This window comes from Cupressus sempervirens, chromosome 9, assembly GCF_028749045.1.
Source record: "Cupressus sempervirens isolate cs-2001-9-10 chromosome 9, ASM2874904v1, whole genome shotgun sequence".
In the NCBI taxonomy this organism is placed as follows: Eukaryota; Viridiplantae; Streptophyta; class Pinopsida; order Cupressales; family Cupressaceae; genus Cupressus; species Cupressus sempervirens.
Window position 1 is genome coordinate 293,697,476 of NC_143126.1, and position 144,179 is coordinate 293,841,654.

Below are 144,179 nucleotides of genomic sequence, written 5' to 3' on the forward strand. Positions count from 1 at the left end.
TTATACTACATTTTTTTTATAAAAAAAATACATATCTTTTCAACCTAAAAATTATAATTTTTAGGTTTTACACAATTAATTTTATCCATTCTTCTATTATTTTATCCAATGTTATTATTTATTAACATGAACAAATTTCTATAATCAGTCATAGTAGAGAGGTGCATATTCTAGATTCAATTGTGTGTCATGTTTTTGCATCAATGTTTCGAAGCACACTTAGTGATCCATCATCAAGATGTAAAGAGCTAGAGGAGAATCCCAAAAACACAGTGAGTGCCAAGTTGCTCGACACCTTAAGTAGCCAAGTGATAGGAAATGCCAAGTTGCTCACCATCAATGGGACCCAAGTAACTCTATCTCCAAAAGAAAGAGGTCAACACTTATGGGCTCAAACAACACTACATCGAGTAAGCTTAGTTGAAAAAGGAACTAAGTGAGCTCGGTCAACTCGGTCAAGGAGGGGACCTAGTGAGCTTAGATAATGTAGTGACCGAGTGAGCTCGATTAACACTAAGACCAAAAGATTTGGTAAACAAAGGAAGAGCTTGGTCAAAACTAGAACCAAGTGAGGGCAAAGAACTTGGTTAACTAGGATGTCGAGTTATTTGGTGATTGACCTATAGTTTGGTTTCTTCCACCATTAAAACACAAAGATAAAAACAAGAACTTGTAACTCTAATCTTCTCAAATATTAAACACAATGTAGAATAGATAGAAAGGAGACAATAATGAGCCAAATGGTTGGATCGACTATATGCCTGCTTTGTTGCTTTCTATTCATAAACTAATTCAACTATTACAAATCTGGGAGCATATTGCTTCAACCAAAATCAAAATACTTTAACCTAAAATTTCTATTTGTAATATAAAATTACATCACTAGATGGTTGCATACAATAACGCCTGGAGTAATAACTGCTTCACAGGACAAACAAAATGAACATACAGAGAACAAGGAGATCAAGGCCCATGATGTTACAACTTCTGATCTTCTTCCTAACTTCCTGAACCTTCCTTCTGCTCTCTGAAAGCACTACTCTCTTTAATTGATCTTTGTCCTTCCTTCTTATCGAATGAATGATCATTCTTTCCTTTTGACTTGTCTCAAGAACTTTCCCTCTCTTTTCAAAATTCAAACACACCTACCTAGTTTAATGCCTTTGACAAATAAGTGGGTGGTTGGTTCAAGGGACAATCGACATTTTTCAACACTTCCCCTTTGTCCTGAGCCAACAAGTAAGGATCAATCCTGATCCAAATCAACTATGACAAGAGTGCTTCTTAGGTACATATAAGTTGCTATGCCCAATGGCGTAGTAAATATATCTACTAGCTACTACTCAGACTTACAAAGTTCCATCTTAATTTCTCTATTCTCCACTAGCTCTCTAATGAAGTGATATATGATCTCAATGTGCTTTCTTCTCCTTAACCAAATAGCTTGACATGTTGTTGCATTCACTACTATGTATTCAATCTCTTATGTAGATTGAGCAACAATTGTTTGCTTCTTGGATGCCCATGAAATTGCACCCGAGCCCATATGAAACATATATCTGGAAGTGCTCTTCCTATCATCTAGGCTTCCAGCCCAATCCCTATCAATGTACCCAACTAGCTTAAAATCATTATCAATAGTGTACAAAATGTCAAATCCCTTGGTACCATTCACATACCTTAGGATCCTCTTTCCCACTTGCCAATGGGAATCCTTTGGTGTTTCCATAAATATGAAAATCAAACTTACTGCATGCATTGAATGTTAGGTCGAGTTGTTGTCAAATACATCAAGCTTCCAACTGTACTTTTGTATAATGTTGGATTCATATTTCTGCTACAATCTTCCTTGCTCAACTTCAAACCTATTGTTGTTGGTGTTGAGGTTTCCTTACTATCCTGCATTTTGAATCTCTCCAAGGTCTAATTTGCATACTTTTCTTGAGAGATGAAAATGCCATCATGCATTTTTTTTACTTTTGCGCCTAGAAAATACTTCAAGAGACCTAGGTTTGTCATTTCAAATTCATTTTTCATGGCCTCTTTGAACTCACCAATTAGGAAATTACCATTTCCAGTGAAGATTAAGTCATCTACATGCAAGAAAACAATCAAAACCTTACTATTTTCTACCTTGATGTAGAGAGTGAGCTCACCATTGCTTTTTCTAAAGCCATTGCTCATAAAGTTTGAGTCAATCCTGCTATACCATGCCCGTGGAGCTTTTTTAAGTCCATAAAGAGCTCTCTTCAACCTATATACCTTATGCTCCCCACCTGCAACTTTATAACCAAGTGGCTGCTCCATATATACCTCTTCTTTCAACACACCATTCAAGAAGGCGAACTTCACATCCATTTGGTATACCTTCCATTTGTGTTGGGCTCCAATTTCTATGACAATTCACACAATTTTCATTCTTGCAATTGGGGCATATGTCTCATCATAATCTCTTTCATACTGCTGCTTGTACCCCTTGACCACTAATCATGCCTTATGCCTATCTATTTTTCCTTCAACATTGCACTTGATCTTGTAAACCCAGTTAACTCCAATTACTTGTTTCTTGGGAGGAAAATTAGTTAGCTCTCATGTTTCATTTATTTCTATAGAATCTATTTCCTCATCCATGGCATTACACAGTTTATCCTCTTTCATAGCTTCTTCAAAATAGATTGGATCACTATGAGAAAATAATGCAAAATTGACACTCTCATCATAGTTCGAATCATACGTTTCATCTTGGTATATCTCGCTTAGACTTTTAGTCTTTCTTGGCAATAGGGAGGCGAGAGTGGGATCTAAATTTTTAGTATTGTTGTTGCTATTGTTATGCATACCAACTCGAAGCTGTCTTGAGCTGCTAGGAGCTGAAACTCTACATGTTTGAGGTTGCTTGCCTTTTTTCCTTTGTTTGGAGGCATGTATATTTGTTGCTCCTTCACTTTGTTGATCACCAAATTCATCTTCCTCATCCATAGTCAACACTTTACTTGAAGTGCTTGAAGATTCATCTACCAAGCCATCCCGTGACTGATTTTCAAAAAACTCACATCTCTTGAAATTATGATCTTCTTGGTGATTGGATCATACAACCTATAGGCCTTTGATTCTAAGTTTTAACCTATGAATATGCACTTCACACTTTTGTCATCCAACTCTTGCCTTTGTTCCTTTGGCACATGTGCATATGCTACACATCCAAACACTCTCAAGTGCTCAACTATCCATCTATGTCTTGACCATGCCTCAAGAGGAATCTTATCATGGACTATCTTTGTAGGACACTTTTTTATTAGGTATACTATTGTTGCTACAGTGTAACACCCCACGAGGGAACCCAAAAGAAATTAAACTAAATTTTCACAAATTTTGTCAAACATTTTTTTTGAAGATAATAACATCAATAAATAACATAGCGGAAGCAATAACAACAAAAGATAAGATAATAGTAGAAGCACTAACTCACATACATAACAACCATCATAAGCATATTACATCCCTTAGGGTTTCATGACATTGAATCACATTTAATTTTAATTAATACTAAAACTAATATATAACACATCCACATTAAAGAATAACTACAAGTACAAATCTATTTAACTAATATGCAACTATCTTGAATGTCACTTAGCAATAATTAGAGTACACAATCATCCATTATACAGGTCACAAGGTATGAAAGGCTTAAAGAATATACATCATAAAAATAGATTACAACATCTCTTACGATCCATGAAATCAAATACAATACACTTAGAGTATAACCATCCATTATAGAAATACAAGATCAGATAGAAAGGAACATCTGCATAAACACATCTAACAATGACATTCAACAATCATATCTTAATGGTATAAGAAAATGCACTACCACCTAACCTCATGGAACCCAAAAAGGGTCCACTCCCAACACGCTGAGGAGATAGTTTCAAGTCCCAAATAGGATAACAAACTCAAAAGTCAAAACCAACATCTAGGTTAAGGAAACACCTGAAAGCAAACTATCTCAAAGGGTACCAAGACACAAGTATCAACTAAACCTAGAGGCAAACAAAGACATGTAGGAAATCTACTATGTAAGTGGGCAAGTTTCATCGCATGAGCCAACTCTAAGGTTACTCGGTGTAGTCTTTTAATACTTCAGACCCCCTAGTGACTCTATGTGGCATCAATATCCTTTTGTACAGACAAGGCATACTAACAAGTTAGCTCTAAGGTTACCCTGGTAGTCTTTTAATACTCCACCCCCTTAGTGGTCCTTTATGTGGTACTAATATCTTATTAATTCATTTTAAACTCATTTAATGAAATATTATTAAAATAACCTATAATGGGTTACCCACTAGCCTCTTTAAGGCCTTGGCCTCCATTGCAAGCCACTTCCCATCATGACATACATATAACCTACCCTAAGCTCAATAAAAGTAGTAGGTCTCATATGACCATAAATCACTCATCAATCCTTAAACATGAAACTGGAAAGATATAGAAAACATCACTAACCCTAATCACAAATTTCACCAGTATGATCATCCTAATAGGACCTATCCAAAATCAAGTAAACATAAACCAAATCCATCTCATAACTTGACATCACAAAAAAAAATCATTTAATCACCTCAGTCCTATAATTGATCAAAGACTCAAAAGGTTATACTAGAAAAGTCACACCATTCACTTTAGTTCTACACAAGAGATATTGGAAAGCAATAACAACCATCTGAACAAATTCCTCATAGAATACACATGACACATTACCATGGTCAGGTATAAAAGATCATAACCAAAACATCATCATGGCATCCCAGAATAAAACTCCCAAGCCTTTGGTAAACATCCTGACTGGCCAAAGCTAAGTCAACCCTGAAACCCATAATAGTAAACCACACATCACAAACAACACATGCAATAGTAACTTTCTCAATACATAAGCTTTTAAAAACACAAAGGTTTAAGTTAATAGTAAGGCTCAAGTTTTCATTTCGTTTCAAGCACAATATTTGATATGCAAGTAGGGTTTTCAATTTTCATCTTTTTAAAGTATCAAGTTTTCTAAGGTTTTCGTATAATCAAAAGATGTAATAGTTTTCCCTTAATAAAGGAAATCATTTTCATTTTAAAATTAGAGAATCGAGCAAAACCTGACAATTAACGGTTCAAATACATTTTAATAATAATTCAATTAAAAACTTTAATTAAATATTATTAAAAATTAAATCACTAATCATTAAATTATTAATGATAATAATTGTTTATTAAAAATAATTTATATTAAATTATTAATAATTAATTATTAATTTATTAATAAAATAATAATCATTGATAATATATTACTATTAATAACATATAATTTACTAATATTTATTAATATATAATATATTAAATAACATTTAATAAAATTAATATTAATTAAAATATTAATAAAATAAAATAAAATAAAAACTTAAAAAACCTTACCTTAAAATTTTATTTTATTCTAAATGCCTTAATGAAAGGCTAGCTGCCTACGACAACCTTTGGGGCTACTGTGGTAGTACAAAGTCTGCTTGTGGCAGCCCTTGGCATTCTTGTGGCAAGCCTTGTATTGCATGCAATAGCCAAGCCACTGACGATAAAGAAAGCGAGAGGGAGAAAGGGGTGGTGGAGTGGGGGTAGTGGCCCCTGCCCACCCAAAATTTATTTTAAAAATTTTTATTATATAATTTTTTAAAACAAAACAATAGACCCCCATGCAATTTTCAATATATTTAATAATATAATTACTTAGTGTGTATATATATATATTTTCCAATAGAATCATGATATAGAAATCCGAACCAACCAGTCAAATTTTATAAAATAAAATTTGTTTTCTTTTCAAAACCCAAATCTTGAAATTTAACAATTGGTTACAAATTTATAACATCTACCAAACAAGGGTTTCTGATTCATATACATATATATCTCAATTAAGGAACGATAGTTTGCATACAAGGTTTTTAAATTAAATTTTAGACAACAAAAAACGTAAATCAATTTCTTTTCACACAAGGGTTTCAAAACTAAAATTCATTCACAGATATTTTTAAGAAACAAAGAGTGATAATTTCAATACGAGGGTTTCAAATTTTCAAAGTAGATACTAATATTTCTCAATCAAGGAATAATAAACTCCCATACAAGGGTTTCAACCCAAATAACATTATGAAACCAGAATACGCACCAAACACGAAGAAGACAAAAGTTTGAAGAACAAAAATCACTATACAAATAAACCATAAGATCCTACCTAGATCTTATGCTAAAACGACAATTGCACGCAGCATGCAAACAATCCCCTTTTTTTGAAACCCTTCCTATTGGAAAATTGCTCCTCCAAAACCCGGTTAATGAAGAAATGAACTCTAGATCTCTGAGAAAGAGTTCTCCCCTAAATTTAGGGCTTTGATTGTGCAATCACGCAAGAAGACTCATTGATCAATATTCTTTTAATATTTTATTATCTTTTACATTTTCATGCACACTTTTTGCAATTTAAAATATCTTTATTAAATTAATTTATTATATTTTAATTTTAAGCATATGCTTTATGCAATTTAATTAAAATAAACTTTATTAAATTATTGCTTACTCTCTCTTATTAATTTGCGAGACATTTTTAATATAATATTTATTAATTTAACTAATAATGTTATTTAGAGTTTATTATTAAAATAAAACTCCTAAATAATTATTATTAAATTAAATAAAAATAAAGTGCCAAATTTAGAACTTTAGTTAAAATCTTTAAATTTAATTCTTTTATTTAATTAATTTTTCAATTAATTAAATATAATAAAATATTGAATTTTCTTTATAAAATTTATATTAAATTATCTTTTAATTTTATTTAATTATAACAGAGAATCATTGCAAACCTACAAGACTAAATACGAAAACTCATCATACAAAACATAATACCAAAACAAACTCTAGGGTCAAAATCACGAATTCACGTCACTTGATGAATTTAGAAGGGTGGAACTAACTCAGATACTTGTCATATTTTGTAGGACAATTGGCTTAGGTTAGGATTTGGAATCAAGAGTTATCTCCCCACTTATACCATTGAGATACTGTGATAGGGTACACTCATCTTGGCAATTCAGAGAATTCGATACCCAGTACTTGCAATCTGTATAAAATCCATGTATGTACATACTCATATATTTTAAATTAAACATGCAATGATAGGAAGTGGTACATTGTGTAGATCCCAACTAGCAACTGACTACGACTCCTTTCCTCAACTACATCAGGAATGTCAACCATAAAGTAAAACAAACAAGTACACCATACACATGCAAGTATGGGGTAAGTAACCATAGAAAACACATAAATAATTCATCTAACTATCATCATGAAATAATTGAAATCGCTATATAAACATACATGTATCATCATCGAAATAATCCTAAACACATTAAGTAGCTAAGTAACTCAACACATATTAACTAAATATGAAATAACATCTAATCAAATCCGATAACCAAGTACTGATAATCATAAAGCATAATTAAAAAACTAGCCTAAAAGAATCTGGTAATACAACAAAAAATTCAACTAGGTGTAGGCATTACATACAACCTCTCCCCAATATTTAGTTGGAAGTCCCCTTTGCTTTCATCATGCTCCTTGCCATCTCAATAATGGTCCTATTCTTTCTCTTAGCGACTCCATTTTGTTGTGGAGTATAATTGGTTGTAAGCTCCTTATTGATGTCATTCTTCTTGCAAAAATTTACAAACATATTGGAGGTATACTCCCCTCCCCTATACGACCTTAGGACTTTTACATAATGTCCACATTCTTTTTCAGCCAGGGTTTTAAATCCAACAAATTCATCAAATGCTTTAGATTTTCTTTTCAAGAAATACACCCATGTCCTACGATTGAAATCATTTATGAATGTCATGAAATATGTACTCCCCCCAATAGAAGTGGTTTGCATAGGGCCAACTAAATCAGAATGCACCAATTCTAATGGTGCCTTTTCCCTTTTAGAATTATCAGAATTAAAGGGAAGCCTATGTTTCTTACCCAAAATATAAGCCTCACACTTGTCACATGAATCTACAATGTTTGACAAACCATCTACCATTCTTTTCTTGGACAATAAATTTAAACCAACAAAGCCAAGATGTTCATACCTGAGATGCCATAGCTTGGAGGGGTCTTCAATCATGCTCTAAAGAGCTAATTGTTGATGTACTATTGTACTTGCATGCTTGAGAGGTGCAACACTGACTTGAGAAGAGAAATATGTCTCTATCTTCAATGGGAACATCTAGTTCTTTGTCATTTGGACTATTGCAAGTATCTTCTTACTCCCATCCTTTTCATGAATGACACACTTGTCATTTTCCATCAACACCTTATAAGCATTTTGAATGAGTTGTCTAACACTCATCAAATTGTGCTTCATACCTAGGGCAAAATAAACATTTTGTATCTCCTCCTTCTCACCTTGCTTGGTGTGGACCATAATAGATCCTTTGCTCACAATGGGAATGGTTCCATTATTTCCCATCTTAATTTCAGACTAGAGATTTCTATCAATGAAAGAAAATAAACTTTCATTACCACTCATGTGGTTGCTACAACTATTGTCCAAGTACCATACCTCAGGGTTTCCTTCTTCACCAATGTTACACATGATGAAGGCTGTGGGATTGTTTGCATTTCCCATATTCACATTAGCCACAATTGCATTCTGTCTTGATTGATCACCTTGCTTCTTCCATCATTCACTTGCATAATGCCCAAGCTTATGACAATAATAACATTATACATTGCTCTTGTTGGAGTTGTATTTCTTCTTACCTCCTCTAGAGTTGTTTTGAGAGCTACTTGCTCCCTCTTAATTGCTTGCTTGTCCTGTGCTTTTTGCACTAGCATTCCTCTGACCATTTCTTTTACAACCTCTATTTCTTCAGCCTCTATCATAGCCATTTCTTCCTCCTCTGCTACCTCTTAAATTTTCTTGAGCTTTGAAAGCCTGCTCTTGGGAAGATGTAGTTGACTTGTTAATCTAGTGCTCATGGGTTTGAAGAGGTCCTATCAACTCATCCATTGTCAATGTGGTGAGGTCCTTTGCTTCCTCAATGGTCATCACAAGATTGTCATATTTTTGAGGTAAACTCCTCAATATCTTCTCCACTATCCTTTGCTCTTCATACTTTTATCTATTTGATTTGAGCTGGCTTATCAATGTTGAGATTCTTGAGTTGAAATTTGCAATAGGTTCATTATCCTTCACTTGAAGGTTCTCAAATGTAGATGCAAAAATATGACACACAATCGAATCCAAAATATGCATCTCTCTATTATGATTTATTTTAATATTCAAATTGATTAATAAAAATAATAATTAGTAATAATTGTTTTACTCTTTAAAAAATAGATAAGAAGAGTTTTCTCAAATAAAAATAAAAATATATAATGTTGGACATCGTTTTCTTAACATGAACAAAATTTTTGATCGCTACAAGATGGTTTCACGAGTTTTCTAAAGGTTGTTTTGTTGCTTTTAAAGTAGTTTTATGGTGCGAGACAAATTTTTGGACAAAAAGTACAAGGGCAATCCCACAATCAACTAATTATTTTAAAATACAAATAAATATAAATCAAAATACAACTACCTCAAATTTTAACTTACAAACTTAAATGTAAATTTTAGTATGTAATGATTGGAAAAGATAAAGAATAAAATATTTAAAATTCAAATGAACAAATTAAAATTATTATAAGATTTTGTAATTAAAATAATTTCCATACTTATATTTTTAAATAATAAATCATAGCATTTTATCAATTTATTTATTAATCATATATTCAAATAGTTAACATTGTTTTTTAATAAATTCATTAAAAATATTGACTCTAAAATATATAAATCTAAAACCAAAATAATACAAATATTTTTTAATAATAAAAATGTATAATGTATAATTCATAATACTAAAACCAATTTCAGACCACTAATTTTAAAATACACTTAAGCAGAATAGATCTTGTGAAGTTAATTAGCCAATATTAGGAAATTTATGTTGAAGATAAAGCCCACATTAAGGATTCTTCCTAAAAACAACTGGCACCAATAAACAAAAACCTACAATGCGGGGTGGAAAAAACCAGACACATAAAAAATTCCTGTTTTAGAGAGACGGAAAAGGAGGCCCTCCTAATGAATAGAGAAATTAAACGTCTCCTTCCCCGTCAACCGCCGAAAATCAACCATCCTCAACCGTAAATCATCTTCCAATCCATTGACAGAGAACACAAATTACTATATACTGTCGAATTGTATTCTCAGCGGTTGCACAGCTCAAAGCGAAGCGACAGCAACGGTGCATATGCCGTTTAGTTAGTTCAATTGAGGTAGAAAATGGAAGGCGTGGGAATCGAACACAGGGCAGGGTTGGTGAAGGAAGAGGAAGGAGAAGGAGGAGCATCCCTGGAAAGACAGTTATCGAGCTTGTCATTGAGCGATTCAGCAAGAGAAACAGCAGCATCAGAGCATGATGATGAATCATCTGAAGAAAACAATGAGAATGCTGATACTGTTGGAGAATTATTTATTCCCGGTCCAATGTGTTCTTTAAAAGATCATTGGGAGCGCGACAAGGTATGCTAATTTCGAATTTAGACGCTCAAATTTACTGTCATAAACTTGTTTGCCCATACATTGCACATCAGAATGTTTCTTAGCCTTTATTTTGGTGAACGCTCAAATTTCCTGCCATAATGTTCTTTGTTGAGACAATATTGCACATCAGAATGTTTCTTTGCGTTATTTTTGGTGAATTTGATGATTTGCAAAATAGAATTTAATCGACTATATTACAGTCCTCCAAACATTTTTTAAAGCGAAATGCTGCCTCTGTTCTCATTGATAATGTATTTAAGGTTGTGGATTGGCTGGAATATGTCAGTACTGTAAAATCTTATTATTTGCAAAGTATGCTGTAAAAGCATTTATTTATGATTCCTTTTATAGAAAATATATATTGGAGCATCCGAAGCTTCTGAGCCTTAAGAGTTTCCGTATAGCAATAGTTTTGGACTATTTATCGAGATGACTCCATTTGCTTGAGTCTTGTTTTCGGGACAAAGTTCACAATCCTTAAAGTTTTCCCGTTGCACCGAGTTGCAGGTCTTTCAGACATTGTCAGGTTGTAATTTATACTTATTCGGATTGATCAAGTTGTCTCATACTAATGCTGTTTCAGCTGATCTTGTAGAGTAGAATATTAAATAGTAAATCTAAGCTCATGCTGGTGTCAAATGAAGAAGAAGAGTTAATTGTTGTCGTCTTCCTTTAATGTGGATGAAGAGAGTACTTGAGGCCCCCTTCTAACTTCAAGAAGGGGCGCTGTTGTATCAAGCATTCTGGCCATGATGAAATTTCCTAGCCTTTTTCGCTAGACTACAACAGTGACACAGTCAGGGGAATCAATCTTATTTTAACGTAAATGAGGGCGAATTGCCCTGAGAATTTGGTAGAGATTTTAAAGCAAACTGAGGTTTCATAAAATGTGGATTGAGAGGTTAGAGGTCTTAGCATTGTACGTACTGGGAAAATGTATGTTGACATCACCCTCAACAGACTTTTGAAATTGGAAAAAATTTCAAATTTGTTCAAATTGATGCATTTGAAGCAATTTAAAGGTGAAGAACGGGAAAAGTGAATTAACATCAATTAGGCAAAAACAAATTTGTTGAGGGCTTAATAATAAATGGCTCTCAACATTAGTTTCTGATGTAACTATTTCCTGGCACAAAGCTCCATCTGGAGGATACCTTTAAACGACTGTACATGTAAGATAGTTCCCTTTACCCAATAAACATAGTTTTGAGCAGATGGAGACGATAGAGTAAGCTAGTATTGGTGCTATGTTTAAAAGGAATGCCTGCGTGAAATTGCTCATGATAAGTCTCTATACTCTTCGGCTGTATATCCTCAAATCATATTTAAATTTGTTCCTCCTCAGCACAGATGTCAGAGTGTTCATATTTTCTTCAGATGTCAGGGATTTTCCCTACTTTTAATGACTTAAATTATGATAATCTGTTCTTTAAATTTTAAATTTTTATTATACTGAAAATTTCCAATTGCGCCTTGTAGCTTTAGAAACTACATTTTAGCAAAGGATTTAAGGACATTACTTAAAGACTATATGGTGCCCAGAACCTAATGTAGGAAGAGAAAGCTTAGGTGTTAGAGAGCACTTCTGTGTGAGACCAACTTGTAGTCAGAAAATTTGCAGAGCAAAGAAATCACAAGGGATCCAGAGAAAAATGGCTGGAGATCTAGAAAAGACACGCATGGATTTCAAATAACGCTTACAGTCTTCTAACATATGGAACATGCTTCAGTTTTTCATACTTCAAAAATGCCAAATTGAAAACCTATTTTAATGGCTTTCCACCCATGCTGTACCAAATTTTATAAACAGGAATCCTGAAATATGGGAAATGAGGAGATTCCACAAATAGGGGTAGCCAGGATCTTAGCTTGGCAGGAAATATTGGCTTGTGCTGAAGAGGACATAAGAAGGTGCCTGCATGCTTAAAGAGAGGATGTCGTGAGATTCGTTCATGTGCTCAGGAAGCCGTAGTGAAGTAACATGCAATTGGGGTATTCAGCACCATGAAATCTTTTCATATATTTTTGCTAGCACAAACATCCTTTCTGATGTTATTACAATGATTCACTTCTAGGGAAGTGGTTATCTGAACTCGAAACTGCCTTTGATGGAGGTTACACGAGAATGGGGAGAGAGAGAGAACAAACATATCCCCAAATTGCTTTATTGTTTCCTTTAATGCACACATGTATAGAGTGTCCCTTCTGCCAGGGGAGGGAGGGAGGCAGGGAGGGAGGGAGAGAGGGAAAGAGAGTATGTGTAAAAATGATAGATATATAACTAACAGATCTCCAAATTGCTTTATTGTTTCCATTAATGCACACATGTATAGAGAGCGTCCATTGTGTCAGTGACAAACATGGCTGTCAGGCATGTGATCTTGCGGGTAAACACTGTTTTCTCTCAAATTTTCGTTAGTTTTATTGGTTTCCCAATCCTTCCAATTTATGCTGTTTTCTTCCCAATTCTCTTATCTTGTTTAGTGTCCCTAATGTTGAATTGGGGATCTTTGTTAGTTGTAGTTTGTGTGTGTGAATTTGTCTTGCGACACAAGGAAAGCTGAAAGCCTAATGTTCTAGCACACACTTGGATAGAGGTCTGCTTTCCTCTTTTTAACATGTAAACTCAGACCTTCTCTAGTTAAGTTGGGTGTTGTCTCGTCTATACAAGAGTAGGTTCCTCCACATGGCACATTCTTCATTGTGGAGAATAAATGCCTCCTTAGTTATCTATTATCATGTTGGGTGCGCGGTGGGGGGGGTTAGTTTCTTGTATTCTATGAAGAGAACATTCTTTGTTGTTTTGTTTTCTCTTTCTTTTTGGCTATTGAACAAACTGTAGTCAATACATTTATTAAACTTAATAATATCCTCAAGTTTAAAATGTAAAATATGAAATGTTTTTAGTAAAAGATGAGTATATTTACATATCTAGGACATCCTTGCATTGGATGTCAATGCACTGGATTCTGATCCATCTTTCTCCTTGCACTAATTAGTCCACTAGACATTTCTTTGATATTATGATGTGACACCACCACCTAAACAAAAATCCCTTCGGCAGAAATATTTCAAGACTTTTGTACAAAGAGAGCTACAAATTGTAAGGAGGATTACAGCAGAGCTTCAAGAATAAGTTCTATATAGATTTTAAACTAAAATATATATTAATATAACCTAAAAGATATATAAAATTCTAGTTTTGGGCTAAATTAATTTTTGTAATTAATTATGCAAGCCTTCCCTAGAACAAGACATTACATATGATATTCTTGAAACAAATAGTTATATGTGTTTCTGGGTTCTCTTTCATCCTGATGATGGATCATTGTGTATGATCTGAAATGTTGGTACAAATAGATTTCCACAGTTGAATCCAGAAACACACATAACTATTTACCATGGACTGTAGAAATCTAACATCTATTCTTGAAGCAACCAAATCAGAATTGAAGTCAAGTATGGGTATAGGTATGCGGATATGGTTAGCTGGTACAACTTTTTTTGTTTTTGTGTGGGCATGATTTTGGTATGTCCATACAAAAAACATATAAAAGTAATAAATATATACAATCTTGTAGCCTAAAAACAGATTCAGTTCATGGTACCACAGATCACACTTATAATTAAAAAATACCGTAATATTTCAAAAGAATTGTATCAGTTTGATATTAATATGTCAAACTTGAATGTCATAATGGATTTTCACTGTTCAATATTAAAATAATAAATCACTAATCAGTGTTTGTACTATAATGAGTACAAAATTGCAATTTTAATTTTTTGCCTAGCAATTTGAGAACATAAATAAATAGTTAAAATTGGCAGAACATATAACAGTATATTTGAAAATGGCAGAATATATGACAAAATATTAAAACACGGGCCATGGAAACTACGTGTATAGTTAGCATGGAAGCATCATGTTTGCATTTGAGAATGTATAGGAAAGCTCAAGGAGCTAAAAATATGTTTTTATTTACATTTGCATTAGTTATGAAAGCTAGTTTAGGGCAGCTTGTTGAAGGTCAAAAGTCAAAGTTTAGTCAGTGGCACTGGAAACAATGTTTGTTGCTTCAAATGGCCTCAAGTCGCTTCAGAATCACCTTGTCACACCTAGAGTCATGACACGCCTAGATAAAATTCCAAATGATTTTAACCTTAAAATGTCATAGCCTGCCTGACTTTGTAGACAAATTGGTTCCTAGTCTTATTTGGGTATGTTTCGTACCCAAAATCTCAGAATTGTTAAGAGTTACAAGCCACCTTGATAACTCAAGGTATTTTTCAAATTTTGAGGTTAATGCTGAGTTTTGGTAATGTATTTATTTTTATTAACATGATCAACTTTGCTTTATATCAAACTTTGTCTTCTATTGTATTAGTTTAATACTTATCAATAGTTCTGATAAGACAATGTAATAAATAGATCTCACACATTATAATAGATGATTGTGGGCCAAGATGCCCTGATGTCCAATCTTTATAGAAATAGAATAAATTTGTAAACACCTACAATGCTCCTTTTGAAAGAAGCCACTACATGCTATATCCCCAAGGCATCCTAAACACAATATCATACTTAACATATATTTGCCTTCTACTAACATAATGGAGTGGTTCCATAATCGCAATGAAGGTCTACCATCATGTAATATAATTAATTACACAAGTTGTTCACATGACTCAATATAATAAACTAAAGGGATGTGTGCCACAAGTTGGCATCTCTATATATCTACGTACATTATATATCAATCCCTTGTCACAAAACATCTGTTTGGAAGTCAACTCACACACACACATATATATGCACTAATTTTGACTGAAACGCATTCATAAACGCACATCCCTTAACTCATTTTGGTGCTCCCACTATAATATAGTAGATAAGTAATTTGGATCGTCATTGTTATTTATATATACAACCTACTATTGAGCAATATTTAACTGTTACCTTCTTCATACTAATGCAGAACATTGAAACTAAGTGACATTTGTAGGGATTTGATATAGCTCAAAGGAGTTGACCCAGATCTGTATGCATTTTGAGTAACTTCATTAGACATTTTGCACCACTAATGGCCTAACTGTCACTATTGAGCAATATTTAACTGTCATCTTCTTGATACTAATGCACAACATTGAAACTAAGTAACATTTGTCGAGATTTCATATAGCTCCAAGGAGTTGACCCAGATCTGTATGCATTTTCAGTAACTTCATTAGACATTTTGCACCACTAATGGCCTAACATATATTTTTAGTATTATTAATCTGAGATGATATTTCCAATGATAGGCACGGGCAGTTGTGAACCAGCAAAACTGTGATTATAGAGTAGGGAGGGTCTTGCACCTCTGAAACTGCAACAATATAGAACTCAAAGTGGAATTCATGAATACAAAGAAGTCATCAAGTCACCATGACTTTGCTAGAATGCCAAACATTGCCTTATAAAGATCTTCAGGAAGTTTTCCGAAGCGCTTAAAAGTAGCCAACATACTTTATGTATTATTTTATGACTTGGACCCTACTTTATTAACTATTTAATTAAGTTGTTCTACTACATATTTGAGGTCATTACAAATTCTTGCTGCCCAAATATTGCTTTCCCTCAAGCAATCCGTCATCAAATGGTTTGCCCACTACAAGGCTCTAGGGTCCTAAACCAAGCATGTAGCATGTATACCCATAGCCATATCCTCTAAAATATCCATGCCGCAAAAAGACCATGTGCACACACATGGAAGTAAGCAAGAAGAGTAAATCTCCATAACCTTCTGCTCCTTCACTCTGATATAAATATTTCCATGCCTGGAGTTGTCAGGATCCTAGTGAAGCCAATCATCAAATGCAATGATGCTTGAGTTTCAAGTTGTTATGCCATCATGCCAATCAATCACTTTGCAAAAATGATGGTCTGGAATCTTAAAACTCATCTGCAACTTATTATTCCCTTAAGATGCCACTGCTTTTGAAAAGAAATGATCATGTCTTCTACATATCCTACAAAAGGAGGAACTCCATACTCAATAAACTGTAGGCCTTGCCTATGAAAAAGGTCACTAGTAGTGTTCACATTTCCATGTAGTTGATTGATCAATGTTGGCTTGGCAGGCTCCATATAAGTACCCTCTTCAACCGAGTTGTCATGTAGGCTTAGGTTTTCTCCACTTGTAGGTGTTTTGCATATCCTCGTGTGGCTTTTCATATTTCTCATCATTCTTATTGCAATTATCAATGCTCCTTAGCCTTGTGCAATTGAGACTTAATTTTTTCTTAACAATGCTTGAATGAATTATTGACCAATCTACATGCCAGAATTGAAGGGATGTATTCTTGATTATGAATAGCCAAGTCCATAGCATAGTTATGATAGGTTGGTATATTACATCCATCCCCTCAATACATGAAATCATAATACTCTCCATGGAAGAGAAAATCTTATTGTCATGGTGCTCTTTTATCATGACCAAAGAGTGATTGGAAGAACCCTTCAAGGCTCTAACAGCTGAACTGACTATGCTTATTTTTTGATTTTTATTGTTTTCTATATTTTTGTGTTTTGAGATGGTTTGACATAAAAAGAAATACACATGCTGAAACAAAATTTCTGAAATTTGTAAACTAAATTGCAGGGAACAAAATAGAAGATATCAATCATTAAGCTTCATTATTTCATAGAGAAAAAACTTGTTACAATCAAATGGCATACCCAGATAGTGGCAGGAGTCCTTTTAAGAAGTGCTGGTTGAAAAAAGCATGTCAAGAATATAATTCTTCACCAGTCAGTAGCACAAACTTCAAGAGATAATGCCAAACCCTACTATAGACGTAGGCATTCATTCTTATAAATTTTTATTGAATTTTCTTTTGCTTCTTTCACCAAAATTGAACTGTATATGGAAGAGTAGGTAGGGCAGATGAAAACCAACAAAATAGAAATGATTTCGAACCATTATAAACAGCCAATAGCTGCACAATCTGACACCCTTAACCTGCCATAAAATATGCCTTCAATCTATCAATAAATTCAGAGACTTATTTCTCCAATCAGTACAATGCTGACCTCTATATGAAGCCACCCCAATAAGCAATATTGGGTGAATATTTCACACCCTTTGGCTGCTGCTACAAAGAAGAAGCAACACTCTCCAATCCCAATAAGCTCTGAACTTTGCTGAAACCCTTGGTCTCTCATAAACTCCCATACTTTAGAGAAGAAAATATCAATTCAACATTCAAATCAGAATAATGAGAATGGGCACTTAAGTCTCTTTTACTCTATTCTTATGAGACATCACACATTTTCTTGGCCAAAATGGGTAAAAATTATATTCCCACTAATAATTTTTTCACTTAAAACTCTATAGTTGGTGCACAAATAATTCTTTTAAAATTAATTGTTCGCTTGGCCCCATCTCTAATAACTTGATCCTTCACTTAAGTGACTTAAGTTATAATATAAAATCATATCAAGATTTAATAATGTAAGCTCAAAACTATCAATATTTATTTTAGCCAAATAAATATTAATATCTCCATTAATACTCATTATCTATGCACACCGTCTGAATTGGGAGCTAACATGATCAAGCTGTAGAGGACCATACCCCAATTCTAAAATAGAAGGGGTCCCTCTATAAGCCTCATGAAACTTACTGTAAGTAGCAAAATGTGCTATAAGTAGGAATTACTGCATATTGAGTCTTGGAGAACTCATACGAAAGCCAAACTTGCAAAAATATGATCACTGAAGAAGATGCATCCCTCACATGACCCTTTGACCAACCTCATTAGCCTACGATGGTCAGTGATAGGCTAATCTACTCTGATTGATATCAAATGGAAGGGGACATTACAATTATGAAACATATCATGGATTAAATCTTGCAATCCTAGATCTCAGAGGAGATTACTTACTTTAATCTTTATAGATCTCTAGTATTGTAAATCTCCTAGTTAGTGGATCACTACTAATGTCATCAAGGCTCTAAAAGATTTCAATAATCAAGTGCAATATCTTTGTCATAGTGATGTGGTACAAGGTAGGAGAATCCCCAGAGCTGATGTCCTAGCCCCCAACAAATAACTACACAACGGAAAGACGCTACAAGATACAAGATCTGATACCGAACTCAACTCTTTATTCATAAAACAACAGATTACATGCAATGTGTTGGGCTGTAAGGTCTTCCCGGTTGTGGTCAAATACAAAGCAAGTAATAGTTCTATAGGATCCCTCAAGATCCAATCTCAAACCTTGGCTAGCTAGATCTGTAACACAACAACACTCTAGTAGAAACCTCCAGCAAGATCTAAACTTGCGTTCGCAAGCCACCAAGCAATCTCCTTGTTTCTTCAGCTGCAACTTCTAGCTGTTCTCAAACTTCGCTCTCTTAGCTACCTTACACTGAATTGAATAATGACTCAAGACTCCACAAGACCCTCTACTTATACCCAACTAAGCCACAAGTCGGCCTACAACAGATATTAAATACCAAATGCCTTAGAAGGCTTACAAAACCATTAAATACAGCTAGGAACACATAATACACCACCCACACAAACTCTATGCACCACATGTACTCTGCATGCCATTTGTAAGCACTTAGATCACTGCATGTGCCTAACATGCCATGATCTGAATAAAACTCTTCTCTGCCACCAAAAATAACAGAATCTGAATAAGGTTGGTAGTCAGTAAACCAGTCTCTACGGTGAGTGAAATGTTGAAAGGCACTTGAATCAATGTACCAGGCAGATGACTTCACATGATCTGCAGGTCTTTTAGCCATAAAGGCATAGAAGGCAGATTCTACCTACTCAGTGTGCTCTGTACTGTTTGTTTTGGGTTGCGAACCTGATTGCTTAGATTGGGCAGCTAAGAATTTCCGACATTCAACCTTCATGTGACCAAACTTGTGGTAGTAGTTGCATTGAATGTTCTTATTTTTGGTACCATCGGATGCTGGAGCAAAAGACTTCTGCTAAGATGGTTGTTGAAACTTGTCCTTATCCTTCTGAAAGGATTTCGCAGCAAAGGCTTGCTTAGTGGAGGTGGAACTGGAGCTGCTACCGAACTATTGTTTCCATCGATCTTGCTAAAGCAGCAGGGTGCAGAGATCAGTGAACTTTAGATCAACACCAATAGATGTGATGTTGAGTGTCTCGATAAAATGCTCATAGGATTTTGGTAAACTCCGAAGAGTGATAACCACAATATCCTCTTCCTCCATCTTGCGACCGATGGAAAGTAGCTGATCATGGATTTCCTGAATCTGATTCAGGTGTGCTTGGAGCGTGGCGTGCTCATCCATGACAATAGAAAACAGAGTGTTTTTCAGAAAGAAGGCTCTGCTCTTGTCGGAAGTCTCATGAAGACCTTTGAGGTGTGTCTAGATTTCGGCAGCTGTCTTGCCGGATGGAATCTGAGAAAGTTGATCATCAGCTACAGATAATTTGAGAAGCATCATTGCCTCTCAATTATTCAAATCCCATGTATCTTGATCAGGACCCGGAGAAGTCGGACACTTCGTAACACCCAGAACAAGTTGATCAGTGTTTCGATATTCAAAAATTGTGATGATGCCCTGCTTCTAGGCTCCATAATTGCGACCATTGAATTTGGAATTATGCTGAAGCAGAATATTTGTCAGAGATGCCATGGCACATTTTTCAATGAAAAACTGTGAAAATCTATGAAGGCACATTCTTCAAGGCAAAAATACAGAAGACCCCGAAGAATCAGAGAGTGACCTAGAAGAGAGCTCAAAAAACCCAAAAGGAATTTGCTGTCGTTTTCTGGATCCGCTAGCTCAAAAATTGAGGCACCCAAAAAAAACGGACGACAACCTAGTTGAGCTCTTGAAAAACCCATCAAGAATTTGCAAGCAAAAAAAATTTCTTGACCCAAAAATTAGGGTTTCGAGCAAAATATCAGTCAACAGCCAAGGAGTTCAAAAACAACAAAAATAATGTTTTGCAGGTCAAAAAATGCCTATTTTTCTTCAGAATTGAGGCGTTTTTGCATGGACAGTATAGATGAGGAAGAATGGACACTAAACAAGTAGATTCTGCACCCTTAAAATTGCGATTTGACAAGCTCTTGAAAAAATGTGAACGGATGCCACAATTTGTAAAAAACCGGCCTCAGCAATAGCAGATGTGATTTTCACATAGAACTCTGGAAACCTGAAAAAAAAAACGTGATTGCTGAGATGGAAGTCGCGATTTTATAGAGTTAAAAACTCGCAAGTTGCAGACGTGTCTAGTTTCGAACTAGAGGAAAAAATGCACGATTTGTAGAAAAGGCAAGTTTGAAATAGTCTTAGAATCCCTAGCCCGAGGGTGTGATAGGATTCGAAGTTGGCAAGACAGAAAACCCTAGGCGGATTTTTTAGAGAATTTAATTGAAATTTTTTTGAAAAAATTTAAACAAATAATTTCAAGAAGAAATTATAAATTTTTCCGAATTTTTTAATCTCTGATACCATATTATGAGGTAATTGGTAAATACTTGCTTGTTATTAACGGAGACCGAAAAGTCAATTTATACAAAAGAATGAGACGATGTTTCCTTAGGAAACGATCATAAAGAATAGAAACATTCTATTCTAGAGAAAGCAAAAAACGAAAGCAAACTAAAGCTTAAGATATTTACAAGATAACCATTAACTAATAATAGATGACTTATCTATTATTGTAATATGCACTACCTCTATTGCACTGACCAATCACTGTACAACCAAGTTAGTAGACACCTTAACTATCTGAGTGCATAGTGATGGCACAAATGGATCTTCCTCTAATTCTGGAATCATGCATAGATAAACTTGTTATGTCAAACAATATTACTGCTTGTAGATCTGAGATATATTTTTGATGAAGCTCAACAATGCAAATTTGTCTCCAAGGAAGACTTCACAAATTTGACATTCAAGTACAAGGTGAAATATTTGAGATGATATTTCCAATGGAAGACTAGGGTGATTGTGAACCACCGAAACTGTGACTATAGAATAGGGAGGGTCTTGCACCTCTAAAACTACAACATTACAAAACTCCAAGTGCAATTTTCGAATACAAAGTAAACATCAATATGACCATGACTTCCTATAATGCCAAACATGGTCTTATAAAGAGCTCCAAGAAGCTTCCTGAAGGGTTAGAACATAGTTAGCATGTTTTATTTATTAATTTATTACTTGGGTCCCCCTTATTAATTAATTAAAGGCCCTTATATTATTATTTAAATTTTAGGTCACTTAATTAATTAATTTAATTATGTCACTTTACTAAATATTTGGGGACATTACAATTTTGTAGCTTTGTGAGACGTTGATAGTGGAATGTTTATTTGGGCACACCATCTTTTAGTTTTTCCATTTTTTATTGACAATTTTAGGCTTGGCTACAATAAACAATGAGTCAAGCTTTCTATAGTGTCCCTTTTTTGAGATGATATGGTTTATGGTTAGGTCAGCCTATTATTGGCCCATGTAGGCTAAGTCAGTTGGTTCAAGGGTCCTAGTTGGTATAACAAGAGGCTCTTTCCCATCCAAAGATTCAAAGTGTTCAAGGTTGATCTTTGTTTGGGTCAGTTTTCCACACTTAATATTTATAGCAAGTCATTTATTTGACATTTTTGTATTTGGCAAGGCACTTGGTTCAGCCTCAATTGTAGTGAGGACCCCTGGCACCTTTTTTTGATCAGGTATTCAGAGATCTACTAAGTATAGTAAGTTAGGGGTGATAGAGATGGGCCCTTACTATTTTTAGTATGGTAGTTGGTTGCACAATGGAAGCAGTGGTTGACTTAAGGGTTGAGATGGGACAGATAGATGATGAATAATCAATGAGCTATTAATATTAGAATGGCATTATTGAAGTTATTTATAATGGTTATATTATAAAGTCATTATTTAACTTTATAAAATATTATTATGTGAGGGGCTACTATATTTAATGGAAAAGTACACTTAATATATGATATAATCTAAAGTCAACCACAAAAAAAAATATAAATTCATTAATAGAGACTTTTTGAAAAAGCTACTAGGATCGAACTTATTGAGAATATTATAAAAACCATGAGAAGGGATGAATTTCATTATGCCATTGACTATTTGCTATATTATTGGGAGTTCTTGGGCATTAAGCCATGAGAAGGGATGGATTTCATTACACTATTGACAATTTTCTATGTTATTGAGAGTTCTTAGGCACAAAGCCATGAAATCTACGGTTTTTGTGATTTCTAGCTTTAAAGGACATCAATTTTCCAGTGTTTTTGCAATTGTGACACTGTGAAAGACCAGTAGAATTATTTCTTACTTGTGGACTTCATATAGAGGTCCAGATTATGCAAATTGGTAGGATTTCTTTGGGCAATTTCAAGGTTGATCTTTGTTTGGGTCAGTTTTCCACACTTAATATTTATAGCAAGTCATTTATTTGACATTTTTGTATTTTATAAGGCACTTGATTCAGTCTCAATTGTAGTGATGACCCCTGGCACCTTTTTTTGATCAGGTATTCAGAGATTTACTAAGTATAGTAAGTCAGGGGTGATAGAGATGGGCCCTTACTATTTTTAGTATGGTAGTTGGTTGCACAATGGAAGCAGTGGTTGACTTAAAGGTTTAGATGGGACAGATAGTTGATGAATAATCAATGAGATATTAATCTTAGAATGGCATTAATGAAGTTATTTATAATGGTTATATTATAAAGTCATTATTTAACTATATAAAATATTATTACGTGAGGGGCTACTATATTTAATGGAAAAGTACACTTAATATATGATATAATCTAAAGTCAACCACAAAAAAAAAAAAAATCATTATAGAGACTTTTTGAAAAAGCTACTAGGATCGAACTTATTGAGATATATTATAATAACCATGAGAAGGGATGAATTTCATTATGCCATTGACTATTTGCTATATTATTGAGAGTTCTTGGGCATTGAGCCATGAGAAGGGATGGATTTCATTACGCTATTGACAATTTTCTATATTATTGAGAGTTCTTGGGCACAAAGCCATGAAGTCTAGGGTTTCTGCGATTTCTAGCTTTGGAGGACATCAATTTTCCAGTGTTTTTGTAATTGTGACAGTGTGAAAGACCAGTATAATTATTGCTTACTTGTGGGTTTCATTTAGAGGTCCAGATTATGCAAATTGGTTGAATTTCTTTGGGCAATTGAAGGCCAAAACCAAAGATAATTCTACAGAAGACTTATTACTGCTGTATACGGTATTTTTTGACTGAATTTATTGGATCTCAAGGGCAGCCGTACAGCATTCTTGGCTGCACATGAGATCCAAAGTCTAGGCGTCTGGCTTTAGAGTAAACCATCTACAATTTGTGCCTCTTGTTTCTTCAATATTGGGTGTCTATAATTTAATGTACAATGCATTCTGGAGTTGAAGGGTTTCTGACAACATTGCAAGTGCTGCATTTGGATTCCAGGTTTTCTTTCAGCTGCAACTTACATTTCCATTATTTATGAAATGGATTCCTCATGTTTGTATCAATCTTTCAGTAAATAAAACAACACTTACCAATGCAAGGTTGCGGAAATTAATGTTAGTTTTCTTTTATGCAAGATAAGATTCTATTAATCCAAGGAGCATATATTCTCAAAAAGACAAAAAGTACAAAGCATTGCAAAGACAAATCAAAATCACAGGTAGATACAGGTTGGTTAGAGGTTGAGCCAGAAAAACTCATCACACTTCCAATATTGGGGAGTGGCTCGCAAATCTACTCCACATATGTAAGGCTTTCTAGAACTTTGTGCCTTGTGTTCCACAAGTTGTTGTAAGACAACTTTGGAAACCAATAATTTCTTTTTTGGCATGTCTAGTGGGACCTTGCTATCTGCTATGATAAGATTTTTGGTGAAAAACATAGTTTACTCACTATTCCTCGAAGCACATATCCATCATTCCCCTAATGGTTAAATAGGATAATGGAGTGCAATGGACTTTGTGAGTGAGAATTGTTACTAGATCTATATTATCCTCACAACCTCAAACACTTATCAACCCTTTTTCTCCCAAAAAGTCTCACCAAACCAAGCCTCATGCAAATCAAGTATCTTTCTCGTTTCAATTTCTGCAAATTATTCCAATATTACAGCTACAGTCAGAAATCAACCTTTTGTGCCACGGGATAATGGTAGCCTCTAGTTGCAACCTATACCCCTATCTTTCTGGAATCCCATCCTAGTTCGTTCCCATATTTATCTACCCTTTTACACAGGGAGAACTCTACAACCCTTGGTGACCACTTGCAAGATATTGCAAATCCATACACTGTCCACAATGTTACACATTAGTATGTATCTCTAAAGATTATTGGCAGCTTTCTTTGAAGTCAAAATCTTGGAATGGTACAAGAACTTGTGATTTAACTCTATCATACCATGGGACCATTTGAGAGAAGCCTTGCAAATAGATAGAGAGAAAGGAGACAACATCTCTATGGTGGATGAAATAACAACAATGAAAAGGGCTCCAATTGATAGACTTAAATACTAGGTTCCATAAGACTTGGAACAAGATTCTCCGTGAGGTCAGATCACTTTCTTATATGGTGCTCTAATCTTATTGAATATTTTAAAAACTCTTGCAAGAATATTTCTTCAAATTATGGTAAGCGACATGCCAGCAGCTTATGTATAGCTTTCAGTGCAGATAATAATTAGATACAAGCAAGGAAACTTGTGCCCAAGCTGGTATGCCAATATCTAAGAATATTTTGGGCAAACGCTTTCCCCTACTATATAACCAATCATCTGAGCTTCCCAAGTTGTAATCTTTGAAGCATGGCTGATTGAAAGAAAGCTTGACATTGGTTATCTCTGTATGTATGTCATGCTTTTTTGTATTGGTTTTTGTTTAGTTGGCTAGATTGATGATTGTAAAATCCTTATAAACATTTTGCAAGATATCTTCTCAGAACAATAAAGAAAATGCATCGGTATGCTCATGGATTATTAAGTTGACTCATTTAATATGGTGCAAATATTTCTAACCATGTGTGTACAAACTAGCCTGCCTGTGCATTTTGAAAGACAGTTGTTTGTGATATCTTGATTAGGGTATCACCTTTGGTGAATGAATTTAGAGACAGGTGCCCAATTAGATAAATACATCAGTTTTCTATAGGTCCTAATTTTCCACTATCAAAACACCCCAAAACAAAATAAACTAAAACGTCCTTTTATTTTTTGTTAAATACTTCACACATCTATCTCTGATGACACTGTAAGGATTATAACAAAACTTTCATAAAAATTAATATGAAAGATTATGCGTTTTAGTAAGGTGATCAGCCTGAACATTAGGTACAAAAATTGACAATTGAAATAGAGATTGTTAGAAAGTAAAGTCCACCAAGATAACTGGGGGTGGGGGGGCGGTGAATTAGTCATCCACCTAATAAAATATTTATCAACTTTATTAATCCTTAACCATGTGAACAATATAACCAGCAACCTTAAGAAGATACACATACCCAATAACACTTGGTATGTTAACTAGGGAAACCCTTGATTAGAGGGAAAACCCCAATGGGGATGGTATCCACAAAATGATGTACTAATATAAAACTTCCTTGTAAGAGGATGAACTTTGTTAGGAGCCTATGAAATACATTCAGTCCATATCGGTCCTTGTTAGGAGATTCCAACCCTATTAGGAGTTGGAGAAGGTAGAAGGATCCACTGTCCAAAGAGCTTCAAGGAAAGACTACCGAGCTCACTGTCTAACTGATGTTTGTATTATTCCTTGCAAAATTATAGAAATGAAATAACTTGAATTCCTTCTCTATCCTCTTGACTGGACCAAACCTCTTCAGATCTCAATACCAAATCTTCAACTTCGCATCGAATAATCCCTTGAATCGCTTATTGACATTTACCAAGTACTTCGCATATCATACAATTGCTACACTTTACCACAAGGAAAATAACCTTCCTTTATACTATATCATCAAAATAATTCTTTGAGTCAACCTTGAGGGTTTACCAATTAATTACAATAGGACCTCATTAAGATATTCCAATTCATTACATCTTTACGCAATTACAAAACACTATCGGCTCATAGTAAATACAACTTCTCATACATGTGACTTCGAACCTTGTGCACTTGCTGAAGTCATCATCAGGCTGTCTATTGTCACTATCTAACTTTTCTCATCACGATTTTATCCTTGTTAAGAAATACAATCCAAATATCAGAAAGCAAGAAGTGGTACTCTGTCTGCACACTATGCTCTATAATTCTTGAATAACTCTTGCATTTTGTCGACTTTATGTATGGGCACTTGTCTACTTCATCAAGATACAATGTATAACATATCCTCAACTGCGCTTGACCTCATCATTAATACATAGTCCGTACAACCTCATTCTCTGGTTGCTACTCTGCTAGTCTTTACAGAAATAACACTATGTTGACATCAACGACAAACGCAGTTATGAATATAGCATGTCAATCATGCTAACAATCTCCTCAACTATTCTAGCAATGCTTGGGATACTCCCTCAAAGGAATACCATCAATATTTATTATTAATGCTAACAATCTCCCCCTTTGGAATTGATGACAACATAGATGAAAAACATCTAAGTTCCAAGAATACCAAATCCAACTCTGTTGCTGCTGCTGTCTTCTTTTGAAATCCTCTTCATCAATCAAATCTAAAACTCATAGGAAAAACTCTCCATCTGTGCTTCCTCATTCTTACATGGACGAGAATCAGTTGTTCACACTTCTCCCCTATTGATATATCTCAATGTTTCTCCTTGTTGACATCAATCTATCCATGTGCAATTCTCCCCCATACATACATCTCCCACATACTACCAGAAGATTTTTTTCATGTACAACTGTCCCCCATTGACATTAATGACAAAGACATCATTATGTCAAGCAACTGTTCAAAGTCTTCAACCAGCTCACACTATTCTATACCAACTACCTAGAGTCCCTGATGACTCTGCTCATTACAGATAGTCCCCCATATAGGGAGCATCAACATACAGTCTAGATAAACAATAGTGCTCTGTACCACTGGACTAATGCACTCTTTGCATCATTTACTCAAAAGTAGGCAGGGGCACAACCCCAAGCATACCTCGCAAATACTCAAATGTATCCTTAGGCAAAAGCTTCGTAAAGATATCTGCAATTTGCTTTTTTGTATTCACATACTCTAGTCTAATCTCTTTCTCTGCAACTCTCTCTCAAAATATGATACTTAATAGATATATGCTTAGGCTTAGATGTAACCCAAGACTCTTAGACATACTTACTATACTCATGTTATCACAATGTATGATAACAAGTTCTAAAAAGTCTATCCCAATGTCCTTCAACATTTGTTTCAGCCACATGATCTGATTACAGTTGTTTGTTATTGCTACACACTCTGCTTTTACTGTACTCTGTGAGATACAATCTTGTTTCTTGCTTAGCCAAGAAACCAATCTTCCTCTAAGGAAAAATGCTCCACCACTTGTACTCTTTCTGTCATCCATACCGCCTACCCAATCTGCATTAGTATATGCACACAAAGTAAAGTCACTTGATCTGTCATACCACAATCCAAAATCAGGTGTACCCTTCAAATATCTGAATATTTACTTTACTGCTGCATAATGTGCTTCTTTAGGGTCTGTTTGAAATCTTGCTACTATACCAACTGCATTTGCTATATCTGGTCTAGTGTGAGTCAGATACTGCAAACCTCCAATCATGGATCTGTACTTCTTCTGCTCAACTATAGGTGTCATATCTTTGCTAGATAACTTGTGACCAGTTATCATAGGTGTACCAACAGGCTTACAACTTTCGAAGCCAAATCTTTTCAACAATTTTTTCAAATACTTAGTTTGTGATAAGAAAATACCATCACTGTTCTGCACAATTTTTAGATTTAAGAAATATTTCATCTCACTAATCATACTACTTTTAAATTCATTCTTCATTTTATCAACAAATTTTTCACGTGCTTCATGATTACCTCCAAATATCATGTTATCCGCAAATATCACAACGATCAATAATCCATTCTCAATTTCTTTCAAATACAAATTACTATCTGCTGTATTGTTAGCAAATCCCAACTTTGACAAATACTTGTCCAATCTTGCACACCAAGTTCTAGGTGCTTGCTTTAGACCATACAATGTTTTCTTCAGTTTACATACCATATCATTTTCTCGTGTTAAAGAAAATCCTTCATGCTTCTGAATTTAGACTTCAAGTTCTTCATTTAGAAATGGTGAGTTTACATTCATTTGATACACTTTGAACTTCTTACTTGTTGCATAAGCCAAGAACATTCTTACCGCTTCAATTTTGGCAACAGTGGAAAATGTTTCTTCATAGTCTATACCTTCTTGCTGTGAATATCCTTTGCATACTAATCTTTATTTATTTCTTACAACCTCACCTTGTTCAGTCATCTCTTTTCTGAAAATCGATTTAGTTCCTATAACATTCTTATCTTTAGGTATAGGAACCAATCCTCATGTCTCATTCTTCACAATCTGATCTAGTTCTTCCTTCATTGTTTGAATCCAATGATCATCCTTGCATGCCTCATCTGCACTCTTTGGTTCAACCTGAGAAATCAAACACAATTCTTCATGTACTCTATTTCTTGTCATAACTCCTTTTTCTTTTCTTCCAATAATCTGATTTGCAAGGTCATTCTTTGTCAAATTCATTTTAGGTCTAGGTGTCACTAATTCAACTCTTACTATTTCTCTAGGATCAGATCTTGGTTCTTCTCTCTATTCAACAACTTGTACATCATTCTGCAAATCATTGTTAGTCCCAAAGGAAGTTTCAACATTTTCTATGATAGGCTTAGGATTAGCTTCCTCTTCATCAGAATTATAATCCATCATTCTTTGTTTGACTCCAAAATTTTCATCCACTTTTACATTTGTGCACTTAACAATAATCTTAGTTCTTTGATTAAAACATCTATGAGCTTTCCTTTTCAATGAATAACTAAGGAACATACCTACATCGCTTCTTGCATCAAACTTACCAATATCATTATCTCTCTTTATCTAACACTTCCAATTTTTTTGAAATACTTCACTAAGGGTGCATGTCCAAACCATAATTCATAGGGAGTCTTGTTTGTGTCTTTTCTAATCTATACTCTGTTCATTGTGTATATTGCTGTATTGACTCCTCTCCAAAATGTCTTTGATACATCATTCTTGAACATTAGAGCTCTCACTGCTTCTGTTACAAACGTATTTCTTCTTTTAGCAATTCCACTTTTCTCAGGAGGCTTAGGTTCTAATAGTTATCTCTTAATGCCATTCACTTCACAAAAGGTGTTAAACTCTTTCAAGGTAAATTGTCCACCTCTATTTGATCTTAAACATTTAATCTTCACTCTAGATTCATTCTTAACTTTATTTTTAAGCAACTTAAACTATTCAAATGTCGCAGAATTTTATTTAAGGAACGCTGCCCACATCATTCTAGTAAAGTCATCAACAAAAATTATGAAGTATCTTTCACCGTAGAATCCTCTTGTCCTAGTAGGACCACTTAAATCTGTGTGAACAATCTCCAATTTCGTTGTAGTAGAGAACTTCTTACTAGGAAAGGAAACTTTCTTTTGCTTAACCATAACACATTCTTTGTACACAACATTAGTAGGCTTCACAACTTTAGGTAAATCTCTGTCAGCGAATATACTACTAGCCTTCTCAATATTATCAAAGTTTATATGACAATATTTTATGCCATAACCAACTATTATCTAGCTTTGCAACCAAACATTTCATTTCTATAGGGTTCAGCTCAAAAGCATTACCTCTTGATCTCGTATCATTGCCAATCAACTTACCATCTTTATTCTTGATAATGCATGTCTTCTCTAAGAATTGTAACTGATATCCTCTATCAACCAACTGTCCAACACTCAATAGGTTGTGCTTGAATACATCAACAAAATGAACATCATCAGTGTTAGTCTTTCCATCAAGTGTAATAGATCCTATTCCCTTGATATGACAAGTTGCATTGTTACCAATTCTAACAATCCCTCCATCATAACTACTTAACTTAGCAAATTTATTCATGTCACCAGTCATATGTTGCGAATAACCACTATCTATGATCTAATTAGCTTTCTTTTCAACTTGTGAAACTAGGGCTTTCTCTTCTCTAACTTCTTCTTTAATAGCTACAAACCTTAACTCATCATCACTTTCACTCTGAACTCTTTCATCAGATGCATCATCTTCATTTGCATACAAACAATCTCTTCATTTGCATACAAACAATCTCCGGGCCTTCTAAACTTGAAATTTTTTTATACTTTTTCTCTTTTAGGACACCTAGAAGCATAATGACAAAATTCGTTGCGAGTCCAACATTTAAAGATTCTCTTACCATCTGGTTCTCTCCTTACAAGCAAGGCAATTCCTTCTTCAATTTTTCTATCCTCCTCAGGTATGGATTTTTTGTTGCTAGCATAGTCTCCACTAGTGCTTGCACTTCTTGACAAGGAAGGGTGAACACTTAATGCACTAAAAGTTGTTTCCATTCTTGGCGATTCTCTAGATTTCTTGAAGCTCACTTCTGCTGCTTCCAATCTTCCAAGACGACTCTATTTGGTAAACTTCTCAATGCAAGGTATCACTTTCTCAATCATCTACGTTGTCTGCCTGAATGGTGGTATCAAAGTTTTCAGGATCTTCCATACAATCTCATCTTTATATCCTTTGCAAGACTTAATTCCTATAACAATTTATGATATTCTACTTATATAACTTCTTATAGATTCATCTTCCATCATCTTAGCATCTTGAAACAAACATATACAATTGTGTAATCTGATTCTTTTAGCATGCACATCACATTCAAAAGTAGATTCTAAAGCTTTCCAAATTTCATGAGATGTCTCTAAAGATTTTATCTGACTGTATTCATTTTTAGGAAGAGCTGACAATAGTGCTTTTCTGGCAAGCATATTGTACATAAATAGATCTCTTTCAACTTCACTGCATTCTTTAAGTTTTCTTTCTTCCACAATCTTCTTTCCATTCTTTGTCATCAACTAATATCTTGGATCCATATATAGAAGATGAGCCTTCATCTTCTCTTTCCAGTTGTCATAGTTAACTCCATCGAATTTAGAAATTCCTTTTTTGAAATGACCTTTCATTGATCTCCTTAAGCTATTAAGATTTTCCTTCAAGGACTTGATGCTTTGATACCAAATTGGTAGAAAGTAAAGTCCACCAAGATAACTAAGAGGGGGGTGTAACATTTATCCAACTAATAAAACATTTATCAACTTTATTAATCCTTAGCCATGTGAACAATATAAACTAGCAACCATAAGAAGATACACATACACAATAGCATCAGATATGTTAATTAGGGAAACCCTTGATCAGCGGGAAAACCCTGGTGGGGATGGTATTCACAAAATAATGTACTAATATAAAAGTTCCTTGTAAGAGGATGGGCTCTATTAGGAGCCCATGAAATACATTCAATACATATCAATCTCTATTTGGAGACTTTGAATCCCTGTTAGGAGATTCCAACCCTGTTAGGAGTTGGAGCTACCTTGTTAGGAGTTGGAGAAGGTAGAAGGACCCACTGTCCAAAGAGCTTCAGGGAAAGACCATCGAGCTCACTGTCCAACTGATCTTTGTATTATTCCTTGCAGAATTATAGAAATGAAATAACTTGAACTCCTCTATCATCTTGACTGGACCAAACCTCTTCAGATCTCAATAGTAGATCTTCAACTTCGCATCCAATAATCCCTTGGATCGCTTACTTACATTTACCAAGTACTTCACATATCACACAATTGCTACACTTTACCACAATTAAAATAACCTTCCTTTATACCATATCCTCAAAATAATTCTTTGAGTCAACCTTGAGGCTTTTCCAATTAATTATAATAGGACCTCATTAAGATATTACAATTCATTACATCTTTTTGCAATTACAAAACACTGTCGGCTCACACTAAATACAACCAGAAGGATTTGGAATTAAAGAGGGAAAAAATCAAGTGTCGAAGTTAAATAAAGCCCTATATGAATTGAAACAAGTGCCCAGAGCTTGGTATGAGAGACCACACTCATACTTGATTTGTTGTGAGAACAAGTGACAAAAAACAACATATACCTAAAAAAGGAAACAAAAGGTAGTTTGCTGATTGCTGAAATATTTGTTGACGACATCATCTTTGGAGAAGATGATAAGATGAGCACTAAGTCTATTGAAGCAATGAAGAGAGAATTTGAAATGTCTATGATTGGTGAGATCAAATTCTTCATTGAACTTCAAGTGTCCCAACTAAAGGGAGGAATCTTCATAGGGAAAACAAAATATGTAAGGGAGATTTTTAAGACATTTGGTATGGAAGAAGCTAAACCAGTAGGCACCCCAATGGTGATTGGTTGTAAATTATCATAAGAGGACGAGAGTTTGAAGTAAATGAAACACTTTACCAATATATGATTGGTAAACTTCAGTATGTTGTGCACAATAGACCGGACATTGCACAAGCAGTTGCTACAGTGTCTTGATTCTTAGCCAACCCAAAGGAACCACACATAGTAGCTGTGAAGAGGATCTTTAGATATCTAAAGGGTACTCAAGAGTATGGTTTATGGTATCCTCGCAAAGGAAACTTTGAGCTTAGTGTCTTTACTGATATTGATTGGGCGGGAACATAGATGATATAAAGAGAAATACTGGTGGCGCATTCTTTCTTGGAGGAAGATTGGTTGTATGGGCAAGCAAGAAACAAAACTGCATATTGTAATCATCAATAGAAGCAGAGTATGTAGCTCCAACAATGAATTGCATTCAAGTTGTTTGGATCAAACAACTAATTGAAGGAATTCAAGAGAAGATGGAGGAATCGGTGGTTATCAACTATGATAACACAAGTGCAATCAACATATCAAAGAGCCTGGTTATGCACTCAAAAATCAAGCACATGTCGATAAAATATTACTTTCTAAGAGAGAAAGTGTAGGAGAAAGAGGTAATGTTGGAATATGTACCAACCAAGCAGCAACTAGCTGACATATTCACGAAATCTCTTTAGAAGGATACCTTCGATTATCTAAGAGAGAAGTTAGGGGTGCTACCCCTATCAAGCCTGAAGTAAGATAACAAGGAAGGCATTAATCCGTGATCAGCAAAATAATGAAATCAAAAGTATGGATTGATGAGCAATGGAGACTACTCCACAAGGGGAGCAGCCACAAAGTTAAATTGTGTGCCTTTGGAATTGTTTCCAAAGGGGGAGAAGTTGAGAAGAAAAAGAGAATTCAAGAAGAGCGGCAAAGCTAAGTTAAAGGGGAGAAGTCCCAAAGATGAAAAGTAACCAGTGAAGTTAACAATTGATGGTCACAAGCAGTCATGACCATGGACAAGGTAGAAGTCTAAAGGCAAAGAACAAAAAAGGAATGAAGTCACGCAGAATCAAGTGAACCCACAAAGAGGACTTAGAGCAGTCAAAGGATGTGGATGCTTCATCTATGGGGGAGATGTTGAATGGAGAAAAGGTAAACAAGTCATGATACTATCGGCTAACCCTGAAGTCGTGAAGAAAGGAAGAATTGTTGCCAGTAAGGGTCGAAGTGTTGGAAGTGTTGTCATCAATGGCAAAAGGGGAGATTGTTGGCATAACTGACTCAATTGACCGATGGAGTAACCAGTGTACTTGGATATGACTATGTTTTCATTGATATCAAGACAAAGAAGGAAAGGTGACCGATAATGCACATTGGACTCATATATGCAACTCTAGCTCACAAGGGTGACTAGAGCACGGAGAAGATGAAGCCCAACAGAGACAATGGTAAAGGACTGCCACTTAGTAAAAGCTATGCTGAGTGAGTAAGAACATGAAGGGAGATGCTAGGGAGGCAAGCGAGATCATGTGAATGGTAGTCACAAGGGTGACTAGAGCACGGAGAAGATGAAGCCCAACAGAGACAATGGTAAAGGACTGCCACTTAGTAAAAGCTATGCTGAGTGAGTAAGAACATGAAGGGAGATGCTAGGGAGGCAAGCGAGATCATGTGAATGGTAGTCACACAAGGTGGATTGTCCGAGTCAACATAAAGAAGCATGTAGCAGGATACCTGTGAATGCCACATCACGAAGTAGGTGGAAGTACACTCATCATTGCATTAGATAGTATCATTACATTGAGGAATTGTTGAAAGAATTCAAATTTGAATTCTTTCTAGCAATGCAAGCCATCAAGGTCATAAAGCATTTGTGACTTATGTTCGTACATGCTACATTCTGACAAAGAGCATTGCATGACAATAACAAGAGGACAAGTTAGGAATAGGCTTAAGCATTCAAGTTTTGAATCCACAGATTAAGGTTTCAAAGTAGAACAAGCAAAGATTATAAAAGAGAACAATGCTTTAAGAGAAAAGGTTAGATTGTAGAGAAATAGCAAGAGAGCCACAAAATTGAGCTAAGTGTAATATCAGAGTGAGAAAGTGTCATACTAAGAAGTTATAAACAATGTGAAGGAGTTAGTGTGTTGAGGAGAAGCAAGTGAGACCAAACAACACAAGTGTGTAAACATGCAAGAGAAAGCAATGCCAAGCACGTAAGAGTTTTTGTCTTAGTTGTAGAGCCGAAGGAGAGAAAAACACGGTACAAATAGGTCCAAGGAGCATTAAAAGGATCTATACGCAAGCTAAGTGTAGTGTCTATTTTATTACATCATCCCTTTGTTGTGTACTAATCTCTACAACAAAAAATCTTCTCGAGGGTGGACCCTAACAGTTTCTTTGTATTAAATCCCCTAATAGCATGACACATTAGTTTGTGTTCTGAAGTCCTTTAACAAGGGTGCTCTTAACCGAGCAAGACTTTCACAAGTCTTATCTAAACCCCTTAACCAGGTGACACCTAATAGTGTCTTTGTAATCTTCTAACAGAGATAAGCTCTTGACTGGACGTACTTCAGGATAGTGCAAGCTTTGTGAGGATCGACTCATACATCATGGTTTTTACCGTAGCAAGGTTTTCATGAGACATATATTGTGTTATGTATTGCTATGATTGTCTTCATTGTTTTTGCTTAATCCTAACTGATTAAGTTGTAGCTAGCACTAACCTATAGATTGGTGTGATAGTAGGTAAAAGAGAAAAGTTGAAATTACCTAGAGTATATTGATTCACCCCTCCTCTTAGTATACTAACTTGTTAGTGGATCAACAGATGTCTCCAAAATAGATATAAGACTAGGAAATGATGGGAAGAGAAAAAAGGACCAAATAGGGAGAATTATAAGTAAAGGAAATAAATATATACATCATCTACAAACTTCAGGAATGATGGTATCTTGCAACTCTTCTTCACCGTCAAATAACTGAATTCTTTTAGGCTCTACCTCTTCATTTGCTACCACAGTTGGATCAGGTATCTTGAATGTAGCTTACCCCCCTTGATGGTGAGATTTCGGATAGTTGTGAACTTTGATGTAGACATCCCAACCTTGTTTTTCCCTTTGATTTTTATATCTCATCCCAATCGGAGCAGCGGGGTCAAATCTTTTTCTTGACTTGATCTTGATGCATTTTAGGCCTCTTCTTTTCAACCAAATATTTGCACTAGTTAAGATAGGTTGAAATCTATCCCAGAAAAGCATGCTTTCCTTTAAGGACTAGGAAGGTGGCAAGATCGACAAGCTTTCTAAACGATGTTTCCAACATTTAGGATGTAAATCATTACTATCATCTTCAAGTCCATTAGGAATATCTCCCATTTTGAAATCTACAATTTGTTTTGTAATTATCTTGCAATAGTCCATTCTTCTGATATCAACCTCAGTGCATAGGTCAATCTAGATGTCCTCACGGTGATGAATGTGCACAAATTGCCTTCTTATTTTATCATTCATGCCTCTATAATCAAAATAGCTCTTGGACATGAACTTCTTTAGAGTTATCTCCTGAAGTTCTGACTCCATGTATCTTTCCTTAGGCACAATGTTTAAGGCATATCCTCTAGTGCGTAATGGGTTTTGTGATGATATACTCATATAAAGTGGATTGGTATGCATGGATAGCCAAGAGTTGTCTTGCCAACTCCATCAAGATAATCTTGGTGGTGGGTTAAAGTGGCCATGTGTAGGGTTCACCCTAGAAGTAACCAACTATGAGATACATGAAGTTGGGAAATTGTAAGAAGAGGCAGCCATATTCATTCACCTTATTCCATGCCTCATCTGATATTCACTTCTTTGGAAGCTCCTTGTTGAACAAACATATGTAATGCCCAAAGAAAACATCTTGAACACTCTGGTAACTAACCCAACTCAGTTTCAAAGTTAACAACTCATAGTAGTCCCACACTAGCACCACTAATTTGTCACTTGTGGTCGAGAGACCGAAAAAGGACCAACAGAAGCTGTGGTTTACATCAGGTAAGAGTTCATATAGAATGTGAGAGTGCTAGTAACTTGAGACATTTGCTTGCAAAGAATGCCACTAACTATTTCTCCCCAAAAGATCTTTTGCATTGATTTGACTATCAAGGAAATTAGTTTATACATCCATGGTTCAAAATTGTTGGATTCCCCAAGGTCTCCAATTCTACCAAGAAAGGTGATCAAATCATTAATGTCCTCCTTGAAATCTAATTTCTGAATAGATTTGGGTCATCCTGTCAAATTAGGTCTCTTATTGACCCACCAATTTTCATTGACATACTTGATGCAATCCATTTTCCCATCATTCCACCTCTCTAGGGATACCTTTGACGTGTCCATGTTGACAGAAAAAAAAAGTGGTTCTTTGAAGATTGATTCTACGATCTGTTGATGCAAGTTTTGCATCGCTTACATAACATATTAGTAATTGGATATCTAATACAGAGTATCAAACATACAATTACTCTCTTGAAAAGTTATTGCTCATGGGATATGAGAATAACTCCAATGTTCCTTACTCTTGTGGATACTCGCTTAGTTTTATCGATGTGATTCGTTGGTAATCACGTAGGCGACCTTACGCAAATCGTTGAGGATGACTTGGGCTTTGGTGGGATGATGGAGATGGTGGTTCAGTTTGTGAAATATGCGGGTGGCAGATAATGTTGATGGTGGTGATGATGGAGGATGTGTCTGCCAATGATGATGTTGATGGGAAGGCAATGGTGGTGGAGGGTGAATGGGTGTGTTCTGATACTTGTCTTACTTCTCTAACTTCCCTCTCTAAACTTCGACTACTCAGCTACTCACTATTCTACTCCTACTCCTATGAATGGAAGGTTGGCAAATGGACGGGTATCAAATCTAATGAAGGCTAACTAGCCTCCTCACCTCCACAAATGCAATGATTTAAAGGAAAATGAACTAGTTTACCACACAAGGCTTCCCAACTAGCCACTAGGATGCTAGTTGTCTAGTATTGATCTCTATCAAACATCTACTAATGCTACCATACAGCTTTCCATCTACTTTACTCTTGCTTAAACAACTTGAAATGCAACCAACTTTAACAACTTGAAAAGAAATCTAACTCTAACTATTTGGAAGTAGAAAACATGCAATAACGCCAAAGGCTCTTAATCACCATGCAAGTCGCAACAATGAGAAAGAAATAACGAATTTTGCATGATAGCAAATGGCCTTATATAGGGGCCAAAAATACAACGGACGATGGAGATCAAAACAAGAGCAAGGATCTAGATTGGATCCTCAAAACCCTAATTAGGGTTGCCACCCCATCGGCCAATGAGAAGCCGCCACCTCGTCAATGGACCAATGAAAAAAGTCTAAAAGTGGCAACCAATGAGAAGGCACCAAAATGGTGGCCAATCAGAAATAGGCACTTGTCCTATTCTAAAAGAAAGAGAAATTGCCACTTGGGCTTACATCAAATGATCTTCTAAGATAAATCTTCCCTCTTCTTTCATTTTCTTAGCTAAGACAATGAACTTAGCTAGCCTTTCGTTAACTTCTTCCATAGGAGGACAAGGTGAGTGCTTCGCCCTGAGTTCTGCTGACTTCACCACGCTGCTTTTTGCTTGTAGTATCTTTTCATGATCCTTCTCACATTCTTTCACAAATCCAATAAAAGCATTCAGAGAGGAAAGGGTGCCCAAATGCTTTTTCTTGATAGCAACCTTTCCTAACTCATCCAACCTTGATCCAAAATCTGTCTCATTGATATCCTCTTCTCCAATATTCTCAAAATCAAGTGCCATCCCAACATCGCTCATCATAGTTGAAATGGAAGTGTCGACGCTTGGGCTGTGTCGTGCAATCTCATTATGTATTTCTTCAAGTGTTCTGAATCCGGTAGTCAATGCCATAGTTGGCATAATCGCCGAATAATCGGCGAGTTTCTACTAATCGCCGAGTTTTTGGGACTGGCAAGTTTTTCCCAAATTTAATCGCAAGAAAAAATCGCCGAGTTTTTGCAAAAAATCGGCGAGTTTTTCAGAAAAACTCTTTAAATTTTTATTTTTTATTTATTTTTTTTAAAATAATTTTTTTTTTTTTTTTTTTGTTAAAAAAAAAAGGCAAAAAGCCTATATATATTATGTAAGATAAAGAGTTACAATATGCTAGTAGAGCTAGGAAGAGGAAAATGTGATTGTAATGATGTTTTTACTTCTAGTTTGACACAAATTATTTACTATTATGCTTCCCGCCATCAGCATTCAGCATGAGAATGTGATTTTGTACCCACTATGCATTTATATATATCTAAACTCCTGCTTCTTTCTTTTGTGTTCTCTATAATGAACTCATTAGATGCATCTTCTCATTGAAATTTGCAAAAAAATGTATTTTGTATTAAATTTTAGCGGCTTTTTTAGGTTCCCAAGTTTTCCCGAGTTTTTTTTTTAAATGACCGAGTTTTTCCCGATTAAACTTTTGGGGGGCTCGGCGAGTTTTTGGATTTGGCGAGTTTTCCAACTATGGTCAATGCAACAAACCAAGATACAACTGTACTCAATCCTCTCTCATCAACCAACTTGGCCCTCTCCAAATATGCTTCTGGCAGCCCAATGAACACCTGTAGCCTAGGAATAGCCAAATCTTTGATAGGAAGGAAACCTTTCCACTCCTCTTCGAATAATCTGAACTTCTCTTTTAATAGTCACTAATGACTGGAATGTCGAGATGAAGGAAGGCAAGAAGTTTCGTCCATCTTGGATTGTATCATGGATCCAATCCTTGACTTCATGTAGCTGGCTGATATCTCTTCTGAATTGCTCCCGCTATCTTGAGGAAGGGCTACTTGGTGCAATTATTGGATGGGCTGGCAATCTCTCCAATATTTGTTCTCGGCCTCCAACTTTACTATTCTTTCATTTGCCTTCCTCAACCTTTCTCTGATTGATGCTATACCTTCCTAGATCTCACATTCCATATCATCCGTATTTATTCCCAAGTTTTGTTCTATTATCTCATATTCCTAGGCCGCAATTTCATCCACTGCCTTATTGACTGTTGGTATAGCAATCTAAACCTTTTGGTGACCATCATTGTCACTCCTAATTACCTTTACCACCGTCTTTACCATTCGTTTCTGGTTCTCACTATCACCTTTTTCTATTTATCCTTGGATGTCTTCAACTGTCCGGGCAGTTACCACTTCACCTCTTGGCATAAGCATTTGCCTTAACCATAGTGGTGCAGTGCATCTACCCAAATTTGGATTCGGTTCGACTAATAAAGCATCACCAACGGCCTCAGGCGCCTGGCTTATCTCTTCAATATCAATCGGTCCATCCACTTATCCACTAGTAACTACCATACCATCTCCTTGTTGGTTCTCCGAGAGAGGGGAGTACTCGGTACTCTGACTGTAACCACTTGATTTTGAATCAAAGCTCACCTCTACCACGGCCCCTTTATCACTTGAATCGACCTCTTGGCTTCTCGCCTCAATTATACTTTCTCTTGACAGCGCTGCATGCTGTCTCTTGGTTGGAGGTTCCTGATGTTCTTTGCCCTTTTCAACATCCAAAGCTCTCTTCTTGTCATTTCTAACCGTTTCCTATTGCCAGCTACTTCATTCCTTTGTCCGACTGATTCTGTTTGTCTCTCTTTTGGCTTCATCATCTCATAGGTAAGGGGAATCCTTTGTCTTTGTAGCTTCTTTAGTCTTTCATTATACCACGATTCAGTATGTAAATCTATTGCCCTTGTGACTGCCTCCAAGGAAGGATCTTGATGGTCATCCCAATCCACTGGATTCAATTCTGTTCCTTCTACTGTATCATAATCTTCTTTCAACATATTTCCATCATCCTCCAGTTGATTGGGAATATCAAGGCCTCTCCATCTGATATCTCTCATTATGTTCGCCGACAATCTTGAGAAAGCTAGCTTTCTCACTTTAAAGTCATCCTTTGCATTGGCCCAAAAGTCCTTTATGGTGAGAACATGTTTAAATTCGTTTCCATGAGATGCCTTGATAAGACCATTAGGATCGAATCCTTGCCTTGCTTTGTACCATCTTAGATGATACCATTCCAATTCCTTCTCCACAGCTGCAAAGGAGGCCCGATTGGGGCAACTATCATTGCCAATTATGATTGAGAAGGTAACGCCTATTTTTCCTTCGTTTCTCATTATTCTATCATAGTGCTCAAGTTGCCTAGCCAATTCCATTAAAACTACCTTGTCGGGTGGGTACCTTGGAAGCCTCTTGGGACAAACTGTACTTCTTGCAACTCTAATGTATGTAAATTGTGAAAATTGGATGAACCAACTCCCATACTTCCTAATTTTTGCTTCTGCTTCCAGTGACAGTCTCTTAGTAGGTGTCCCTTGTAATACCCTTATTGTCTTCATGGCGACGGCATCACAAAATATCTTGTAGTTTTTGTTGTTGTGCAAATGGAGCTACGGATAGCATTCATGCATCAAATATTTCCCCGACCCACTACCAATTTCTCCTAAGGCCTCAAGTCCCTGACTCCTATACAATCTAGCAATCAAGTAAAATAGATAGGATCCCATGTAGAATTGCCTTTGGTTTTGTATGATTCTAAGTTGCAATTCTAAGCTCTCACTTATGATCCTAGCCGAATCAAATCTTCTTTTTCCATTTTCAATTTCATCAATAAAGAAGTACATCCAGTTTTCGAATTGCATACCTTGAGCTAGGCCCATGATCCGGCTGAGAAGAACAACGAGATTGCCATATTCTGGTTTAAAATCTGCCATTGTGAACCTCGATGATTTGTTAATTCCCTTCTTTCCCTTGTGATTCCAATTCTGCTTGAGATGCATGAAATAGGCCTCTTGGTTATCTTGAAATGATTTGGTTGCCTGATCCATCATCACAACTATCATGCTTTTGTACTGGGGAATGTTGAATGTTTCTTCGATTGCTTGTTCGCCTATGTTGGCCAACACTCTCTTCCCTTCATCAAAAATGATGGATTTATTGTTTAGACCAAGTCTGGATGCACATTCCATAATCAATTCCGGACACGGCAATGTAGGAAGGAAAGCTGCTGCGTGTACAATTCCGCTTTCATATATCTTCTTTGCCAAGAGGGATTGTCCTTCTTTTAGTCTATCCTTCATCCGTATCATGTCCACTGTATCGATATTGGTGTCGGTTGTTCACTTCATTTTTGAGAAGAAAGGTGTTTTGGGCATCATATCCTCTTTGCCTTTCTTAGCGTTTGCCCGCTTGGGATTCTTACTTGCACTAACATCCTCCATCTCGTCACCCTATTACGGGATGGTAGAGTGGTGGACCAAAAGGCTAGCAGAACCAAGGAAAGCAATCCTTAGACTAGAACGAAAGAAGGATGTCAGCTTAAGGACCCCTTTCAACTCTAAATGATTAAAATTCACCTTAACCAATAGCCGGATAGTGACTTTTCGGAATTTAGGATCAGACCTCAAGAACTTCAAATCCCTTCCAAATCAGAATTTTACCATGTAATTCACCTCCAAATAAAATTGTCCAACCTAGGGCAAAAATCGCAGCTCCTTGCAAAAATCAGAATTTGCAAAAAGTTGCCAACACCATGAATAATCTGCCTTCCCACCAAAAATCGCCAAAGACAAGGGCCAAATCTGCCCTTAAGAAAAATTGCCAATGGAGGGGAAATCTGCCCTCAAGACCAAAATCGCCAAAAATGGCAAAAAATCTGCACTTGCAAGGAAAATCACCCAATAATGGAGAGCTGCTCCAAGAAGAAACTCGCCCAAAAAGAAGAAAATCTGTCTTGAAACAAATTCGCCAAACACCAAATCTGCTCTTCATAAGAAAACTCACCCAAGCATGGAAAAGAATGAATGAGGAATGAGGGAGGAAAAGGGGAAGGATCTCCTCTTATACCCAACTCCACATGTCTTCCCAGCTGGCCGACTTGGACCTAGAGGGAAGAAAAAACAAAAAATTAATTCAAAATTATGGCCTATAATTAAATACTTAGCTAAAATTTAATTTTGCCAAAATGAAAATTGCCCTTTTAAATTGCCAATTAGTTCCAAATTGTAAAAGAAATTAAATGGTGCCTTGGGGTGTTAAATATTTCCATTTAATGAGGATTTAGTAATTAATACATCATTAAAATTGGATTTTGGCTAACCAAAAGCCATTTTTCAATATTAAATTACGAGTTTCATTAAAGGCTAAAAGTTTTCAAGGCAATTTTAATCTATTAAAGCCAATTTTTGCAATTTTCTTCCAAATCGATTTTGCCATGCCATTTAAAATTTTATGACAAAAAATAAAATTGCTTCTAGAGTCAAAAATTGATTTTGCAATTTAGCCTCATTTCTACAAAATTAAAATTTTCACCGAAGGAAAAAAATTTAAGATTTTCCAAAACTCAAGTCTAACAAAATTTCCTTTTTGAAAATTATTCAAATTTACATAGTTATATCCAGATTTTCAAAAGAAAATGTCTAAGTACAAAATTTACAATTTTATCCTGCCAAGCATTGCTTGTTGAATTTTGTCCGGCCTAAGGATGAAATTGGTTGCTTTGGAAAATCAAGTTAAAAAACACGGGTGAAAATAAGCTAAGTTTCTCCCACTGGCCTAAAGGTGTCCAAGGCTCAAAATTTTCAAAACTCAAAAAAACTTTTGGACAACTTCAAAAACTATTGCCAAGGCGATCAAAAAAGGGGGTCCCCAAAATTTTGGGGCGATGGTGTGAGAACCTCACAACATGATCTTAGGATCCAAATTGATGATGGTGATTCCATCTTGGTCTTTGATGGTTCTGGAAGGATAGTCAAAGTTCTTTGCATATTCCATCACAAGTTCTGGCTCTAGGGCAGCAACAAGAAATGTAGCAATCAAGTATATATGACTATGTTTGCTAGGAGCCATTTCAGCCTTGGTTTAAGTTTCAACCCTTTGAAGGAATTCACCCATGTTTAGGTGACCAAGCTCTGTATCTCTAATCTCATCTACATGTGAAGTCATTTGAGAAGGGGAGATGGAGTTTTGATTGTTGTCGTATTGGTATTTGATCTTTTTCTTCTCCTTCCCCTTTGAAGAAACATGTTCTTCTGACATGGAAAGAGTGTATGCAAGAGAAATTGTTACCTGAAAACTTCAAATTAAAGTGTATCTTCATATGGTCATGGATCCATAGAATTCTTATTTGTGGAACAATTTGTACAGACCTGGAAATGTACAAGTATGAGATATGAATGGAGGACTTTTGAGCAACAAAGGCTGAAGGATTTTAGGCAAAATGAGCTCTTAAGTGAGGAAAAAGCTCAAAAATGGGGTTTTCTAGGAGCACTACATATGCATAGACAACATGGAGCAAGGAAATGAGGTGTATATGTATATATATACACATGGGAAGGTTATTTACTCATTAGTGTGGTTTTTATGTCCCATTACAAGTTAAAATAAGAAGCTCTTGGTGCTTACAAATGGGGTTTTGAAGTCCATTTGCAGCCTTGGGAAAAGCGCGTGGAAAACACTTACAGGTGAGCTTTCTAACTCGCATTGCATAATGGGGGTAAACCTTGCACTTTTTGGGTAAAACAATCTTATGAATGAGGTGGTTTATCCCGACTGCAAATGAAAGAAAAATGAGTGAAGAAGAACATGCATTGCAACTTTGAAGAAATTCTTTTGAAATTTGGGGAAGAACACTTAAAATAGCAAATTTGAAAATGGATTGAAGACTTGTATTTGCAAAAAAAAAACATATATACACAAACTTTGGAAAGAGAACAAAACAAAGCCCTAGAATCTTTGCAAAATAAAAGCTTACCTCTTCTTGTGAAATGCAAATGAAAAAGTCTTCAAATCTTTTAATCAGTCTTCCCAAATCCAAATGATTTTGAATTTGGAAGATCCTCAAGTTTCAGCTATATAGGCAAAAGAGTTTGATTAATTCTTCTTGCCAAATCAATGCATTCATGAGTCAAGAACAATTTCCTGAGAATGTCCATGATTGGGGATTGAAATGCAAGAGAATAGCAACTAGAAAGACTCATTTAAACTTGCAAATGGAGTTTTTTTCTTGAGATTGCAATGAAGATGCAATGCAATCCAAAAATAGCGCCTATAGGAGAAGAAATGGAGTTTGTTTGGGTGAAGACAAGCTGAAATATGACGTATTCCACCTAAGATGGGCTTCTTTCTTAATGCTGCAACTTGGAAATGCTCTCTCCTTAAAAAATCACACTTTTAATGCCCTATACAAGGTTCGAAAGAATACTGCAAGTTTAAAACTTGTCTGCTACTAAACAGTCATATTTTGCCATATATGGGCTTTATATGAGGCATCACAAACACAAAAATGCTTAAACATAATAACACTGGGCTTTAAACAAAGAACTGCATCCAAATTGCGGCTGCTATAGGCATTTTTTGAGTAATAACGGGCTTTGGATGAGCTGATGCAGAGCATCAGAGAGCCTCTCTAAATAGACAAATTTAAACTTCATTACTGTCATAACACTGACAGGATAGAGGCAACATTGTACATAATCACATATTCCTTTGAATGAATACATATTCCATTAAGTACACGTTCCCATTCCTGTAGCAAAGCTTCTGTAGTCATTAACATGCAACTTTCGTTTCAGTTTAAAAGCCGAGGACAACTGCACCATATCCATGCCCAAATGCAACTTCACCAACTGACATCTACTCAATAATGTGGAAACTCCATATTGCATTACTTCAAAACCTGATACATCAGCCACAAACACTATTTGGTTTTATCTAGTGGTCACTTCTGGAATCGACCATCCCAAGAAACAAATATCATGAAATGTGAAACCCAATAACATACAGAACTAAATGTTGCAATTATAACCATAAACGAACTGATTTTTTAAATAAAAAATCGGTCAATACAACCAATGCACCCAAACCGACTGGCATCCATTTTCACAGAAATCCCACACAGCACATGAATCGGCTTTTACATACAGAACCGATTGAATGCACCCCAAATAAAATTAAAACATGGAATTTTATGGTCATTACAGGAGTCAGCTTATCAAGGCCCGATAATATTGCACTATGAATTGGTCTTTGGCTGCTATTAACAAGACATAAATTACCGATAACATGCCAATAAGGAAATCAACTAATACTTGAATCGGTATTTGTGATGTGCTGTTTCATTAAGAAAGACCCGACGTCATGCAAGACTAACCGATAGCAATCAAGAACGGAAACTTATGGTTTAAAACTGATTCTTGAATTGGTATGTGATTTCCAACCACATTGATAACCATTAGATTCAAGTCGATTCAAACAGATCACAGAACAATAAATGTTTGAAGCCCATTTTCAGTCAAAATCAGTGGTTAGGAAACGTATGTTAAAAACACCAAATACAATCAAATTCTGCAACCAATAACTTGAGGGAAAAATAATTGAAACAGTTGTAAATCAGAACCGAGTACGGAAACTTTATTACTTTCATGCAAAACAGTTTATGCCACAGCCAGGGTTTTTAACAATTAAATTCTTTCCTCCCTCTACTGTGTTTTTATTTCTTGTTTGATCATGGCCCTTTATAATTAATTTGGGTGGTTACATTCATTCAGTTGCAATGACTCTTTGCATTCTTTATGAGCAACATTGCAAAATCTTGATTTTGCAAATGTTGTATTATTACATAGTTATTTCAAATGATTTTGACTTATTACATTAATTATCATTGTGAACTAATACATAAAATTGAACTTATACCCAAGTTAGACATATAAATCATGGTCATAGCTGAATGTTGTGAAGGTGCTCCTATATCATGAGCCCTTACATCCCACACAAGTATTAAATATGACTTTGCAATGTGCAAATGCCCTCCAATTGTCACATTTAGCTTTTAATGGGCTTTTGGTTGAACAGATCATGTGCTGGCACTGATGTTAGAATACTGATGGACTTTGTAATATGTTTTGGAAGCCAAAATTGACGATTTAGAACAGTCACCTTCTTTGTATATGTTTTGGCATATGAAAACTCAACATAATAACTCCCTTAAGCCTTCGACGGGGTTTGGATGAGTAGATACATGCCTTGCCATTTATAAAGACCCAAAACGGGCTTAAAAGCATGTTTTCATATCATCAGTGAGCTTTTTAAAACATTTAATACCTCCCAAAATTGTTGCCCATGGATCTTAAAAGGCTTTTAGAATGATTAAACATATAAAAATAGTTATAAACACCCTTATACAAGCAGCAGTGGGCTTTTATAAAGCCTTGGCAAGTTATTACATATCAAAAATTCCTTTAATGTTCAAATCCAAGGATGAGAGTCTATTTGGCCTTTACATGTCTTTTAATCACAAAGTGAGGTTTTGCATGTGTAATACGTGTTGAAATCAGCTCCTTTGTATTTATAGATGATGACTTAATTACATACATGGACTTCTCATGTATACTTATAAGCAATTAATTTTTTTAAAGAGAACCAGTGCAGGGGTGTGGCGGTGCGGGGGGACATCAGGACAAGTTTTAGGTGCAGGTAAAAAAAGGCATCAATTTGGGGATGGAGGGGGGATGGCGGGGGTGCGGATGGGGGGGAGGTTTCATAGTATACATATTTAATTGAAAATGCTAATCATGAAATGATACTTCATTATAACACACCAAATATACTTTATTAGAGCTTCTGGGTGGGTGAGATTGTGTAAGATTTTTTTAGCATCAATGTTTCAGATCATACTCCATGATCCATCATCAGGATTTTTTTAGCTCTCTCATGAACATCCTGATGATGGATCATGGAGTATGATCCGAAACATTGATGCTAAAAAAATCTTACACAATCTCACCCAGAAGCTCTAATAAAGAATATCATGGATTGTGGAAATCTATTACAATTACACCAAATATAGTTGAATATAGAAAATTAAAATGCGATTCATGAACCATAAGTTCAAACTTGAAACTTGAAACTTCATAACCATTATCAATGACTATTGAACTAAGTAAAATTATAAATACAAAACATTTTAAACATAATTGCAAAAACTTTATTTTTTAAACTTTCCTAGCAAGTTGTTAGCCGCACCCTGTACAAACCTACATCCCGCTTGGGTGGGCCTACCGATGCAGCTGCATTGTAGCCATATTTTGGCCATGGTTGGGGTACTTGGGTGTGCAACGTACCTGCACCCAGGATATATGCGCATCCATTGGGGGGGGTTTAAGGCGGGTAGGTTACATTGTTATAAACACATTAAAATTCATATATCCTTATGAAAATATATAAAGATAGAGTTTTAATTCCACTTCGCAAGTAAATAAAACTCAAGATGTGATGAATTGGTTGTCAACAAGCCCACTTGTACAAGATTTTTAAATAAGGAATGAAAACAAGAAGTCAGACCTAAAAAGCCTATCTGTAGTGTACTCATTTCCTTAATATCTCTTGAAATACAGCTTTGGTTGAGGCCTAAGATAGCTTGAAACAAGTGGAATTGAAAATACAATCAATCTAGGATGAAAAGAATACAAAAAGAAAACCATATGAATGAGAAAATCAAGAAACAACTTTAAGGTTATCAAAAATCAAGTTCTTGCAATGATGTAAGAAAAACTCATCATAGCAAGAAAGATGATGGAAAGCTCGACGGAAACCTTCAAAAACAATGTTTGGAAGATGTGAAATTGAAAACAATTCAAGGGGTAATGGTTTGCCTTCGCAACACATTGTTCAGAACTCCAAAACTCAAAGAAAATGCCCATGAATTCATTAGAAAATTGTGTAGGGTCGTCTAATTTTGAGAATTTAAAATTGAGAACAACATAAAGGATAGGTCTAAACACATTATTAGGTATTAACTATAAAAATCCATTTGTTATTATAACATATGTAGGAAACTTTATTTGGTTCGATTACCATATTCACTATTTTAATAGAAATCAAAATCTAAGCAGCAATTAAAAATTTCTCCATCCATATGGTTTGTGTGTAGATTTGAATGCCTTTCTTACCAATATTTTCTTTCTCCAATGTGTAATGTCCCCTTTCCAGAATAGTATTTAATAATAAAGAATATTAAAATTAAATTATAAAATAATTAAAATAAAATATAAATTATAAACATAAATATAAAAAATAATAAAACTAAAGATTATTTAAATTTAGTTATGTTTAACGAATGGTCAAAATGCATGAGATGAGAAGTTGTGACTCCCTTAAACATGAGATATAAAAGGGAGAAGAGAGCTTCATTTGAAAGGGCAGAGGAAGGAAGAGAAAGGGAAGGCGTGAATCAAGAAAGAATTAATATAGAAGAAGATAAGGAAGTGACTCCATCAAACGGAAAAAAGCTATTAAGGGTTGTGACTCTTTTGAAAGGGCTGTAATTATGAAAGTTTATCACTCTCCCAAGCAGTAGAAATAATGAAGGGTTGCAACTCTTTCAGATTGTTGTGACTCTTTCAAAGAGAAGCAATGATGAAGGGTTGTGACTCTTTCAAAGGGTTGTAATTATGAAAGGTTGTGACTCTCTCAAAAGGGTTGTGACTCTTCCAAAGGGTGGTAATTTTGAAAGGCCATGAATTTTGTCAAGGAGCAGACATGATGAAGAGGTGTGGCTTCTCCTTCACATTGGAACATATAAAAGGGAGAAGATTTCATTTGAGGATCCAAGGAAGATCAATTTGGGGAGTAATATATTATTCTCAAATGCAGTCATGAAAAGTGGTGACTCAATTCTTATGAAAGGTGATGACACTCTGCTTTTTAAAGTGTAAAGGAGAAATCATTCAAAACATTCAAGAATCACTTATGTATCATGACATACGAATGCACAAAATCAGCACTCACTTATCCCTCATCACTATATGAATTCGACATTCGTTCAATCATTATTTTAATAATATACCAAATCACAAAATCAAAAGAAAGCATTCAATTGCCAAACATCAATTGGGAATTGAGCAAGAAAACCAACAATCAATTCTTCCAACAGTTTCAACAGTCATTCAAACATTGATCAAGATGAGACAGCAAAGAGGGAACAGAGAGCATTTGATCTGATAAAAGATTGCAGAACTCAGAATTAATATTATAAAACAGCAGTTTATATATTAGTCAAATATTCTGGTATGAAGTATGATGCATTACATGATGATTTGGCTAATTTGTTAAAATTTCATTTGATAGGGAGTACAAATATATGCAGAAATTCTATTGCTTCTAATATCTGTTGTATCTTGTGGGCTTCTTATCATTGTAAAACATAGTTCAAATAGAAATGCTAATGTTCTTGTTTTTTTTTTTTCATGGCAGGAAGATGAAAGCATTCAAAGGTGGAAGAAGCAATTGCTCGGGTTAGCTGACTTTGAGTTGACTGATGGTAGGCATATTTTTATCCTGTTCATGCCTAAGTTACAAGCTAGATAATTTCTTTCAAAATATAGCAGTTCATGATGATATATTTAATATCAAATCCTAGCTGAGTTTGATTTAAATCAATACATGATTTCCTTTTCTGGTTACAGATAAAATAGAACCTGAAGTTACAGTGCTTTCACTAGGAATAGTGTCTAAGGGCTATCCAGAAATAACTTTGCAACTACCTCTTGATAAAAATTCAAATGATGCATGCTTCACCCTCAAGGAAGGCTCTGCCTACCATCTGAAGTTTACATTCATGGTCCATCACAACATAGTTTGTGGTTTATCATATACAAATACTGTCTGGAGAGGTGGAATTCGAGGTAGGATGCTCAGGTAGACTGCGTTAAAGTGAATTTTACAAAAAAAGAATTGGGTATTTCTGCGAGGTTGTTACAAATTGAGTCTTTCTTAAATGAATTCATTCTCAGATATTGAAACTTTCTTGTATTTTGGTGGTATCCTAAGCAGTAGATCAAACACAAGGTATGCTAGGAACATTTAGTCCACGAAGTGAGCCTTATGTAAACATCACAGAGGAAGACACGACTCCAAAAGGAATTCTTGCTCGTGGGACATACACAGCAAAAACAAAGGTAAATGAGTTTAAAATATGATGGATTACTTGTACTTCTTTGGCAGTTCTCTCGTTATGGTTAACTGAGTCCATCCTAATGCACTTGTGTATCTGCAGTTTATGGACGATGATGGAAAATGCTACCTTGAAGTGCAATACACATTTGAGATTCAGAAAGACTGGTAGAAACTTTTGACACATTTAATTTCTTGCCATGAAGATGTTTTTAAAAATTGAATGAACTAGTTTAATTATATGAATGATTCGCAAAGTATTCCATTTATGATTGAATGCAGCTCCAGATTCTGAATACCAAGATGGAACAACTCATAAGTGTATCATATAGCACATCTTCAGCTTTGTAATGTGCGCCTTAGTAGTGTGTTATTCTTGTCAGTATGGTTTGTTGCTAATACTTAATACATAGCTCCAAGAATCTGACTGATGTATTTCCATGTGTGAATTAAACCCTGCAATTGCTATTTGAAATGGTTTCCTGTAGTAATGTGCCACATTGAAGTGGTTAACACCACAGATCCTAAGGTTGGTTCCATGATACTGTAAAGGCATCATCTTAACCACCCAATCAGTAAGAAATGAAATTTTTGCTTGGATGGAATCGACTAGTCACTTGTACATATTGCATTTCACCATAGAACATATATTCCTCTCTCCCAATATGTGTTGACTTGTTGCTTTCCATGACTGAATGTGGAGAAACTCCAAGAATCTCATGAGTCATATATTTCAATAGAAAGCTGATGTTGGAACTTATTATAATACCCTCAGGTGAGTTAACCACAATTGTTAAGATAAGATGCACAATTATACAAAAGGATAGAATTTTATGTACCAACATCCCTTCTTGATCTTGATTTGTAGGAAAAAAGACGGTCACTCCTGCAAACATCTCTTTGGCAAACAACTCTTGAGGTAATAAGAAGCAACGATACAACAAACTCCTAGGCTAACTTAAAAATAGCATTGCAAACCCTCCACAAACCAAAGATTGAGGAAATGTTTGCCATCACAAGATTCCAACTTGACAAATATTAAATGAGAGTTCTAGAGTAATTTGAGATTGCATATCTGAAGTTGGCTTAGCCAGCTTAAATTATGAGCCAAGAGAACTTCCACAACCTTGGAATAATTTTGTGACATGAAATTCAGAGTTATGGATCAGCCTCTACAACATTAGAGTTATCTAGTGACACCTATATGGAGCTAGCAGAGCAAAGGGCTCACATTGTAAGCCAAAGGGGACCTTAGAATAATATAGTGATATTCAATCTTAAGTTGATTTGTTTAAACAAGTCCACCTAAGCCTATTATTTTGTTTTTTGTAAGCTTGGTTAAGGTGAGGAAAATATATAGTTTTAAGTAATTTTTCAAGATTGTCTTGAGTCACTTAATGCTATAACATTTTAATATGGGGACAATGTATATGTTGTTTATAAAAGAGGGCCAATGTTACGTCATCAAGAAGTGAGCCTAAGGGGATACCCATTCTTTATGTTAGTCTTCATATTATTTGAAAATTATTGTAAAGGAGTAGCCATAGTTCAAAATATTATTATCAGCAACTTATCGCTGAGGGCAGAAAAAAGATATCAGCAAATATTGGAGGGAAGTCGGAAACTTATTGAGAAAATATCTGAACTTCAAAAATTGCTTGAATTTAACTAGAAATACATTTTTTTGCAAAATTTAATAAGGAGATGCATCTAATGAGTCAGTAAATGAGTAAACAAACCAAACGAGCTGAATCTAGATATGTATAAATGCAAATACAAAATTGCATCCTCGTAGAATGCTGATGGCTGGTAGCCATAGTCTGATAGTCTGAAATTCTGAACTCTGAAACAAACTAAAAATATCAAATTCTCTTTGTTAACTATAAGCAAATAAAAGCACAATATCAAAATAGTCTACCCTTTCTCTACTCTCCAAACCTGTTTTGGAATCCAAAAATTTATGTTTTGCCCTTTTTGGGCTGTTGCTATGTCTATGCATCCATGGGCAATACGTTTCTGGCTTATCCCAATAAAACATCAAGTTATTGCCAATATTTTTCCAGCTTCTCTGCAATTTTTTGAAAATTTTCTGCAGTATTTTCCTGCCAGAATGTTATGTTACTTCTCATGATTAGTGAACTTATCGCAGAGATATCTGCAATATTTTAATCTATGGGTGTAGCATCCACCTCTAAAATATTTTTTTGCAAATTTGGATGAATAGAAATTACAACATATACTTGCTAAATTGAGTCACAGCTGATATGTTTAATTACTTTTCTACACTCCTGTTGCAAAGTTTGAAAGACAAACCATGCAATAAAATGTGCTGGCATTGGATTCTCACAAAAGATTATTCTTAAGTCTATTCGCATTGTTTAAGCCCAAAACTCACATGCAATGAACAATAAATATCTCTATTGGAAAGCTGGAATCATAACTACAGGTTTGAATGATCAAGGAATACTCTGCATCAGTCAACCCAGCAATGTTAATGTTCCCAGCTAGTCTTCAGCTATATTTACCACACTTCCCACTGGTGCTAAGAGTTAATATACCCCAACTAACACCTCTATTCTCCACCTAATCCAATATAGCACTGTCAAAATACATGGATTGAGAGATAAATATCCACCTTTATTGGAAAGTTGGAACCATAGTGACAGGTTTGACTGATCAAGAAATACTCTACATCAGTCAACCCAGCGATGTTAACGTGCCCAGCTAGTTGTCAACTACTCTTACCACACTCCCCACTGGCGGTAAGAGTTGATATACCCCATATAACACCTCTGTTCTACACCTAATCCAATGTAGCACTGTCAAGCAAGGATACTGATCTGTAAATAGAGTTTTCAATCCACACCTAGGTCTATATGGCTGCAAAAAGTGCATGCAAACACCCTAAACTCGCGTCTAATTCGTCAACAAGAAACAGCAGACTTTGATTTGCTTCCAACCTCAAAAGTCTGATTACCTGATAACAAGTTTGTTGTAATTTTCTGAGAACTAAGTGGGATTGTATGAGTCAGAAACAGACAAAATAGTAGGGTCCCCGAGCTGCCTTGGCCTCAATATTTGTTACATTGAAATTTTCCCATTAGACTGATCCTATAACACCTTTCAACATTGGAGGTCACTGTAAAGGCAGATGTAATAAAAATAGGTGGTCTGCTATGTGAGTAGTTTCTTGTGCAGATCAACAGTAGGATGTTTGTAGGGCATATTAGCACGAAGAAATCATTGAACATCACCTCCTTTCAGCTCAGCACCATATCTCAAGCTGCTGGTCTGTCTCTTTCAGACCCAGTGTTGATAAATACACCCATCTGATAGGAGAAAAAAGGACAAAAGATGGTCTGTTATCTGAATTTTCAGACTTGCATAGTTATTAATCCCTGGCACTAAATGCAAGGGTGATTAGCATTAAAATCACATATCCTTGAAACTGAGCTAATTCAACACAGAATCACCTGCAAATGATGAGTGCAGTCTGAGTGCCTCCTACAATGGTGAAAACCCTCCAAAAGCCTGAGTACTAGACTCTGAGGACCTCATGCCAGCTCTCAGTCAACTCTTGTAATGGTATTTCAGATTTCCTAACATAGAAAATAGCATAGTTATGGGACTCGAACTCACATCTAACTCGGAAAGTCAAAATTGGGCTCGGACTCAGACTCAAAAAATTGAAAAACCAATGAAATTCGAAGATTTTTAAGGATTTAAAGATTTTTTTCATGCATCTTTTAGTCAATTAACATCAAATACACAATAGTTGAGATAAATAGTAGCTACTTAATACACATACACAATTTTGCATAGATCACATAAGTATAAAAGCTAATATCTGAAGGAAAAAAATTGAATAACATAATATAAAGTAATAAACATAGTGTCACTGTAGGTTCAAGTGTGTACAATATTCATAGATTATGAAATCCATGGTATCAAAAGTTCAAAACATATATCAAAATAAAAACTAGAGTGTAGAAGACTAAGGCTCATAGTAGCCTATGTCCCTCCTACGAGTATGCCTAAGATAAGTCATGGAAGACTGTAGAGCCATCTTCTCCCCTCTGTCTGAGGCTGAACCTCAGGGGCATCCTCATCCTCATCCTCACCCTCAGCCACATAATCCTCATCATCAGACTTAGATCCATCACTCCTAGACTCGGAGTCCTGCACTTTGTCTCCTTGCGCTCTAGCCTCCTCGACTGCCATCGCTACTGCCTCAGCTTCCCGATCCACCTGATCAACCCACTCCACGTCTTCATCACTGAAGATAGGATCAACAATCTCTGTGTTCCACTCTGCATGTGGATCAATCATCTCTAATACAATTGATGATGTATCGCTGCCTTGGATCTGTCTATGGCGAATTCGAAGGTTGTAGTGAACAAAGACAAGATCATTCAATTTTTACACTGCCAACCTATTGCGCTTCTTCGAGTGTATATGCTTGAATAGAATCCAATTACGTTTGCATCATGATGCACTAGATGGATGACTCAAGATGCGAATCGCAATTCTCTGTAAATTTGACATCTTAGTGCCAAACATCTCCCACCATGCATTTGAAAGAAGAAAATTTTAAATCAATTAAATAACTTTGAGTTTATCAATTAAAATGGTAATAGAATCAGAAATTAGGATGTAGGACCATAGATTTTTACTAGGCATCAATTATGTCTTATTTCTCTTGCACAATTCCCGTACAAACAACTCTCCTTGAGCTTTCTTAAACAACTCAATCTCACAATCTAAAATTGTTCCAACTCTTGAATTAGGTGACATTCTTTCTACAACATCATAGAGGCCACTCCACACCTCATCATCAACTTTGAAATGTGGGCTGAATTGGTATGCTGGATTAAGGAAGTAGGTTGCTACATGTATAGGCCTGTGAAGTATATTGTGCCACCGTTTATCAATGACATCCCATATATGCGCATACATATTCCGATTGCATGCAAAAAATGAGTGAATGACCTCCTTCACCTTATCCATGCCCTCATAAATGTAGCCCATTGAGGAGTTCTCTCCATCAACAATTCGTAGGAGAACGACAAGTGACTCTATGAACCGCATTCATTATGAAAATTGAAAGAGGAACAATCAGCTTTAAGTTTTTCTTTAAAAAATGAACAATAATTTATAACATAATTTCATAAACAAAAAAGTTAAAATGAGGACAACAAGGAACATTACCTTCACAATCTCACCAATCGATGTCCATGAGGAAGCCTCATCAAAAATGTGATCAGTTGTATCAGTCCTAGTAGTGGTCTTGGCATATGATGATGAGATCCACTCCTCACTTACAACCATGCGTCTCAAGCCTCCCTTTGAATTAAGCAAGGATTGCAACGTGAGAAAATAGGTTGCAAATCTAGTGACCTCTGAATGAGACAACTCCTTTTGATTTGTGTATTTCTTCATCAGGTTGAGGAACCATGTATGATTATATATGAATTTGCATACACTCCTTCCTTGCCCTATAATTTTTTTTATCCAAGGGAGTTTACCAAAATCTTCTAACATGAGGTCAATGTAGTGAGTAGCACAAAGGGTTCAAAATAAGTGAGGGTGTCTCTCCACAAGAAGCTTTCCTAATTTGTTGCATTATCTGTAATTATCTACACCACATTCTCCATACCCATGTCCTTTATCACTTCATCCATTACCTCACAAAAATATTCAACATTCTTTTTTTTTCTCGAGGCATCAATTGATTTCAAAAAAATCGTGACACCTGAAGAAAAAGAAACAAATTGGTATAATAATCAATGATCAATCATAAATTCATAATTTATAAACTTAATCACTTAATCAAGATTCTAAAATTTTTAAGTACAAGTTTAACTTCTAAGTTTTTAATGTCTACAATTTTCTGATGAGGAGACAAGAAAGTTGAGGAGTGTTCTACTTGTTCTATTAGTCCAACCATCAGTCATGATGGTGCAACTCTTCGTCTTCCACACCTCACGCTGCTTATTAATTGCAACTTCTACATCAGCCACCCTTTGGGTCAAAATAGGGCCTCCTAGCTCGTCAATGCTAGGAGATTTGAACCCAGACCACAAACAATAATAGCATCGATTGCAATCTGCCAATAAGGGGACCTAAAACAAAGTAGTATATTATATTATTACTTTTGAATTTGAAACCAAATTAAAATAAACAAAATAAGCATATTATTGTCTCTTGAAACTTGAAAGCAAGAGAAGTAAGACACATAAATTAAATAAATAAGTACCTTGCTGCATTGAATGAATGTTGTTGTAGATGAAGAGGTCTCCAAGTGCCAATTTTGCATTATCATGCTTTTCCTTGTTCCAACCCATCCTCACAAGTGATGGTTGTGCACTTGGAGCCGTGCATGAAACAAAGATAGAATCAAGTGTTGATCTTTTATTACGAATGTGAGGCCCAATGGTCACACTCCTAGAAGCAATAGTAGTAGTAGGTGGAGTAGGGGATAATGGAGAGCGAAAACTAGAAGATCCCTCTTAAGCTATTTGTGCCATTTTTGCTTGTTGCTTCTTTTTCAATTACTTTTTTTCCATTTTTCCTCTAGAAGAGCTTGCATGTCTCGCATAACATCCTAGGGTACTTCTTTTCATTTTTTAGCATCATGCCTAAGTATATGTGCTAGGTGATACTTCAATCTATTTATGCCTCCCTCGTTATATGTTACACCGCGATGCCAACATGTAACAACTCCCTTTTAGTGGCCTGAGATGACATGTTTCCAAGTCCTATCCCTTGCTATTGCAGTTGGGTCTATATCAAAGTTACATGCAGCCCTAGTTCCACTTCCACAAGGCTCACCCTGAGGCATGATGTCAATGTGGGTGCTGCTGCAATACGAATATATTATAAATAGAAAAAAGTTAGCATCAAATCAGATTTTTAAACTTAGGGCCTTCTTAGTGCTTACTTATCAAGTTTGTAATTGAGATAAATTAGAATAAATCTATATAGTAGATACTAGAAGTAGAGACAAACAATTGTAAACAAAATGGAAAGTAAAAAATATGAATGTAAAACAATTTACAAAATAACACAAAGAAATGCAATGTGTTGCTTACCTCTTCAAATTTGCACAAACAATGGAAATGCAAGTAAGTTTGTAGAAGCCTCCTCCAAATTCTTCCTTTAGCTTCTCTCAATGCTTAAGTGCAAGCTACAAAGTTGCACAAACCATCAACAATTGATATGGAAGAGCTCACCAAATTGCTAATTTCTCTCTCAAAACCCCAATACTCTTCTCTAACTCTTTCCTCTCTATCACAAGCATTAGCAAAGGGTGGAATGACCTTTACAAAACAACTTAACCTTTTATTTTAATTTATTTTTTTCTCTTTATGGCTTCAGCCATTGGTGAGAGTCTTGAGCTCGGGACTTGGCAAGTCTGGCGAGTACACGTGGACAAGGCCAGGACTCTGCCGAGTTTGAGTCCATAGGCCATTTGCCTCGGAAATGTGGACTTTGGCTCAAACTTGCAAAGTCCTGCTCTGACTCAAAGAGTCTCGTAACTATGGAAAATAGTACCATTCACAACCAACCTAGAAATCCTCCAATTGTATTGAATAACAATTCCGTAGAAGCTTTAAATCTGTAGTTTTGCATTTTGTCCGAACTTGTCGATTTAGCTTTTGGATTGGTCATACCAATAAGGAGAGGTCTTGTTATGAAATATTTTGGAAGAGAATAATCTTTGTGGGCCCACCATATCCAACTCATCCTTCAATAGGAGGCTACAATTCTATCTAGAAAGGAATTATTGCATTTCATGGCTATCCTTATGAGGGGACAAGTCTGAAAATCCATATTCTTTGATCTGATAACCCTTTTTTTCAGTTGTACCATTTTTTTCTAACAATCAAACAGAGAAAGACTAGCCTATAAAGGAACTTTAGTTCCTATTCTCCTTCTGCTTTGTTGCTATGCTTGTGTATTTTGGTGGTTTCAATTAGTTATAGAACTCATCCTGGTAGAAGCATTGCATAATTTGGATTTGCTAGATGACAATTATACTTGTATCATTGTCATTTTGCACTTATGAGAAATACTCATCTCTTGCAGTCAGTCCAAGCTCCAATCACTTAAAGGAGAGTGATGAGGATATTTTCTAGGTTCAATCTACAACCTTTAGCAATTGTATGGATTCAATGCATAGTATTATCTATATAAATCATTCTCAAAGGATTTTTTTATGGCTATAATTAGAAATATTAACTTAGAATGGATTATTTGTCTAGATAGCTATGTTGCCAAGATATTAATTTCAATTCCAGTTATTACATGCAATGAAGTAGTGTCTCAATCAGCATATGCTCTTATATTGTTCACATTGGGATATGGGCAATCTAAAAGAGAGAGAGTTTGCTTCTTCACTATAATATTATAAAAATCCAAGGTCACTAGGAGATGGGGAGACTTGGAGACTAGTACAAGTACTAGTATGGTTGATTTTCAAAAATAGGACAAGGGTACATGAAGATGCCAAATTTATAGATATATTTAATAATTCCATAAAAATATCATAACATAGAACTTTGAAAACAAGAACAATGAAAAAGTTCAATATTAGCTAAGAACTTTAAAGTTCAAGAAGACAAATTAAGATGTCAAATCGCTAATGTCATCATGTCATATAGAATCAACATCTTATATAATAATATTAGATTATCTTTACACAAGTTCAAGAATATTGATAGTATGGTGTTGATATTCAAACCAAAGAACTAAAACTCAGAATCGGATAAGAATTAGCAAGGCCAAGTTGACTCGCAAATTGGCTGTGAATCAACTATGAACCGACAAAGTGAAAAATTTAGAGATTTTAACGATTTAAAACTCATTTCATGCACCCTTTATTGAATATAACTTAAACACACTATAACATCATCAAATATAAGATAACATACATAAATAAGGAACATAAATGATAAATCCATCCCATATGTAAAATGTAAATTGTAGTTAAAGTAAATAGAAAACATAGGATCATATGACATATATATATATATATATACAGAATTATAAATATTGTCAAATCATAAATGTATGTAAGATGAAGATCCATAAAATCAATGACATCAAATCATAAATATATGTAGGATGAAGATCCATGAAAGTATGTCCATCTTTAAACAAAATGGAAAAACAAGTCTATCTGCTTAAGCTCTAGCTCAAGTCTCATCATCATCCTCAAGCTCAGTCACAAACTTAACCTCAGCCTCTAAGTATCTTGTTGCAAACCCCTATGGTTTCTCTTTTCTCTCTCACTTTTCCTCTCTTTTTGTCATACTAAACTAATAGAAGGACTTTTAGGGTTATAACTAAAAGGAATGCAAAAAAAACTAATAAAAAAACTTAAATTTTTTTTTGTTTTTTGTTGGTCAAACAATTGGGCTATTGGCCAATTTTCTCTACTGGCTTTTGGCAATTTTTGTTGAATCGCCTAACTCGATGATTTCTGGTGATTGATCACCAATCTGGTTTACCGAGTCACTGAAATTTGGGAGGCTCGAATCGACTCGTAAAATTGCCATAATTGCCTGAATCGCGACGATTTTGGGAGTTTTGATTCAAACAAAAAACAAAATCAGAAATCCATCATCTACTCTTCATTGTTTTGATCATCCTTATCAATGTTCTTAGCTGTGATGCTCTCCAAATAATCATCACTCTCCAATTAGAGTTCCTCTTATGGTAGTAGAATTTGGGATAATTCATAATGTCCATCTAGTTTGACTGCTTCATGGCTGAAGCTTCTCCATTTGGTCTCACTATGTTGAGGGACCCTCCATGTATGTAGGATGTAATGTCCCTTTTTCTATAAAGATAGACACTACTTGTAATCTTACAATTCAAGGAATATACAACTATAGCTGATAAAAGATTCCATTATGATGCTTAATTCCAAATGCATATGCTGCTATAGAATGATAACAATGGCATAACAATCTATCAAGTTTAAAAAATATACGATGGTTGTGTTTGATATGCAGATAATTATATGCTCAACTGAGAATAATCATAGTGACCTAGTATTAATGTCTTTGATATACAATTGATAACATGTGAATATGCAAGATGTCTTGGTATAACAATAAAAATGTGCAATGTATGTTGAACACAATGAATAATTGAAAGTGGGGTGAGTTAGTTATTCCATACACTCTTAAAAACTTTTTCAACTGTTGGTTAAGACATAACACACATCCACTACTACCAAAGATATTTTGGTTGATGCACAAAAATTCACCAGAAAAAAAACATTAAGATCACATGTACATTGACACAATGAACACTAGATATGATGTGGAAACCAAAATTAGGAAAAACCACAAAGAAACTAGTTCTCATGAATTGACAACTCCAATTAGTTGATTTGTTACAACAAGGCTATTTGATAGAAAGAAGGGGCATTGTTGGTAGACTAAATGCGTGAGTAGCTACACCCCAAAATATAGAAAGGCTCACTGCCAAAATGAAAAGTGCAATTGAAACAGAATAGAGCGTTAGGCCTCTGCAACTATCAATTATGAACTGTCTGCAACTCCTTGATCAACTTGTTTGAGTGGTTTGCACTTCCATTACAAAGAAATACAAGTTGCCAACTTCACATGCTTGACAAATTTTGCATCTATTAGATACACACACAATGAAACAATATATATATAACAAACCCTTGCCATATATTTGTTGGCCAAAATAGATAAATTAAGGGACGTGCTGCACCAATACATTTTCATAAACATTGGTGTGAATGGTTATGATGAACACACTATGAGCAATCGTTGGGACTGAACAACAACAACACACTTCATAAAGGATTGATCCGAAACATAAGCTCCATACAACAAAAAGACAACCCAAGCAAATTCACTGAGGCATGAAATGATGAATCAATTAGTGGAGTCAATTATGAACTTTTTGCAAGTCCTTGATCAACTTGTTTGAGTGGTTTGCACTTCCATTACAAAGAAATACAAGTTGCCAACTTCACATGCTTGACAAATTTCACATCTATCAGATACACACACAATGAAGCAATATATATAGCAAACTCTTGCCATATATTTGTTGGCCAAAATAGATAAATGTTGGGACGTACCACACCAATACATTTTCATAAACATTGGTGTGAATGGTTATGATGAACACACTATGAGCAACCGTTGGGACCGAACAACAACACACTTTATAAAGGACTGATCCGAAACATAAGCTCTGCACAACAAAAAGACGATCCAAGCAAACACTGAGGCATGAAATGATGAATCAATTAGTGCCGAGTCAATACTCATGAACATATTAGGAAGCACATGATATCAATGAGAATGATAATTAATGCATAGGCAACCAATACAGCACAACTGCTGGAAGCTAATTGATTTACAACCACCAATGCACCACTAGAATAAGCAAAGTCCAGATAAAGATTTTGACACTAATGACAACCGTGTTGACATCAATGACAACCTAGAATTATGATCATTGACCCTACTTCCAATAATCTCCCCCTTTTTCATTGATGATAACATTCATCAATAAAAAAAAACAAGAAAGTAAACTATTGGAACACTGCATCAAAAACTGAAAAACCAAAGCTCTCCAAAACTTTCAAAAAGTGCCCTCCCTTGACAACAATCACAAAGGGCCAAGAATGGTACAAAAATGTTGGTCCCGTTGTTTGCTACACACAATTCCCCCTTAAGAGGAAGCTTCGCAAGCAGTGGTCCAAATATATGTAGCATGAAGTTGTTGGATCAACGTGTGCACCGATGCTCATCAGTGAGAATCAGGATGGGGTAAAATGCCCAACTTCCCTCAAAGATACTCAAAACTACCTTTGCACAAAGGTTTGGGAAATGTGCCTACTATTTGCTCCTTTGTGGGAGCATACTCCAATTGGACATCATCTACCTAAACCTTCTCTTTGATAAAGTGATATCTAATGTCAATATGTTTTGTTTAGTAAAGCTTTACTGGATTCCTTGACATATAGATAGCACTTGTGTTATCAGAAATTATGGAATTAGGTCTGGAAAACTAATGCCAAAGTTCTTCAAGGTCTCTTTCATCCACAATACCTGTGTACAATAAGAGGCTCTTGCAATATATTCTAATTCAATAGTAGAAAGCATTATAGAATCATGCTTCTTGCTGGCCCAAGACACTACTGAGATCCAAGAGAGAATGCTCCTCCACTAGTACTCCAATTATCCAAAGATCCTACCCAATCAATATCCATGTATGTTGTCAATGAAAAATCTGATCCTTTGAATAACACAAACCATAATCTTCAGTTCCTTTTAAATATTTGAAAATCGTCTTCACATCCTTGCCATGTGTTTCTTTTGGTTTTTACTCAAATCTGGCTTCCAAACAAACTGCATACATAATACCGGGTTTTGATGTCATTGGGTATAACAAACCACCAACCATCAACCTATGCTTACTTGCATCAGCCTTCGGCGAATCAAATTCCTTGGTTAGCTTACAACTGGTAACAATAGGTGTACTGATAAGTTTCAAGTTCCCTAACACAAATCTCTTCAAAAGCTCCTTCACATACTTGGATTGAGAGATAAATATGCGTTTGTGTTCTACTTCACTTGCAATCTAAGAAAGAAGTTCATTTCACCAAACATAGACATCTCAAACTATTTATGCATATCATTAGCAAAGTCTTTGCACGTATCATCTTTGCCTCCAAAGATAATGTCAGCACCATACACAAAAATAATCAAAATTCTATTGGTATCTATCTTGAAGTACAGGTTTTTGTTAGCCCAACCTTATTTGAATCCTTGATTGATCAAATATTTGTCAAACTTTTCGTAGCAGTTTCTGGGTACCTTCTTAGTTTATAAAGTGCCATCTTTAATCTACAAACTGTATCTGGATCTGTACCTTATTTGAAACCTTTAGGTTGTTCAATGTCAACTTCTTCCTTTAGCTCACCATTTAGTTATGTCGATTTGACATCCATTTGATATACCTTGAAATCTCTAAAAGCTGCAAATGTCGGAAACATTCTAATGGCCTCCATCTATGCAATAAGTCCATAAGTTTTGTCAAAATCAATTCCTTCAATATGGGAATAACTCTTAGCGGACAAGTCTATCTTTATTCCTTACTACTTTTCCATTTTCATCCATCTTATTCCTAAAAACCCTTTTGGTTCCAATCAGGTCCTTCTCTTTCAGTCTTACAACATGTTCCCAAGTCTAATTATTTTCAATCTAATTCGTATCTTCTATTATTGCTCCAAACCAACTCTGATCACTACAAGCTTCTCCTACTAATTTTGGTTCAATTTTTGAAAGTAAACATTAAATAATTTGATCTTTCTCTACCTTGCTACGAGAAACAACTCCTCTTCTCTTATCACCGATAAGTTGTTTCTCAAAATGATGTTTCTCTACATACCTAGGTGTCTTACTAGCAGAAACAGGTGTCGGTCTACAATCTTCTTCCTTCTAATCTTCCGCTTTCCTATCACTTATGTCTAACTTATAACCAACAAACTTCTTAGGTAATGCCTGAAAGTCTTCATCAACTCTCACATTCACATTTTCGACATTTTTGGGCAGCATTTTGTTATAACACCCAAATGCCTTACTTTTGGAAGAGTATCCCAGAAAATGCCTTCATCAAATTTGCTAAATTGTCTTCATCTCTTTGAATATAACATTTGCTTCCAAAAATCTTGAAGTACTTAATAGTTGGTGTTCTACCATGCCAAAACTCATAAGATGTTTTTCCATATCTTTATTGGTGTAAAACTCTACATTCAAGGTGTACACAATAGTATGTACAACTTTGTTCCAATAGATCTCTGAAAAAATTAGCCTCTTTTATCATTGTCCTTACCGCTTCCTAATTTGTTCTATTCATCCTTTCCAGAACACTATTCTGTTATGTCCTTGGTGCCGATAAATGTCTCTAGATTACATACTTTTCAGAATATCTTTCAAATTCATCAGCGTTAAACTCTCCTCTATCAAATCTCAAACATTTAATCCTTCTACATTTCAACTCTAGCCTTGAAAATCTTGAACTTATCAAAGGCTTCATATTTTTCTATTAAAAGTGCGACCCAAGTGAATCTAGAATAATCATCAATGAATGACATGAAATACCTTCCACCAGAAAAATCTGTAGTTCTTCTGGGACTGCTGATGTCGGTATGCACATGATTTAACAAATTGATAGACGAATGATTTTTTCCTTAAATGTTTCTCTATTATGCTTTCCTTCTTGACATCCTTTGCAATAGTATTCTCTGGTTTGCATAGTCTCAATAAATCTTTCACAATCAGTGAAGAACTGATCCTTACGAAGTTGTCAAAGTTAATGTGACACATCCTTCAATACCAAAGCTAGAAATCATCTACAGGAGATATCAAACAACTATTAGTAGCTCCTTCCAACTGATACATGTTTTTGTCTTTCTTTCTATCAATAGCAATCAACATGCTTCCACAAACATCGGTGCCAATGGTTATAATGAACATACTATGAGAAACTATTGGGATCAAAGAAAAACAACATGCTTCATAAAGGAATAATCCAAAACATAAGCTCCACACAACAACAAGACAATCCAAGCAACCATCGAGGCATGAAATGATGAATCAATTGATGTTGAACCTATGGTCATGAAAAAACTACAAAGAACAGGATATCAGTGAGAATGATAATTAATGTATATCCAACTGATACGTCACAATTGCTAGAAACCAATTGGTTTATAGTCATCAATGCACCACCAGAATAACCAAGGCCCAAATAATGATGTTGACATGAATGATAACCATGTTGACATTAATGACAACCTAGAATAATAATTATCGACCTTACTTCCAACATTGTATATTGTAATTGCTTGTATCCAGTATGTCAATATTATTATGCTCTGAACAATGTGAAAGTTGTCTCTGATATATCAATATAAATATACTTCAAGTATGATATCAGCTTTGACTGATCTTTATGCACTTGCAATGATGATTTCCAAAGCCAATAAAGCTCTATATAGTGATCCACAAAGGATACAATTTATTTTATATTCTCCAAATCACGTTATCCTCTAATGATTCGAGTAGCATTTTATATATTGGAAAGGTTGTATCCTAAAGACATATCATCATACCACTTCATTAAGGATGCTGCGTTAATTCCTTATCTTTGTCAGCTCATCATTACTAACCCACGCCTTTATAACCTTTAACAATTGATGTAATTATTGTATGCTATAGGCAGTCCTTATTAAACAATCATTTTATCATGCTATTCCTTAGATAATGTCTATGAGTATATATATATGTATATGTTGCTCCTTGCTAATAATCAATGCCTCAGTATATTTGGTTCAATTTTTTTGAATCACATCATAATTGTTTCCATTAACCAATCTTCTTATTGACTTTGGTTAAGTACTGTGATATTAAGGACTCAATATTCTAGATATTGTCGTTTTTCTTTGTCTAATATATTCCATCGATTTAATATTTACTTGCCTCCATGATATCTAATATCACCACTTATTTATTCTCCTTAGCTGATTGACAGGGAGGATGGTTTAGTGCTTGTATTTAGTTGTTCTCAGTAAGTTCAATTGTAACTTATGTTATAACTAGTAGGTTTTTAGTTCTTAGAATGGGGAAATTACATAGGATCGACATGAGAGAGAAGAAAAAATGTGCAATGATTATACACTAGGTTCTTTTCTCTTTGACCCTAATTAGTTCCTCTTCGACAAATTAATAAAACTACAAGTACTTCAATTCCGTTACAAGATGAAGAGCTAGTTACTTGTGGGAGAAATCTTATTGTTAACGATTGCAGCTAAGTATTTTCACCTCCATGGTTCCACCACCACTACGTAGGATCCTTCTTTCCTCACATGTATACTAAAGCTTCCACTAAAGCAAAATCACCATACTCATGTTAAAATCTATCCCATTGACTCCTCATAGCTGAAGCCTCCTCAACTCAACCTGAGATTTTTCTTATTGCATCCCAAAATGCTTTCATTACCTCTCTATCCCCATACAAATCTCTTTTATTTGTCTCTAGTGTATTATGCCATTTAGGAGTTAAGGCATAGGCAACACAGTGAAGGGGTGTGTTTTGTTTATTCCATCTTCCATACAACTTTTCTTCTATCAAAAGATATAAAGAAAGATCTCTATCTATTAATTTTTTGACTCTTTCACTTATGGAATCTATTGCTTCAAAAATTTCTCATAAATATGGTTTGTCCTAGTTTGCAAATTTGATCATCTCACATATGGGCCTAATAAAGTCCACATCAAATCTAATGTTATACCAAAAATGATCATCAAGGACCAAGCCTTTCATCTCAATTGTAGTATTTGATGTAGATTGTCTCCAAGCTGCCATGTACCACTAACCACAGTGGAACATGAAGATCCTCTGGCTTCACAAAGGTGATCAAGAAGAATAAGATAAGATGTGAATCATGTATCAACTGGTTTCAAAAGTTCCACCTTAGAAAATCTTAATTAAATGACTTTTCTATGGTGACAATTACATATGAACATCTATATTTTTCTACCCTTTTGTTTGATATTTGACTAATTGGAACTTGCCAATATTGTTTAATGCATTGCTCAACAAATGCACACAAAATGATGTCCAAAATATATGATTGTACCTACTTCACACCATCAAGCCTGTTTCTTTACAAACAGGGGCAACATTGATAATAACTTGGATTACATGTGATGCTTCTACCTCCTCAATGTTGTCCCATACCTTGTTATGAAGAAAATGTTCATTTTTTGTTTACCTAAACAATTGATTGCCTTTAGAAGATAAGGCCCTTTCATACATGTTACCATAATATTAAGTAGGGAATACTTCCTAGTATTCGTCTACCCGTCCATCACAATACGACATCCTTCTATAGTCCTATCTCTTTGTTGGTGCAGTTTGTGGCTCTATTGGAAGTTTTTCTTTATTAATTTGAGTAGTGTGAAGATTGGCATATACCTAGTTTGCCTGCTATGGATAGATTGGACCTGTTGGTTCCCAAAATCAAAGATTGGAAATCCAAGAGCTTGGTCAATTGTCTAATAGGATTACTCAATTTGCTTTCGCCAACAAACAGGAATAACCTATTGATCCAATTTCCCTGCTCTTTGGGCTTCATTAAACCTATGTGGGTAAACCTTCATCTTAAACCTTGCTCACTTGGTTCAAAGCTTTTCCATAGTGAATTTAGACTTTGAGTTCTTAAGTTGGCAAAAAAATTTAAACTCGATCAAAATAAAATTATATTAATGCTTTTAGATATTTACTTGTGAAATGAATACTATTTAAATGAAAGGAATATAGTGTTTACGAGTTATGATATGACAAAATATTGAACTTGAAGGCCTCAAACATCAACCCACTTTCACAAAATAAATTGCAGACCAGTCCCTTATCCAGCCTTGGGCAAATAGTGTCAAACTTTCTCCAGACCCTTATATACAACCTTGAGAGACGGTGCTTATATTATCTATTGCTTTATAGACTGAAGCTTCAATTGGCAACACAAACCTTAGTCTAATTGAATTTAATTTCTATGGGAAATCCAATTAGACAAAATTAACCTAGACAATGTTTCATATGCAAACTCTAATAATCAAAGGCTTGTACTGAAATTAACTTCTTCACCGTTAGTAGTAATTGATTTTAAAATAAAAAAATTAGAGGGGATAAATTTGAATAAAATATTTGAGCTTTGAATTTCACGATGAATAAAGAAAACACGGCTCTTGCCTTATATATGAAAAATGAGTACAAATAATCCATACTTAAATTACAAGATCCAGTCTACCAAGACTGCATAAAACATCTACCCTTTTTTTCTTTTATCTGTTCTGCTTGTTTTCATTGCTTGCTTCTCCTTTTGAAAATAAGACTCTCACTATATATATCTTCTTCTTCCTAAATATGCAACTTTGGGATAAAAATTTATTCCACTTTAAAATTAAATCGGCACCTTTCCATAATAAATTTTTATTTGCACTTTAATGTTTTTGCAAAATTACTGTAATAATCTGTCTGAAACAGATAATTACTTTATTAACAACCAACGACATCATCTTCTTAACTGTTCACAACATTTAATTTCTTCATGAAGGTTCTTTTTGTGAAGTGCTTGCTTTCTACAAATATCGAACATCTGCAAAATATTTTGAATTCACATTAACCTGCCTCGTGATGTCCGCAAACATCTTATATGGTCGGCTTGAAGATTTTGAAAGCTGGGCGTGATCATCTTTAGGCTATGCAAGCCCGTCAGTTTTTTCTAAGACTGGTGCAAACATGGTGTTCAGTATGATAGTAGTTTATATCGATCTCCATTTGATAGGATCCTTGCTATACTCTCTTTTCTTTCTGAGATGAATGCAATTTTTTCACTCTTGTACACCGAGAAGGATCCATGAAATAGACGGTGTGCTGTTTTTGTTTGCTAAGTTCTTTTACTCATAAATCCATTCGTGGAATTAGATTCGCTTCCACTGGGAGAATTGAACATGTCAAATAATTTTGGAAATATCTAGTTCATATTTTTCATAATGATGTATTTATCTTCATCCTTCTGAATTAATTCAATCATTATCATTGCATTCTTTGCAAGAGAAAAAACATATTGTTCTTCAGAATAATCAGAAAATATGATATGGATTCTGTCATCATTATGATGCAGGGGCATCACAAGATTTAGAACAATTCATAGACTCCGGACATTACATGCATTATAAATTTTTCAAAGTCAATATGGATGTAATTGGTTGGGGAGACATTAGTATTTTGATTTAATAAATGAGTTAGTAATATGTTTACTCTTCAGTCATGAAGAACCGTTAGAGGAATTAGAGTGAGTTGGTTGTGGGTAGTTGGAAATTAGTTTTGGGGAAATCTTTATTATATTCTGTCATCCGATGAAAGGAAGCAGTAGGAGGGTAGAATAGTGCAGAGTAGGAGGAATGAATGAGAATTGATGAATGGAGAATGTAATCTGAAATGGAATAATGGAAAGAAGAATTAGGTTTCTAGTTCATATCTTGTGGTTTCTTCATTTTCACAGTTATAATTCTCTGTTTGTGATTCTCTGTATTATTATGAACTGAGTATATTAGAAAGCTTTATCATTTACATTTCCCTTCTGCTGTACGCTCCGCATCAGATTGGTATCAGAGCACAGCAAAAGGTCTGGGAAGAAAATCTAGGATTTGGCAGGTTGAAGGTCCCTTGTTGATGCTTGGAGTTGAACTATTCTCTAAGAGTGTTCCAAGGTGGTGGCTGGATATCTAATGAACCCTAGATTGGTTTGAGAAGATGGTTTTAACGAGGAGTGAAAGAGAAATAATTAAGGCATTAAAGGAGTACTTGTATGGTGATAAAAAGGAGAGAGAAGAAAGAGAAAGAAAGAAGAAGGAAGAAGAAGCAAGAAAAAAAGAAATAGAATGGATGAGACAAGAGGAGTTGAGAGGCCTACGAAGGGTTTTAGAAGAACAAGAACAAGAAGAAGATAGATACAAGAATCTTAGAAGAGAGTTAGATAAGAGTATTGCAAAGTGGGAGAGGATAGCATTGCTTTTGGAGCAAGCAGCAGATGAAGATGAAGCTGTTGATGAAGACAAGGATCAGGAAGAGGTACACATTCCATTGGAAGGGCATGGACAGTAGATGAATGCTGGTGTAGAGAGTGAGAGTGAGAGTGAACAACAAGAGGTTGTTGTTGAACCTTGTGAGGAAAAGGTTCTTGCAGATGAAGGAGAGTTGGTGATAGGTATGGTTGAAGAAATTATTTGCCCGGATGATGGAGATGTTGACACAAATGATCAGGAAGGAAAAGATGTAGTGCAAAGATCAGATGCTGAGGAGAATACTATTAATGACAGGGATAAAGTATTTGTTGATCATTGTTATGCTCTAGAGATAGATAAGTAGGAAGAAGATCAGATTGTGGATTGGTATTTTTATGCAGGTGATATGATTGTGCCTATTGTATTTGTTCCAGAATTTGAAGAAGGTAGCACTACACATGTCAAGAAGGACTTTTACCTCAATGATTGCATTCAACATGTTATGGCAAGTGGCATCAATTCAGTCATCATTGTGATACCATACAATTGGAAAATTCGGAAGAAGGTCACAACAATTCAACGGGACTCGAATTTTTCTGTTCCCGGGAGTATGATGCAGGGGCATTACAAGATTTAGAACAATTCATAGACTCCAGACATTACATGCATTATAAATTTTTCAAAGTCAATATGGATGTAATTGGTTGGGGAGACATTAGTATTTTGATTTAATAAATGAGTTAGTAATATGTTTACTCTTTAGTCATGAAGAACCGTTAGAGGAATTAGAGTGAGTTGGTTGTGGGTAGTTGGAAATTAGTTTTGGGGAAATCTTTATTATATTGTGTCATCCGATGAAAGGAAGCAGTAGGAGGGTAGAATAGGGCAGAGTAGGAGGAATGAATGAGAATTGATGAATGGAGAATGTAATCTGAAATGGAATAATGGAAAGAAGAATTAGGTTTCTGGTTCATACTTGTGGTTTCTTCATTTTTACAGTTATAATTCTCTGTTTGTGATTCTTTGTATTGTTATGAATTGAGTATATTAGAAAGCTTCATCATTTACATTTCCCTTCTACTGTGCGCTCCGCATCACATTACCAATGTTAAATTTTGATAGAAACAATCTAGCGCCTTTTCGAATAATCCTAATCACATAGCCATTGTTGACTTGTCAAGCACCATCACTTTTTGTATGCTTTAGTTGTTTCATTATACAGGCATGTTCTGTTATCTAAGACTCCCAGTGGCATCTCAAGATGCTTATTAGGCAAGTACCTCTTGATCCTATAAGTCATGTAGCTTTATCTTCTATAACATATATATTAATCTGACATAGTCATCACTATTGCTTTCATTTTTGGATTGTTATCTTTTATTTCTGATAGAGTTCACTTTCAGCATTGGTTGCCTTGGTTAATGGTAGCTGTCCTTTTACTGCTCACCGATTCTTTTTATGTCCAGATCGTTCTGCCCATTATCCCTGCTTGTGTATTGAACTCTTTATTCAAATCGTTCATCCAAAGCCATTATCTCATACAAAGCCTTCTATTTGACTTTGTTACTATCTCATTGCCAATTTAAAATGTTTTTATCCTTCCATCATTGTTTTTAATAAAATTTGATACATGCTCATATATAAGCACTACTGATTATATGTAAGAACTGTCAGCTCAACTGAAACTTTACCAACACCATGACTAAATAGTCTTCCTTCGTTCCTTTCTATATTGCATTAAGTATTGGTAAGTACATGTTTTCAAATACTTCATATGACACCAACTTGATATCAGTGAAAATATATACTAAGTCTCCATCATTATTTCTCAAATGGAGACCATTTTTTGCAAAAATTAAGGCTCCATCAGGGCCATCTCTCCAAAGAAAGGTGAGAAAGTAATATTAAATGGTATTCTATCTGCATAAAAGAAGCATGTAGAAGCTACATCAGTTGCTTCTTGATCTTGCACATATAATAGTATTTCATTCGGGTTTGAGTTACCAACATGTGGTCTCTGATCCCTCACAATATCACAACATTCTACCTCTTTTTTACAAGGTTCAACACCTTTTCTAGGTATGTGAAGGAAATGAGCCTCACCCTCGTGTAAGTGCCTTGCCACTGCATTGGCCAATGCTTACATTTCATTGTGGCTATTCCAGCTATATCTTTATGGCCCGAAACACGATCACAATACTTCCACGACTGGTACGAGGCTTGTATTCCCCTACCACTGAAGCATAGTAGGGTGATAAGAAATGGAAAAATAGATGCAAAGAAAATAAACTTCTTGTTGATGTGAGTTTTATTCCACTACAACATGTATAATTGAATACTCAAGGTTTCAAAGTGAAAGACTAAATTCTCTCTTGAATAAGGTCATCTCTTATGCTTAGCTTGCAAAGTAAGATCATGAAATGACTTCAAGGTTCCCATCAATTGTGGATACTTGCTTAGGAAAATAATGTGATTTGTTGGTAATCACTTTCATTAAGCTAAATTACTTAAACATGAAAATAAATTTAGTCGAAGTGAAAGATTGAAGAAATCATGCAACACTTCAAAGAAATATTAAATAATCCACTATGAAGAACCAACAACAAATTATCCATTACTCTAAAAACATTGTAGAAACAATTTGATCAAGTCTCTTCATTAGCTAGCCTACTCTTCTTATAGCTCTCTTGAATTTAATTTTCTAACCCCACAACTACTACTGAGAAGGCCTTGGCCTTTTAAAGTTCAATTACGATGAAGCGACGGGATCAATTCAAGATCAAGGGCCAAGCTTCATCCCCACCAACCCTAATTAGGGTTGCAAAATTTACAACCAATTACAAGAAGCCACCAATTTATGGACCAATAAGAAAATTACAGTGATTTTGATAGCCAGTGAGAAAATAGGACACTTGGCATGTTGTGATTGCTTGTGCTTGAATCTAGAATTTTCTGATTGGAGTAGACAGCTAGGTGCCCATTCGTCAATCTTATCGTGAAGATCTACTTTAAGAACATGTGCTTTGAATCCTAGCTTGTAGAAGGTGTTTGTTAAAATTGCAAATCTCTCTTGAACTCCTTGAGGATGATTAGGATGGTCCATGTTCTTGATTTCTATCATCGTTTTTAATTTTCTCTATTCGCTGAAAGCTTTTTTCATGGTTGTGACTTGAATTTAGATTTGAATTCCCTGAGCTTCATGCAAACTTGATTGCATTGGCGTTCTTGATAATATTTTCTTTAAGTGAAAAGTGACAAAAGGAAGGAGTAAAAATCAATGTTCCCTTGAGTTTCCGGTACAGGGATGGTAGGGGATGGCGAGACGGGTTTCCGGGACGACAATTTTTTTTGCAGATTTTGGGGACGGGGGGGATGGAAAATGGGGACGGCTATATATTTATAGGGAAATTTTAAAATATACATTGAAATTTGCAAATATACATGTCATTCATATGAAACTAAGCATAAAACATGTCATTTAAACATTATAGAATCATAACATACAACATTTGAATGCCATCTAGGAAATAATATCCGATTTTAGTACCCAATTGTCAAAATGCATATCAATATCAGTGAACACTGAACAATGAACATTGAACAATGAACACTAACAATTGTCAATATCATAATGTCATAATGATAAACATGATAAATCTGAAAATCAAAATCAAAATATGCCCAAAGCTATAGGCCCAAAGGGTAGAGGGTTGCCATAAAGTAATAAGTATCAATGTATTATAATCATGTTCATGTTCAACATAAAAAAAAAAACATAGAAAAATGAAGTAGACTGCTGCTCCTATTTTGCCTCTACTGCCATGGCATCAAAATCAGAGGAGTCCTCACTATCATCCTCCACAGGATGCGTAGTCTCATCTAATGGAACCCCAACCAATCCTGGTGCTGTGTCATCTTCATCTATCTGGGCCACATCCTCAGGCTCAACATCCCATCACAAAGCTGGTGGCTGCCTATACTCTGGAGTCTGACGATCGGCAAGTTGAAGAGCATGATGCATTGTCACTAGCTTCTTCACTCTTTTAGAGGTAAGTCTATATCTCTTGATAGAGTGGATATATGAATATGTAGATCAATTCCTCTCTACTGCTGGGGAACTAGCAACTTGTGCAAGGAGGTGACTGGCAAGTATTTTTAACTCGGGTGTATCTCTCCCATGCTAGGTCCACCATCCAAAAGGATCTCTCTGTGCCAAAACAACTCTATCCAACCTTGCTTGTGGCTTACCCAAGTTTGGGCCACGAGGGTTGGTGAAGTCAAGGAATTGTGCACAAAGAGTAGAGGCATCTTGAGCTGAATAAATTTTATCAATTGCTCTTGGAAGCCATCCAAAACTTTAGGATTGTCACATGTGAGGCCCCTTCTACCCAACTGTGCATATCATTTGGGATTTAGACCAAAAGCTGCTATATGAAGCGGGGTATTCATCATGTTCCATCTCCACGTCACAATAGGCCTAATATGCTCCTCATAAAACCCCAATGTAAGATCCTTTACTGCAACAATTCTCTTCATCTTCCCCAACATGTTGTCAATAGTCTCATAGATCTCTCCCAAACTAAGAGCGTTAGTATCGGCATATCTAATGACATCTACAATGGGTGCTTTGACAGAGCAAATATATTTGCAAGATGCAAACAAAAAAAAAAATCAGAATTAGAATTTTAAGACTATTAGTAGGAAAATCAGCAAGCAAAAGACTAATAGTAAATTTAAAAATCAGCAACTTACTTCACTTTGGACCACCAAATCTCATCAAGGATCCTTTGCCTCACCGCTTTTCCTTCAGAGGACTTAGAATTAGACCATCCTCCCTACTTTGGATTCACCATCATCAATTGAAGGGCCTCATACACCTCAATCATCATTTCCATCAAGATGAAATATGTGCAATACTTATAGCAACAATTATAAATTAAAATATTAATAAATTTAAACTTAACATTAATGATTAAAATTTAAAACTAAAAGCATCACATGTAAGTAAACTTACAAATAATTTTTTTAAATAACTTAAAGTTAAAACAAACTAAAAGTAAACTATAATTAAAATTGACATACCTTGTCTCGGCTGGTTTGAGAAACTCCTTAGAGAAGGACCTGAATAGAGCAAGTGAAGTGTGGTGGTTGCAAATAAACATTTGCACTTCTCTAGCTTCTAGCACCGCCTGTTTCACCCATTCAATCTTCCCTATGTCCTTCAATGCATTGTTCAAGGAATGAACACAACAAGGAGTCCAAAAGATGTGCCTATAAGTACCCTCTATCATCAAACCAGCTGATTTGCACACAGGTGCAGAATCTGTGATAACCTGTATAACACTAGACGACCCAATCTCCTCTATGGCATCTCTCAAAATGGTGAACTGGAATTCTACATCCTTCTTCTTTCCTGAGCAATCTACGGCTTTCAAAAAATAAGAGTTAGCAGGGGATGTGACAATGATATTGATGAGTGGTCAATGTTTAACATCGGTCCACCCATCCATCACAGTAGAGCAGCCCGTCCTAACCCAAGTGCGTTTCATATCTTCAAATAACAAAGCAACTTATGAGTACTCTTCATCTAGAATGGTGGTTCGTAGCTTATGCTCACCAGGGGGTACAAATGAGGAATTCATGCTCAAAATATCTTTCACCTTTTCTTTATAATAAGTGGAATGGGCTGCATTAAATGGGATACTATTAGCAACAAAGAATCTACCAATGGATGCCTCACACTTTTTCTTTGCCTGTGCATTAAACTTACTTTCCACCGAGCCCTTCTCACCACTACTCATCTTTCTCTTCCCTCTAGACTCAGTAGGGCTGCCACTGGTACCAATGGCGGATGACATATGCCTAGATGATTGTGAGGGAATAGATAGTGATGTCACTGTCAAATTTTGCTCCTCCATTTCAGCCTCTAAGTGCAATCTTTGGCATTCTAATTTTTGTTCGTTAGTCAAGTTAGGACAAGCTTTGACTCCTTGGCATGGAAGACCTAAAAAGTGTGAATTCACTCTTATATAGCTGCCCCTAAAATCATCAAAACAAACATGGCAATCCCACACCCTAGTCCCTCCTAAATTCTTTTTATCTTTTGCCTGAGGTGTGACATATTGGAGAAGAGGTTTTTTCTATAGAAAGGACCCTTTGCAAAATTCTTCATAATGGTGGAAGGGTAGTTAAAGAAATCAGATTCAGGATCGGGTTTTTTCCTAGTCTCATACTAGCAACATCAACCCTAACTACATTTTTTTCTTCACTACTACTACTTGTACTCCCACTGCTGCTCATTGTGCTTTGTTTTGACTCTTGAGGTTTAAATATGCAATATGAATAGATATATGAGCTGAAACAATGAAAAAATAATAAAAAAATCAGACTTTGCAAGCTGCAAATCTATTTAAAAAATGATAGATGGAAGCATAAGGAGTTTCATACTTGGTGCACAAAATAGAAGATCAAACCCTTGGTCAAGCTCTTGGAAGCAAAAATATCACCTCCTCTTCTTGCAAAATGAAAACTCCAGCCAGCTGCAACACAAAATGAAAACCAAACAAATGAGAAAACAACTAAAATGTGTTGAGTTTAAACCTTTTAGGGCATTTGGAGGGGTGGGGCCCACCTGGCCAGCCAACTTGGAGGCTTTAAAGTATTTATTTATGCTAACTTTCATTAGTTTTATGCAAACAAAAAAGGGGGACGTCTAGATGTCCCCTTTCCATATCAGGTAGGGCTGGCCGTCCCCCTTTTTTCCCTCTAGTGTCCCCATGTTTTCAAAACGCCCCCTACATTTTTTGAGTTTTTGGGGATGGCTGGGGATGTCCCATACCCATCCCCCCGTCCTCGGGACATCCCCATCCCTGAAACGCCTGGTTTTAGGTCGGGTACGCGCCCTCGGGGAACATAGGTAGAAATTGACAAAGTTTGGGCAAAAATTGCCCAAAATGGTGAATTCCACCTTTTTTGGGGCAATGTCAACAAATCCCACCATTTCCACCCTCATTTCAGCCCTTTTCAAGTTGTTTTCTTTCCATATTTTTCCAAATTTCATCAAATTTCTCAATACTACCAAAAGGTTTTGCCAAAAGGTAAGGGTTGAAATTGAGCCACATTGGGCATTAATGCCCCAAAACGGGTGGATTCCAGCCTCTTTTGTACAATTTAGTCATAAGAAAATTTCTACGTCTGCAAACCATTGAAATTGTCTCCTCTCACCACTCTGTTGAAAAATTCAAATTGTTCTCATGCTATGCTCGTAACCTAGTTTGGGAGTGGGTGGAAATTCATCTATTTATGTTGAGAAAAAAAACCCAGAGAATGGTGGATTCTACCTTTTCTTGGTCAATCTTAGTCACTTCATTGAAAATGTTTCTAAGTGTTTAAAGCTATTAGATCTGTCCACTCCACCTAAATTGAGACTAAATCTCAACAAATCATGGCTTCTCGACCTTTAAAACAACACAATTTAACCCTCAAAAGCCCATTAAATTTACTCTAATAAACATGCGCTACATCACAAAAATTTCTATTGGAAACTTGACCTTTAAATTCCTCCAAAACCTTTCTCAACAAAAATTGTGTCAACTCCACCTAACTCAAGGCACTTTGAGTGTAATGTCCCCTAATTGGGTTTAGTTTGAGTTATTACCAAATTAATAGAAATTTAATATTTATGTCCCAAGCTAAGGGATATAAGGCATTTGAAGTTAATAAGAACTATTCATTTATTTAATCAACTTAAGTTGAGAGACTTCCAAAAAGAAAAGCAACTGGGTCAACTATTCATAATTGGGTGGCAATTAGAACAAATAGAATCTTCAAATGATATTCTCTCCAAATTAGAAGAGATCGAAACTTATTTGACCAATGTAGAGTAGGCAGATTGTAGACTCTTAAATTGGGCTTTACAACCTTCAATGGTGACCTTGGTCTAGCCCAGAATTATGGAGCATCTAGATAAACGGGTTAGTCTTGTGGTTGCTTCATGTCTCAATGAGATCATGCGAATAACATCTCCTACAATAGCCTGCAATGATGTGGTGATGAAGAAAGTTTTGCAGCTGATAGTGAAGAACTTGAAGGATTTACAAGTTAAAGGAATCCCTATGTGGCAGGAACATAATTGCTCGACATGTGAGGACATTGGTACACTCGATCCTGTTTGTGGGAATCATAATAACGAAGAGGAGATAAAAGAAATTAAGAGCAACGTAGGCAAAAGTGTAGATCAGATGATTTTAGATGTGGATAAGGAACATACAAATTTTTACATTGGTGATTTGGAGGTTAGCCTTGACAAACGTGTTGACGAGGCTGGTTTTACTCGAAGTAACAGCTTGTTAAAATCTTTGTATGATGAACCGTATGTTCCATATATGCATGATATTAACTTCAATGGACAACCCAAAATGACACTGCAAGATGATGAGTTATATCAACATGACAACAATGAAACGCATACCTTAAAGAACTAGCTGAAGGTTAGTGAAGACATGGTTGTGGCATCTTTGGTACGTTATGACAACACTCACAAGATGGTTGACGTTTTTTACAAGAAGGCTCAAAAGGAAGTGGAAGGAGATTGGTCGGTTGCTGATTTGCACATGGTCAAAACCAAAGTAACAAGAATCGGAATCGGATCAAAATCGGCAAGGCCGAATCAAATCGTGAATCGGCCATGAATTGGAATCGAATCGGCCATGAATCGAAAAATTTAAAAAACCCTTGAAATTTGATATAAGGCTCGTCTAGTGCGGTGTTGTATCTTTTTGTTCTTGTGGTTTTTCTTTGTGTATCTACGGTTCTTGTCTCTGGTACTGGTATCTGGTCCTAGTTGAGTGTGCTGGTCTCTGTTTCATCCAATTGCAGTTAGGCGTATCTTTTAGGCGATTTTGATTTAACTATATTGTATTATCATTGAGGTTTCAGGTCTTTGTAAAATTTGTTTTTGTCTGTTGATATTATGGACTTAATGCCTAATTTTGGATTCTTTTGTATCGAGTTTCGGGTTCCCTCAAAACCTGTTTTTGCATTAATCCAAAAACGATTTCACTTAAATGTGGTGAATTAAAACATTAAAGTAAATCTCAAAATTTAATTACACTATATAGTGCACAAAGTCACTTAAGTGAAAAATCAAAAAGAAACTCAACATTAAATTATAACATAAAGTTTAATTAGACTATATAGTGCATAAAGTCACTTAAGTGAAAAATCAAAAAGCAACTCAACATTAAATTATAACATAAAGTGCACTATAGTCACTTAAATCACTTAAGTGATAAATCAGATAAAGTAACTTAAAAACATAACTTAAAGTCATTTTAAGTTATATTTGTGGAAAAGTACAACTCAACATTAGAATATAATATAATTTTTTAAATACGCAATTGAGCTTGGATAACTCACTTTTAGATCACTTAAATCTTTTGACTAACAAACCCGATTAAGCCCCAAGATATATCAAATATCAAATCGAAGGGAAAACTGAAAGGAGATTGAAGGAAACAAAAAGAGTAAAACAATCTAAACAAACTCTCAAAAACACAAAAGGGGTCTTTAAAGGTCTCAAAAATCAAATTTTGGGTAACAATATGGAAAAACAAAATGGACTTGATGAGAGCCTTCAGTAAAAAGACTCATTATATGAGTTGGGAGTGATTGATTGATCAATCTTTGCCAATCAAATAGTGAGTTTCCTTAGAGAAATGTGAAACATAATTGGAAAAGTTTCGTACTGTTATTTCTATTTTGTGATGACAACAAGCTGTATATTTATGTCTTTCAATGTATCTCTGGTTCGATGTACTCCTCCTTATGTTGTTGTTTTGCAGTAACATCTCCTTTTTAATCTTGGCATGGCTTCCTTCAGTTTGGTGTAGTTGCTAGCTGCCATAATGGTAAAGAATATTATACTAATGGAGATTGAAACTTCTGAACTGGTCATGAAAGAATATTATACTGTTATCATGATCAGTAATAGACAAGCATCTTCTGCACATAGAGGACCAAGACCAAGTAACCAGAAACAGAAGTGATAACGTGGTGTGAATGATAGCAGAGCAGCGATAATAATGTGTCAGTAGTAATGAGACAAGGAAACATGACGCTATATATATAACACCTCATCAAACACCTCTGTTCTGGCTCGGTCACGAGATTCACTATATGAATGAGCAGCGTCAACAACATTCAATGAAAAGAAGAATCCATAAAGCAACAGTCATCCTCAAGTGATCCAAGCAATGAAGAGAACAGTGAATAATATCGAGTGTTTTCTGATAATAAACAGTTCAACCACAATTAATATAATGCTGCGATGACAACAAAATACTACGGACAAGCGATGAGATGGAGTCACGATGAACATACTTAAGCAGCGACAATAAAATGGTGATTTGATATAGTAAAGGGCAAACTAAAAGCAAAGATAGTGATAAATATTATACTAAAGAAGAACAATATGATAGAGACGAAAAACCATGGAAGTCCACGGGATTATGCATACAGCGTTTGAGTTTGAAATGAAAAATAAAGTCATATGTTAAATTAAAGTGCAAGTATATCGAACCTATGATGATGTTTGAACAGAGCAAATGCAGGAATTTACGCTTATACATCATACGCTGGATATCCGACTAAGCAATTCTAAAGATTACAAACAAATCGTGTTTCAACTCCATCAGATGGCAAGATAACGTCATGCGTTGACATATTCAAAGGCAGAAATGTAATCACGGAATATCTCCGAAGTTTGAGACTCAAGCCGTCGGTGAAAGAAGAATCGAACAACAGAGCAGCGATAGAAGACAAGCCCGCTGAATTTGGCAAGTTTCGATAGAACACAATAAGGGGCGAGTTAAGTGTGAAGACGGCACATTGAAGGCGAGCAGGTGTATCATCAACGGCGGCATATCAGATAAGACAAAGTTGCACTGGACAAAACAATAGGAAGTCCATATCAACGTGTACAAAAGCTTTCGAAGGGCACAATGATAACAGGGACGATATGCAACGATTATATCTAAGGAATAAAATCAGAATAGAAATCGATTGAGCCAATAGAAAATCTGAAAGATGATTCTGACTAATTGTTTCAAGTAGCAATGATAATCTATGCATACGCTCATATAATATCTGCACTTAGTAAAATAAAACTTCAGAACATCAAAAAAGTTGGAAACGTGAAAAATGATATGGAAGACAAGAGGTTCACGACAAGCAAAACCATTAGACGTATTCCTACCATTTTGAAGCTTCATGAATGAGTGTCTTACGTGAGCTTGTAACATTCTGTGGTAGGACCTAGATAAATTCCAAACTTGCATTCAGCTATGAAATAAAATTGGGAAGAGATAACTTTAAGCTTATTTACTGTCTGCAATCTAAGGTTAGCTAGAACTTTGTGATGAACAGTCTTCATAGATGTATCTCTACAGCTTATGTTATATCCTTTGTATCGCTCGTATTCTCCGAACTCAACAAAAAAAATGCAAGTATCTTCAAAGTCCTTCCAACATCTTCAATGTGATCCTATCACCAACTCTTCACAAATAGCAGGGGTCTTGGAATAATGAATTGACCAATCTTATACCCAATACAATCGTGTTATTCGATTCATGTGGGATTCCTATAAACAAATTCATTCCAAAATGTTATCTTAGAATAGCAAAAATGTAATTATAAAAGTTTTGAAGTTATCATTTCGCTTCTTGTGTATATAAGAAGAGGGAAAATCAATGCCAAGAGCCTAATGATTTTTGATAAAGGTTGTACCCTCATCTTGTATATAACTATATGGATGGAATTGTAATCTGTGGAGCTGAGAACCTATAGAAACGTTTTATTCATATTTCTACCATATGTTTTCAACCACCGATTTTAGGTATGCAACCATATCTTTCATTCATGCTTGAAATGGGTATGTATGAATTTCATTAAATTATTTCTTTATTTTTCCTACTTAAATCAACATATATTAGTAGAGTGCATTTAACAAAATACTCTCATCTTATTACCAAAATTTGATCCCATAATACGATAAACAACGAAGTAGTCGAAGAAATAATAGAGATTTCAACTGACGATTTTGAGCAATGAGCCCCACCACATAGTGCAATGTCAACGTCTATGAACTGGATGAGAAGTCAATAAATTGATACCATAATGTTCTCAAATACCCTGTGCACAACTTGTACTGACATTAGTGGATGCATCATAGATACTGGCAGAAATGTTATTGATGTACAACACATTGAGATTGTAACCATTCAAGATGTTTTGCAAAAATTCCACATGGTATACTAACAATTAGATGCACTCTACAACATTTTGTAGGTGTTAACGTATGATCAATACTACAACATGGAAAACATAAGAGAACTTAAACTGCATTTTAAGTGATTTTTTCAGACCATGTACTTGTCCATAGCACCTATAGTTTCAAACCATGTACTTGTCCATAGCACCTATAGTTTAGCTTGTAGAGGGTTCAATGTCCTTTGAAAATTGTGCACCTATAGTTTGGCTTGTATAGGGTTGCAAGATCCCTTCAAAACTTGTTAGTTAGCTTGCCTATAAAGTATGTTTATATTATGTTTGCAGTATGGGTTGTACTATGTAATAATGAAGATATTGAATATGTGTAAGACAATTTCTTTCTTCTATGCAACAACTTATGGTGATAGTTTTTTTTGTAAGAAAAGAATACAATGTACACTAATATTGTACCTTCTTAAGTTAGTAATGTTACAATTACAGTATACACAACTTGATATACCTTATCAAAATGGATAAGGTCTATATTATTATTTTTAAATAAAAGACCCTACTCTAGAAAGTCTCTTAGAAAGAGACATTGTATACATCATACAAGGATTATATAAGATTCATATCAATTTCCACCTAAAGTTCTATTCAAGCACAAAAACAAAAGTGAGCACCCTATAAAACTATGCTTTGAATTAAAAAAAGATCATAAGATGGCATCTTAGAAGTCAAATAACTCAAACCTTATGCACCTATTTCTATGTACACCTCCATTTTAGATTGTTTGCCATTGTCATGTTGCTCTATTAATATCCTTGTTAGTCAAAGTAATTGGATTAGACTAAATATAACTTATTTGTAATTGTTAGATGAACCCTGAGCATTATTTGTATCTTTAATTTTATACAAGCACTCAACATTTTCAAGAGTTAATCTAGCTATGCTACAGTTTACCAAAAATAAAATAAAATTAGGTGATTGCTCATTAACATAAGATGATGTTTTTTTTTCCAAATCTTAGAATTGTCCACTAAATGTTTTTGTTGAATGTATGATTAGAAACACTTACTTGTAGCATACACAATTATGATTAAGCTAACATGCAAAACTATGATTGGCTATTGTAGCATGAATCTTAGACATTAATTCTATTAGATGAGTGTTTTGCTTCATTGTCCAAATGGTGCAATGTTAAAGACCCGGAGGTGTGGGGGTATGCCTTGGTTTTGATTGCTCATATTATTTATTGCATTCTTTGTCAAAGGGCCAGCCATATCTAAAACAAGATGAAGTAATTATATGAAATTCTACTTGAGATACATTAGTGCATGACTAGTTTGTAGTTTTGGACAAAAATATTTCCCAACATAAACTTTTGTGTTAACTATGAGGGGAAAATGCATACATCACAGAAGCAAGCAAACACCCCTATACAATCCCTTGTATTTGTGCCTTCCATCTATTATGCTTTCTATGAGGTTAGTGTAAAACAATGGAGAACAATGAATGATCAAGAATAAAAATGGAAAGTGAAGAGGTTAAATTACACAACTTACATCCAAGACAAAATGGAGGAGAGATATGTATATGTCTTATCTAAGAGATAATTACTCATAGGTTGGTTGTTTATCAATTCACTAAGGAAATCAAACACAATACACCCATAAATTGTACTTTTCATAAATATGAAAGAAAAGTTGTTCTAGGTTATCATTTCATAGCCATAACTGCTACAACAACCAATCATAGCTTTGAATATTAGCTTAATCATAATTGTGTGTCCTAGATAGATGTTTATGATCATAGATTCAACAAAAATGTTAAGTACCATTGTAAGGTTTAAGAAAGACACAACATCTTATGTATAGTGAGTCATTGCCTAAGGGCATAATTGTTTTCATAAAGTGTGGCATAACCAAATTAATTCTCGAAAATGTTGAGCACTCCTGTAAATTCAAGAGACAAATAATGCTCATGGCCCATCTATTAGCTACAGATTTGTTAATTTGTTAGCAATATCTGAATTCAATTAAGACAAATTTATATTTAGTCTAATCCAATTATTTCAACTAATAAGGATATTTATAGAGCAACACCACCACAATAAACAATCCCAAATAGAGGTGTGTAGAAATTGGTATGGAAGTTTTGGTTTGTTTGGCTTCTAGTAAACCATCTTATGTGATCTTTTTTTTAATTCAATGCATATGATTATATGGTGTTAATAGTTATGTTGATTGAATAATATTATAGGTGAAAATTGTTACAAATTCAATATAATCTCTTATGTGATGTAAATGAAGTATCATTCCGAGAGGCTTTCTAGAGTAGGCCTTTGACTAAAAAATGGTAATGTAGAATATCTAACCAATATTAGCATACCTACATTTCGATAAGGTATATCATGTTGCCTATGATGTAATTGCAACATTATTAAGTTAAGAAGGTACATTATTAGTGTGAGTTGTATTCTTTTCTTATGAAAGAAATTGTGATCATAAGTTGTTGCATAGAAGAAAGAAATCATCTTACATATAACTTATTATCTTCATTATTGCATAGCACAACCCATACTACTTGGTTGGAAAGCCAAGTAACAAGTTATGAAGGGATCTTGCAACCCTATAAAATTCAAACTATAGGTGCACAATTTTCAAAGGATATTGAAACCTTGTTCATGCATATACATATATATCAACTACTATGGACAAGTACATGGTCCTAGAAAAGCCTTGAAAATAAAGTTTTAAGTTTTTTCGTGTTTCTTATGTAGTATTAGTCGTACGCTAACTCTTGTAGAGTATTCTAGAGTGTGTCTAATTGTTCACATGCCATGTGGAATTTTTGTGAAACATCTTGAATGGTTGCAATCTTGATGTATCATACATCAGTTGCATTTTCACTAGTATCACAATGCATCAACTAATGTTAGTGCAGGTTGTGCACAAGAGATATGAGAAGAGTATAGTATTGGTTCTTTGACTTCCCATCTAGTTCACAAATATTGACATTGCACTAGGTGTTTGGGATGGCTTCCTAGAATCATCAATTGAAATCTATATTATTTTTTTAGCTTCTTTGTTGTCTGCCATATTCTAGAAACCAAATTTAGGTAATTAGAGTATTATGTTGGAGAGTTTATTAGCATAATGGTCAACTAGTCTTGATAATATTTTCACATTAAATGTGTCCCACTAAATATGCTAATTTTAGTAGAAAAAATAAAGGAATAATTTAATGAAATTCATCAATACCCATTTCAAACATGGATGAAAGAAATAGTTGCATATGCAAATTTGGTAGATTGAAAACATATGGTAGATATAGGAATGGGCTCTCAGCTCCACAAATTACAATTCAACCCTTGCAACTCTATAAAAGATGAGCATTCAAGATTTATAAGAAATCATTAGGCCCTTGACATTAATTTTGCCTCTTCATGTACATAGCAAAGTATTTAATAATGTCATAACTTTCTGTTCAAGAGAATTCAGGATAACATTTTGCAACAAATTTGTTAATAGGAATCCCACATGAATTGAATAACACGTAGGTTGTGGAATCCCACATGAATTGAATAAAAAAGATTGTATTGGGTATTGGATCGATCAATAGTAGGTTGTGGAATCCCACATGAATTGAATAAAATAGATTGTATTGGGTATAGGATCGATCAATACATTATTCCAAGACACCTGTTATTTATGAAGAGTTGGAGACATGCTCACATTGGAGATGCAGGAAAGACTTTGAAGATGCTTGCATTTTTTGTTGAGTTTGGAGTATCTAAGAGACATGTAGGATATAATGTAAGCTATAAATACACATCTATGCAGACTATGTATAACAAAGTTTTATCTAACATTAAATTATAGGCATTAAATAAGTTGAAAGTTATTTCTTTGCAAGTATGTTTTATAGTTATTACAGCTTTGGAATTTATCTAGGTTCAACTACCGAATGATACACGAAAGTTCATTTAAGAAAATCTTCAACGAAGCTTACAAATGGTTGGAACAATTGATTTTTTCATGAACCAAGTTTGCAAAGAGGTGACATGCATTGGCAACATAGAGGAAAACAAAGATAAAAGCAAGGGTGTTGAGAATTACACTAGCTAGATGGTTTGGGCAGCATTTTGATTTTGTTTGAAGGAAGGTCTATGCAATCCTCTATCTTTGGTAAGGGGGAAATGCATATAGAGAAAAGAAAAGATCAATTGAGACCACATTACAAAGTTGAGCAATATGAGTTTCTTTGCGACATAAATCCACTACTTTGCAAACAGAGACATTCTACAAAAAAAAATAGTGTACCTCTAGGGTGCTTGAGCCTTTAAAACTAATGGTGTAGTGAATTCTCTTGTCTAGAGTATTTATAGGAAGGATGGGTAGAAATCAATTGATGTGTAATGAGTCTATCAACTGATGTTAATCACTTTGTAGATTTTCTCAGTGAAACAACCAAATAAGTGTCCTACTGGGTGGAATAGAAAATATTTATTGTGTGGACAATTAATAAGATTTTATTGAGTAAGAAAACCATGACCCACAATTCCACAAGAGTGTTGGCAATATGGAATGGAAATGCATTTTAATAGTTGCAATAATGTATATGTTTTCACCAACCATAAGTGAAATATTTACAACATACCAATCTTAAGAAGATATTTGTCCTTGGAAAATGATTAATTTCTCATACTGTATACCAAACACAAACATATATTTTGTGGGTTGATAGATACTTATTTTTGGGTTCAAGATATATTTTGTAGGGCCAAGAATGTATGTTTTTTGGGTTTGCATAATCATGTTGGATGCTACTATCAAGATATTTCACTCTCAAACAACGTTGCTATAACAAAATGGGACAAGTTTTTAGATGAAATGGACGAAGTGAAATCCAAAATAGGAAGCCTTTTGACTAATTATATGAAAGGCTCTGCATTAGAAAATTCCAATATTGTGTAGTTGTTTGCAAAACTATGTTGGTGGATACATAGTTAATCATAATATCATAATGAATCTTTGAACCCTGGCTTTGCAATGATAAACACCAATAATAGAATACTTGCTTTACAAAGATACCTTCCAAAATTTTTATCAGTGGCTGATGGCGACACAACCCATGAACGGAATGGACACAACAAAAAAGGGAAATTATATTAACTGAGAAAATAAGCTAGTACAAATAGTACAGAGAAAATAAACTTCAGAACATGCCCTAAGGGCTTACAATAGCATAAATCTGGAGAATATTTCTCCTTTTAGCACCTCCTCTCAAACTCCACTCCGAACTGCCTTTTACAATGCCAGAAATCTCCTTAAATAGACCCCGGATGGTTAAGGACTAGGAGTACATTCTAGAAAGTGCTAGTAGGCATCCACCGACGAAATAGAAGGTTTTGGAAGCTGCGTTAGAAGTTGGTGCAAATCTAGAAGAATCCAGAAACGGTAACTGAACTTCCGGGAGGCATAACTTTTGAACCATAGCTCCGATTGACGAACCGTTTACATTTTCGGAAAGGTCACGAAGCGCTCTATAGCCCTATGGACCAGCTTCACTCGTCCCCCATTTTTCAACCCTTTTCGAGGTCATTTAATGCCCCAAACCTAACTTTGAAGCATTCTTAGGAGGTCTCCAAAACTCGAAAAACTGCAATAACTTTTAAACCGTGGGGCCTATTGACCTGATTCTTTTTCTAGAATGCTCTAAATCATGATTACATTCATTTGGCCAATTCACACCTTCTAGTTTACCGAAATGATGGCCCCAATACATGCTCCTATTTTTTCGGGATTTTCAAACGCACTGATAGTTGAACTATGAGAGTTGGAACCTTTATTTGAGCCAAATGGGTATCCAAAAATGTAAAGACATGAAACAGAAACTAAGTCTAAGTACATTTTTTTGGGTGACACAAGATTGCCCTTATACGTCTAGATGCTCCTGCATCAGTGGCACATAGTCTAGTGACCTTCTGCAACAATTATTCCATGTTTGACGATGCATACTTGTCTTTGAGAGGAGATATTTAAGTTCCTAAAGTCATCACATAATCTAATATCACCATTCTTGCTTACAAGTACTAAATTGGATACCCAAGTAGAATGTCTAATTGGTTTGATAATTCCTCCATCCCCAAGCTTCATCAAAATTTCCTTCATTTTTGGAGCTAAAGTGGGATTGATTGGCCTTTTCCTTTTCCTAAAAGGCTTTGCACCTTCCTTCAATCGAATTTCATGTTGAAACAAGTCTTCCCTATATGTTGTGCGATCATCATAGGACCAAGAAAATACATGTACGTACTTTCTTAATAGGTTTTTCAAATCAACATTTTTATTTTTTGGGTTAGAATTTTTCCTATAAAAACCTTCTTAGGTGAATGCTCATTGTCCAAGTGAATTTCTTCCACATCTTCCTTGACAATGGTTGCCTTCACTTCAATTCGGTCATTGTTGTCAAACATTCTTTTCAAGAGCTACTAATCTTTTTGTGATTTGTTTGTCCTTAATTGAACAATCTCCTTCCCAAACAATGTTTCCTCTCCATTTTCTTGCTTACAAAATTATTGAAATCAATTTCATGTGAGTCATATTGGCCTTCAAACCTCAAAAACTTAGCCAAATTATTGTCATCCTTGAACACTTGCCAAATTGTTGTCATCCTTGAATAAATTGGTCTTTAGAGTTTCTAGTTTTCCATCTTTCTAGTGTATGGCATATCTTGTAGCCTCATTCTATCATTTTTGTAGTCTAACACGGGGACTTATATCTTGCAGCCTCATTCTATCATTTTTGTAGTATAACATGGGGATTTACACCTCCCTCCCAAACCTCAAAGTACTTGTTCCAGAGATGTCCATGCACTAGGTACTTGAGTACCAAAGTACCCCCACCTCCACCATTTTGCAACCATGTCACCACTAGGATGGGTACTTGAATTTCTATTTGGATTTTGAATGTTACTATTGGGTATGTAATATGTTATGTTGAATGTTCAGTGGTTATAGTTCATGTTGCAATTTTTTTATGTTCAAGTATTTTAATTTGGTATGTTCTACTGCAACATCATCTCATCCCAACATACCTCAGTACCAGTGTTACACAACATTTTTATTAAAATGGGGCCTATTAGTCTTAGGGAACTGAGCATGTTCTCCATTGTTGTATTTCATTTGTAATTGGCTTCAAGGATTTTGGGTTGTATAATTTTAGATCTTCCATCTTGTTTATTCCCCCTACAACCTTTATGTTGTTCTCTATAATAACTCATGTCTTATGGACCTTGCTCATTGTCCATGGCTTAGGTGATCTAATCTCATAATGGGGTTTGATGTTGAATGCACTCATATGAAAATCAATCAAGAAAGAATCAACATAGCTTATATCCTTAGGAATTATGTTTAATAAATTAAATGTTTTTTTAAACTCAAGAATCGATTCATTAAAATTATTTTTGATACTAGCTTGTTAGTTCACAAGAAGCAAAAGAGTATCATTTTGATCTCCAAACTCTTTAGTGAACTGAGTTGTGAAGTCTTGCCAACTGGAAATTGATCAGTCAAGCAATTCTTTGATACCATTCCCTTCCACCAATGATTGAGAAATAGTTGTATGAATATATCCTCATGGTGAATTTCAAATTCCTTAATGGATTCCTTTAAAATAATCATGTTGCTTGACTGACTACTTTATTAGCCCTAAATTTAGGAACAACAATACTTAACTCATTTAGAATAGGATTTGGATACCCATTTAGTCCCGTAAAATTCAATTGTCTATGTCTCTTAGATTATAGGTGCTCTCATCCCAACATTGTTGATTATTTATTCTTGGCCATGATTTTAGTAATTTATATTTTGAACTCTCAAATTTTGGCCACCATTCTTATGATTGTTCTAGTGATTTCCATTATATTGTTGGTTACTCATTTTTTTTTATCATTACCATTATCTCAATTGTGTGGTTTCTTCCAATATCTATTATGATTTCTATCCTTATTGCATTGGTTTCTTTGATCATGCTGATGATTGTTATTTCTTTCCCCTTTATTATTATTCTCAAATAACATATTATCATGGTCCAATTTGTAATTTTGTTGACTATTATTCTTATGAGGTGGATTATATTTAAGAACAATTTTTTAATTATTTTGTCTTTCCTTTCTTGTTCCTAGTGAATCCTCATTTATGTATTTACTTGCCTTTTCTTTTTTATGGAAGTAATCTTGCACTATTTATCAACATTTGGTTTTGTCTTCTCCAAGGTAGACATCAATTTTTCTACGGTTTTCATATCAACATCTTGATTTGCGGTATCTTGCTCTTCATAATCTTCCTTGTGACGTGGGGAGTGACATTCAGTTTCCCTACTAAAACCAACATTCCATGGATTTTCATTATCCTTAACATTTTTATTGCTAATGGGACTATAGCCTTTCGTAACAAGATTTCCACCTTCCTCCTGATATCCATAATCCCTATCTACAATGTTTTTGAAGCTTGCAAAACTCATATTTGAATATGGATCTCTCATTTGACTTAATCTTGTTCCTCCCTTAGGACTTAATTCAGTGTGATCTTTAGGTCCTCTATGAAGAGACCTTATTCCCACATGAATTCCAGTGACAAGTTTCTAGGACTTTTGTCACTTACATAGATTAAATTATTGCTCATATACTATTATTATATTATTGTAGAGTCACCACCCCTTTTGAAGGGAATACATATCTTGATGTTCCCAAGTTTTGATCCCCAATAGATTCCATGTTATGTTACCAGAGATTTTGAATATTTATCAACAAGTCCCCACTAGAGTCACCAATTTGTTGGTTACCAAATTAACATATTGGAAAGTTCTCAAGGTATGAAAAGCCTTTTTATCAAACCCTCCACTGATTTGGCCAATTAATGGAATCTCTCAATCTATGAGAAAAAAATACTGCTCGTTTGGCTCTTCAAAACTAAGGCAGGCAATCCCCTATCGTAATTTCCCTTAGTGTTAGAAATTTAATAGTAGACAATTGCAACCTTTCTTGTCGTTTATCTTAAAGTTGTGTAATCCTTTTAGATAAAATGAATTCACTCTTTAATCCTTGTATAATGTTATTGGTTTATTCCTTTTATAGAAGTATTTAGGTAGTTCTTAAGTAAATGAATTGATTAAATTGGACAATATAATTGACCACTACCTACTTTTATTGGACCATAGAATAAATGATTCCTTAATCTATGTGTATAATTTGTATGGGACAATTTTTAAAGGCTACCACTAGGATAACCCCCTGTTAACTATTTGGATCTTTAACGCTCTCAAATATTGATTATTACTACAATTAGTTTTATTGAATTTAACTACTACTAGAAGAGACCAATAAAACAAAAATGATATCGAATAACTATCACAAAATTTTGATAATCAAACTGAAATACAAATGAATATAATGTATTGTGCCACAAGAATCGAGGAATCTTTTGCTTACTCAAAACATAAATCATACATGAATTAATTAGAGAATTCACTTATCTAAAAAACCTTGAAAAATGAGGAATTTAATCATTAACATTGAAATAAGATTTTACAACATTTGACACTCAAAAAACAACATGTTGAAAAATGTCTATTCTAATGAGTATCCTTCGAGTTATCAATACAAAATGTGGCAGCTTATATAGACACGAGCCATAACTGATTTTAACTGACATACTCCTTCATAACATACCATAACAAATGCTATCTTAATAGAACAAATTTAATGTTTGACACATGAGCGACACATTCCTCATCCTTGTAATCATTCACATGCTCTATTGAAACTTCTGTTGCAAACTCTTGTTGACACATTTTGTCAATCATCATTGACACATGAGTAGCAAGTTCTTCACTGATCTTCAAATCTAGTAATCCAAATTATAAACATTCGAAAAACAAAAACTCAAATTGTAAATGGAATTGGAAAAATGTCCTCAAGAAAAGAGGGCAACACATCCATGATATCATATTCTAGTCACTTCATGTCTATATCTAATTTCTTACTCCACTCTTGGTGTGCTTTCAACAAAAGATTTTCTAGTTGGACTTGTTCTACATTCTCTTGATCAATTATGCTCATAGTCTCTACCATTCTGCTATTTAACCTCTCGTGCTCATCTAGAGATTTAAAAGTGCCACAATAAGAAACACAATACTTTTCGGCAATTTTCATTATCTTCATGCATATGTTCTCAACATTTTTCATTGCAAATCATCAAGATCATCTCCTTTCTTCTTCAACTTCTTCTCAATCTTTTTTGCCTTCAAGTATGAGAAAGTCACATCTTGCATGAAAATCATGATTCTTTGCTCAACATCATAGTCAAGAATTCTAAAATTAAGGTCGGTAGTATTTTCTTCCTACATCCTGATGGCCTTTTCCTTCTACACTTCTTTTTCTATGATGCAGGAGCATCCTTGGGTTGTTGGAAATCTTGCATCCCCCAAAAGATAGTTCTTTGGTTTATGTTTTCGAGCTATTTATTTGATAGTTTGATTCAAAAAATACTTGTATTTGAGTTTTAACTGAAGCGTTGGCTACCGGCTGGGCTAGGGTTTTTCCCCTAGCCTGTTCTTGGTGTTTGATCTTTACTATTTTTCTGTTCTGTTTGGATTGTTAGCTGCAGGACATAATTTGCGTCGGTGTTTTTGGAGATCTTTTGCAGTCAATTTTGGATTGGGGGTTTATTGTTTGCATGGCAGGGCCTGGGATTTCTTCTCTGTTGGTGAGAACAGATGGTTCTTCTCCAACTATGCATGCAATGCGATTTGAATCGTTTTATTCAGGGGAGAGCTCCAAGTTGAAAAAAGTTAATGGTTGTCTTCCGTGTAGCCATGACCGCCCTGTTCTGGTTATTCCTCCAACGGCCGTAATGGAGGACATTGATTATTGGACCAAGCATGCTTTGATATGCAAATTTCTTGGAATCCAGATTTCCCTATCCTCTCTTGAGGCATGGATCCGCCGCTCTTGGCAGGTGGAAGGCAATATGGAGATTATGTTGGCAGGGAATAGTTATTTTTTTGTTGTATTCTCTTGCATGTCTGATCGTGATCGTGTTTTTGAAGGAGGCCCTTATTTCTACAACAATGTGGGGTTATTTGTCAAACCTTGGCATTCAGGTTTTAATTCTGCTGAGGATCTCCCTTCAACAGTGCCAGTTTGGGTTCGCTTGCCTCGTCTTCCCTTGGAATTTTGGCGTGAAGACATCCTTCGATAAATTGCTGCTTTGTTGGGGAAGCCAGCTGCGATCGCACATCAAACCCTCGATAAAAAGGTTATTTCTTTTGCTAGAATTTGTGTTGAAATTAATTTGAATAACCCATTACCAGATTCTTTGGAAATTTGTCTGGGGGATTCTTCTTGGGTGCAACAGTTAGATTATGAATCCCTCCCTTTCCGTTGCCGGATTTGTCATGAGTATGGTCATTTACTGCGGCAGTGCCCCCGTAACTCGAGTTTCAAAGGAGTGGATCGGTCTACAGCTGGAAATGCTGGTGGTTTGGCAGATACTACAGGGAAAGGACAATCTCAAATGGTTAATACTACCAAGGGATGAATCCACAAGATGCTACAGGTAAGGGTAAGGCTCCAATGCAGGATAAGGATGGATTTACCCCTGTTCGTCCTCGAGCTAAGGGACATGGTCAAAAGAGGCCTTTGAAAGAAAGATTATCTGATTCAGGTTTTAACCGTTTTAAGGTGCTGGATAGTATGGTTCTAGAGGAGGGTATTCCTCCTCCTATCTCTTCTGATCCAGCTTGCCCAGATGAGAGATCTGTTCCTAATGATGCTTGTGGGGCATCTCAAGTTGTAGTATATCAGAATTGTGAGGTTCCTGTAGCTCCTGTGACAACGGCTCTGGTGACTCCTGCAGTGTTGGAAGATGATGATGTTGTTTTGGCTGACTTGGTTAAGGATGTGCTACCATCAGGTAAGGGCAAGGGATCTCCTCTCCCCTTGGGGTTGCTACCTCGACCCTTTAAGCGGGCTTCTTCTTCTCCCCCTCTAAGGAGTGGGCGCAAAACAGACCAAGAGAAGATTAAACTCACAGGAGATATATTGATTGAGTCTGGTTTAATGAAACCTTTGGATTCTCATTTTCCCAAATCTACCCAATGATGATTATTCTCTCATGGAATGTAAGGGGGTTGAATAGCATCCCTAGAAAAAAGGCTATTCATAACTTGGTGGTTGATCATAGTCCTGATGTTTTTTGTATCCAAGAGACTAAGCTCTCTGTGGAGTCTATGGTCCAACATGCCTCTAGTATTTGGTCTCATGGCCAATGCCAGTGTGTTGGGGCAACAGGCAGTGCTGGTGGTTTAGCTATATTTTGGGATCCTCAAAAAATTTCTCCTCTTGGCTAGATGTCTTCTCGCTCAGCTCTCTCTATGGTAGCTTCTGCTCTAGACTCAGGAGAGGTAATCATGGTTACTAATGTGTATGCACCTATTGATCTTGTGGGAAAGGAGGAACTTTGGGAACATATTCAATATGTTAGAAATTGTCATCCTTATCCTCCTTGGGTGTTAGCAGGGGACTTCAATTCAGTTTTAAGTCTGGAAGAGAAGCATGGTGGTTTGGCTAGATTGGGGCCTTCTTCTGCTCTTCTTCGGCAACAAATATCTCTTTTGCATCTCTCTGACGTTAAGCCTTCTAATGGCCTCTATACCTGGAATAATCGCAGGACTGGTGTTGCCGCTATCTCAGAACGCCTGGATAGATTTCTTGTTTCTTGCTTCTGGCTTAGTGGCACCCTTACTATCTCTTCAAAAATCCTTGATTGGAGGGGTTCAGATCATTGGCCAATCAAATTTTCCGCTATAGGGGCTTATGTTCCGAAGCATCCTCCTTTTAAGTTCCAGTTGATGTGGCTTCATGACTCCTCTCTTCATGATTTTGTTTTTTGTTGGTGGAAAGATGGTGCCCCTGCATATGGTACTGCAATGTTCTCATTTTCTAAAAGGCTTCAATATGTTAAAAGGCAGCTCAAGATATGGAATAGGGAATGCTTTGGGAATCTTCACTTTATGAAGAGGCTTGCTCAAGAAAATCTTGATGTCATCACAAGGGAGATTAGAGATCGAGGTTTCTCGGAGGATCTTGGCCAGACTGAATCCCTTGCTTCTAGAGCTCTAGAAGAATGGGAACTTCGAGAGGAAATTTTTTGGAAGCAAAAGGCTCGAGTTGATTGGCTCCAGGAAGGTGATCGAAACACTGCCTTTTTCCATAAAACAGTGCAATCTCGCCGGAATCAGAGCACTATCTCTTCTTTGGTTAATTCTCAAGGTATCCAACTGAATTCCTTGCCAGCTTTGTTCCAGGAGGCTATTTCGTACTTCTCTACCCTCTTCTCTGAGGACTCTCCTCCTGCTGATAATGAAGAAAATATGATTTTGTCCTGTATTCCTTCCCTTATCACTCAGGAAATGAATGATTATCTCATGCGTCCTATCTCTTTGGAAGAGCTGGAGGCGGTGGTCTTTGGCATGCCTAAGGGGAAGGCTCCTGGTCCTGATGGTTTTCCAGTTGAATTCTTTCAGGAATTTTGGGACATCATTAATCACGATTTGTTGGAGGTGGTTAAAGAATCCTATGCTAGCAAGTAGATGCTTCGAGCTTTGAACTCTACATTCTTGACTCTTATTCCTAAGAGAGAGGGTGCTAATCAATTGGAGTTTTTTAGACCAATTGCCTTATGTAATGTGGTCTACAAAGTTATTACTAAGCTGATTGCTGAGAGACTGAAAAGGTGGCTTCCCATTATTATCTCAGAAGAACAAGGTGGTTTTGTTGCTGGAAGACAAATTTTGGATGGGGTGGTTATTGCTACTAAGGCTATTTACTCTATGGCTACTTCAAGGGAGAGAGCCATGTTTGTTAAGTTGGATATGGCTAAGGCCTACGATAGAGTTAAATGGAGCTTCTTAAGGAGTATTCTTCTTTCTTTTGGATTTAGCTCTGACTGGGTGAGTTGGATTATGAGTTGCATTACTTCTGCCTCTTTTTCTATTCTTATTAATGGTCAACCTTCACAACTATTTGGTGCTTCTAGAGGCCTCCACCAGGGTGACCCTCTCTCCCCATATCTATTCATCATCATGGCTGAAGGCTTGGGCAGATTCATTAAGCATGAGGTGTCCCAGAATTCTATTCAAGGCTGGCGGTGGGGTAATGGCTTACCTTCTCTTTCCCATCTTCAATTTGTTGATGATTCTGCTCTTGCCGGTCTTGCTAGGATCAAGGAAGCTGAAGCCTTTCGACATGCTTTGGACGTTTATTTGGCAGCTTCAGGCCAGAAAGTTAATGAGCACAAATCTTTCATTTACTTTTTTAACACTCCTGATTCTATTCAGCACAGGATTGTTGGTATCCTACGGTTTCAGATAGGTTCACTTCCTTTGACTTATCTTGGCATTCCTATTGCTGTTTCCAGGCAGCCACGTCTCTTTTGGCAAAATTTGATTACCAAGCTTCAGGATAAGGTAAATCATTGGACTCATAGATGGCTTTCTACTGCTGCCCGGGTTACTCTTCTTCAAGCTGTTATCCAAGCTCTTCCTACTTATAGAAGCATGGTTCATGTTGCACCTATTTACTTTCTCAAGGAGTTTGATACTCTTTCTCAACAATTCCTTTGGAGTGGTAATTTGCATAGTACTAAATGGAGCTTGGTTAATTGGGCAACTATTTGTAGGCCTAAAAAGGAGGGTGGTCTTGGTCTTCGTTCTGCTCTATTGAGTAGACAAGCTTTGGCTGCTAAACTTTATTGGCGATGGTGCTCTGGACAGCATCAACTTTGGGCTCGTATTATCACTCATAAATATTTTCATGGTGCTGATCCTTGCTCTGTTTCTGCACTTCCTATTGAAGGTCGTGGCTCAATGGTTTGGCATACTTTGGAGACAGGTGCGATGTTGGTGAAGAGGGGTCTGTTCTGGATATGTAAAGGAGGTTCTCAGGCTTTGTTTTGGTCTGATGCTTGGGATGGATTCCCTTCCATTTTATCCATATACCCTCATCTTCAGCCTCTTTGTGACTCTTTTCTTGCTGCTGGATGGGATAAAGTGGCTCATTACAAGACTCCTTATCAATTGGGACCTGTTGTTGGTTATAGATGGAAGCATTCCTCTGATTGGCCTCCTGGAGGTACAGACATGGATCGTCAGGAGCTTTCTCAAATTCTGGCCTCTAGAGAGTGTTCCTCTTTGCTTGGTCCAGATGTATTGGCTTGGGGCGGTACCTTGTCTGGTAAATATCATGTCTCTGCTGGGTATCAGGAGATAACTAGACAATTATTTAGGGATGCTGAGGTCCCTTGGTGGAAGCAAGTCTGGAATAAAGTTTCTTGGTCCAAGTGCAATTTTTTCATGTGGCTAGTGGCTCACAACCGTTGTCTTACCTGGGATAATCATTGTAAACATGGATTTCAGGGCCCCTCTTATTGTGTTTTGTGTGGTAATGGAGAGGAGTCTGTTTCCCATCTGTTCTTCCATTGCTCCTATTCTACTCAGATATGGCACCTTTGGTGGAGCGCTTGGGGTTGCTCTTGTCGGCATGCTTCCTCTTTGCCTGAGTTTTGGGCTCGCTTGGTTAGTGCTCCCTCCAAGTCTTCTTCTCTCCATGCTGCTTGGATTGTTGGCCCATCTTTCATGCTTTGGCACAACTGGTTGGAGAGGAATCATCACATATTCCAAGATGTTCGGCTTGGTGTTTTGCATCTTTGGTGGAAAATATCACATTCTCTCTAGGAAACTATTCTTGTGAAGTGTGAGCTTGATGGGGGTATGGATCCGGTTGATCTTGCTATCTGTAATCGCCTCAATTTTCATCTGCAGGATGGGGTTGCGGCTCATAGGTTTCCTTCTATGTCCAGGCAGCTTCACCATTAGAGGAAGGGTCGGGTTAACCGGGATGGGCACTGGACTCCTCCTCCCTGTGGAGTTCTGAAAATTAACACTGATGGTTCTTCTCGTGGGAATCCTGGTCTAGCTGGTATTGGTGGAGTGGCTCGTTGTAGTTCTGGGAATGTTAAATTTTTCTTCTCAATTCATAAGGGTGATTATACTAACAATCTCATGGAAGCTTAGGCTATTTTATATGCTGTGGAACAGTGTTGCTTGTGGGGATGGAGTAAGATTATTTGTGAGTCTGATTCCCAGGTGGTGGTGAACATGCTTTCTTCGCAAGAGCTTGAGGATGTTAGTTGGCAGCTGGCCACTGTTGTTAAGCATATTCTTTTCTTCTCTTCCTCTTTTCAGTTCATTAGGTTCAAGTATATTCCGCGAGAATGGAATAGACCTGCTGATTGTTTAGCCAAATGGGCTTCTAGTCATGATCCAGGTTGGAATATTAGGGATAGGGGGCAACTGTCCTTTGAGATGGTGCAAGAATTTGATGATCTTGTTACTCAGGATCGAGCTCCTTGTTGAGCTCTCCTTGTTGTATTCCTTTCTGTCTTAATAAATTTTTACCCCTCTTTTTGCAAAAAAAAAAAAATACTTGTATTTCCTTTCCACATTATGTGGGCTTGGCTTCTTATAATGGACCTATCATGGATCATTATCCTAAGTGCGTAGAATTTAATATTACATTTTTTTGAAGTTATGCTTCATCTTCTCGGGTGTTTATTTCCTATGGTGTTCTTCATACAATGCTTGGTATTTATTTCAATGCGCTTCTATATTTAAGACTTAGCTTACGCACTCTTGGATCTAGACAGGTGGATAACATGTGGACCTATATCTAAGGCCATCAAAGGTTTTAATGTATTATGTATTTGGTCATTAATTCATTGAGGGTCAGTCCTAAATTGTATACTAGATTTTCTTTATTGGAGATTGTGAACTCAAAGCTGACCTGTGTGTCCTTATGACTATATATGTAATGTAATTGAGTCTTGTGAGGTAATATGGAAGGTAGAGGCAAAAGGATAGCTGGAGAGTTGTTTGGTTTGTAATCTGGAATGTATTGGTCATAGCCAAGAAGGCCTTACAACTTTCCATGTATATGGTTTATTTGATGCAATTCAAATATTTTGTTAATAACTGAGTTTGTTTCCAATTGTATCTTGTTTACTTCTATTGTGTTGTTATTTTTTAGGGGCATGGTCATCTCCTTTGGGGATAAACTTGTCCTCTACTACAAAAAATGGTATCAGGGCATGGTTTGATCTTGGTTGGATTTATCAGAGTGAAGGTTGATTTGATTGTGACTGATTTGAGCATGATTGAGCTTGGTAGACTTATCAAGGCCTGGACTTCTTGGTTGTGAGATTTTCGATTATGGCTCTAGGTCACAATTGTAGAGGACTTGTTCAAGCTGTGTTGGTATCCTATTGCAAACTTGTTGACTTCTTGTTAGTGGAAAGATCATTAAAATTTGAGACAATTGCAACTTGTTTGATTCAATACACCACCTAGAAGGATCAATCCTAGGTGGTTGGAACATATGTTTGAAGAATTTAAGGAAGAGATGAGGAATGAGATTTGAAATGGCTTGAATGGCTTGAGAAGAAATCTTCAAACAAAGGATGAATATGTGGAAGTTGTTGAATATGAGGAAGTTCTGGAAGATCTTGAAGCACATGAAGTAGAGACCCCTAAAGAAGAAGAAAGATTGTTGAGATCTATGACACAAGTTGGTAAGAGTCATCTAATGGAGGTATCAAATTATTCTTTTTATGTAGATCTCGTGGAATTGACAGATTAGATTAGTAAACCTTGAGGATTATTTTGAGCTTGAGAATGTTGTAGATCCACAGAGAGTTAGGTTAGCACAATCTAAGTTGAAACATCATGTTGCCTTGTGGTGGAAAGGATTACAGAAGGATAGAGAAATAATGATGAACCTAAGATTAGTGGATGGTAACCCGTGGTTTCTAGATTGAAGGGTGAATTCATCCCTCAAGATTATAAACTTGAATTGTTTAAGAAAGTAGAATTTGAAGTAGAAGGATATGTCTTTGAATGAATATTTACGAGAACCTTATACGGTATAAATCAGATCTAGACATCATGAATATTCTAAGGAAAAGGTTGTAGGGTATGTTAATGGTTTGAATATTAATATTCATAATGAACTAAGCATGCTGAAGCTTAGCTCGTTTAAATATGCTTATCAATATGCATTGAAGGGAGAAGATAAGTTAGGAAGAAAGCATGGTAAACAATTGACAAATGAGGATAAAGGCAAGAAAGTAGTTTCTGATAAGAAATATGCATTCATATGTACAATCAAAAATTGTGGTAAAGATGGACGTTGAGCTTTTGAATGTCCCAGTATGAAGATTAACAAAAAGAAACTTAGTACTACAAGAAGATCAGAAAGTGGAAAATTCTGATATTGATTTGGCTTCACCTAAATTTGGAGAATCTCTTTTGATGAGAAGAACCATACTAGCTAAGCATGATGTGGAACCATTGGAAAGAACAAACTTATTTTGAACTATTTGCAAGTTTGGTGGTAAATGTTACAAAGTTATTATGGATGGAGGTAGAATTGATAATCTTGTATCTAAGAAAATGGTTAGGAAACTTGGACTGCAACGATATAAACATCATACTTCTTATGGTATTAGTTGGTTTCAAGATGATCATTGTGTGCATGTCAGAGACCAATGTTTGGTTGGTTTTAGTATTCGACCTTTTAAGAATGAAGTTTAATGTGATGTAGTAGACATGAGTGCTTGTCATGTTTAATTTAGAAGACCTTGACAATTTGAAAAAGGAGCTATACATGATTGCAAAAAGAACATTGTTATAGTTGAAAAGGATGGCAAAAAATTTGTTTTGATTCCTTTGAAGGCGAGGAAGGAGGAAAGGCAAAGAACTTGAGTGTCTTCAAGACTTTCAGTTTGAGAACAACAAAACCTATGGTTAAGGTTAGTATTGATGAAGGATAGTCTGACTTGAAGAAGTTATATGATCCTATGGTTAAGAACAAAAGTAAAGGGAAGAAGGCTTCTAATCAAATGAAGGTATGTAGTAGGTATGAATCATTTGATCCTAGAAGTAGCAACAATAACATATGTGATATATCTAATAGAACACTTGGGTGTAGCAGTAAGCTTGGGAAAACTTATGTGTTGATTGGTGGTGAGGATTTATGGGCTAGGAATGAGCAAGAGATTTATTTTTTGAATCCTCTCAAATAATCATAAGTACTTATGAAAAATCATTTGTCACCTTGGGTGTCTGATGTAGGAGCATCCTTGGGCTATTGGAAATCTCACATCTCCAAAAAGCTATTTCTTTGTTTTATGTTTTCCATTTATCTATCTGATAGTTTGATTCAGTGAACACTTTTTTTTCTTTTCTAGATTTGGCGGACTTGGCTTCCTAGTGTGGACCTATCATGGATCATTATCCTAAGTGTACATAATTTAATATTACATTTGGTGAAATTTATGCTTCATCTTCTTAGGTGATGGTTTCCTCTGTTGTTCTTCATATGATGCTTGATATTTTTTCCGGCAAGGTTCTATATTAAAGAGTTAGCTTATACGCTCTTGGATCTTGACATGGGGATTACATGTGGACCTATATCTATGGTCACCAAAGGTTTTATAATGTATTATGTTGGTCATTAATACATTGATGGTCAGTCATATATTGTATAATACATTTCCTAATAGCTATATATGCAATGTAATTGAGTCTTGTAAGGCAATATGGAAGGTAGAGAAAAAGGATAGCTCAAGAGTTGCGAGTTTGGACTATAATCTAGACTGTATTGGTCGTAACTGGGGAGGCCTTACAACTCAACATGTATATGGTTTATTTGATGTAATTCAAGAGTTGTTAATAAGAGAGTTTGTTTCCAATTGTATCTTGTTTACTTCTATTGTGTTGTTATTTATTTGGGGCTTGGTCATCTCCTTTGGGGATATACCTGTTTTGTATTGCATCATTTTCTCTCACTATTTTGAATAATGTTATGTAATTATTCATTATTCTGAATAATTCATCCACTTGGTCTTGGTTCCTTTTTGTGGCATTGACATTTAATAGCATTGTTTCCTATCGATACTTTTTGCCCACTTTTTGAATAATTAACTTCCCAAATGGTTCATACACATCAACTATGAGTGATCTTTTGTCTCTTGGATAGAAGGCCTATTGGAGGAAAGCTTTCTAATTACAATTATAGCTTGATCCCTTGAAAATATCTCATAAATCCTCTAATTTGGTACTCAAGCCTTGATGTACCTTCTTCATAAAATAATTAAACATCAAGGAAAATTTCATATCCCATCCTTGGTACAAGATTACACCTGCCTCCTTAAGAAATTATCTACCTTTTAGCAGAGTAATTTATTGAAGCTCTTCTTGTATCGTCTCTTGTAATGTCTTCTCTAAGACTTCACTCCCTACAATTTTTGAATTTACCCTTAATTGGTTTCCTTCGTATTGATAGAAAAGGGACCTAAATTCCTTGGATAAAATGAAATCATCACTAGATATAAATTCTTCATGTTCAATTTCTCTTGCATGTTCTGATCCAAAGTGTTCTTTTGATTAATATCAAACACATATTTATTCTTTAATTGATTGATTTTGGTTTACGTTAATAATTTTTTTTGTGGTTAATCTTTATTTCCAACATGTGGCAAGTAATTTATTAAAAATAATGCTCTAACCTCTATAATTCCATTGGGCCCACCATGAATTCATGCATCAATCATTGTTCTTCAAGTCTAGATCATATTAATTTAGAGGCATAGCAATTTATAAATTCAATTAAACATAATAAAATAATAATAATTGTTGTAGTAAATATTATATATAAAACAACCATCAATTTAATGTTTTTTTTACTATAATTGAAAATTGAAAGCTGGTTATAGTGAAACCATTTCTCATCACACACACGCGTGCGTGCACACATACACACACACCATCATCATCATCACCAATTATTACACATGCACACATACTTGAAGGCACAACTAAATTTTAAATACTTGAAAAAACAAATGTGACAAGCATGGCTAAAGAATACCAAAACCATACACACAAACTTGAAGCCACACCTAAATACTCGAGAACACAAAGGTGGAAACAATGCCTAAAGAAAACCAAAACCAAAGACAAGCACATAGGCTTGTAAAGACATCATAACTGGAGTAACACCAAAACAAACCACAAAAACAACATTATTAAGGGAAAACAACCTTATTCGGCAATTGTAAAGAATAAGACAATTAGGATCTAAGGATTCAATTAAACTTATTTAGGTCCAAATGGTAGATTCCCAAGTAAGAATGAAAGGCTTCAAAATGTCACTAGAAATAAATGACTACTATGACAAACTAAAAAGGATGGAGTTGGCAATGTCTTAGTGATTGAAGGTTTAATGCATAAAGCATTGAAGGTTTTGATTTTCCATAAGCTAGTCAAATTACTCCTTGTACTATTTATTTGTCTACAAATTCCTACCCTTCTATCTAAAATATTCCAAGATCCTATCTTTGTGCTACTTTTAATTGGTTTCCTAAATTTTGAATTGTCCAACACTGTTCTGATAATTGCTTTATGCATTAAACCTTCAATCACTAAGACATTGCCAACTCCATCCTTTTTAGTTTGTCATAGTAGTCATTTATTTCTAGTGACATTTTGAAGCCTTTCATTCTTACTTGGGAATCTACCATTTGGACCTAAATAAGTTTAATTGAATCCTTAGATCCTAACTGTCTTATTCTTTACATGTATCTTGAAGCTTTTGATCCTTAGTGGAAGACATGGATATAATGATCTACTTCTCACCCATTTCTCGTTCCCTCTCGTCATCATCTCTACTATCCTCCTCTTATTTCCCTCCTTCCTCAAAACAACTATATCCCTATCTAAGGTCATCCTCAAAAGGTTCCTAAATTTGGGAATAGTTTTATGAAACCCATCATCGTTTTGAAGGAAAAAATTTCATCTTCCAAGTCCTCTTCCATCACATTGTCCCCACCCGTGATATAAGTATTTAAAATGTAATCTTAAATATATTATACAATATATTTTGTAAATTTCCACCCTATAAAATGTGTTTAAGAACTCATCATTACATATTGCAACCAATATGAAATATGGAATAATCATAAATGGAATATAGATTAATATTCCAAAATTTTATATCAAATGTCATTAGTACCATTAGGTTGAAACATAATAAGTACCACTTGAAGACGACGTGAAAGTAGTATTGATATGAAGTCAATGTAAAAATTAAATGTTATCTAGTTGTGTGAATATATTGTTAAATTTTCTTAGTTATAGTCAATGTACTAATTTTTTAAATGTTTACTCACTATTTTAAATTTTATAATTAGTTGTAAATATGGTTTAATATAATCATAGTTTAGACAATTCTATTAATTAATATAGTAATTGATGTTAAATAACATATTATGTTTATTTGCAGGAAAGAGAAAAAGTCTGAAAACTTTCACAAGGTACATACTATTACAATTATAATATTTTTTTTAATATAGTGAGAATGAATTTAGAAGGTAGTATTTAACAATATTGATTTCCAACAAAACTTTTATATGAATTTTATACGATGCTTATAGAAGGCTCAAAATTATGAACAAACTAAATCTTTTCATAAAGAAATAGACGAACTAAGAATGCGAAATATATATATTAATGATGAACTAATATGATAGATTTATGGCAACATTTAACTTGAAAATTGATGTGATGTAACAGGTACATAAAAAACAATGGTTGTCAAGGAGTTTATCACACCAATTAAATTTTTCATATCAATTTTCTGGGAAACAAAGAAAACAAGAGAATCGACAATTTACAGATAAATGATCAACATGAATGAACCAATGATTTTAACATTATTCTTTGAGTTATGTTTGTTCATGTTTTAAATATTTTAAATTCTATTAATATCTTGCCAAAGCACAAGAGAATGAATGAAGTGGGAGTGTTTATATGAAGGGCTTGGTAATATTCATAAGTAGAAGTATTTGTATTTGCTTTAGGAAGGTGATAAATATATCAGTGTTCAATATTATATTATGTAATTGTAAAATCATCTCATAATTCCTTCTAAATGGATTTTATTAAATTATTTTATGTAATATTTAATAAAATAATAATATATTTGAGAAATTTATTTTGAATAATAAAATAAAAAATTATTGTACATGTATACAAAAATACATGATATTTACACAACATTATCATTACTTAATAATATATAGAATTTAAATTGATTTTAAAAAAATCTATTATAACTTATTAGATTTAAAATATTAATATAGTACAAATTGACAATGCAACTTATCTTTGTTTAATGATTCTAAAGTGAATGAAATGTTTAATATGTAGTATAGTATATTACACAATTAATTGAAAATGATTATTTTGAAATTTTTTTAATTGTTGCATCATTTTGTTGAATAAATTGGTGATATGTTAAATTATCTTAAAAATTTGAATTGAATTTTAAAGGTATATACATGGGACGAGTTCAATTCTAAAAAATATTTTTATCTTATATTTTCTTCTCACGAATAAGTGTTATATTACATTCAACTCAAAAGTTGCATGATCACAATATTTTGTTTTAATCGTATGCAAGTTCCAAAATGCTTTAATTATGATTTTTTTTTTAATAAAGGGATAAAAATAATAGTACAAGATAAGATGGAAGCAAGACTATTGAAATAGATAATATAACTTACAATGCAAAAAAGAGGGGATGGTTGTAATTTTTTATATAGAAAAATATTAACACAAATTTTAGTTCTAAACAATTTAATAATTTTTTTAAAGAACATTCAAAATTTCCAAAGACGACCCTAAAATAATTGTTGATCATATTCACATAATCTTATATTACAATCATTGTTGCAACATAAATGATTGTACCTTATAGAATATATACTAACATAATTAAAATAAATACATTAAGATCACAATGATTATTAATTTGAAGGAGGGTTAGTATACACATCTATAGATAAAAAATATATTACATGATATGACCAACTTAAAATGGGGTGTAAAGTCAATGTGAATGAAACTTTTTTATTGTTTTTGTTACAATATTTTTGTACCAAGTTGCACACAATTTCTATTATTTTGTTCAATAAATGGTGAGAAATTCATTGATATATTAATAAATAAAGGATTTTATACAAATGCCAACCACTAAAATACAAAGCTCATATGCAATATGAGTTGGGATGAAATTTTAAAAAATGTATAACTTTCAAATGTATTAAGTATTAACCTTTGAATGTTCAGGAATGTGTGCCAAAAAAAAAATAGAACAAACTCAACACATGTAAATACCATAAACCCAACAAATTCAAAAGGAAAAATAATTGAACTCGGTGCTTGTAGAAACCCTTTGTATAAGGTTGCACACATGTCTCAATGCACATAAAATACCAACAATTGACATGTTGAAGAACCTCATGTAAAAATATGCAGTTGGTCCAAACACACATACAACACAGCAAGAAACAATCACAATCACATGATATGTACCCCTTCAGTGAAAAATAATGTTGAGATGAAGATATCTCAAGGCCCCAAATAGAAGGGGGTGTTACAATGTCTTACTGCGAAAAATCATTGGAATTCCTCAAAGAACCATTCATAAACTTTCTGGGAGTAATTGGTGAAGGTGTAACTTCAACAAAATTATTTAACTACACTTCATATCCCACAAGACATTTAATTGCATAAAATGATTGGAACTCCTTAATGAATTTCCATTGAGCTTTGTAGGAGCAATGTGTGAAGGTAGAGTCTTAGTGCTTTTCATGTTTTTAACTTATAAATCACATAAAATGTCTAGCCATGAGGAATTGTTGGAATTTGTTAGTGGAGTGAATTTGAACTCTTTTGAAGCAAGATTTGAAGGTGGTATTTTATTGCATGTCATTTAGTTGAACTACACATCTCACAAAATATCTCATCAATTATAGAATTGCTATAAGTTTGTAATGATATAATTGGGAACTATATATTGCTAACAAGAAATGACAGTGGAACTATAGTGCATGTCATGTGGCTATATTATTCATTCTAGAAGATCTCCTCACTAATTGCTCTATATGGACAAGCATGATAAAGCTATTGGAGGTGTTAAAGTCTCATCGAAATAAGGTTTTACATCACATTTGTTGAAGGCACAAGATCTCTATGTAATTGTTTGATTATAACCATGGCATGATATGACAGTTAACATGTTCTATGTAATGCATGATGTCCTAAAGATAAGATATATTAGTCATTAAACCATGTAATTATAATTTAACTAAGCATATTTTAGTTCATATCAATTACAATTTAAAACAAATATACTAATATCAAATAATAGATCTTGCTCAAGACAATAACTTCTTATGTACTTTCAAGAATGGATAATATTATAAATAAAATATAATAAATAAAATATAATCAATAATATGCAAAGTATTTGTATGATTCCTTGAGACAACAAATATATTTTATTTATTAGTATAATATCCCTAATAAAATGAAATAGATATATTAGTCATTAAACCATGTAATTATAATTTAACTAAACATATTTTAGTTCATATCAATTACAATTTAAAACAAATATACTAATATCAGATAATAGATCTTGCTCAAGACAATAACTTCTTATGTTCTTTCAAGAATGGATAATTTTATAAATAAAATATAATGAATAAAATATAATCAATAATATGCAAAGTATTTGTATGATTCCCGGAGACAACAAATATATTTTATTTATTAGTACAATATCCCTAAAAAAAAGAATTGCATAAACTCTTGAGATGGATATGGGGTTGGGCATTTTATTTTTGTTAATGTGTATTTGAAGTGTGGTAATATACAACCCTCCAAAAAAGAAATGGTGCATTGTAATTTGGGAGAAGGCAAGTCTCTTTGGTTGCAAGAATTTTCAAATGTGGAATTCAACTATGTTGGAATAATCTCTCTCCTATAATTCACGCATTCTTAAATTAGCTCTAGACTAACATTTAGATCTATTTGGTTGTCCGGGAAGATGAGACAAAAGATGCATCTTCTGTGTTGGGTTGCAACAATTGAAATAAAAATTTGAATAAGTTTTTTTTTGTAATTTTAATAGTTTTAATTTTTAAAATTTTAAAAAATCTTTTAAATAAAAAGATTTTTTATTTATAAAACATAACTTTTTTTTGGTTAATTTTTTACTTTAAGCATCCTAATTTTTTTTGTAATTGACTTTATTAGTGAAAGTATATCACAACCTTTGAAATTCTTTGAAATTTAAATGACATTATATTGTAAACTACAATTGTAAATTAAAGAAAATTATTTTAAAATTATATTCAATATTGTTTATAGCTAAATTCTAAGTGTTTTTTTTTTAAATTTATGTTTATTATTTAAAAAAAATCAAAAGTTACTATTTTAAATTATAAATATTCAGAATTTTTAATTTTAAACATAAACACTCATTGATCAGTCTATCATGTTGTTGCTCAATCTCTATTGTAAAATAACTTGCTTTTCTTAATGAAAACATGATGAAATGCAAAACATATAAAGCATTCAACATAGATTTAACACTATGATTTTTACATGGAAACCCAATTTGGAAAAAACCACTAGCAACATGTCACTACTTTTCACTCTTTCTTAGTGAGCTCTGTTAGGAGCGAACAATGTTAAAGGTTACAAAACACTCTGTTAAATGTGACCTTGTTAAAGATTTGATCACCCTGTTAGAAGTGGCCTTGTCAGAGGACTTTGATCATTCTACTAGAATGTCATCTAGTTAAAGGATTTACATGGACTGTAAAGTCTTCCAAATGACTGTTAGGTCAACCTTTGTTAAAAGGATTTCAATACAAAATGTTTACAATGATTAGAAAGAAAAAAATAGGTCTTATTTGTGTTATTATAACTCACTTTGCAAATTCATATCTCTATCCAATTCATGTGCTAACTCACTAATAAGTTCTCCATTGTCATCTTTGTTCTTGATTCTCCCGACAACCCTTCAAGCAAGAAATCTTCTCTTCTCGACAACACTTTTAAGCCTTTTTCTCAAATTCACTTATCAACATCAGCATTTGTGTAAGCAATCTCTTTTAGCTCTGCATTCACTCTCACTTGTTCTTTTCTAATCAACCTTCTTTTGTATGTGTTTCTTACATACACTTGCATCGCACCCACACTCTTCTCTTTTTGTTCAGCTTTGTACCTCTTTAAATAGGAAATTCTTGCTTTACCATTTTCAATAATCATCATAGATCTTAGGGTTTACAATCAAGCTCAACATGATTCATTGTATCTATCCATCTTCTTGATCTTCTTCTAGAAATTTTCCTAGAATTCATCTGTTAGGTTTTTACCTAATCCTCACCTTGAATGTAATGATCCAACTCATCATTCTTATCTTCAACACAGTTTAGATCCCCTAAGAAATCAATTGACTTAGCTAGATCTAAAGATTTCCTTCAATTCATTCTCATACTATCACTTAGAAATCTCTAAATTCTGACCCTCCGTCATCACTAAATTACTTGGTCACTATAAATTTTCTTGGCTTGGCATCAACTATCTTTCTTGCTCGATACTATTGCTCAGTCAATGCTAAATTTTCTTAGTACCAATTAAGGCATGGTTGAGACTAGTATGACTCAACATTCCTTAGCCTTTTACTTTATTGCTCATCTTGGCTTAACTTTCTTGACATAAACAATCACTTTGCTTTATCAAATTCTATCTAATCAAATGTCCATTGTTTCTTCATTTTCACAACTCAACATTTCCTCTAAGTGCTATTGTTATGAGAAATTTCTCAAACCTTCTTCATCAATCAAATAGATATGAAATTTAGATTAGGTAGCAATATGTCTTATCAATAGATTTGACATCGATGTCAAAACAACAATTGTTCCAATTGTAAGTTTCCAAGAATCTCCCTCTCTAGAATTGATGGCAACATCTCAATATTAGCAATATCTCAATGTATCAAATTTATCTTACTTTGTTACCATAACATCCAAAAGATTTCTCCCTCTAAGATAATACTTTCTTTTCTGTATTCATTTACTCCTCTAATATATATCTCTTATATCTCTCCTTCATTTGGTTAAGTCTCCCTCTCTGTTGTATATCTCGCTCTTTGACAACAATGCCAAAGGCACTTATCTTTTATGGCTTCAATCTCTTCATACATCTGAGTTATGCAAATTTTGCATGTGTAGTTGATATATTCCATCTGTCTATGACTGATCTATTATGATGTACTAAGCTTTCTACCTTAGGAATTTTCCAAAGTAGACCTGTATTGCATCACTACATAGGATATGTTGATGAACACATGTGATGCAATGCACCTTGTCTCCTTAAGTATCTTTGATTAGGGTAATCACCCCCAATTTAACTCTAATATATTCATAAGCATCTTTAGGTAAGGGTTTTGTGAATATGTTAGCAATCCGTTCTTTGGTATTCACATATTATAGTTTCACTTCCTTAACTTGAACTATTTCCCTCAAGTAGTGATACTAAAGGATTTGATCAATACAAATCCACAAAGCCTTCAAACACCTGCATGTAAAAAACCTATCACAGAAGAAAAAGACAAGAGGAGGCAAGGGTTTTGCTTTGAAAATTATGCAAATATATTCTCAAAAGATCAAATCCTTATAAAAGGAGATCGAAACCCAAAAGTGTAACCTAAAAAGTTACAAAGGGTAACCTAAAAGGGAAGAGCTATTCAATAGTTATTAATTAATTATTAAATAGAGATGCAAAAGGTGCATATAGAAAAATCTTAAGAAGGGAATAAAATGAATTTAGTAAATGAAATTAAATTCAAACTTTACTCTAACAACCCCCCTTATGATGAGCAACAATGCAGCTGCAAACAATGTAGAAAGAGAAAGGAAACTGCAATGCACAGCTAAAAGAAAACTTCGGTCCTAGAAACAAGGCCTGCTAAGGTACCCAATCACACTAAATCTCCATGAAATGGAGAAATAGAGAAAACCCAGTGGGAAAAACTCTACTCCAAAAAGAGATAGTAGTAAAAAGAAGGAAGGAAGGAATCATCACTGAGACCCCCCAAGGACAACTGCCTTCACCCCAAGCATAAAACAAAACTAAAGATACCATGGGGATGCAAAAGGTTTAGTAAAGATGTCTACAACCTTATCAGTAGTAGGAATGTACTCCAATCTCAAGGCGTCATCTTGAATGAGATGCACAATGAAGTGCACGTGAAGCTTGATGTGCTTGGTCCACTGATGCTCAACTGGGTTGCATGAAATGTGTATAGCACTCTGATTGTCACACCATAGAAAGGTGGAACTATTAGGAGAAAATCCAAACTCTGTCATCAAATATTGAAACCAAAAAACCTCTTGACTAGCCAATACAATTGCCCTATATTCTACCTTTGTAGATGATAATGTGTGAGAATGCTGCTTCTTGCAAGACCATGTGATAGGAATAGAACCAAGACAAAATACAATAATATAAGTAGACTTGCAATCATCAATATCACCAGCCTAATTTGAATTTGTGAAACCAACAATGTGAGGATCTCCTAATGTGTAGTGAATTCCATAACATGTTGTACCTCTAATATACCTCAAGATACATTTGGATGCTTTCCAATGACTCTCATGAGCATCATGGGAGAATTGAGAGACAAGTCCAATCACAAAGGAAATATTAGAATGTGTGTGTGTGCATTAGGTACAACAAACTACCCACGAGCTATCTATATAGTGTGGAATCCACTGTAGGAGTAAAGTAAGTGGTAGATAAAACAACACTTGACTAAAGAGGTGTGGGGGTAGGCTTGCAATCAAGCATGTCGAATCTCTGAAGCATATCAAGAGCATACTTCTGCTGGAGTATGGCTATCCCATCTAAAGATTGAACAACTTGTAGGCCCCAAAAATAGTGTAGCAGTCCAAGATCTATCATCTCAAATTGCTCTCTCAATGCTTATTGAACACCCTATATCATGGAGACTGAGCTTCCTATGATGATGAGGTCATTAACATAAAGCATAAGTATCAATAAGTCGGCCCCATAATGTTGAATGTAAATTGTAGGGTCAAAATGACACTGAGTGAACTGTGAAGCAAGCAAGAAGGAGTCCATCTTCTCATACCAAGCCCTAGGGGCCTATTTGAGACCATATAAAGACCTTTGAAGCTGGCATACCAATGAAGATTCCTGCACAAAACCATGAGGTTGCTCCATATAGATCTCCTTAGGAAGGTCTCCATGCAGAAAAGCAGTCTTCATGTCTATCTGAAAAACCATCTATCCATATGAAGTTTCTAGATAGAGTATAAGGTGAATAAAATTCATCTTGGCAATAGGGGAAAAGGTCTTAGAGTAATCAATACTCTCAACTTGTGAAAAAAATTTGCAACAAGACGTGCCTTGCACCTATGAATAGTACCATCTGCAACATACTTGGTATGGCACACCCAATGACACTGAACCAACTTTTTTACTTTTAGAAGAAGACAAAGATCCCATGTGTGGTTCTTCATCAAAGAAAAGTACTCCTCATCCACAGTCCTATCCCACTCTGAGTGTCTTGTCACTTATGAAAATATCTAAGGATCATTTGAAATGACATGATAAAAAAGGCCACTACCTGCAGTTTGAGAATGAGTGCGATGAGCATCTATCGGATCACCTACCAAAGGTCTAGTTGCATCAACAATATCATGAGCCCACCTGGGAACTCACAAAACATCTGGTGGAGGTGGAGAAGGGGAATCGATATCAAGATCCTCCTTAGAGGATGCATAATCTTGTAGAGGAGTAGAGGAAGTACTAGGTAGTGAGGAAGAAGCTAAAGATGGAGGATCCATCAGAGAATAATGCTCATCAAATTGAACATCTCATCGAAACAAGACATCTCTAGAATCAGGATCAAACAACCTATATGCCTTTATATCCTCACAATAGCCAAAAAAAAAGAGTAGTCAACTCTTTTTGTCCATGGCTTTCCACTGAGCATCTAGAATAAATGCCCAAACCTCACTACCAAAAATGCAGAAAGTATAAACATCAGGCTTGACATGAGTCCAAGCCTCCTTAGGAGTCATGTGTCATAATGCCTTTATGGGGCATATGATTCTAATATAGTTGGCACAATTAATAGCCTCAGCCCAAAATGAAGAATTCACAAAACAAGACTATATCATATAATTGGCCATCTCCCGTAATATCCTATTCTTTCTCTCTGCAACCCCACTCTGCTAAGGTGTATGGGGAATACAGAACTGATGTTGTAAACCATGCTTAGTGCAAAAATCTTTGAAAGAATGATTCACATATTCCCTCCCACTATTAGTACATATATGTCTGACTGAAAGACCAGACTGCTTCTCCAAAAAAGTCTTAAAGATTTAGAATGAATCAAAGGCATTAGACTTGTACTTCAAAAAGTACACCCATGTGCATCTAGAGTAGTCATCAATGAAGGTGAGCACATATTGAGAACCTAAAAAAGATAGAATGGGAAATGACATAAGATAACTGTGTATCAACTTCAATGGTGCCTTAACACATGTGGATCTACCTGCCAGAAAAAGGATCTCTGTGATTTTTGCCAAGTGCACAACCTTGACACACACCGTCAGTACAAGAGATCTGAGGTAAACCAATCACTAGCTCCTGTGTACTCATCTACTATAGATATCTGTAGTTAACATGGCCAAAATTCTCACGCTAAATCTTGTTCACTATGTTTGCATGAGAAATGAGAGAAACACTTGCAGAATTAGAGGTCTCAAAGTCATCAAATTGATATAAGTGAGACTAAAGATCAACATTCCCTGTAGCAATAACCAAGTCAGGATCATGGAGGTCTCGAATAACCACATCATCTGGCAAGAACTTAATTGTATTTCTAGAGCTTGAATGAAAATCTGAAAGATAGATAGGAGGTTTGTAGAAATGGCCAGAGCCAAGAGAAAATCCTATAGTGAACCACATTCGAAAGAGAGTTCCTAAACCTATGACTTAAAGTTGAGAAGAATTACCAATTGCAATCTATGTAGTAACACTCTGAGAAAATGAGGTAACCAAATTAGGTGAGTGTGTCATATGATGGTAAGCTCTGGAATCAAGAATCCAAGAAGCTGTAGAAGACAATGCACGTGCAGAAAGAGTATGTCCTTTCCCAGTACATGGAGGTGGAGGTTTTAGAGAAGAAATACTAGAATTTTGCATGGCCTCCTCTAATGCCTCAAGATGTTTTCAACACCTACAAACTAGATGTCCTTCCTTTCCAAAAAAAACTACAAGGTTCACTAGTTTACTTCTTAGTCTTGGAGGAAGACTCACCAGAATTAGAAGTATTACCCTTTTGAGAGGGCTTCCGAGCATTTGATCTGGGAGAAGGCTTGGAGGAACTCTCACAACCTGTTGAATCTAACTTATGCTTTGGTTTATGCTTTGACTTTCTTGTAGATGTCTGAGCTACCAATACCTTCATCTTAGAACTAGTCAAAGTATCCAACTATGTAAGATTTGACTACTCTCTAGTCAAGTGATCACAAAAGACCTCAAAAGTAGGCATAAAAAATCTATTCCCCAAAGCATCTTTGGTGGAATAGAATGTGGAAGCAAATATCTAAAAATTCCCTTGAAGCTTAGAGAGAATCAAATAGATGCACTCAGTATCAGACTTCATCTTTCCACAACCTTGCAACAAGGATCTCTATTGATTAAACTTCATGAAGTAGTCATCAATAGTTGGAAAGGAATTTGACACAAGTGATGTAAGCTCTACCTCTATCTGAAGTGCCTTGAACTCATTTATAGTACCAAACAAGCCATGAAGCTTGGTCCACATTGCTAGAGGAGTATTGCACCCATCCAAATAAAACTATAGACTATCTAATACCTGTAATGCAATCAATTTAATTGCCTCATCCATTTTGTTTTGATGCTACATAATCTCATAAGGCCTCTAAAAAACAAGTTGCACAACATCTAACCATGACCACAACCCTTTTAACTGGAGAAGTTGAATCATTGAGGTCTTCCAAGTGTGGTAATTGTGAGGGGTCCAAAGTTCTAGAGAAGAAGTGGTCTTGGCCATTGTTTTAGAAATATTTTTAAAAAAGTTTTCTGATATAATGATATAATAACAAAAAATAATATAAAAATGCCCCCCACAATGCAATAAATCGAACCCCAGCTTACAAATAGATTACATAAATGAGAAAAGAGAAAAAAGATTTAGATATGAATAAAAAAAAACCTAGTACCAAAAACTAATGAATTGATAGAAAATCTAGAAAGTTCTCCAGAAGAGCTTTCTGATGCTTTTTACAAAACATAAAATAGAGCTATAATGAAGAAGTTATGCCCCCAAAGATAGAAGTCATCAATTGACTTCAAGCACCAAAATAGGTATCAATTAGGAAAAAAATTCCAAAAATTCCTTCTCCATCATCTCCATGTCATAAATGGCTTTTCAGTACTTCTTTCAAATTGAAAAAAGACTTCTTGTATGCTCAAGATATCTCAAAAATATTGATAGGGGCCCCCGTTGAGCATAAAAATAAATAAAATTGAAAAACATCACCGGTGGTGAAGTGGTGAAGCCACCTATTTGAGCGAAGCTCGAGCAAAGGTGGAGTGGACATGGAGCACAGAGGCGAGGCAATATTTTGTGGTGGTGTTGAGTTGAAAGGTAGTACCCAAGAATCTTCAAGTGGGCCAAAAATTTGAGCGGCACCAACAGACTTTTTAGCGGGCCAAAAATCAACAATGACAGTCTACATACTTTTGACAGTGCTAGAAAGCACCACCCGACATTGGAAAAGGGGGTTGTGGGCCAAAAAATTGGCCTATAAACCTTTTTAATTTTTTTTTGAAAAAAATTACCTCATAACACATGTAGGAGGCCATACGAAGTTTTTTTTGCCTCCCGAATCAACATTGTCCAAAATGGACAAACTTTATATGGAAACAAGGGTTTTGACACCTTCTAGATCCATCCATGACATCCGTTTGGCCTCAACCTGTTTTGAAAATCAGTGACCCCCCTCTTTTAAAAAAAATACCTAAAAAACTCTAGATCTGTTATGTCAAACCCTCATTCTCCTTTTTCTCCAAATAACGAACAAGCTATAATAGATCTAGCTTTGATACCAGGAAGGATTTGTTCAATACAAATTCACAAAACCTTCAAACATTTGCATGTAAAAAACCTATCACAGAAGAAAAAGATGAGAGGAGGCAAGGGTTTTGCTTTGAAAATTATGCAAATGTATTCTCTAAAATGAAGAGATAAAAAACAATTACAAATGATCAATCCTTATAAAAGGAGATTAAAACTCGAAAGGGTAACCTAAAAGGAAAAATCTATTTAATAATTACTAATTAATTATTAAATAGAGATGTAAAAGGTGCATAAAGAAAAATCTTAAGAAGGGAATAAATGAATTTAATAGATGAAATTAAATTGGATCTGTAATCTCTTCTTTCATACCTTTTAGTAATTGCTTGATCCACATAATGTTTGAATAGTTTACTGAAGTTGCCACATACTCAGCTTTATCTGTTGATTTGGAAATACAATTCTATTTTTTACTTGTCCATGAAACCAATCTTTTTCCTATAAAGAATGTACCTCCACTAGTGCTTTTTCTATCATCAATATTTCCTACCCAATCTATGTTAGTGAAGACCTTTAGTTCAAATTTATTACTTCTCTTGTAATATAATCTATAGTCTTTTGTACCTTTCAGGTATTTCAATATCCTTTTCATAGCCATCATGTGATTCTCTTTAGGATTTGTTGAAAATCTAGCATCTATCCCAATTGCTCAAGCAATATTTGGTATGTTGTGAACAACATATTGTAGTTTTCCAATCATGGATCTATATAAGGTATAGTTCACTTTAGTAGAATTATCATTGTTAGATAGCTTATGTCCTATAGATATAGGTGTACTCATTGGCCTTGAATCTACCATACCAAAAATCTTTAGTATTTCCTTAATGTATTTGGATTGAGTAATAAAAATACCAAAATTCATTTGACATACTTGTAATCCAACAAAGAATTTTATCTCACCAAACATAGATATTTTAAATTTCTTCATTTCATCAACAAATTATTTGCATAATTCTTTTCTTCCTCCAAATATAATATCATCAAAAAATGATTTGCACGATGCTTTTCTTCCTCCAAATATAATATCATGAAAAAATATTTTAGATAACAATGCTTCATCGCTCTTACCATTCTTCAAATATAGATTACTATTATCATATGTCCTTTCAAAACCAATTTTTACCAAATAATTATGTAATCTTTCATACCATTCTCTTGGGGCTTGTTTCAATCCATAAAGGGCTTTGTTTAGTTTTTATACCATGTTCTTCTTGTGTGGATATACAAATACTTCATGTTGTTCAATGTATACTTCTTCCTCCAGTATACCATTTAAAAATGCAAATTTGACATCCATTCGATATACCTTGAAATTCTTGTAGGCTAAATATGTAAGTAGAGTTCTGACTCCTTCAAGTCTTGCCACAGGAGAAAACATTTCTCAATAATCATCTCCTTCTTGAGAATAACCCTTGAATACCATTATTTCCATATTTCTTATTACTTCACCATTTTTATTGAGTTCATTCTTAAGAACCCACTTTGTCCCAATAACATTTTTGTCTTTAGATCTTCGTACTAAACTCCAAGTATTTTTCTTCTCAATTTGGTCAATTTCCTCATTCATTTCTGGAATCCAATCTTCATTGTCTAAATCATCCATTACTATTTTGGGCTCAAACTCACAAAGTAAGCATGCATCTTCTTTGAGTCTTTTTCTTGTCATAATACTTGATTCAACATTACCAATGTTTTTTTAGGTTTATGATGTCTCCTAACATATTTTGCTAGCACAGATAGTTTTCTTCTTTGTTCTTCTACATGTTCATCTTGTAAAATAATCTCTAGCTCTTTTTCTCTTTTTGGTTTAGGTTCTAGTTCATGTTATGCATGCTCAAAATTTTCTATCTAATGGTTGACATTCCCTGTCTATGACTCGACATCTTGATTTTGTTGCTTGGCAATTTGTATTTGCACTTCATCATTCCATTTTTGTTGAGAGACTACAACTTGATTTTCTTTTTCATTAGGAGTGCTAGGAGCATCGTCATCCACACAGATGAATGTACTATAGTCTTCAAGTTCTTCTTTACATCCATTGTTACTTCTTTCTGCAAACTCATCAACTTTTACATTTGCACTTTCCACAATTTTGTTAGTGTTAGAATTTAAACACTTGTAAGTGTTTTCCTTGGTTGCATATCCTAGGAATATTCCTTCAGCACTCTTTGCATCATTTTTTCCACTATTATCATTAAGTTTATAGAATCTACTTCCAAATATTTTGAAATATGTGACATTAGGAGCATAACTAGACCATAGTTTAAATGGTGTATCATTTGTACCTTTCTTGACTTGCACTCTATTCAAGGTATAAACATCAATACTAATAGCTTCTCTCCAATATTTCTTTGATACACTCTTCTCCATCATTAATATTCTTGCACACTCCATTATTGGTATGTTTCTCCTTTCAACTATCCCATTGTGAGGAGGCGTCCTTAGTACTGTCATCTATATTTTAATTCCTTTGTCATTGCAGAATGTACTGAATTCTTTTGAAATGAATTCACCACCTCTATTAGATCTCAAGCACTTTAGACTCTTACCTATTTTTTTTTCAACTCTAGCTAAATACCACTCGAATAACTGAAAGCATCATATTTATCTTTAAGAAACATCACAATCATCATCCTAGAGTAGTGATCAATAAATAGAATGAAATACTTATCTCCACAGTAACTTTGAACATCAATGGGTCCACATAGTTTAGTATGAACCAATTCCAAAATATCACTAGCAGTGTATGCTTTTCTCTTAAAAATAGGCTTGGTCATTTTTCCCAATTGACATTATTTACACATTACATTGTCATGTTTATTTAGTTTAGGTAATCCTCTTATTTTCTTCATCTTACCAGTATTCACCAAATTGTCAAAGTTCACATGACATAATTTCTTGTGCCATAGCCAAACATCTTCTTGTTGTGCAAACAAACATCTCTCGCACTACTACATTTGACACGAAATTACCATGGCAAGTCTTTTGAAATTATAGTGACATGTTGAGATGCCATAATTATGATGGACATTCCATGATTATTTGGTATCAAATGTAGTAGTGTCATTTGATAAATCTAGATAAACTAAGTTACCTCTTGTCTGATCACTAGTTCCAATCATCTTACCATTAGCATCATGTATATTGGCCTTCCTATTATGAAATTCAACTCTGTAACTAGATCTATTTAGTTGTGAAACACTCAAATTAAATTTCAGTCCTTCAAACTAGCAAACATTGTCACGTTTTATCTTGTTAGTCAATTGAATAGTGCCTTTAACTTTTACTACACATGGAATATCATTACCAAATTTAACACATCCTCCTTTGTATGGACCAATATCCTCAAATTTATCTTTATCACCTATCATTATATGATTTGAACATCCACTAACAATTATCCATCTGTCACTTTTTTTTACATATGAAATTAATGTAATTTTATCATCTTCATCACAATCATCTTTCATAGCAACATAGACAACTCCATCATCATTTCTCTTAGATTCATTGGCAGTTTCTTCTTCAACAATATAATCTTTGTCATCCTTGCTTCTCTTGAAGTCTTTGTCATCTCTTCTTCCTTTGTACTTGCTTTCCTTCCTTTCATCCTTATTCTCTCTATCAAGAAATGTAGCAGCCATATGAACAACCTTTTTGTACAAAAAAAAAAAGGTAGTTTACCTTTGTATTTACCTTTTCCTCTTCCAAATCTTTTCACAATAAGGGCTTCAAGTTCATCAAAACTATCACTGTCACTCTTCACATGTTTACCTTTCCTTTTTCTAAGAACCAATTGTGACTTGAAAGAAAATTCAACAGTAGTAGGTGTGTAGTTATCAAAGTTATACGTCTCAAAAGTAGTAAGTCTACCAATTACACCTTCTAAGGTCAAAGTGTTACCTGGTGTGCATCTCAGTTCTTGTTGCAGAAACTCTAGTGGCATAAATAGCGAGTAGAGTCCTCAATATCTTATAACTGTATCATATTTGATTACTCCATTTGCACCACAAATAGCATTGACAACCTCTTTGACTCTTGTGTAGTATTGTACTATATTCTATCTTTCCATCATTCTCATGTCATCAAATTGACCTCAAAAGCTTTTTGATTTGGCTCTCAAGACATTGCCAATATGTGGTTTTCAATTTGTCTCACATTTTATTCACACTGTCACAATCTTTTAAGTCATCAAACTTGACATAGCTTAGGGATGAGGAAATCTCCAACATTGCTAGGTTGTGTTCTTTCTTCTGCTTCAATTGATTAGCTATCAGAGGAGAAGTGGTCACCTTTACATACTCGTTTTCCACAAAGTTGAGAGCAAGATCAATGATATTGGATATGTGCAACCTCATCAAGGTTTCCAATGCAGGAAATTTTTCTTTGTTAAGCTTGGGTACATCTCTCTTATGAGTCATGGTATTTGGCTTTAAGTACCTTCAAAATTTTCTCTGTAAGCACTAAGCTCTGATACCAATTGTTAGAAATGTTTAGAATAACTAAGAAGGGGAAGGTGAATCAGCTACTCAAGGTATACATGTGCCATTTTAACTTTTAAACATAAACCCTCACTATTAGTCTACCCTACTATTGCTTGGTCTCTACTGTAAAATACCATCTTAAACATAACTTTCTTTACTTAATGAAAACATCAACAAACATAAAACATATAAAGAATTCAACATAGATTTGACACTAGGATTTTTACATGGAAGCCCAATTTGGGAAAAACCACCAACAACATGTCATTACTTTTCACTCTTTCAAAGTAAGCTTTTTTAGGAGCCAACCCTATTAAAGGTTACATAAAACACTATTAAATATGACCTTGTTAAAGGATTTAATCACCCTGTAAGGAGTGGCCTTGTCAGAGGACTTTAATCATTCCATTAGAATGTCACTTAGTTAAAGGATTTATACAAACTGTTAAGTCTTCCAAATGATTGTTAGGTCAACCTTTGTTAAAAAGATTTCAATACAAACTGTTTACAATGATTAGTAATAAAATAGTAGGCTTGATTTGTGTTATTACAACTCAGTTTACAAATTTAGATCTTTGTTTGATTCATGTGCTAACTCATTGATAAGTTCTCCATTGCCATCTTTGTTCTTGATTCGCTTGGCAACCCTTCAAGTAATCAATCTTGTCTTCTCAACAACATGTAATGCTTCTGCTTAGATTCACTTATCGACATCAACATTTGCATAAGAAATCTCTTTTAGCTTCATATTCACTCTAACCTATCTATTTCTGATAAATCTTCTTATGTATGTGTCTCTTACATACACTCACACCCTCACTCTTCTCTTTTTGTTTGGCTTTGTACCTTTTTAAATAGGTGATTCTTTCTTTACTATTTTCAATCATCAGTGTAGATCTTAGGGTTTATGATAACGTTCAACATGATTCATTGTATATGTCCATCTTCTTGATCTTCCTCTAGTGACTTCTCTGGAATCCATCAACTAGGTTTTTAGCTAATCCTCACTTTGAATTTAATGATCCAACTCATCATTCTTATCTTCAACATGGTTTACATCTCCCAAGAAATCAATTAAATTGGCTAGACCTCAAGATTTCCTCGAATTCATTCTTACACTATCATTTAGAAATATCTAAATTTTGACACTTGATCATCACTAAATTACTCAGTCACTGTAAAATTTTTGGGCTTGGAATTAACTATCTTTCTTGATTGATATTGTCATTGAGTTAACACTAAATTTTCTTGGCACCAATTGTGGCTTGGTTGACACTAGTATCACTCGACATTCCTTAGCCTTTTACTCTATTGGTTGTCTTGTCTTAAATTTCTTGACATAAATAAATACTTTACTTTATCAAAGTCTATCTAATCAAATGTCCATTTTTGCTTCCTTTTCATAACTCAACTTTTCCTCTAGGTGCTATTATTGTGAGCAATTCTCAAATCCTTTTCATCAACCAAACATATATGACATTTAGATTAGGTAGAAATATATCTTATCAATAGATTTGACATCAATGAAAAAAAAACAATTGTTCCAATTCTAAGTTTCCAACAATAAATAATATTGTAGTTAAATGTTAATATAAGTATAAATTTGAATAAAAGATCAAAACTAAAAATCATATTATTTTTTAATATATTAAAGAAAATGTAAAATACAAGTAAGTAAAGGTCATTAATATGATATTGAAATGATGTTTTGAAGTATCATATTTTTTAAGGAGAGGGTAGGATACAGGGTTCCATACGAAATTATCTTAAATTACACCTCACATAAGTCACTCTCAATTTATGTAAAAGAAAACTAAGTTATTTTAAAAATGATCATTCAAACGTAAGAATATTAAACAATTATGATCCAATTCTAGCCCAATTATGGACAAACAAAGAAATAAATCTTTATACAACTTATAGCTATGCACTTTTTTGCATGTTGTCCCAACAAATAAGTGCAATTATAAGGCAGAGAAGACATCATAAAAAGTAAATTTCAGCCTTTTGAGCCTACAACACTTGCAATATGTTCCTTTATCATGTACTATACTTGTTAATTGTGCACCACTCACCCAACCAAAGAATCCATGCCCACCATGTCCCTACAATAGAAAATCTTCTTTAGTTATTAGTATAATAATTTATTATTCATTGCAATAATTTTAAAGTAAATTAATTCTATTAACCCTTTTTCTATTCGGGCAACACCAATATTTATGTCCAGGATTTTTTGTGTTTGAGGTCTTTAACAAACATGGGCCTACACCACATCAATATGTTGGTACATTCATTAAAGCCATCAACCTTGCAATGTGACAAGTACATTTGTTAAATGAAAATACACAAAAAAATCAAAGTAGGTCAATTGAAATACATACACCTCTAAATCTGATCATACACATGTAAGAAGAAACACAATTGAAATACGTATACCTCTAAATTTATTATATTGGTATTAATATTTTGAAGAGGATTTTATAAAAAAATTGTAATGAACATATTATATTTAAAAGTTAAAATTAGTATACCTCTAAATCTAATCAAACACGTGGAACATATCAAATAGTTGGTATACAAGTTGTCAAAGTTATTTTGAGCAAGAATATGTGCAATGGAAGGCTAAGGGAAGTTATCTAGAACACCAGATTCCTGAGCATTTGGTATTTAACCTAGCAAAAGATAGTTTTGTCTATTAGATATTCTGAACATGGAGTAATTCTCCTTAGACAGACTACTATAACTCATAGCCAATGAACTATGAGTGTGGATAGAGACCATTCCATGTTTAGTTTAATCAAGAGAGGCCAAAAGAATGAGAATCTACTATGGATGATTATTTTTCAATCAAATATGTCAAGCACATAAGTGTTGGAAATTTATGGTGGGCTAGGTGGCTAAGAGAGGGGGTGGGGATGACTGAGGAACCAATAAAACTTTAACTTCAATTCACCAATTAATCCTTTTAAAGATAATATGATCTAATTGCATACATGAAAGACTATAAGTAATTAAACATTCATAACAACTGACACAATATTTGGTAACCCAAAAAACTTCCAAATAGAAAGTAAAACTAGGGTGGGGATGATACCTACAAGCTTTAGTACTGCAATATAAAGTTGGCCTATTAAGGATTACAAATGATCACTTTTGGTGATCTTCCCTATTAGGAGAAATAAGGATTGTTAGATCCAACTTATAAAAAGGATTTAAGAAATATAATGAAGTGTGCACTCGGTTAGGAGATTTAGCACAAGATTTTTTTAGATTATGGTGAAAGAAGGTTTTGAAGGGACCCAAAACCCTTTACAAAAAACTAAAGATAAACATTAAAGCACCACTAGGTTTTACAAGGACCTAAAACCTAAAGTTTAAAACATTAAAACTAGGTTTTATAGGGACCTGAAGCCAAGACTTTAAACCATAAAAAGTGACTAAGTTTTACAAGGACTTGGAACCTAGAGTTTAAACAAGCTAGAATGAAAAAAGAAAAAAATCAGAAAAGCCACCTAGACCAGTAACCAACATACCCGCTCCACAACCAACACCTATATCAACTCTTTGATAATGTTCACCACCTCTTTACCTACTTCTGCAGTACTCTAGATTATGTCAGCCAGAGTAAGAACATGAGCCTCAAGAGACTTAGCAACCTTTTTCCTAGTGCTCTACCTAATTCTCTTACTAGGTCCTCCTAGAGTTCGCATCCCTGCTTTATTAGGAGACATTATCTCCTCATTAATCTTCTTACCCATACTGGCCACTATAACACATAGACTAGAAGTGACCTATTCCATTTTTTGACCACTTTGCTTTATTAGGTAATGAAGCTCCTACTCTATAATGTCCCCATATTTTTAGCATCTTAGTGGAGTTCTTAGCCTTTACATTCTCTGAAGGCTAAGTGGAGAAATAAGGAGAAATTGATTAAATTAATTTCTTATAAAGTCATTAAATAAATTAAAATTTAAAGGTCAATTTATATTTAATTAATTTAATTTTCTAGAAGCACAACTAATTATTTGTTTGGAAAGCTTCTAGAGAGTGAAATTAAATAATATTTAATTTCCTTCTAGAAGGGTGAGGGAAAAGAATAAATAGAGGAAAAAGCTTCATTACTAGGCATCCTATTATTGTCAATTGCATTTGATATGAACTTGGGAGAAGAAACTAAGGGTTTCTAATTTCAAATAGCCATTAGAGAGCATCAATTCTTCAGTATTCCAACCATTTGAGGTGGTGAAATATCCACCAAATTTGGAATTTAGGAGAGCTTCATTCCGGAGTTCTATTTGTGCTTAAAGTTAAGGAATAACCAAAGGGTTTGAAGAATATTGAAGGACTATCAAGTGTAGACCTAAAGATTCATCTTTGGTAGGCATTAGTAATCCTTTTTTTCCCTTGCTGCTAAAATACACATGAATAGTGCCATGCTACAATACCCACACTATAGTATTTATTCTTGATTCTGATTGCAACATTCATCTCCATCCATTGGGCATCACTATTATTAGGTTCCTTTTGCAACTATTAGTAGTTAGAATTGTAATCTTAGGTATATAATTTTACTATTGTAGGTGATAACTCAAAACCAAATTTGGCATTGTTGTAGTCATTATTGTAAGCCCATTCTTCTTGGAAAATTCATAGCAACATTATACGTGGGAATGAAATCAATAAAGGAGAGATATGTTGCATACCATTTGTTTGATGAAATTTCCATTTAATAGCATATATGATTAGCATAATAGTTGTATGCCAATTGTTTATCAAAATGTCAGTTGGCTGTAGTATGCATTCCATATCTAGTTTCCATGTATATGCATTGAAAATACTAAAAAGTATTGTACTTGCTTGTCAGTTCATTGTAAGAGGTATTGTAATAAAATTTGCGAACATTCTAAATTTCTTAGTATCATTCAAACTATATCAAACAATCTAAAACAAAAAAAATCAAAAAAGAGAAAGGCAACATTCAAGTGTTTGACAATATTCCTTGAGCTAAAATTAGTCAATTTGGGCAAGGGATATTACATTGGTATCAAAGCTTGCTTGCAAAGTGTTTGATAAAATGTCAAACAACTGAATTTGAGAAGGATTTGGTGTTTCAAAAAGTTATAACTAGTTGGGGTTATTATAGTGGTATTAGAGCTAAAACCTGCTATTCTAAGGGTTTGGCAATCACATGTAGCCACATGGAGTTGGCTCTGATAGATTTTACACTTGCAAGCGAGCTTTTTTTGATAGGGAACAAGATTTTGATAGGCAACTAGACACCATAGGTGATAGGAAAGAGTGTAGCCAATTGAGAGACAATAGGAATGAGGATTAGGAAATGAGGGAATTTTTCAGAGCAATGGTTACAAGACAAGAGTGGATGGCTTAGGCTTTGTAGGAACTCACCACCATGGTTGGGCACATGAATGCACAAGATAGACAAAATTAGGAACAAGGGGGTGACAGGAGTGTAGTGGGATCACCTAGAGCTCATAGAACTCTTTCTAGAACAATAGACAATACCACATGTCCTACCTTTGTTAGAGAGGAAACAATATAGGAGCCAACAGAGGAAGCTGAGGATAGGATATTTATAGATATCGTTATGGTTTCTAATGATGAATGGGAATTATTGGCACTACAAGTATGGGAGAAAATAACTTTGAGAGGTTTGTTAACCAAAGAAAAGAACACTACCATGTAGTTAGACAAAATAGGAGACCTCATGGCAAGGATAATGAATAAAAGCGGGCTACATGGAAGCTTTCCTTGACTACATTTGATGGGAGTAGCAGAATGACAATGCAAGATTGGATTCACAAGCTTGATACCTTCTTAGCACTAAGACCTATAATAGAAGTGGAGGCAATAAAATATGCCATGCTACATTTAGAGGGAGTTGCACATGATTGGTGGTACCATGGGATGGTTACCCTTTAGCATAACCAAGTGACTTCATATTAGGACTTCATGGATAGGTTAGTTGAGAGGTTCGATAGGAAGGATCCAGAAGTCTACTTTAGGGAGTTGGCACAGTTGAAATGGATAGGTAGATTGGAGTATTTCATTAGTAATTTTCAAAGGCTATTCATTATGGTGCTAGATATATCAGATAGGAGATTGGTTGGTTTGTTCATAGAGGGATTATTTGAACCACTGAAGGGTTGGGTAAAAGCCTTTGATCCATTCAATTTGTAATAAGTGATTAAGAAGGCTAGAAGTATGGAACAAGAAGCCCTTGTAAATAAATTTCAGTCAAAGGGTGCATCATCTAGCAAAGCAAAACCATTCTTCAAGAAACTTGAGAGGAATGAAACAATGGCTAAAAATAAAGATAAATCATTTGCTCCTTTGGATAGAGAGACATTGAATGATTTAAGGAAGAAAAAAATCTGTTTTTATAGTAAAGGACCTTATGACATGAACCATGACTATCCTTTGAGGCCAAAGGGGAAATAAAATAGGGTTATGTGGGCTTATTGTGAGGAATCTAATTCTGAAAATTTAGACCAGCAATCTGAAAATGAGGAATCAATTGAAGAAAAGGAAGGCACAGATGATAAAGGTGATGAGAAGATTGAGGGTAGACTTAAGGAGGGCCATCTCACTAGTGTACAATAAGAGGGATCATTTAGGATGAGAGGGATACTAGCTTGTCAATGAGTTATTACTCTTCTTGATATAGGTGCTACTCACAGACTCATAGGATATGAATAGAGCAATTTGAGGGTTTGAGAGTGAGGGTAGTTAATGGCTACATCCTCAAATGTGATAGGAAGATTATAGGTCTACCCCTAAAGATTAATAGTTTTGATTTCAAAGCAAATTTTTATATTGTTAACATGGGTGATACAGATTTGGTCTTGGGTGTGACTTGGTTACATGACATAGGGGAGTTCACTCTCAATTTGATAGATATGGAGATGAAATTCTAGTCAGATGGGAAGATCCATATAATTAAGGCCATTCATGATCATGGGTTTAGGATGATGTCTTGCAGATGCATGGAGAGCTTGTTGAGACATGACCAAGTTGAGTGGGTAGCCCATTGCACTTTAATGCCATCACAGAGGCAACACAAACTAGAATATCACCCAGACATATAGGAGCTGAGAATCAAGCACTACAAGGTTTTTAGTGAAATACCACCAGGTAGACCTCTAGATACAGGTATTAAGCATATTATTGAGTTAGAGGAGGGTAATAAAGCCATCATGATCAAACCCTACATGCACCCAAAGAGATTGAAGGATGAGATCAATAAAATCATCAAAGAGCTAATTGTTCTGGGGCACATTAGACCAAGTAAGCTTCCTTTCACTTGTTCTATGGTTTTGGTGAAGAAGAAGGATAGAAATCTTAGGATGTGTATAGATTATAGGGTCCTAAACAAGAAGACTATAAAAAATAGGTACCCCATCCCACAGATTGATGAGTTATTAGATGAGCTACATGGAGCAAGTTTCTTCTCCAAAATTGATGTGAGATCAGGCTATCATCAAATCCAAGTTAGAGAGCAGGATATAGAGAAGATGACATTTAGATGTCATTGTGACCATTTTTCATTTTTAGTTATGCCATTTGGGCTAACTAATGCTCCAGCTACTTTTGACTCCACAATGAACTAGGTTTTTCAGCATCAGTTGAGGAAATTTGTGTTAGACTTCTTTGATGATATCTTGGCGTATAGTATGACATGGGATGAGTATGTATGGAACCTAGACACTATGTTGAGCATTCTAAGTAGGGAGTCCTTGTATGCAAAGGAGTCCAAATGTAATTTGGGATTATCAAAATTATTATATCTAGGTCACATTATTAGTGCTCAGGGAGTACGCATGGATTGTGAAAATATTTTTTCTATTATTGAGTGGCCTAATCTAGTGAACTTGACATTGTTGAGAGTATTTTTGGGGTTGTATGGGTTCTACAAGAGGTTTGTTAGTGGATATTCCAAGCATGTAACACCCTTGATGGACTTGATGAGAAAGGGGGCTTTCTTATGGACTTTTGAGGCACATGAGTGTTTTGATAAATTCAAGGAGTTGATGACTTCTTATCTAGTGCTAGCATTACTAGATTTTAGCAAGCCTTTTAGTTGCATTGTGATGCATTTGGCAAAGGTGTTGGAGTGGTGCTTATGCAGGACAAGCACTCAATTTGTAGTGCCTCTCCCATTTGACTTTTGTAAGTCGTCCTAATGGATGCAACCTTGCTGATTTTTTGTTGTGATGGATCATGATTGTGACCTTGAGTGGTCTACACCATTGAGGTGTTTAGATTTATGTTTCTGTATCAGTTGCTTTGATTATGCTTTTGACTGATCTATGAGATTATGATGTGATTTTTGGTTCACTGAGGTTTGTGCCAGTGGCTACCAGGATCGATGTGGTATCATGAGGTTGTTTTATCATTACCTTGAGATGTGTGCAGAGTAACCAATCATTATTAAATGCTTAAGTAATTAGAATGGATTGTTCTTGTTGGATTATTTGGTTATGTGCTGCGGACATTTACCTTGTTTTATTTTGATCTGAGAGATATCTGTTCTCATGTTATGTTTACATTTGAGAGGACCCGAGGGTCAAATGTTACACTTTGATTCCAATATCATAGATGTTATACTACTATGATGTTCAGTTAATCATATTGCATGATGATGCCATTTTGAGATGACAGTCTGTTTTATGATGTTATCTAGTTATCTGGTATTTGGACATACCTCTGATTTTGTTATGTGATGGATTTAATGCTATGGTTATCTACTTCATTCTTGCGTTGCTATGCCTTTTGTGAACGTGAGTGATGTAAATAGATTATTTTAATATAATTAAATAAATGGTTAAATTAGGTGATTTAATACATTTATTGCTTCGGCTATGTTATTATATGCAATTGCACTTGATCGTGTTGTTTAGTGTGTAGGATTATATCCCTGGCAGTGGCACATGGAGTTAGTGATTCAGCCATTCATATTTTACCAATGTCGTCCTTATATGGTTGACGTATCCTTTATTAAAATGTTTAAATTAAACCTTTCGGTGATTATTAAATCCGAACTCATTTGCATTATGTGATTAGACCAGTAAGCGTGTTTGTGCATTTAGAGGTTCGCATTGTCGCGAAAGTTACTAAGGAGATTTATGTATTTTTGGGTTTTCGGGCTTTTTAATTGTTTTATTTTAATTTTTGGCAGCTTTGCCATAGATGAATTGCTATTTATAGGAATAGCCTGTTTTCGTTTGGGTCGATTCAGAGTTTAACTAGATTGGTTGGTTAAATGCCCTAATTGATTATTCACTCGAAAAGTGAATAAATATCCAAAAAGGAATTTAATTCCTGACTTCTCACTTTCAAATTGGAAAGTTGGAGAGTAAAACCCAAAATCCTCTTCATGAGGATTTACTATTTTGTTCGTTGTGGGAGCTACGGGTGTGGGATCGTCGTGAGGTTGAGCTCGTTGGATCCAGCTCGGGGAAACCTTGGATTGCCGCGATTTTCAGCTACTTCTGCGAGATATTTATTTTATGGTTCAGATTCCCGTTTTGCCCTTTTGGCTGTGAGGTAGGGCTTTCCCGTTTTATTGTTTCTGCTCCGTTTCAGCTTCTGTTTTTGGTAGCCGTTTGTTTGGAGGCTGAGAACTAGTGTTCCCCTTTGTTTTTGTATGTTAGTTCTACCCGGTTGGGCGGGTATGAGCATTTCTCTATTTTTTGAGATGAGGGTTTGAGATTTTACATTGTTATCCTGGCCGTTTTTGCATACGGTGTTCGATTCCATTTATTTTTGGATTTTTGAGGTTTTTGAACCCAAAGGCCAAATGGGTTTTAATTTTGAAGTTTTTCCAAAATTTGGAGTTTTTACCTCGTTTTGTGTGCCACCTTGTTTTCTCGGGTTTTCTTGGCACAATGTGGGTCGTGGACCTTGATGATCCGTTTGGATATCAGTTAGACTACTTTTACACTTTTATGTTGCATTGGGATGCGTGTTTCATCCGTACTCCCGACGTTGTGTTCGGTTGAGTGATTTTATACCTGTTATGGTTTTTGTTGGACCTTTGCTTTTTTTTCATGAACGCTAGGATTCGTGTAGAATCCATACTCTCGGATTGAGGCCGGTTGAGTGAGTTCATGATGTGTGGTCTTGTTACATCATTGGGATTCGTGTAGAATCCATACTCTCAGATTGAGGCCGATTGAGTGATTTTATGATGTATGGTTTTATTGGCTTTGGGATTCGTGTAGGATCCATCCTTCCCGTGTTGCTTTCAGTTGGGTGTTTTATTTGCATTGTGTTCTCATTCCTGTCCTTGTGTTATGATCTTCGTGATGGTGGTGCACCACACACGAGTACGTACGCGTACATTTGTTGGGTGACTTGCGAGGCCCGATCTTCTGTTGATTTGCCAGAAGTTATGATCATTGGGGTTGGGATGGGAGTATGCATGCCCACGGGCACTTGTCGTAGGATGAGCATGGGTAGGGAAGGGTAGCATATGGAGGGGGCTTCTATCTTGCAGCCTGGTGACCTTAGTCCCATAGGGTTGGTAGAGGAAGTTTTAAATAAGTGATAATTAAAGAAAATGTGTGACTGATAATAAAACTTAAGATAATAAAATGTGTGTGCGGGGCCCTCTGTTGAGGAGTTGAAACACACAATCTGAGCTTGGGCTTGTCGATGCCAAGCGACTCTCCATGATGTCAGCCCCTACTTAGTAGCCTTTTGAGTGTCTGACTAGGACCTTTACTCCTTGCATTGTCTTAGGTTCTTGGTTCAGCCATCATACTGTCTGGCGTGAGTGTTAGCCTTGGTTGTTGTTTTGTGTGTTTTTGGTTGGTTCATTATCTCCATCAGCACGGTGGGTGTGGACCTACAGGTGCCATGTGGTTGGGAGGCATAGCTACCTTCACCACTGCTAGGGATCGGTGTACAGAGACGATCTTTTGTCCTAGTGCGACCGTTGTTGGATGTCTTCACTTGGTACTTTGGGTATCGGAGTATGCTTTCTTGTGATTTATGCTTTCATTGGGATGCTTGTATATCATGTTTAGATGATGTTAGTTTACTTGACGCATTCCCTTATCATGATGTTTAGCATACGATTAGATAATGTTATTTGATTTAGTAGTATATCTGTTGGTTACTGCTGTTTAGTATGTGATAGGTGATGTTATCTACTGTAGGATTATCTTATGCATTATCACTAGCATGTTAGATTTCCTTATGCTGTTATTATGGATGTTTTATTAGTGATGTCCCTATTACGACAGTACTGACGATCTGGTCGGTGGCTTGGGATGTTACGCACGGAGGATGGCTAGGACCCACGATGGTCTTATGATGCTATTGACGGTTGGGAGGAACCGCGCATTTATTTGGTTGTTTAGTTCTGAAATGTATTTTGTTCATTGCGATGTTTATTTTAGTATGTTCTTTGCTTTTATGTTTTAGATGGTTAGATGTTCCTCTTTCCTTGTTGTTAGTGCTCTTGAGTGTTCATTCCTCGATTTACGTGGATCCGGTACTCCCCGGTGTGGAGGTTTCCTTGTTTGTTTAGCTTTTTGTTTGTGTTTTGTGTCACGCTGATTTGTTTCCTCGCACGAGATTGTATTTTCCTTGTGTGAGACTGTTTCTTCCTCGCGCGAGACTATTTCTTCCTCGCGTGAGACTGTTTCTTCCTCGCGCGAAAGAATACACTTCTCGTGCAAGAATGTAAATCTTCATGCGGCGCATAGGAATCCTCGCACGAAGCTCAGTAGTCCTCGCACGAAGTGCGCACTTTCTCGCGTGAAGCGGTGAAAGATCTCGTGCAAAACTCTAGACTAGTTTTCTTTCTCGCGCGAGAAACAGGGGCTATCTAGGCTTATCGGATGAAAGTTCGGAAGTTGGTTTTGGACACCCTTTTGGTTTTTACACCTTCCTGGTTCAAAAAAAATTTCCTAGGGGTTTAAAATATATCATTTAAGTATAAGTTGACGTATATTTAATTCCTTATACTTAAGATATATTTTAATAGATGCAAAAAATCGTTTAAGATAGGTTTCAGACCTCTCAGAGATAAGTTATGGATTCTAGGAAATTTCAGGGCTTCAAAAATCCAAACTTAGCCAATTTTTAGGGCTTCAGGATTTCAAGCTTAGCCAAATTTTGGGATTCTGCATTTTACCCCAGCTTGGTGTTTTGTTGATGAGTGGTTGTTTTTTGTGCCCTCATCATGTGCGTTGTCTTTGTTGGCTTTGTTTGTGTGTGTCAGTTTGGTAGTGGCATTCGGAGATTTGTTGGTTGCCGAGATTGTGTTGAAGTCTTCCGTTGTGATCGTTGCGATCCCTGTATGATGTTGTCATGTGCATTCATACTTGTTAAAAAAAAAAAAAAAAAAAAAAAAAAAAAAAAAAAAAAATATATATATATATATATATATATATATATATATATATATATATATATATATATATATATATATATATATATATATATATATATCTTGGCTTGATTTTAATCCTTGTTTCCAAGGATCTCTAGGCGGGGCATTACACAATTGCTTATTAGAGTAGGAAGCTTAGGGGCCTCAGAGGAGCTTCAAAATTTATGATAAGAAAATGTTGACCATAATGCATGATTTAGAAAAATTTAGGTAGTATTTAGTGGGTAGAAAATTCAACATCAACACTGACCACAATAGCCTGAAACATTTCTTAGGGTGCAAGATCTTAATGACAGGAAATAGAAATGGGTAAGTAAATTTTAGGCATATGATTTTGATATTAACTATTTCAAGGGAACACAAAATGTAGTAGCATATGCCTTGTCCTAAAGACCCCACTTGAGCTTGATGACCAATATATCATAGGATTGGAGACATTTGATCCTTGTATAGTATGCAAAGGATACATGGGCATCAGGATTCATAGATTGATTGATCCATAATAGTGATTTCACCCTTGTGAATGAGATAATAATTTACAAAGGGAAAATTTATTTGGTGCTAGGGTCAAAGGTGAAGAGGATGGTGTTGAGAGTTTATCATGACTCACCTATGCTAGGACATCCAGGTTTTTACAAAACCTACCATTAGATTCATGAACATTTTTCTTGGAAAAGGCTCAAAGATGAGGTGTTGTAATATGTTGGAGAGTGTCCTACTTTCTAGTAGAATAAACAAGAGCACTCTTATTCATCTGGCTTACTTAAGCCACTTCCTATTCTTGACAAGTAGTGGGAGTGTTTATCCATGGACTTCATCATAGGACTGTCAAGCGCCTAGGGTAGAGACTGTATATATGTTGTTATTGACTGGCTTACAAAGTTTTCCCAATTCCTCCTAATCAACACTACATACACTACAAAAAAGGTGACAAATTTATTCTTCAAAGAGGTATTTAGGTTGCATGGTTTACCAATGGGAGGAATAGAAGGTTTACGAGTCACTTCTAGTAGGAGTTGTTTAGATTGTGCTGGACATAGCTCACTTTGAGTACTAGCTACACCCCAAGCTAGATGGTTAGATAGGGGTAGTGAACAAATGGGTGGAGGGATACCTCAGGAATTACATAGCAAGGCAACAAAAGGCTCAGATTAAGTGAATATCTCTATGTGAATATTGTTATAATTCCACTTATCACATGTCTATCCAGATCTCACCATTCATGACATTATATGATATGAGGCACTTAGTTTCATGGATTTGATGCTACCAAATAGTAGAGTGCCCAGTGCTAGAGACTTATTACAAGAGAGCCAAGACATTGTGAAGGCTCTTAAGGATAATATCACTAAGGTACAAAATAAGTAGTAGTATTTTGATTAGAAGAGGATTGAGAAAACTTTTGAGATAGGTAATATATAGTATATTTGATGTTCCAACCTTACTGCCAATCCACTCTCAAGAAGAGATTATGTGCCTTTTAGGGTGATCAAGAGAGTTGGAGAGGTGTCTTACAAGTTGGATTTTCTGGCAGAGAGAAAAGTCCATAATATTTTTCATGTGTCACATCTCAAAAAGGTGTTAGGACACCAAATTGTTCCTTCTATAGTGCTTCCACCCTTGGATAATGAGGGGAAATTAGTTTTAGTACTAGAGGCTATCATTGAGTTCAGGGAGAGGAATTTGAGGAGATGTACTATTAGGGAGTACTTGGTGAAGTGTAAGGACCTACTAGTAGAGGATGTCACTTGGGAGAGTGAATTTTTTTTTTTTGCAACATCTAGAGTTGAGATTGCTTGGGGATAAGCAATTCCAAGAGAGGTGGACTATAATGTCCCCAATTTTTTAGCATCTCAGTGGAGCTTCTAGCCTTTACATTCTCCAAAGGCTAAGTTGAGAAATAAGGAGAAATTGATTAAATTGATTTCTTATAAAGTCATTAAATAAATTAAAACTAAAAGGAAACTTTATATTTAATTAATTTAATTTTTTAGAAGCACAACTAATTATTGTATTGGAAAGGAGGAAGCTTCTAGAGAGTACATTTTCTAGAAGGACAACTAATTATTTCTTTAGAAAGGGGGAAGCTTCTAGAGAGTGTAATTAAATAATATTTTATTTCCTTCTAGAAGGGTGAGGGAAAATAATAAATAGAGGTGAACAATTCATTGCTAGGCATCCTATTATTGTTAATTGCATTTGATATGAACTTGGGAGAAGAAACTAAGAGTTTCTGATTTTAGCTAGCCATTGGAGAGCATCAATTCTTCAGTGTTGCAACCATTTGAGGTGGTGAAATATCCACTAAATTTGGAATTTAGTAAAGCTTCATTCTGGAGTGCTATTTAGTTAAGGAATAACTGAAGGGTTTGAAGAATATTGAAGCACTATCAAGTGCAGACCTGAAGATTCATCTTTGGAAGCTATTAGTGATCATTTTCCCCTTGCTGCTATAGTATGTATGAGTACTACCATGCTACAGTACCTGTATTATAGTATTTATTCTTGATTCTGATTGCAACTTTCATCTCCATCCATTGGGCACCACTATTATCAGGCTCCTCTTGCAACTATTAGTAGTTAGCATTGTAATCTTAGGCATATAATTTTTCTGTTGTAAGTGATAACTTATAACTAGATTTGGCATTTTTGTAGTCACTATTGTAAGCCCATTTGTCTTGGAAAATTCATAGAAACATTGTACATGGGAATGAATTTAATAAAGGAGACATATGTTGTATACCATTTGTTTGACAAAATTACCATCTAATAACTTATATGATCAGCATAATAGTTGTATGCCAATTATTTGTCAAAATGTTAGTTGGATGTAGGTATGCATTCCATATCTAGTTTCCATGTATATGCATTGAAAATACTAAAAAGTATTGCACTTGCATGTTAGTTCATTGTAAGAGGTATTGTAATAAAATTTGTGAACATTCTAAATTTCTTAGTATCATTCAAACTATATCAAAAAATTTGAAACCAAAAAAATCAAAATAGAGAACAACATCATACAAGTGTTTGATAATATTCCTTGAGCTAAAATTAATCAGTTTGGGCAAGGGATATTACATTGGTATCAGAGCTTGCTTGCAAAGTGTTTGACAAAATTTCAAACAATTGAATTTGAGAAGGATTTGGTGTTTCACAAAGTTATAACCAGTTGGGGTTATTACATGCTCATATTCCTTAAGCTTTTTAGGGATTGTAACAATTTGCACTTACATTTGAGTTCTCTTAGTGCATTCAACATCCAATTCTTTCTACATAACCCCCATTTTCTTCTTGAGAACCATTAATTTATTAGACAACTAAGAATCATCTTGAGGAGAACTCTTTGCTTTAAGCTTAGCATTGTGAAGAAAGGAAAGTTTTGCATCTTGAGATTCATCCCTCCTATCAACCACATTCCTAGGCTCAAAACCAATTGCAATAGTCATAGTATAGATCAGGTTATCACTATTAATATCTAGATTCTTCATCCTCTCCTCATTTTCTTCTTTACTTTGGCTATTTTCCTTACCTATAGGGCCTTTATCTTCAATCCCCCTACTAGTATCCTCCTCCATTTTCTCCTCACTGGCATTATGAGAAGGGTAATCACTCTATTTTTCACCATCCTCCCCTAGGGCTTCCAACCCAACATTTGAATCAATATTTCTATCCTTATTGCCCTCCACATTATCTTTACTAGTTGACACACCTTTGCTCCTAGAGTAACTGTCCAGGTTAGAACCAAGTTCCCCCATTCCAATTTTCTCATCATTATCCAAATTCTCAAATTTTTCAATTTCCTCAACATGTTTCTTAGTTCTCTCCCATTTGAAAACCTTCTTGCTATCACTAGTCCCTTCTTCCACCTTTATTCTCTTAGAGTGAGGATGATTACCAAACCCTTCCCTTTCTCTAGAACTGGAGAGGGCTTAATAGCCTTAGTTTTACAAAAGATTTCAATAAGTAAAACTAAACCTTTATGAAGTGTATAGGATGGGAATATTTCTTCCTATATGAATATAGGCTTTGGAGTAGAGATTACTTCAGATAAAATTGAAAGAAAATCCTATCTTCGTGCCTAAAATGATTTAGGAAAACAAAGTGAAATTTATGGACTCTCTTAGCCCTACCATCAAGAATAAAATACTCATATATGCTTGACAACACATCCCTCTAGATAAATTTTATTTGATTTAGTTTCTAAAAGTCACCATTTTTCTCCAAATTCTTCGCTTCATCTTTCATCTTTGTAAATTTCTTGAAAGATGCATTGGAGATACTAGTCTCCTTACTAAATTTAATCCCTTCCACAAGAAGCCTCATAATCTCAGTAATAAATTCTTCAGTCAATTTCATCGTGACCCCATGAAAAGTGACCCTCTCTTCAAACTAGTTTTTAAAGAAGGAACCTATAATGTGAGGCTTATATCCATGGAGTCTCTCAATGTAGGTCATCACTTTACCTTTCTAAAAGATCTCCCTCACAAAGGCCTTTGCGTTCCAAACCCTGCAATTTCTTAGCTCTTGCTTGCTAGGTTCCCCACCCATCTTGATTTTAGCATAAGAATGTTAAGTCCACCTTGTTAGAGGATTTGATTGATGCACCTATGGCTAATCTTTTCTCTACATTTTGTTTTTTTGATTGAGATTCCTTTGATGTAGAAATGATCACCTTGTTGCAATAGATGAGATTCTACTTTTCCTTATAATAATTGTAGCCTTTTCTCTTCAATTTTCTTTCATACTTCTTACATACTCACACACTTCATATATGACAAGATATCTTACATATTTACCAATCCAAATAATTAACCTATGAAGTCAGCTCCAATACCAAATTCAACAATCTTCACTAAGTCAACTCAATGCTATAACTCAGGTTTTCAAGAGAACTTAAGTGATATTTAGACACTCAACAATCTTTGCCACTCGGTTGACAATGATTCTCGGTCCATATTGATCACTCAGGAGTAGACATGAACTCAATTAGCACTGATGACTCGACGAACATTGGAGAACTTGGTTGACATTGTAGAGCTTGGTTGACACTGATGCTTGGTCAACAATATGATTGCTCTACATGGCTGGCTTAGTTTACACTATCTTTTTTTTTTGCTTGGTTAACACTTACTTTGTGCTTGGTTGATACTACAACAACTCAGTTTACACTATGAATCTTGGCAGCAATGTGACCAACCAAATGATTAAGCATTTAGACACTAATTGACAAATGATTTGACCATGAGGTCAACAATAAGTAGTCTACATAAAATCTATCCTTGGAAGTTATTATGCATGGCCATGATAATAGTATAAAACATCTTGAATAGATTTTGCTGCATGCTCAACATTATTCACAATAGTACAATAATTTGTAGTAGTTTATAATTTGCAGAATAATAACACTCAACATATTGCAGATTTTGCATAATTATAACACTCAACATGTTGCATATTGTTAAAAATTTACAATAGTTTAATAATTTTTATTATAATAATAGGATTGGAACAATAAAATCCAATGTTCATACCATACATTTTAAAAAAAGGTAATGCTTGCATCTGTAATAACACTCATTATGTTGGTGTACATATAAAAACACAAAAGACTTTGTCTCAAAATGCTGAAAGAGAGATACTATCCAATATATATCTAAGCACAAGATTTGAGAGATACTATCAAAAGGCTTTGACTCAAAATGATGAAAGAGAGACAATTTCCTATATATAGAGCACATTAATTGATTCCTACAACAACCATTTTAAAGTTGATACAAAAAGGAAAATGTATTTAAAGTTGATTAAAATCATAGAGAACTATCATAAGGAATGCTATAAAGAAGCCATATTTAAAGGTGATTGAAGTAGTATAATCAACCAATAGAAATTGGTTGTTAATGTATCTAATTGATTTTTTTTTAACAAAAACCAAACATATATTGTGTTCCATGTAGAATCTAGAGTTCTCCATACTTAACTACTCTCTCCATGTCACTCATTCTTAGAAAGCCTTTTGCTCTTGTAGTTTCAACCAAAAATGTATTATATTCCCTTATCATTGTATCTTCACTATGCTTAGGAATGTTTTTGATGATGTCATACATTTTTTCTATAACTAAATCAGAATCCTCTTGATCAGCTTTGATAATGTAAGGCTTTTACATGCCCTCATGGATCTTATTCAAGGCTTTGAAAATGGTATCCATCAAGCCAACCATGCTCACCTTATTCCTCTTTCCCTTCCTTGTTGAGGATGGTGATATTCTTTATCTGACAATTGTAATTGATTGATATTATTGGACAATGCCCTCGTCCATAGTATCATTAAAATCAACAGTTATATTGAAATCCACACCATCATCAATATCAAGGGCCTCATCCATAATGTGCCCTTCTTTAGTTTCTTGATGTGTGGTAGATGTAATTCCTTCTACCATGTCACTTCCCACAATAAAGGCTAACTCATTATATAATGGATTGGTGTCCTTTTAGATACTTTTGTATTTTTGAATTCCTTCCTCTGCAAGTTGGAAAAAATAATGAAATGGTTATATGTCTTTCAATGTTGACTTTACAAGGTACAACTATACTTAAATCAAATGAATTAAAAAAAAAACATTTTACCTTCAATAGCTCATTCCAAACACTGTCTTCAACATCTATGCATTGTGTGCTTTCATTCCAAACAAATTCGCTTATGTTTCTCAAATCTTTCATGATTTGAAATCCCATATTCCAAGTTTTGAGTTTATTTCTTAAATTATCCTTGCTTAAATTAAGCTTTAATTCTTCATTGAAGGGTCACTCAATGATGGTCCAAGCTTTTTTTTTGAATCTTCCTTAACCTTTTCTACCATAGTATCCTGTTCAAAGAACATACAATGTTGATTTGCACCTCTCCAACCATGCTATTGAACAAAACAAAAAATCCATCAAGAGTAGAAAGATGATAAGTTGTAAACTTTACGAGATTATAAAGAGGACAAAGAAGTGGAAAGAAAAAAGAAATTTTACAATAAACATGACACAATTAATTGGAGTAAAATGGAAGTAGAGTAAAACTAAGTTAAAATACAAAACATTAGTCAAAATTCAAGGATATTGATTCTAGCCAAAAGGTTGAGATGTCGAGATAAGGCTACAGTAGTGTCCATTTGAAATGATGGAAGTTGCAAAACCTATTTGAAAATATATAGGAAATGAAGCTAGCTAATATAATTATACTATTGTGTAACTGAAGATCAATCTAACAACACTCTTAGTCTTATCACAATGCATCAAACATAGCTATTTTGTTGCATATGAGACACACTCCATAAAGATTAATTCAATGATTCTCTAACTCTGAGTAATGTAGAGTATAAAACTAATTCTTTTTTCACTGAAATGTTCAACATGTGTATTTTTAAGGTCAAAGTTTTTGTTTTAGTGTAAATGGATTCCCATTAGTTCAATGGACATGATAGGAAATAGTTAGAAGCAATATCTATGCCATTTTCTTAAATCCTTTTTCAAATTCTATTGAAATTTAGATTGGATATAATCCTCTTAAAATCTAGTTGTCTGTATGTTGGCATGGATATGAAATAAGAGCATGTGCTTTTTAAACAAAATTGGAATTTTATCAGAACTACTCATACATTCATCTATTTGTTGCCTATTTCTTTGATAATTGTTTATGTTTTATATGACATGTTATCATGACTATAATACAATAACTTTTATAGTTTTGCTTTATTTTATTCTTACTAGATATATTTTTTCTAATTCTACTTAACAAATTGATTATATGTAATACATATTGATAGTTAGTATTTGATTTTTCAAAAAATTATCCATGCAATTTCTCCCATGCCTACATCTATCATCTATACATTTGAACTTGCTACAATACCTGCAAATGCAATAAATTTTCCCTATAATGTAGTATTCCAATTTGGTGAAGGAAAAAATATGACGAAGCAACTTGAAGCTTCTGATTCTCAATATTGGTGATATGATATATCACAAAAATGATAGGGGGGTGCTAGAGATGGTGGAAAAATGCATTATTCTAGATGGTTGAAAAATGTATTCTTTCAGATGGGAATGCCTAGTCTTTATAGTGAACCAAACTCTTAAATTCTAGCAGGGAAGAATGAATTTTTTAACTAAATCTCTCACTTATGGCAGTTTGGTTAATATAGTTGTGCAATGATAATGGTGACATCTAGTGGATAGTAGTCATCAATTGATAATGCATTGTTCATTCATGCAATCCACTGATTGCCCATGGTTGTAGATCTTGAGGATAAAGGTTATTAACCTTGGATCTTGTAGGCATTTAAAAATAGGGTAAATGCAAATGATGTGCTCATATAATTGAAGAGCATGCATGACATGTTCCTGGTGATAGAAGTATATCACTTATTTATATAGTATACATATTAGATATCCACCAGCTTGTATATGCAACTGATAATGGAATATGAGTATTCTCGACTTTCTCAACTGTTGATTATTGTGAGAATTTACAAGCTAAGTAAATTTTTGGAGAAGTACTTAAATAGACATTTGACATTCGTATTGATTATGATAGATTAGTCAATCAAAAAGTAAGCATTTTTGAATCCCACCAATAGCCCATGACAGTTGATCCAAGGACAATATAAGCCATTAATTTGGGGCTAACTTCAAAAAATTCTTGATAACAAAATTGACATAAAATCTTCAAGTGAAATACAATGGCTTAAGAAAGCTATCAAAAGAACAATTCATGAGAAAATTGAGTTGAGATAGTGAAAGCATTAACTACCCAACTAGTGAAGGACACTATGAGGATATTTAAGGGAGTTGGGATAACATTATGGAATGATGCAAAGAAAAATATAGTTTTTAGTTCCTTGTTTTTGATTGAGAAGCAAGATGGGAAGTCAATGGATTTCAAGGGATTCTCATGTTGCTTGTGGAAACCAAGGATATAAAGTGTATGCATATACCTAAATGTGAGTATATCTAAATGATTCTTCAATTCACAAAAAATCCAATCCTGAACAATGCCTTCTAGCACATGAAGTATGGACATCATGGTAGTTGGGCCCTTATCGAGCATTGGAGTTATCAAAAACATGAAATAATGCACTATTTAGATGATTGTGATTTGGAGGCCTAGTTGCAGCAAAACATTCAATTAATGACTACATACTTGAAATATGATGAGATGTTGGAAACCTTGAAGAGAACGATTAGGAAGCATATAAACAACTCAAGTGATCTAAGCATGATCATTTAATCTAAATATAAGTTGCTTATAAGAGTGAAACTGAATTTCTTCTATTGAAACTAATGATAGGTGTCCTCTGATCTTTTATATTTTCTGGTAACAAAGTGTAATTTTATCATTATGTGTCTTTTGTGACTATATATAGTAAAATCTAAAGACACTACTTGCAAACATAAATCCTCTCCTTGATCTAAATGTCTCCATAGTTGGATGAGAATTTTGGTGGATTAAAAATATATCTTTGGGGATACAATACTTAGTTAGTTGTATTTTCATCAGTTAACTACCATAGAAATTCTTGAAGTTTTTCAAAGTAGCATATAAGATTTCTTTAATCAACCATATTATTATGTTGGGAAGATTAACATAAATATACAATAGATTCTATTAAAATATTTATTTTTCATTCATTTAAATTATTCATTCAAACTATTGAAATACCCTCCACTTGTGAAGCTAATTTCATAAATTTTTTCTAATATATATTATACAACAAAATGTATAATATAACAAAATGTATAATATAACAAAATGCATAATGCAATAAAATGTATAGTATATCTCAAGTAAAACTGATCTCAAGATTTATAGTCTTCCCACATCCTCTATGCTATTTCATCTCGAAAGTTCCCCTAGTTATCTCTATCTCACTGAGTCATCCCATATGTCTCAAGTATTGGTACATGTACCTCCTCTCACTTATCATCCTCT

The 144,179-nt window shown here is 34.8% G+C and overlaps 1 protein-coding gene across 1 annotated transcript; it reads left to right on the forward strand.

Annotated features, from left to right (window-relative positions):
* Positions 1-10,088: 10,088 nt before the first annotated feature.
* On the forward strand, positions 10,089-106,143 carry LOC149538564 (rho GDP-dissociation inhibitor 1-like). Its single transcript, XM_089799871.1, has 7 exons — positions 10,089-10,651; positions 50,472-50,538; positions 50,684-50,902; positions 51,051-51,175; positions 51,274-51,338; positions 105,530-105,560; positions 105,820-106,143. Exons 1-7 carry the CDS (start codon positions 10,412-10,414, stop codon positions 105,928-105,930), a joined length of 858 nt encoding a protein of 285 aa, XP_089655997.1. The 5' UTR covers positions 10,089-10,411; the 3' UTR covers positions 105,931-106,143.
* Positions 106,144-144,179: the final 38,036 nt, after the last annotated feature.

Excerpts from the sequence above, each read along its gene's own strand:
- LOC149538564 (XM_089799871.1), top strand. The coding sequence starts at position 10,412 with ATGGAAGGCGTGGGAATCGAACACAGGGCAGGGTTGGTGAAGGAAGAG. Across the intron at positions 50,539-50,683 it reads TGACTTTGAGTTGACTGATG|ATAAAATAGAACCTGAAGTT; the intron begins GTAGGCATATTT and ends TTCTGGTTACAG. Across the intron at positions 51,339-105,529 it reads TTTGAGATTCAGAAAGACTG|GAAAGAGAAAAAGTCTGAAA; the intron begins GTAGAAACTTTT and ends GTTTATTTGCAG.